The sequence below is a fragment of the Capra hircus genome, chromosome 1 (assembly GCF_001704415.2).
Source record: "Capra hircus breed San Clemente chromosome 1, ASM170441v1, whole genome shotgun sequence".
Classification (NCBI taxonomy): Eukaryota; Metazoa; Chordata; class Mammalia; order Artiodactyla; family Bovidae; genus Capra; species Capra hircus.
The window spans coordinates 120838484-120982662 of NC_030808.1; the positions used below are offsets into that span (position 1 = coordinate 120838484).

Consider the following 144179-nt stretch of genomic DNA (forward strand, 5'->3'; position numbering starts at 1 on the left):
TTGATTAGTATGTGTCTTGGTGTGTTTCTCCTTGGGTTTATCCTGTATGGGACTCTTGGACTTGACTGACTATTTCCTTTTCCGTGTTGGGGAAATTTTCAACAATAATCTCTTCAAAAATTTTCTCATACCCTTTCTTTTTCTCTTCTTCTGGGACTCCTATAATTCAAAAGTTGGTGTGTCTGATATTGTCCCAGGGATCTCTGAGGCTGTCCTCAGTTCTTTTCATTCTCTCTACTTTATTTTGCTCTTCAGAAGTTATTTCCACCATTTTATCTTCCAGCTCACTGATTTGTTCTTCTGCTTCAGATATCTGCTATTGATTCCTTCCAGAGTATTTTTAATTTCAATAATTGTGTTGTTTGTCTCTGTATGTTTATTCTTTAATTCTTCTAGGTCTTTGTTAACTGATTCTTGCATTTTCTCCATTTTTCTTCAAGGTTTATAATCATCTCTGCTGCATTATTCTGAATTCTTTTTCAGGTAATTTCTCTATTTCCTCTTCATTTATTTGGACTTCTGTGTCTTTAGTTTGTTCCTTCATTTGTGTGGTATTTCTCTGCCTTTTCATTATTATTATTTTTTTAACTTATTGTTTTTGAGGTCTCCTTTTTCCAGGCTTCAAGGTTGAACTCTTTCTTCCTTTTGGTTTCTGCCTTCTAAGGTTGGTCCAGTGATTTGTGTAAGACTCTTATGGGGTGAGATCTGTGCTGAGATTTTGTTTGTTTGTTTGTTTTCCCTCTGATGGGCAAGGTTGAGTGAGGTGGTAATCCTGTCCACTGATGATTGGGTTTGTAGTTTTGTTTGTTGTTTGGATGAAGCCTCTTGCACAGGTTGCTATTGGTGGTTGGGTGATGCTGGTCTTGTATTCTGGTGGTTTCCTTTGTGTGAATTCTCACTATTTAATACTCCCTAGGGTTAGCTCTCAGGTAGTCTAGGGTCTTGGAGTCAGTCCTCCCACTCCAAAGGCTCAGGGCTTGATCTCTGGTCTCGAATAAAGATTCCACAAGTGGTTTGTTATGGCATTAAGTGAGATTAAAACAAATATCTGAAAATGAGAAACCAAAGATGTAGTCCAGACAAACAGCAGTTACAAAATCAGGCAAATAATAATTAAAATAATGTAAAATACACATATACATATACACCCATGAGCAAAGTCCAAACAGTCCAATAAAAATAAAGTACAATATTTGACCTGGCAAACAAAGGAAATCAAAACTTATATTTACCAGTTAAGAACAAAACTAAAGTACAAACTGGAAAACAAAACTAAATCAAGGTGCCAAGTGGGAAATAAAGCCATGAAAGCAAAACTAAGAAATTTTTTGAGAGAAAAGGAAAGAAAAGAAAAGAAATAAAAATAGATATGCAAAGTTAAATAGAGGTAGAGGAAGAAGATTTATATATATTGGATTAACTGCAAGGAAAAAGGAGCAGTAGGAAAGGCAAACAAAGGAATAAATGTAGAAAAAATATAATAGATTCAAAAAATTAAAAGTTAAAATTATAAAAAAGAGAAAAGATTTTTTTAAAAATGGAAGAAGAAAGAAAAAAAAAAAAAAAAGGAAATTCCATGGAACTGCAAAAATCCAACCTAGAGGTAGAGGTTTGTAACAACAAGAAAACTTGTGACTGAAAGGAGAAGGCAATGGCACCCAAATCCAGTACTCTTGCCTAGAAAATCTCATGGATGGAGGAGCCTGGTAGGCTGCAGTCCATGGGGTTGCAAAGAGTTGGACACGACTGAGCTACTTCACTTTCACTTTTCACTTTCATGCATTAGAGAAGGAAATGGCAACCCACTCCAGTGTTCTTTCCTGGAGAATCCCAGGGACGGGGGTGCCTGGTAGGAGACTGTCTGTGGAGTCACACAGAGTTGGACATGACTGAAGCAACTTAGCAGCTGCAGCAGCATACCCTTATACATATACACACATAAGCAAAGTCAAAACAGTCCAACAAAAATAAAGTACAATAGATTGACCTGGTAAACAAAAAAATAAAAAAATTATATTTACCAGTTAAGAACAAAACTAACTAAAGCACAAACTGGAAAACAAAACTAAAGCAAGGTGCCAAGTGGAGAATAAAGTAATGAAAACAAAACTAAGAAAAATTTTGAGAGAAAAGAAAAGAAATAAAAATAGATATACAAAGTTAAATAGAGGTAGAGGAAGAAGATTTATATATATTAAAGATTAACTGCAAAGGAAAAGGAGCAGTAGGAAAGACAAACAAAGGAATAAATGTAGAAAACTATAATAGGTTCAAAAAAATTAAAAGTTAAGATTATAAAAAAGAGAAAAGATTTTCTAGAAAATGGAAGAAGAAAGAAAAAAAAAAAAAAGAAAGAAAGAAAATTCCACAGAACTGCAAAAGCCCAACCTAGAGGTAGAAGTTTATAACAACAAGAGAAATTGTGACTGAATATACACTTATACGTATACACACCTAAACAAAATCGAAACAGTCCAACAAAAATAAAGTACAATAGATTGACCTGGCATACAAAGGGAACCAAAAATTATGTCTTCCAGAACAAAACTAACTAATACACAAACTGGAAAACAAAACTAAAGGAAGGTGCCAATTGGGGTATAAAGCAATGAAAATAAAACTAACAAATATATTGAGGCTAAAGAAAAGAAAGAATAGATACAAAAAGTAAAATAGAGGTAGATAAAGAAGATTTATATATATTAAAGATTAACTGCAAGGGGAAAAGAACAGTAGGAAAAGCAAACAAAGAAATAAATGTAGAAAAAAATAATAATATGTTTAAAAATTAAAATTAAAAAAAGAGAAAACAAAATTCCCCAGAACTGTAAAAGCTGAACATAGAGGCAGGGGTTTATAACAATAGTAAAAAACATGACTGAGAGAAAAAAAGAAAAAAAAAGTTCAAAAGTTTAGTTAGATTTCACAGTGCCAATAAAATCCACAACTACAACTGAGGTGGGATAAAAGGAAAAAAAAGGAAAAAAAAATCCAAAAGAATCTACAGAGCAAGTCAAAACAAGAATAATAAATATTTTTCTTGAGTCATTGCTGTCAGAGTCCTTTCTCTCTCTGGGAGTCACAGTCTGCTTTACCTCCCTGGGATGCCCTCTAACACTGTGCTGATCCCGGGACCTGCTGTGGGGACCACTCATATTCTAATCTGCTCCTACTCCTCTGTGTTCTCGCCTCTAATGTCCACAGCTATCAGAACTGGTGTCTTTTCTTTTGTGGGAGCTCTCAATGACCTTTTATATATTCCACAGACACAGAATCTGCCTAGTTGATCATGTGGATTTAATCTGCAGGTTGTATAGTTGGTGGGAGAATTTTGGGTCTTCTTCCCTGGTGGCCAGATGGTAAAGCGTCTGCCTACAATCCAGGAGACCTGGGTTCGATCCCTGGCTTGGGAAGATCCCCTGGAGAAAGAAATGGCAACCCAATCCAGTACTCTTGCCTGGAAAATCCCAAGGACAGAGTAGCCTGGTAGGCTACAGTCCATGGGGTTGCAAAGAGTTGGACACGACTGAGCAACTTCACTTCACTTCACTTCCTTAATCACACTGCCCCTGGGTTTCAATTGTGATTTTATTTCTACCTCTGGATATGGGTCATCCACTGGGGTTTGCTCCTGAGGCTGCCCTGGAGGACTTTGGTTTGTCCCTGTGAGGGCCAGGGGTGGAGGTTGTGCAGCTGCTTAAGTCACAGGGGTTCTGGTAGCACCAGAAGTTGGTGGCTAGGCCAGCAGGAAATGCGATGCTCTAGAAGGGAATGGCAGCCAGTATTGGCCAATACGCTCCAGTATTCTTGCCTGGAGAAACCCCCTCCCTGACAGAGAAGCCTGGCAGGCCACAGGCCACACAGGGTCGCAGAGTTGGACACTACTGAAGTGACCCTGCACGCATAGGCGCAAGACTTTTTTCGCCTGTGGCAGCTCTGCCCCTGTGAGAGTTGAGCATGAAGGTAGTGCAGCTGCTTGGCTAATGGGGACCATGCGGCACCGAGTGCGCTGGATCATGGACTGCCTCCACCGCAGGAGTTACGGCCCTCTCAGAGTCTTTTATCTAGCCTCTTGTTGCTGGTGATCAGAAGCCTCTTTGGCCAGTCTTTCTCTGTAGCTCTGCCCATTCTGGCACTTAGAGGGCTTCTTTGCCTGGGGTCCTTCTCTGTTGTTTGGTGCATCATGCACAAGGAGGGCCACCCTCCCCGCCACCCCCCGCCCCACACCGGGCTGGGATCCTACTTTGTAGATCAGCATGTCAGTCACTTAAAGGAGCACCCATGTTGGGGTCCTACTCTGTAGTTCAGTGCATGGGGTGTTTGATGGGCCAGCCTCTCTATTGTTCAGCTGCCAGTGCTGGCGTGTGAGGGGAGAAAGGCTATGGTAATGGCTCCACCATTACCATATGTGGCTCCACATGTGACTCAGCAGTATTGCCTTGCTTCCATGGCTGCCCGGCTTTCCTCCATAGGCATTTCCTACCACAGTCTCCTCCCTCACATCCCCTCGATCCATGTCTTTGCAATTAACAGCAGCCCTTGCTCTGGGATTGCTCCACAATCTCTAATCTCCAGCTCCCAGCTGTTGTGCCTTCTAGGGGACCTGTGTCCCTGTCTGGGGTATGTATGGCTGCAGCAAGGACTGTCTTATTCTCTTTTCATTTAGGCTACCACAGATCAGCTGTTTCCCTCTCAGCCTTGTTTCTCCTCTGACTCAATTGCCCCAACGTGGGGATTGGACCCCTGCTCCAGTTCCCCCACCCACCGAAGGCAGGACCAGTCCTACTAACACTCCCGTTTCCCCCCATAGTTCCCTCATCCTACCGAGTTTTGCATGGGTCTATATATTCTTTTCTGCTGGTCAGGGACTCCTGTCGTCTCTCAGCTGGCGTTCTGCATGCAATTCTGTGTCTGAAGGTGTATTCCTGATGTATCCATGGCGAGAGATATATTCCATGTCCACCTACTCCTCCGCCATCTTGTTCCTCCACGACCAGTTAAGTTCCAGACGATGGGGACAAGAGGGAAAAATAAAAATATGGAAAAATTTCCACATCATTTTTGAGAATTAAGAGTCTGCTTTTCTGCTTTCTGTACCAGAACTGGAGAGCTTCATTGTAAAGCTTCTTTTAGCTTCTTCCCTCTCTACACCAGTGTCCAATTCATGTTTCCAACTATGTTGAGTTCAGACTTGTAGCTACCATTGGGGAAAATAAGGTAAATTCACTGTTGGTTTGACGGTACTTCTAATTTGGTATTCTCCAACATTCCTGGTTCAGTTCAGTTCAGTTCAGTTGCTCAGTCATGTCCGACTCTTTGCGACGCCATGAATCACAGCACACCAGGCCTCCCTGTTACTACTTACTTTTCAGAGCCTTGAAATAGACGTGACATTCATTCTGTTTAGGTTTTATAGCTTCATTCAGAGAAGGAGAATGAAGTGTGTTTATTCTAACTAGAATTGAAAGTCTCTGTCCTAATATTAAATATTGAGATAAGAATTTAAGATAATCTTTCAAGAAAAGATGCATTGTGGCCATTTTAAAATTGAGCACAACCTATTTAGTCAACCAGTTTTAGGCCACTGAATGTTTCACTTTTAGTATGTTGAAGAGTATGAAGTCAAGTCTCACAGGACTTCAAGGAGGAAGCTTAAATGTAGCCATTCCCTATTTATCTACTACCTCTTGCCTTCTATTGGTAGAAAGCTCCAGATGGCATCACTCTAGAGTGTAAGAGTGAACTAAGACAAAGTAATATCAGAACCCAAGCAGAGATCTTGCTAGAAATGCTACTCTGATCCTGGCATAGAAAATACATGTCCGAAGCTATAACCATGAGATTATGCCGTATAATCATGCCTCAAAAATCATACAGTCTCACTGTTCAAGCACCAGAATTCAACCACTATGTGAAGAAAGTTAGAGACAGATGTTGAGATAGACTCCAAGCTTGTACTATATTCCTGTACAAGAATGCTGTCATGTTTCTCTCTTATTTCAGAGCTTATAGTGGCTCCCTGAATCACTTTGATTAGATATCAAAGCCATTTCTTACCTCTTGGTGCTAAGTTCATTTCTCTAACCTCTAGCAGTCCTGCTCAGAGGATTTTTATTAGTGTTGCTTTGTGTCTTCTGGGCTTCCCTGGTAGCTCAGCTGGTAAAGAATCCACCTGTAATGTAAGAGACCCCATTTTGGGTTGGAAAAATCCACTGGAGAAGGGGTAGGCTTCTATCCCTTCAGCATTCTTGGCTGAATACACTCCGGTATTCTTGGACTTCCCTGGTGGCTCAACTGGTAAAGAATTGCCTGCAATGTGGGAGACCTGGGTTTGATCCCTGGGTTAAGAAGATCCCCTAGAGAGGGGAAAAGCTACCCACTCCAGTATTCTGGCCTGTATAGTCCTTGGGGTCCCAAAGACTTGGATACCACTGAGTGACTTTCACTTGTGTCTTCTGCTATCCCATACACCAACTTAGCAACAACCTGATTCTTTAAAGAGATTATTCTATTAAAATTAATATTTTAAGTAGTTCACTTACTTGAGAGAGACCATAATTAAGTAACACCAAACTTTTTCACATTTTTATCTGTTTAAATGAATAGTTTCATTTAATTTATTGGAAAGTCTGCAAATATCTCTGGTTAACTTTCTCACTTCAAAGCACACAGATGCCAATAGACATGACTTTTTGCCTCTTCCAAATTCATATCTGAATATTTATTATGTGTCTTTGAATTTATTTTATTCCCTGATGAGAGTGCACTGGGACAGGAACTCATCATCACCATATTAATATTTACAGTCTCTTTTTGCTTCTCTACTTCCAATTTTAGTGAAAGAGATAACATGCATTCTTTCTAAAGCTACATTCTCAGCATTAGCTATGAATTCCATTTCCTCTTAAGTCATCAGAAACCTTAGTTAATTATTTGCTGCTTTTTTCTTATAGTCTTAATCTCTCTCTCCCTCTCTGTCCCTTCATTTGTTCTACCTGCTCAGATACAGCACTTGCATAAAAACATGTTCCTTAACACAGTGGAGGAAGGAGAGGGTGGGATGAATTGAGAAAGTTACATTGACATATATACACCATCATGTGTGAAATGGGAAGTTGCTAAATAACACAGGGATCCCAGCCTGGCACTCTGTGGTGACCTATGGAGGTAGGATGGGAGAGGGGAGGGAGACTCAGGAGGGAAGGGATATATATATACATATATATATATATATATATATGTAATTATGACTGATTCAGTTGTTGTAGGGCAAAGCCAATACAAAATTGTAAAGCAATTTTCCACCAATTAAATAAATAAATTTTTTTTTAAAGAAAAAAATCCAGTGTGTATATATACCACAGCTTTCTTATCCATTCATCTGCTGATGGACATCTAGGTTGTTTCCATGTCCTGGCTATTATAAACAGTGGATTCATGTCAATGTATGGCAAAACCAATACAGTATTGTAAAGTAAAATAAAGTAAAGACAAAAATTTAAAAATAAAAATAAAATAAAATAAAAAAAGAGAAAAAAATCTTCCTTAGACATAGTTACTGGTATCCTTTCAGTTGCTGCTGTTTCTTTCGTTGGGAATGTGGACATTTGCTGTTTCACACTCTAATCTTCTATAAATTTAAAAATCCATAGCCACCTGGGTTTGTCTACAACCACTTAGAAATAACTCATGCCAAAATCACTGATAATCAATAGTCACTTTTTTATTTTTTTCAGCTTTTATACTCTAAAACATTTTGTTTGGTTGGTCACTCTTTATTATTATAAACTCATTTCTGCAAACTTATACCATAATCTCTTGGTTTTTCCCTTGGCATTTCTGACTATTGTTTTTATACATTTTGAATTCTACTTTTCTCACTTTAATAATAGTGGGAAATTTAATAAAAGTAATAATACTTTTCTCACTTTATTCCAGTCTCGTGGCTTCAGGTACCATATATGGATGCCTCTCAAATCTACATCTATAATTTATTACAAGAGGAGAGAAGAAATTCAATCTTCTACTGGACATTACCCTTTGGCTATTCCATGGGAACCTCAAATTCAGTGTGTACAAAACTGAGCTCATACTCATCCCAAGAGTATGTGTTTCCGCCTCTATTCAAATTCTCAGTGAACTGTTACAGTCACATGTTGTTCAAAATTTGCAGCCAAGTCCTAATAATTCTATCTTAAATTATCTTTGGACTGTTTTCTATTTTTTCTTAATCCCACAGCTATTTTCTTTGTCTGAGCCTTTACAGTTTCTTCTTCTTCTTTTTTAAAATAATTTCTTCTTTAAATTACGGTATCGGTCTCCTTAGTGGCCTTCCAGTCTCCAGCCTTGATCTTCTTCAGTCCACTAGCCACACTGCAGCCTTAGTGATTTTTCCAAGTGGAATACTGGATCGTATCATCTCCTTGTTTAAACCTTTCAGTGATCTCCCCAACCATTCAGGGTAAAATTGTGATTTCTTAGTGTAATATAAGTGTAATATACAAGGCCTCCTCTGATCTAATTCCTAGCACTTTCTTTATGAAGCCTCCTTTGATTCACCTTCATGCTTAGTGACCCTCCTCCCAGTGCCCCTCCCCCAATATGGACCAAGTACTTATATTTTGCAATTCTACAATATAACTCTGGCCATCACAGCCCTCACCACGTGTTATTGCCATTAGCTGGTTTTTGTTGTTGTTGTTGCCATTTAAATAAGGCCTATGTCTAACTAATCTTTATATCACTATGTTCCTCCTGGGACATCAGTCCCTGGAGTACTGGGATGTTTATTGAATGCATGTTTGAAAGAATGAGTGAAAGAGTTTGAAATCCAAATTGCAGAATTTAAGTTGTTGAGCAGGAAAGTGGCAGGAAAATCACTGAAGAACACTAGATGATTAGATAAGATGAGGATATCTGGAAGTATGCAGATATATTGAGAAAACTGATAGCTAGGTTTTCTTGGTAGTAGGTATGATGCCAAAAAGAACTGAAATGGTAGGTTGGGTAATATACAAAGTAACTAATAATTCCTTTTATTTATTTATTTTTTAATAAGTCCTTGTAAACTTAAATTATTAAAGCCCTAGAAAGCATTATATAATTGGCCTCAGGAAAAGATTACAGAATCGAATTGCCATATTCTCAAAGAAGTATGTATCCCCAATTTTATATACATATATATATAATATATAAATGCATTTGTAAACCTATATATACACACATATTATTTTTCTATCATAAATTCTATATATCTTAATATATATCATAATTAACATTGCTATACAAAGAAAACCAGTAATACTTAAGCTGTATAAAACTTATGTGGTTGTAATTTTTTAAAACAAGCTTCTTTCTTTTATGTTTTAATTTTTCCCTAATGGGTCTTCTAGCTAAAGGACTAGAAGTTGCCTGTTTGTTTTTATCTGTGGTGTAAGCTCTATTTCCTTTATATGTGATTGTCAAATACTGCCACAAATGTGCTTTTAAAATTAAACACTTTGTTTATTTAGCTCATATCAATAGAAAGCTTAGAGTAATTAAACTCCTTATGAAGTCAAGTTCAGAAAGCTAATATTTATTTTCTTTAAACAACCTAGAAGTACAAATATGTCACCTTGTTGCAGGCACAGATTTGTACATTTGAACAGTATATTTATTTTCAAGGTCTATTATTCTTCAAACAATTTTAAATATTTAAAAATCTATGGATTTTACTGTTCTAAGTTAAACAAATACTACAAAAAAACTTTGACCAGTATTTGTGCCAATAGAAAACAATAAGTATTGCCTGTCAATCTCTGATTCTCAGTGGTTAATTTAGAAGCTATTTTTATCTTTATTCTATTTAGAGATGTCCTAGCATATGATTTTGACAAATAGATTTAACTTCAGCAAAAGAAGCTTCTTTTATATTAATCTATGTATTTTGCTTTTCAACTGTTAAAGTGCTTTTCCCTTCTTCTTAATCCATATAAAACTATTAAGATTTTTTAAATGGCCCATATTCGATCTGCAGGCTGATTATTTACTTCAGTAAACAGTAAAAAGCATTAACAGTCTCATAGAATCCCCAAAGAGTTCCCTAGTAGGCAATGAACACAACATTCTTGTTAATGTCTTTGACTAACCAGTTTTATAGGGCTGTTGGATTTTGTGGTTACCACTTATTTTATAAACAATGTCTGCAGCACTTTCAAAAGCAAATAAGAATTTGTACCTTATTTTATCTACTACATCAGGATGAATGATTTTCTACTAAGAGAAGTGATATTCCAATGAATATTTTTAGTATCATGTGGTTAAACTACAGACTTGCTCTTGAATTATTCCACTAAAGCCTTTCTTAAAATTCTTTTGTTTTAAAGCACAGATACAGTAAAACACACAAATGTATGGCTTAATGGATTCTTTTAAGGCCCATATCATTTTAACAATTACCCAGGTCAAAACTATAATTTTACTACTCACCAATGAAGCTCCTCAGTAACCAACTCCCAGTCATAATTCCTTCCCAAAGTAACTACTCTTTTGAGTTTTATAGTCACCATGTCCTTGTAGTTTTATCATTGAAATATTCATCCTTGACATTATAGTTTAATCTTTCACATTTAAAAAATATAAGTTTTAAATAAAGACTTGTTTAGTCAATTTTCTTTCATCTTTTTCTCTTTACAATTTATTTGTTGAGTTACTTGGGGAAACATTGATGGCAGTTTTGTAAATTTTTCTGCTCTGCATATTCCCTAAAGCCTGATAGCTGGATTCAGAGGCTTGATCAGACTCAGGTTTACTATTTTTGTGTTTTCTTTCATCAGAGACACTTAGTGCTGTTTTTCCCTCTTTTTCTGATATTAGCTGCTGTTGATGCTCAGTGCCTAGACCTACACGTTTATTGGGAGTTGCAAACAGTATATTCTACTTCTATCATTCCTTTTTCAAATATTAGATGCATACAATAGATACTTTCCCTGATCTATCTGGTTACCTAGTAGAACAGTTCATACAGGAAAGTCAGGATGAATGCTTGATTCTTTCCCTTTAGTTGACAGTTTTCAAAAAAATGGGTCAACTCTCTATTACCCTCAGAAAATGACCTATTGATATTTTAAAAAATTATTTTAAACTCAGATTAAAACATCTTTATTTTAACTGAAATTATTCTTTGTGAAGCTCAAGCTATTGAATCATTGGCCACTGAAAGTCTCTGGAATTTGGCACCTGAGTCCTTCGACATGGGCCTTTTAGTCTTTGATAATTTCTTCTTTATCCAATATAATAATGTTCCAGGTTCCTCTTCCCCAGATCTGGAGTGACTTCCTTTTCTAGAAGTGTTAGTTTTTCTTAGAAGTAAATAATATCTTAAGATCATTGTCTAAGCACTAGGGAAACTTGGTCACTGTTTCTAGCCTTCTTCAGTGGAGAAAACTAGTGTATTTTATGCTCACACTCTCTCACACACATGTATATGGAATAGATAAATATATATTCTGTAGTGTTGCCTATGAATTAACATTGAAATTTTTTCCAGATTTAGGAATATAGAATTTTAATATATAACCCCTTTATATTTTGCATTTTTACTTTAAGTTGAGAATCCTCTTTGTCAAAGACACAAGCTATGATAGAATTGTTAGAATAACCTGTAGTGACTTTTGCCTTTGATATGCATTTTTTTGGGAACAACCAACACATAATGATCTCTCTTTAGCTATGTTGCAACTTATCAATGTTCTAGAAAATGACTGCATTAAATTTGTCTTATATTTCTTTACTAAGTTACTATAATTTTATTCTTTGAGTTATTTTATATTTTAGCTAAAGACAAATTTTGCCATCTTTCCAGATATTACTTTCTTTGATTTTCTCACTCTTCAGTTTCTTCAATGTGTTAGGCCCAAGAGGTTTTTCTACAATCCTATAAGAAGCATTTCCTTTAGAATATTATCACCTTAGGATCTGTTTCCCAAATAAATATCAGGTTGGTACCTGTTTTATGTCTTACTGAATATTGGATAGTCAAATAAATTAAGTAAAAGTGAGTTCTGTCACTGTGAGCAGCAGGAATTAAACAAGTAGAAAATTAAATGATTGTGAAATAATAGCACAATTAGTGCTTTTGTTTGACTCAGGAAGGAGAGATTCCTATTAGTTGATAAATAGAATTGTCATTATGGAAAACACTATTGGAATACTTTTTTCAACCTGCAATGCTGGGCTTTCCGAAATATTTGCATTTCAACATATTTTATTTAATATTTTAACTGACATGACTTGGTTGTATTATTCACAAAGAGAAAGAAATAAAGTAACAGAATCTTTACATTTGTTATTACAATCATCCAGAAGCATTCCCATCATAAAAGTTCAGCATAACAGTTGTAACCAGTTGACTTCAATAGAGACCAAGAGGTTATTTTCATTTTCTGACATAAGGATTGCTTTCTTTCATAAAAATCCAATTAAAATCACTTTAACAATTAACTCTGGACTGATGACTATTTTACAGTTTAGCTCTTCAGCCTTTTAAGTTGAGCTTTCCCAAATTTTATTTTAATTATATACATGTGTACACACACACACACACACACACACACACACACACACGACTTTTAATCCTAAAATTTTAAATATTTTTGTTACATCAAGTAAAGAGGAACTGGGATTATACTTGCAATTACTGTGGAAATTTGTTTTGAGTACTAACATGTGCCTTAGAAAGAATGTAGAAAAGTGTATCAAGGGCCTTTTGAGGAGGTGTCCTGAATCTGTCCCTCCCAATGATTGATACCACCTTCCAACAATGTACTTTTTTATGGTGACCTGGCAGCCACTGAGCACCAGCAGGAGAGTCAGCCCCGAACACTAAGAATGACACCTTATGAACTCCAGCTTGCTCTTTGAGGTCTCAAAAATGTAAAAACATTAAAAAAAAAACTTGAAAAAAGTTTTTAAAAGTTTAAAGTAAGTCTAATATGTTTCTTCTTATCTAAAGGTTTTCTGTATTAAAAACAAACCATTCCATAAAATGTACACTGATGGCGTCAAAGTAACATGGCAATTTCAATAAGCTCTCCCATAGTACGACAGCATGATACAATTTTTTTTAATCTCTCTCTTTAAAGAAAACCCTCATAGTGTCATTATTTTAAAAGGGAATACTGGTAAATGAATGATAAAAGGAATTTTTAAATACCAGAGTGACTTCAAAAAATTTGGTGATGAATTTGAGATGGTTAAAATATAATTAAAAACGAGTTATGGGAGTTATGCCAACAACTGCTTGGTGCCGAGTAGATATCAAAGACAAAAATGCAATGTAAGCAATGATTGATTAGTGTGGAAAGGCCTCATTTCTTTCATCTTTTTGGTTTTTGTGATAAACAATTTCTAGTTATCACAATGTATAAAGAAAGTTATGGGGACTTACATTGGATGTGATGTCCTTAATTAAATAGCTGAGCCTCTAATTTCTCAGTTGACATAAATGAGGTTCAGGAAAATGAGGTGACTTCCCCAAGGTCACACAGGTAGAGACATGATTAGCGACCAGGATATCTGAGTTCCCCCTTTTGGTGCCATTTTTCTCAGACTCAATGACCTTTTAAAGATGCATCTGCAGACTCAAAACGCTGTGGATAAGACAGATTGATGTAGGCACAGGTAGGAATCAAGACAGGGATTAGCAAAGCCCTCAGAAAATATAACAGTATTTTACCCTCTTTACCCTCTTTGAGGGCTTCCCTGGTGGCTCAGAGGTTAAAGCATTTGCCTCCAATGCGGGAGACCCGGGTTCGATCCCTGGGTCAGGAAGATCCCCAGGAGAAGGAAATGGCAAGCCACTCCAGTATTCTTGCCTGGAGAATCCCATGGACGGAGAAGCCTAGCAGGTTACAGTCCACGGGGTTGCAAAGAGTCGGATACGACTGAGCGACTTCACCTTACTTTACCTTACCTTACCCTCTTTGAAAGCACTAAATTTCAAATATTTAAGGCATTATGGCATTCAACTAAAATATGCCTATAAGCCAGCCAGTTGCCTTTTTGATACTCTGGGGGTTTCATTTTTTAGCTGCTTAGGTAAATTATTGAAAGTGGGTTCACATAGTTATAAACAGAAATACAATTTCAATTAGAGGTTAGAAATATTTTTTGGCTGTGGAATAAATTGTAAATAAAAGAGCACTGAGTAGATGATGGTATACCTATCCCTGACAGGATTTCTTTCTTTCTCTGATAGCTTTGGGGGCATTTAGGACATCTGTTTATCTAGTCAACAGGTCTATCTAGTCTGTGTCAATCAGAAATTTCAAGAGTTGATCACTTTGCTGTAGGGCTGTGTGGTCCCTGGCAGAGATGGAGAGCCTCCTGTTTTTCAGTGTTATAAAAAATAAAGCTTTAATGGTAGAGAACCTGCCTATAGAAGGTAAATAATGGCTCAGCATGTTTTGTTAGCTGTTTTTATCAACTGAATTTCCTATGCAAATACAAATACCTTAGTCCAAAGTCCTATAATCAAAACCAACCCTCAATATATTTAGTTTTCATGTCAAAGCTTTAGAATTTGTTCAGATCTATTTTCACTATGAGACATGTCCTTATTATAACATAAACCTTTGTGTCAATGTAAATTCAAAGCAGTGTTTCAGCGGTGCTTTTATTGATAGCGTCTATTCAAGAATAAGCAGAAAGTGAGAGAGAGGTATGATAAATGTTTAGTGAATTTATTGGTATTTGCAAGACTTTGAAGATGTGAAGTAGTAAGATAAGGAAATTAAAGAATGGACTTGGTTGGGCAGATGACAAGAACTAACAGGAAAAAACAGCAATAGATATATCTGAATCAGAAATGTCATATGTGTACCATGATGTTATGGGCATTAATACAACTGAAAGAATACTTCATCTTGACAAAATCTTGGAAGGTTTTAGATAGGGGAAAAATTGGGGCTTAAAGGGGGAGGGTACCTTCAAAGGCATAACCATGGGAAGCCATTTGAGGTGTCAGGGATATGGGAAAAACATCTCTTTATCCAGAGCATAATGAACCACTAGAGGCATAAGAAAGACATCTACAGGTCTGGGGACTTTTCACACTTTCTTTTGCTTGAAATAAACTTCAAGGTATTAATGTAATTCTTATCTTATGACTCAGGAAACTGAGTGAGGCTCAAGGGAGGTGAAAATATTTGTCTTGGAGTTCCAGGTCCAAGGCTAGTATTCTTTGCATGGAATAGACCTTTGTGTGAAATTGGGCTGGTAATTACCTTTGTTTTGATTGTCTCCTAGGCACCCTGCTGGTGATGAGGGATTCCCACCCTACTGTTCTGGGGATGGCCAAGCATACCACCCTAGCCACCAGACATATGAAATTGACAGAAGTTTAGCAGTCACATAAACTCTCAGCCCAGGAGAGGACTTTGACACCACACAGGGGCTTGCACTCAGGAACAGAATGAACAAAACAAGCAGGGGCTGTGGGAAACAGGCTGTCTAGTAGTAAGAAGGCGATGTGTCCCCTGGGTCCCATGGGAAGCTGTGATTGGCTACTCTGAATAATTCCAAAGGTTGGCAAGGAAGAAAAACCTGCTCTTCAGCAATGAGCAGGAACTGTTTTTGGTCCATTTGATAAGGGGTGTTCAGCTAGCAGACATTATACACAAGAACAGAGTGGGGAGAGGAATTTGAAGTTAGGTTGTTTTGAGACTTTTCTGGTTTTGGATGTCAAGACAGAACGTACTATTATTAATTGAAGGCTTTTTTAATCATACCTTTATGAGACTGTCGGCCATTTTATCTTTCTAAATTTTTCATATTCCTCAAAAAGAAGTATGTTTTGTGTGTGTGTGTGTGTGTGTGTGTCTGTGTGTGTGTGTGTGTGTAAGGTAGGAAATCCTGACTATTTCCATGTGTCTTAGACTCCCTTTATATTCCTAGCACTTCTTCTCTTCCTATCATTTTCTTGTTTATCTGCAGATGCTTTTTTCTTATGGACTACCCTTAAAGAAGGTAAACTCCATAAAGGCAAGGGACCTTTTTAATCATTTTATTTATTTCTTTATTCCAGTACTTATTATTGTCTCTGGCATATAATGGATGCTCAACAAATTCTGTCAAGAAGAACAAATAAGTATAGTTATAAATTGTAGATATTAAGATATTTTTATTTAATGCTGAACCTTTCCTCAGTCAGATTAATTACCAGATATGTGACACAGGTCTTTCCTGTACCAGCTTCTGTTTTTAAAATACTGTCGCTACCATTAAATAACATATTTTGGAAGAGGGGACACATTAATAAAAACACAGCTGTAATACTTGATGACAATATCTATGAATACAAAAAAGCAGAGGGGTTTGAGGCCTTAAGGTGAAATTATTCTTGAATAATCAGAAAGAAAGTCACAATTGTTTTTTTCAATCCAGATAAAGGAAACCTTCAACTTCTCTTAGTTACATATTCCTGTTTTCTGTACTCTTAAAGACAGGGAATATCAACAAAGATAATCTTAAATCTCTTTTGATGGAGTTTAAGATGAAGGATAAATTGCCAAATTTAGTTTCTTTTTAGTTCTTATGACTTTCGTCTGCATACTAAATGTTGTAGGAAATGAAAATGAAACAAACTAAATAATGAGACATATCTAACATATGTAGATACTATTTGCTACCTGCTTAATTTATAACTGTCAGATATATTAGTGGATCATTCAGAATGGATCTTATGGGGTAGATGGATTGCTAAGTGCCTCCCTCCTTCCCAGAGAGTTAAAAATATTTTCCCCATCTGTCCCTGTGCACATTTCAGAGGTCTGTGTTTACAAATAGATTGTGGAATCTGAGATCCTGTTCAGTATAATTCCAATTCCTTTATGGCCCTTTTTATATCCTTTAGCAATACAGACTAGTACAGAACCATCACCAAAAGGTAGGTTTATGTCCTCATATGTATCCCTGGTTTCCCCTGTTTGAAAATTTAAGCAGGAAATTTATAGGATTTAAGTCAAAGTGCTCTATTGGGAGTCTTAACAGTCTTTATGGTGTGATAGAAACATATTGAGGCTGTGTTCCTTCTGTTTGAAGGCGGTCTTGGGATTTTACTGTTTTATAAATTAAAGAAAGGGATTGATATCATAAATTTATCCTAGAATTCAGTAAAGGTGAGAGTGATTGCTAAAGAAGAGACAACAGTGTAAAAGAGGCTTGTATATTATTCTGCAATATAGGCTGCTTTTTTTTTTCCCCTGGGTTAAAAATAGATTGAATAGGTTGGTGCCAACTTCATTAACGTTTATTGAGGAGGGGTTATGTTCCTAATTGGATATGAATCCATTTATTTTATAAGTCTTAAGTATGGCCTTTATGAAGGAGTATACATTTAAAATCTTTAAAATAGTAGTGATATAAAGAATAGGAAGCTTTGTTTATTTACCTGTGTTTGGGATCTGTTTTGTTTTTCTTTTGACTGAACTTTTGTTGTCATTGCTTTTAGGTAAGAAGGAAGTCACGCAGGTAAACCAGAGAGAGAGTCATTGCCGGGGGAGAGGGTGCTGAAGCCGTTAAATTGATCCTATGCTTTTCAAAGACTAATATATCCTTGACTTATTTCTTTAATACTGTTTTACATGTCAGGAGTCAAAATTTGAGATGACATTTTGGTGCTGTCATTCTCTGCTTCTCTTTCCCTTCTCAATCACCTCTTCTTTCTTCTTCTTATTTATATATTTATTTTAATCATGTACCCTAGTGACTGCTAATGCATAGAAACTACTTTTGAGATTATTAAATTAAACTTCCTAAAACTTTATTTGCTTTTGTCCTTTACCCGTAAAATAACTATTAATACCTTGATTTCTTTATAGATGGCTGCTTTACATATAAATTATTTATACTATTCAGTTTTTGTATATTTTTCTTTTGAAACCAAAATTAAATAGTAACTTTTTCCTTCAGGGTTAATTTTGGGGCTATGTGGTTTTCCTCTCCACAATTATTCTTTTATGCCCTCTAATGGCAGCCTGAGGAAACTCCTATTGGACACAATTTTAAGAAAATAAACTTACAAAAATAAATAAGAGATCACTCAAAGATTTTAATATAAATAACTTTCACACACCAGGCATTCTTGCTGTGGGAAAAAGGCCATATGTTCATTTATGAAACTTTGGAAAATGGATCTTCTAGTTGATTAGCCAGAGTTTCTAAGGAATTTCTTTATTTGGATGATTATTTTTAAAACTCTATTTCCAGTTGCAGTTAAAATTCTTATGTGAGTCTATTAAGGTAATAGATATTTTCCCAAAGTGTTTATTTGCTTTGGAATTAGTAAATATATAGGTTTGCATATTCATGCATAGATACCTACACTATCTTTACAAACTGGCTTTGTGTTTATATTAGGTAGGAATGGGGATGAGGACGGAGAAGCCAATGGCACCCCACTCCAGTACTTTTGCCTGGAAAATCCCATGGACGGAGGAGCCTGGTAGGCTGCAGCCCATGGAGTCGCTAAGAGTTGGGCATGACTGAGCAACTTCACTTTCGCTTTTCATTTTCATGCATTGGAGAAGGAAATGGCAACCCACTCCAGTGTTCTTGCCTGGAGAATCCCAGATACGGTGGGCCCCCATCTATGGGGTCACACAGAGTCGGACACGACTGAAGCGACTTAGCAGCAGTGGCAGCAGGGGATGAGGAATGGGAAAATTCGAACATTTCTTTGAAGGCTTATGGCATTTCCTTCAATGCCATTACAGAATAAATCTGGACTATAGTAACAAAATACCATCTCTTTTTACATTTTTAGCCATATATGTTTAGAGAATACCTGACGGAGTAGGCCTGAGTCTCAAACATCAATTGGTTGGAAAATGAACTTTTCCTCTGAGCATGTCTTGCTTTATGACACTTTGTTGCTTGTGCCAAAATAATTGCACTCAATTCTCAAAATTCTGCTAGAAGTTTTTCTTGCCTATAGTGTTAACTTGGAATAATACTCATAAACATTGATATAACTAGACATTTTAAGCATATTCTCTAAAATGATATATTCATAAAATTTGTCTCATAAAATTTAAAAGTTCTATGATATGATATTCTACCAAATATTAGAGTATTCTCTAGAATTATGTATAGATATAAAATAGGCTGAATACATAAAGGTTCTTTGAGCCAGGGTCTGTAATGCTGATTATAACAGCTTCTGTTCATAGAACACTTGCAAGGTGCTAGGATCTCTATAGCTCACTTCTAGTCTTCACCTCAATTCTACAAAAAGAAGTCATGGTTCTCATTTAGACTCATGAGAAAATTGAGGCTAAAAGAGTTGGAATCACTTGTACAGTGTCGCAGTGATATCAAGAGGCAGACCTGGGTTTCTGACTCAATTGGTATCTTTGTGAAAAGGTTGTACAAGGGGCCAGAATAGAGACTTCAGTTTGATTTTTTATTTTCCCTCTACTGCGCTTCATGAATTTTGAATGATCTTCATCTTCACCTTTAAATGTGTACTTGTATTTGGAATAATAGACAAGTGCTGCAATAGAGTTTAATGAATCAATGCTTTGCTATTTCGCAGAGGTTCAATTTGGTCTAAGCTGCTTCCTAAATGTGAGACATCCAGTGAATTAAGTAATTTCTTTCCTTTCCATCTATTGAAAAAGGTAGTAGCAACACTATACTATAGACATGTAGTGTCAGGAAAGTTAACTCCAGGGAGAAGCAAGAGGGTGGTTATTGAAAGGGGCCCACAGTTCGCTTCTGGAGTGCCGCTGCTAATTGATGACCTGGGTCACAGATACAAGAGATGTGATGATTCATTGATCTGTTCATTTCAGTTGTAAAAAAAAACAAAACAAAACATAGAATAATAGTAGCCATGTCAACAGGAGCTTTGTGAGGATTAAATAAGATATAAGAAGCTCATAAAACTCTTTATAAATGACAACTATCACTTTTATTGATATGTTTGAATTCTGCTATCTTATTTTAAGAATTATTAATCTTTAAAAGTAGGTAATAAAAGCTTAGTTTATATGAATATGATTGTCTAGGTATCTCTTTAGAGCTATGATCATTGCCATTAGGCAACATTTTATTTTATTTCACCTTTGGATAAGTGAAAATACAAAAGAAAATTTTGTTCTTTGTTAAGAAGCAAAGTTCAAGGTTCTTATTTTGACTCACAACATTTATTTTAGTATTATTATTTTCAAAATGTAAAATCCCAATAAGCCACTGCTCAACTAATGATATTATTTAATGCAACTGAATCTTTGGGCCTAAAATGAAGTTTCTTTACATACAACTCTAGGTTTCTTACTGGTTTGGAACATAGGGAAGAATGGAAGTGTTTGATGAAATTGGGCAGAGAAATCTTGACTGAGGAAGTTGGAGGAGTGCCAGGTATGTACATTACAGAGCACTTTAACTGTGTCATCGTACTAGAAACAACAACAATGCCTGTTGGAAAGGTAAGGTTTTTTAATCACCCCATTTTGTAGATGAGAATCCAAGATGTAACAGTAGCTAAATAGCTTATCAATCACACAGCTAATAAAAGACACAGCTAGATGTTTACTACCAGAGCCGATCACAAATGGCCTTCCAATGTCCTTCTTACTGCTCCATGAAGCCTTTTCTATTTTAAAAGTGGCACTAGTGGTAAAGAACCCGCCAGACAGTGCAGGAGACTTGAGAGATGTGACTTTGATCTTTGGGTCAGGAAGATCCCCTGGAAAATGCAACTCACTCCAGTATCCTTGCCTGGAGAATCCCATGGACAGAGGAACCTGGCAGGCTACAATCCATGGGGTCACAAAGAGTCAGACATGACTGAAGCCCCTTAGCAGCAGCGGCAACTCACAACTGGCCTGACATAGAGAAGACACAGAATATTGCTTCAACAAAGCTCATTGGAAGGAACCAAGGAAGAATACCGAAAATGAAACTTTCTAATATTTAAAACACAGCTAACCTTCTTTCCACACACTAGCTTCCTGAAGAATCATTCCTTTGAAAGAACTATCTTATTAACAGTCATTGAGTGACAGAGAATTAACAAGTTGCATAGTGAATTTTTTTTTCTGGATTCCAGGGGTACCCAAATGATAATGCTATTATTATAAGCAGGGTTGCATGTTGCTTTATGGTATGTTATCATATTATTGCTCCCCTAATTTGAATAAATTACATTTCTCTTCATTTTATATCTGAAAAGAGGAGTAGTGGATCACTTACTGCCATCCCTTCTAAGTATGCAGCTGTCTTATTGATTCCTCCTGGAGGAACTTGCTGACTTCAATAGGTGATCTAAGAATAAAGGAATTTAGCTGTTCATAGTCCTCAAGGGCAGAGAAATACATGTCTTCTTTATCCTCCAGCCATGCAGACCTCTACACATTTTTCATAATGCATCTGGTTTCTCCATTTGAGACTTTCTCTTATCTCCAAATACCTTGTAGCACTTCTCCTTTGGGACTGCAGTTTGCTGCCTCAGCAAGTTAACTGTAAAACTTAAAACTTTTATGTTTAATGGTGTGAGGCCACTTGGGTCTTTCTCCTAAGTGATGAATATCATAAAACATGGCATTTTCCTAGTTTCTGGTACTCTCTAATGGTTTTGGATTAGAATAGAAAATAAGTCTTAAAAAAGTCCAGATTTTAGAATATAAGATTCTACTTGTTATTGGAAACTTAAAGAAATGAGCTCATTCTAAAACCCTGGCTTTATAAACATCATTATTAGCTTGGTGGTGTGGGATAAGGAGGGGCTTAATTAATCATGGTGGAATACAAAGAACAATAAATGTGGAGTAAGAGGTGCTAGTTTCCAGTCCTAGTCCTGCCATTTGATAGCTTTGGAAAGTTACTTGCCCCTCCAACTCTTAGCTTCATTTATAAGTGTGTAAGTGTCTGCTGTGTCTGACTCTTTGCAACCCCACAGACTGTGGCCTGCCAGGCTCCTCTATCCATGAAATTCTCAAGGCAAGAATGCTAGAGTGGGTAGCCACTGCCTTCTCCAGGGGATCTTCCTGACCCAGAGATCAAACCCAGGTCTCCAGCATTGCAGGTGGATTCTTTGCCATCTGAAAGAAGGGAAAGCCCCAACTTCACTTATAAAATGGCACAAATAATTTCTTATCTCACAGGTTCTCATGGTGGTCTCACAAAGTCGTATTTGGAAACACTTTACATATCACTTTTCTATAAAAGTATGAAGTATTGCTATTTTTTTCAGATAACCATATACATATATCTTATTTTTAGAAATCCAAGTAGCTTTACTATTCATGTTTACCAAGAGTTTAGAAAGGTGCACCAAACCCAATTAAATGAGTATCATGGTGTTAATATTCAGGAGAGTTTCCCAGTTTCCATGTTTTGAATAATTTTAATGTTTTGCCCTGGCCTTCAGGCAGGTCTTAGGGTAGCCAGAAACCTGAGAAACCACATACAATTACTTGTGTGCTGTGCAAATTCTATAATTTTCTGTATATACTATGTTATGGGAACGTTGGGAGACCCTACCAGGATGATTAAAAATCAAAGAACATATATCTCTTGTTTCTTTGAAGGGTATAATCTGATAGAGCAGCGTAGTGGGACTTCTCAGGTGGTGCTAGTGGTAAAGAACCTAATTGCCAGTGGCAATGCAGGAGACGTAAGGGACGGGTTTGTTCCCTGGGTTGGGAAGATCCCACTCCAGTATTCTTGCTTAGAAAATCTCACAGACAGAGGAGCCTGGTGGGCTATAGTCCATAGGGTCGCAAAGAGTTGGACATGCTGAAGTGACTTAACATGCAGAACAGCATAGTAGATGGTTCAGATGACTTAAGAGCAATTACAAAGCACAGTATTGAGTTTAAAAAGCTAAAGTACTGCTTGGATATCATTGTAATGGGGAATATTTGAATCAGTGGAATGAAATGAATTTAGGTATTCAGCTTCTAAGTAGACCTTGGACGTGAATTGCGTACAGAAGGAGACGCCTCACACCCAGAATTTTGGAAGAATTAAGAAAAGATGCAGAGGATAAGAAGATAATGCTGATTATACTGCTGTTTTAAATAGAAACCAAGTTAGGCTGCCAGGAGAGTGTGTGTGTGTGTGTGTGTGTGTGTGTGTGTGTGTATGTGTGTGTGTTGTGTGTGTGTATGCTCAGTCGTGTCTGACTACTGAAATTCATGGATTGTAGCCTTCCAGGATCCTCTGTCCATGAGATTCTTCAGGCAAGAATACTGGAGTGGGTTGCCATTTCCTCCTCCAGGGGATCTTCCTGACCCAGGAATCTCAGGGCTAAAGAGTTGCATTATGAACATTTGAACGATAGCCATGAATGTTATACTTAAGAGTTTGGATTTACTACCTGTATTAATTTCCTATTACTGCTGAAACAAATTTCATAGCTTAAAACTATTTCTATACATTTTAGTTTTGGAGGTCTGTAGTCTAAATAGGTTGACTAGATTGCTTTCCTTCTGGAGGCTCAAGGGGAGAATCCATTTCTTTGCTTTTAAGGCTTCTAGATGCCACTTGAATTCTTGGACTCATGATCCTTTTGTGTGTCACTGAGGCCTCTGCTTATGTCATCACATTTCTGTCTCTCTGGTTACGGCCCTCTTGGGTGATTACATTGGGTCCACACAGATAATCTAGGACAATTTCCCAGTCCCCAAATCCGTAACTGAGTCACATTGCAAAGTCCCTTTTATCATTTAAAGTGACATATTTGCAGGTTCTGGGGACTAGAATGTGGACATATTTGGGAGAGGATATTATTTACTCTATCACACCAGTATAGTTGATGTGTAGTGATAGGTCTTGAATAGGTGATTTTTGTTTCTCATATATAATACTGTATTTGTCTATAGTTGTGTGTGTATGTGTATAAGTAATGACTCACATGCATATGCCCAAGCATATGTCTTCAAAAAAAGTGTTTTACATCTAACCAGATATACTATAAATTATGTGAATACTTGAATTGTATGAATGGATTATATCAGTTTTATTCTCCACAATGTTTATTCTCTACTGAAATGTCTGGCACGTATTAGATTAACAGTGCTTCAGTGAAGTGATACTGAGTCAGTAATTAGCCTCTTGATGGCAAGAAAAATGGTATTTATCAACCAGCTAGAATAAGTCCATTCTATCATATGGATGATTTAGATGCATTATTTCAGGGAATAAAAATCTGTGTAGACAGCAAAGACGGTGGATAGATGACCGTGACAGATGAAGCTCACCATTTTGCCCTCGGTCTCATACCTTATCACACTGTGATGTTATCATTGATTTACTTGACAGCTTAGCACATCTAAACTGCAAGCAACTTAAATTAGCTCTTCCTCCTCCTCCTCTTTCCCCTCCTTCCTTTCACCCTTCTCCATCTTCCACGTTTGGTGCATAATGTAATTCTTAAGACCATAGTAGATTCCTTATATAGCTTTTCTATAGGTCAGTGACCAATTATAAAATATAGTGATGAAAAAGTCCCATTTATATTAGCAAAACATCTGCAAATAAACTTTGTATCTAAAATAAACCTTTATAGACTATAAAAGATGAAGAAGTTCCTGCTTAAGAAGTTTCAATATAATTAAAACTCTAGTCCTAACTAAATTAATGTACAAATTTAAGGCATTTCCAAGCAAAATTTCAAGGGGTTATCTTTGTAATTTGATAAAATGATTGAAATGTGTATATGAGAGAATAAATATATGAAGGAACCAATTTTATAAAAATTAAGAGGGATACTTGTATTACCAGACATTAATAAGTAATATAATGATATTAACCAAATATAATAAAGATAGGATAGAAAGAATCCTGAAATAAATGTGTATGAATACGTATAATATTATGTTGTAGAATTTCAAATTAGGCTAGATCATTCAGAAAATAGTTTTGTGACAGCTGGCTAATTATACAGGACAAAAATTAGATCCCTAACTCCCACCATAAGAAAAACTGCAGATTACCATATTTTGGATATTAAAACACTAGAACTAGTGAATAAATATATCTTGTAGTGGGAAAAGCACTTGCAAACAGGCTATTTTTACAGAAAATCATATTGTAAAAGAGTAATAGATCTGATTATGGAACAGGGCCAGACAAATGTGATTACTTTGAGATTCTGTTTAGTTTAGGCAACCCAGCTTTTCTAGATCATCAAAGAGGAGCTTGTAATTTTGTCAGCCCAATTTAATCTGCCATCCCTTTTTAGAGGAGTTGCATATTTTTCTTTGGAAAGAGTCAATGGTATGATAAACTTGAGAGCAAGAGAGTGCACATACTGAGAGCTGGGGAAGTGCTTAAATGGTAGAGGAGGAAAGAAGTGGGGAAGGGAAAGAGAATTGAAAAGAGGGGTGGGGGGAAGGGGAGGGGAGAAGGAAAGGAAAGCTCAAGCTCAAAGATCTTGACTGTGGAAAAGTTTGTTTTGGAAGGTTTATGGAGTATGCCACTAAGACAGCTGCCATGTTTGAATTAGACTGGGCAAAAGAACTAACTCCAGGCTATGATATATGGGGTGACAACCCATCCAGAGCTGCATGCTTTAGTGCAGGGGTACAAATACCTCAATATATGTATTATCTCCAGTGTGTGGAAGAGAAAGATGAGTTTCGAATCAAGTGTCACCCTTGGTACCCCTCACTTTACTTCCACCATCATCCAAATGACTTAATTTCCTAGCCATCTATATTTGGAATATTCCCTTTCACACAGCTCTTGATATTCACTTCAAACACTTTTCAGTTGCATGGAAATGTTACGGTAGAGTGGAATGACTTGCTCACAGATCCATATTATTTCAGAGATGGCCCTACAGGTAAATTCTTCCTCTTAGATAGAATGAACCACAGATGGAGTCATGTAAGTCCTAGAGGGGCTTACTAAACTGGTGAGTTCACCAGAGTCTGCTATTTCTTTTGAAACTGTATGAACATGATATACCAAATGAAAGCCAAAGGCTGAAGTCTCATCTCAATGGAATCTGTGGTTTTAGACTCATGAAACTTATTTAGGTGAAACTTGGGTTTCCCACAGCTGTGCCTGAAACTTCCCATGGCAAGGAAGTTACATCATTGCAGACAGCTTAGCAAACACATCTACTTAATTTATTACTATGTTCAGCTCTGTCAGCAGAGAAAAGAATTAACATAAACCTATTAGACCACTGTAATATGATAATAAAACATTCATTTTAAAGGCTGATTTTAGAAACATAGATAGAATATAAATGTGGGATGATTCTACATTTAAAATGATTCCTTATTTATGGCCACTACTAGAATAACAGCAGTATCATCCTATCATGGCTCATTTATAGAAAAATTTTATAAATTTTAGCATTATAATTTGAAACATTATGAAATTAAATAGCAAAAATGTTTCTGATGCAAAGTTTATAGAAAAGCAAACTTTTCTGTTAAAGCATGTGCTGGTAGAGAAGGGTGATAATAAAGTGACTGTTAAACAGAATTAGAGTGAAATCAGTGAGTTTAAGAACTGATCAGTTCAGATCAGTCACTCAGTCGTGTCCAACTCTTTGAGACCCCATGAATTTCCACATGCCAGGCCTCCCTGTCCATCATCAATTGCCGGAGTTTACTCAAACTCATGTCCATTGAGTCAGTGAGGCCATCCAGCCATCTCATCCTCTGTCATCCCCTTCTCTCCTGCCCCCAATCCCTCCCAGCATCAGGGTCTTTTCCAGTGAGTCAACTCTTCGCATGAGGTGGCCAAAGGACTGGAGTTTCAGCTTCAGCATCAGTCCTTCCAATGAACACCCGGGACTGATCTCCTTTAGAATGGACTGGTTGGATCTCCTTGCAGTCCATGGGACTCTCAAGAGTCTTTTCCAACACCATAGTTCAAAAGAATCAATTCTTTGGCACGCAACTTTCTTCACAGTCCAACTCTCACATCCATACATGACCACTGGAAAACCATTGCCTTGACTAGATGGACCTTTGTTGGCAAAGTAATGTCTCTGCTTTTGAATATGCTATCTAGGTTGGTCATAACTTTCCTTTCAAGAAGTAAGCGTCTTTTAATTTCATGGCTGCAATGATTTTGGAGCCCCCCAAAATAAAGTCTGACACTGTGCTCACTGTTTCCCTATCTATTTCCCATGAAGTGATGGGTCCAGATGCCATGATCTTAGTTTTCTGAATGTTGAGCTTTAAGCCCACTTTTTCACTCTCCTCTTTCACTTTCATCAAGAGGCTTTCTAGTTCCTCTTCACTTTCTGCCATAACGGTGGTGTCATCTGCATATCTGAGGTTATTGATATTTCTTCTGGAAATCTTGATTCCAGCTTGTGCTTCTTCCAGCCCAGTATTTCTCATAATGTACTCTGCATAAAAGTTAAATAAGCAGGGTGACAATATACAGCCTTGACATACTCCTTTTCCTATTTGGAATGAATCTGTTGTTCCATGTCCAGTTCTAACTGTTGCTTCCTGACCTGCATACAGGTTTCTCAAGAGACAGGTCAGGTGGTCTGGTATTCCCATCTCTTTCAGAATTTTCTACAGTTTATTGTGATCCACACAGTCAAAGGCTTTGGCATAGTCAATAAAGCAGAAATAGATGTTTTTCTGGAACTCTCTTGCTTTTTTGATTGATAGTACTATTGTTTAATAGCATATTAGAGATTTGTTTTTAGTTGTAGTTGTGATATTTGATGTAAATATCATTTTTGGGGTTATTTCAATCACTGGAACTAATAGATTAATTATTAAAAATAGGCTTTAGTCTTAGACATTTTAAAATTGCCACATGATGTCACAGAATTGAATTTTGAACAAGTCACTTCACCTTCATGAACCTCATTTTTCACTTTTATTGAATAAAGGTGTGGACTAGTTCACCTGTGAGTTTCTTCTCAGCTATAAACTTGTATAATTCCAAATGTCTTTGAGGACACAGAGGACATTGTACATCCTGGCTTTGCTGTAACCAAGCAAGAAACTCAAAGCAAAACAGAAGTTCAGAGTTTCTGAGGATATTTATGTTGTGTTCATTGAATGGGATTTCTACTACTATATTGCATTCTAAGGGACATCTTTTTAAACACATTTTAACATTTATGAAATTGGGATTAGTTTTACATGTGATGGAAAGCCGTAGTTCAACCTTTAAGAGGATTTTTCCTTACAGTTACATAAAATAGGGACTTAATTTATTCTTTGTGGAGTCTTAGAGTTGATGAAATTTAGAATATGTCAGGTGGAATGCTGTGTGCTGAGAATAACTGGTGCCTATAATGGATAAAGATTCCATTCTAAACACATAACCACATGAAGTGTTAAAACTGCAACAGTGTTGTATATACCCTGAGATCACATCACCACAATGTATCCTCATTTACCACCAGCCTCACATCAACCCTTCTTCACTTAGAATCTTCCCTCCAAATAAATTTCTGCTGAACTGTATATACTTCCAGACAATAGGATAATTTTAATGTACTATTTCTAGAATAAAATATATATTGATGAGATACTCATGTGGCCTGAATGAGAAAACAATTGGGAGCACTTTCTTTCTAAGAATATTTGCTAACAATTAAATGCCATTTGTCCTGCTTCTGCCCCCAATTTATTGTTCATTTCATGGATCAATTTAATCCTCATCTGATCCTTTAAAAATGTTCGCAATTTATGTTATTCATTGTTTCAATCTATAAGTAGTTATCACTTTACAACATTTTTCTAACTTTTCAAAAATAATTTTGATTTCATGGTATTTCACTCTGGACTCGTATTCATAAATGAAGCTAGTAGCAGAATTATCCTTTTCCTTGGGAACCATAGCAAAGCATGAGTTCCATAGTTGCTTTCATTCAACAGATATATTTTGAGGGCCTACTATATACTAGTTTCCTATTAGTACTGAATAAAGCAGACAGAATTTAGGTTTTATTAGACAGAATAAGGTTTTATTAAGCGGAAGATAGCGTAATTAACTATTCCCACGTTGTTAGGCATTTCTCCATAAGGAAATCTCTCTGATATCTACTTTCCTTCCTTTTTTCCTTCCTCCCTCTCTTTCTTCTTTCATTCTTCCCTTCTTTCCTTTATATTAATTCTGTAGGATAAATTACCAAAGATAGAATTGATTCTCAAAGATGTGAACAGTTTTTGGGGGGGATAAGTGGGCTCTTAATTTACAGTTATACATTTTAGTGTTTTGATATAAAATGATTATTTGCTCAAACAAAATGATAAAAATTATGCTACTGTTTGGCTGGTAAGATCTAAGATTGAGCTACGAATATATTTTAATTATACATGGGCTCTGTATAAATAATTTGTTTGAATTATATTATATTAACTATTGTGAATAAGCACTCCCAATTAAAATTATAGCTTTAGTTCTTAAAGAGTTAAAGGACATAGGGTTTAACTATTGAATACCTAGAACTAATAAGATAAAATAATCAAATGAGAATGTAACATGACTTTTAGAAATGCTACTTAACCAAAGTCAGCAGCATTATGGAGAATGGAGAAATGTTCACTGCCAAGGAAACTTAAACTTTGAACAAGCCCTGGAAAACATTCTCTTGGAACTGATCCTAATTTTGCAAAGGGATGTAACAGATGATCTAAGAAGTCCTTTATTTTCTGGGACACTATAAGAAAATGATAATTCATTTTTCCATTGTAGTACATAGGGATTTAGAAACATTACTCATACCCATCACCTGTTCATTGATGAAAGATTAAAATCCTTATAAACATGCACATGTATGTGAACATCATATATTCCTTATTAACTGTTTCTGATGTGAGCATCCCTTTCTGGTATAACTACCTGCAGAGCTTTATGAACATTCTTTCTAGTCATTCCCATGGGGTCTGGGCATGAACATACCAGTTACCTCTGTGAGCAGGCAATAAAAATGAACAACTAGTTAATGCAACAGCTTAATTTTTTAAAAAAAGATATAAAATCAAATTTATAAGTCAATTAAGCCATTAGGAAAGGACAGAAAACAGTAGTTTTAAAAGCAAAAACTATTTCAATCTTGAAGAGGATATTAATCATAGATTCTGTAGTACTTCCCCTTTAACATGGTAAATTAGTCTGTTTCATTCCTTATTAAGAACAGAAATAAAGGCTATGTATTTAACATTTTCAAATATATATTCTTGCTATAGTGATATTTAGTTCCTGAAGCACTAAGATTTGTGTGTGTGTGTATGTGTTTGTATAACACTCAGTATTATCAGTGTTACGAGAGAGAAGCAACTAAGTTAGCAAATTTCAGCAGGGAATAATGCCTATACAAATATGCCATGTAAAGCAGTATCAGAGAGAAGTAGGTTAAAAAATAAAGAAAATTATAAACCAATATATTCCAAATAGCCTAGTAGTATGGTCAATTTTACCTTTAATAATTTACCATTAAAAGTTATATAATCCAATCTTAAAATGGGCATTTTCATATAATCCTAATTTAACTAATTTAACTTTATGACAAGAAATTCTGATGTGAACCATTTAGAGATGATGCATATGACTCCATAACTAACTGCAGAAATAGACTATGGGTGAGATATCTCTAAACAGCGGGTGGATCTCAGCGTGCTCTGGCATCTAGAACAAAACTAGTGTTTGTACCCTGCTCTTTTCTGAGAGTTCATCACCACATTCAGTCACTATTTGTGAGAATTCCGTACGTGTCACTCTAGCTTTCTGAAAGTCTTGACTGTGTATTTATTGTCTGATTAGGAGGCAATAGCACACAATATTGTCGGTAGGACTGTGAGTTAGATTTCTGAATGTAGAACACTGTTTTACTTGAAAGTACAATTGTAGAAGTGCCTTTGGTTATGCCTTTAAACAGAATTGTGTCAGATAACTGTGGCAAAGATATCTCTCGAATGAGAAGCCAGACATTGTGAGGAAGGTCACAGAATTTGACTAGAAAGTGGAAACTTGGTCTTCTGGTTTCCAATGCTCAGAAAACAAACTAAAGAGCAAACTCTTTTTGGAAAGTGGAGGCAAAGATATCACCTTCCACTTCCATCTGTGCTACTGCAGATTTCTCCTCATTCTAAACTCTGTCTTTGTTCTTGCTCTCCTCATCCAACCTGCATTCAAAGACCCAGTTCTGACCCAGCTTATCTTCAGTCTCTCCCAGTCACTACACATCATTGAAAATGGTATTGTCATTTCTAGTGACTGTCATATACTCCATCTTTCTTCACTTTAGCACTTCAAATTCTGTATTTCAGCCATTCTGGGTACCAGCAGTTCCTAAGGTGCAGCCTGCTCAGGATACTGCATGTGCTGCTTCCTTTGGGAACCAAAGACCACTGGGCTGTAATCTGTAGAAACCTCAATACACTCTGTCCTCAGTTCAGTTGAGTTCAGTCGCTCAGTTGTGTCCAGCTCTTTGTGACCCCATGAATCGCAGCACGCCAGGCCTCCCTGTCCATCACCATCTCCCAGAGTTCACTCAGACTCACGTTCATCGAGTCCGTGATGCCATCCAGCCATCTCATCCTCTGTTGTCCCCTTCTCCTCCTGCCCCCAATCCTTCCCAGCATCAGAGTCTTTTCCAATGAGTCAGCTCTTCGCATGAGGTGGCCAGAGTATTGGAGTTTCAGCTTTAGCATCAGTCCTTCCAAAGAACACTCAGGACTGATCTCCTTTAGAATGTCTGTCCTAGTCAACACATATACTATCTTACATATCAGGACATTCAGGACAACTCCCTACAACAAAGAATTCACTTGACAATGTCATCAAGGACTCAGGTTTTTTTTTTTTTTCTACCTCCCCTCTGTTATCTTAAGTCATTATTCTTTTTGTTCAGGCTGGAGACAAAATGGCTGCAACAGTTTCAGGACCAAGTTACAGCACAAAAAGGCAAATAACAGAAGAGAGTCAGAATTTGGTCACATGCTCATTCCAGAACCACTGAAATTATCCTTAGACCTGTGGTTCTCAACAGGGGGTGATCTTGTCCCCCAGCATTTAGCAATTTGTGCAGATAATCTTGGCTGTCACAAGTGAGAGAAAACAAAATATTATCCAGGACAAGATATCAAGAGTGTCATGGTTGAGAAATTCTACCTTAGACAATCAGAATCACTCAGGAATCTGGGGATTGGGTTTGCTTCTTCTGAAGAATATAGTTGTTAATGGGAGAAGTGGATGTCTCAGCAAAACAAGAGTTCTACTAAGAAGGAATAATAATGGCAAGAATGTTGGATTTGTAACTAACAGTGTCTACTATGCAACCTTTTTTTTTTCCTTTCCCGCACTGCCTAGCATGTGGGATCTTAGTTCCTGCACCAGCCGGATGGTGCTGTGTTCCCTGTTTTGAAAGTGCAGAGTCTTAACAACCAGACCACCAGGGAAGTTCCTGGGGTGTCCTCGTTATGTTCTTTATATGTATTCTATAGACAGTACTTTGAACAATTTTATTAAAGTATATAGTGGATTTATAATGTTGTATTAGCTTCTGGCATACAGCAAAGTGATTCAGTTACACATACATATGTGTACCTATACACATATATATATTTCTTATATTCTTTTCCATTATGGTTTATTACAGAATATTGAATATAGTTCCCTGTGCTACATAGTAGGACCTTGTTGTTTATCTATTTTATGTATATATATAACAGTTTGTATCTGTTAATCTCAAATTCTTAATTTACTCCTCCCATATTCCTTTCCCCTTTAGTAACCATGAGCTTGTTTTCTATTAATATGTACAAACAGGACTTTCTTTAGGAGACTTCTCTGAGTATAGTCCCCTCTTGCCAATTACGTTCCCCTGCCTGGAGTATTTTCTATGCAGTAGGAAGTGTACTACTTCATAGTATTACACGCATCCCTTGAATTTTGATTATTCTTTACTTTTCCAAAACTTTCACTAGTCTGTAATATCTTTAGATGATGGTGGTGGTTTAGTCGCCAAGTTGTGTCCGACTCTTGTGACCTCATAGACTGTAGCCCACCAGGCTCCTCTGTCCATGGGATTCTCCAGGCAAGAATACTGGAATGGGTTGCCATTTCCTTCTCCAGGGGATCTTCTCGGCCCAGGAATCAAACCTGGGTCTCCTGTATTACAGGCAGATGATTCACCAACTGAGCATGAGGAAAGCCCCAATATCTTTAGATGGTAGGGACTATATCCTTTTCATGTCAAGAGGTCCATCAAAAAGCAGCATGTATGACAAACAGTGTGTGAGTAAATGAGTGACTGTCCAAGGAAGAAGATGAATCACATCCCTAAATTTATCACCTTGTGACCTAAATCTATGGGCAGTTCCTGAAGTTTCAGAAGTTTGGCTTCGGAACCTAGAATCTGACACAAAACATGAAGGTGTCCCTGATCTATATCTGCTTTCGACTTTCCACCACTACTCAGATGGCTACTAATTATGTTGATAATATACTTCTGTGTACAGCACACATGACGTGATAGCCTCTAGCAGCATGCTGCTGCTGCTGCTGCTAAGTCGCTTCAGTTGTGTCCGACCCTGTGAGACCCCATTGACAGCAGCCCACCAGGCTCCTCTGTCCCTGGGATTCCCCAGGGAAGAACACTGTAGTGGGTTGCCATTTCCTTCTCCAATGCGTGAGAGTGAAAAGTAAAAGCGAAGTTGCAAGACAATATCCTAAGACGTCAGTCTTTTCTCTACTGAGGGAAGGTGTCTTTGGCTTTTGGTGAATACTCTTAGTAACAAAGGGCAAAACAGAAGAAATGTGCATAAGAATCAGTAAATGTTAACCTGTAAGAATTCTGTAAGAAAATTGGAATTTTGCCAAATTTCTCTTTATTTTACTTTGGTACTTTACTTACCAGTTAGTAGGAGGTGGAAAAAGAATATTTTGACTTGCAGTAGGTACTTCAATTATATACTAAAAGAATCCATTGCTATTCTTCATTGAAGTAATGAAAACAGCATTTTTATTTGAAGTTAATCTGATAAGAATGTAAATAGCTATGTTTCATGCTCTTCCATAGGAGTTTTATTTTTGAAAACAATAATATCAAAGTGTATGTTTCCTTTCAAAACATGAGGATTCATAATACATTTGTATTCACATAATTTTTATTATATATCAGAAAACAGAATATATTCTCACTAAAACAGCAGGGAAAAAATTTAAAAAACTCAATGTAATTAAGGTGATGTGTTAGAGATTCATATGAGCTCTTCAATGTAAATTCTGCATTCAGGGGTCTGTAAGATGATATAAAGTCTTCTTAGGCAGAAAGTTTTAATAAAGACACAAACCAATTTAGCATATTACTGTGAGAAAATGTTAACATTAAGGGAAAGGAAATACATATAAAATTTATTTTTAGTGCACTATTTAAAATTCTTGTGTGTGTGAGTGGCTCACTTAATATAATACTCTTTGAAAGAATTCATTTTAGAATCTTAAGGTCAAATACCACTGGCTTTCATAAACACCATAGGATTTTTAGTCACTTTTCTCCAGTCACAGTTCATTTTTCTCTAGCTCTTTATAATTTCTCCAACCATTATAATTTTGCCTACAGCACTCACTTTCTCTAGAACTCCTGAAATAGTCTTCTGATGGCTCACCCTTCTTCCATTCTTGTTCTCTGTAGAAAGCCCTGGTTGACTGAGAAAAATGCATACCCTAAAAGCTGAGAATTATGTTTTACTTGGTAGATAAAACTGAGGACGTAAGCCCGGGACATAGCATGTCAGATTACTCTGAGACTGCTCTGAAGAGGTAAGAGAGGAACCAAGAAATTTAGGAATTTTTACAACAAAGACCAGGTAGTCAGAACTTCAAAAGAGTACTGTTTAATGAAAGAAAACCAGACATCTCAAGTAAAGGAATTTAGTGCTTGTCTGTGTTTCTATGTATGAAATGACGTGAGAGTCTGAGTTCATGGAAATCATTCCTTTGATATGCACCTCAGCTACCTGGGGCCAGTCTCCTGGGCTTTCTCATTCTCATCTCCTCAGGGTGTACCACTGGGAGTGGCTGCTATGTCTGATGGTTTGATGACAAGCATCAAGTTTCCAACCTGACTTCCTTTGGGGCTCATGGCCTGGGATGGCTGTAACGGCTTAATGGTTGCAACATCCTTTTTTTTTTTACTATACTCATATATGACAGGCAACACTTCTTTTATTGACATCCTCCATCAGAGAAGATAAGGGCCTGAGAATATCTCCAGTTTTCTTGAAAACATTCAATGATTTCTTGTGGCACTGACAAAAATTCAAAATCTTTAATCCAATCTACACTGACCCTCATGATTTACCCACCTCTTTGAGTGAGGTTCTTTCACTATTAGGAGGGTCCTAGAGTCCCCCAGTGATAATAACCAAACCCTGCGCCTAAAAGCTTCACTTCCTTAAACCCTTCTAGTGTTGTTCTCTCCACTCACTGTATTTCTGCCATACTGGCTTTCAATTATTTGTTGCCTAAATGCAGCAAGCTCATTTTCACCTTAGGGTGATTAACTTGCTCTTTTGTCTGCCTGGAACCTTCTCTCCTCAGATCTTCACTTGGCTGGCCTGCTCTTGTCAGTCAAAACACAGTTTCAATATCACCTCTTTAGAGGAGCTTTTTCTGCCAGAAAATCTAAAGTCACCCTTCTCCTAATCCCAGTTACTCTCTATGTGATGTTACTGTATTGTTTCTTAAAAAAAAAAAACAAATACTGGTTCCTATCCTAAAATCTCAATCTACCCCTCTTCCTCCCCTTCTTTCTTTTGTTTACTATTACCTCTACTCGAGTGTGAAGAGAGAAACTCTTCTATTGCCCCAATACCTAGAATGGAGCTTGGCATATAATAGGTACTTAATTATTGTTTTTAATTGTTGAATAAGTAAAAATCCTCTTTGAATAGTATACAAACTGATTCTGAGTCCTCACTATGGAAAAGCCTTCTGCCAACTTTTCATTTGCGAAACTCCTACTAATTCTTAATGCATTTCCTTAGGAAGGTCTATTTTACTTCACAGCACTTATCAAAATTTATATTTGCTTAAAGACTGTTTCAAGAAGTCCTACACATGCATAGACAAGTACATGTGTGTCCATAGGAGGTGTGCTGTAAATACTTATTATATAAATGCGTAGGAGGAAAAGTATATTGAAGTATTGATGAAAGAACTAAGGCTTTTTTCTTCTTGCACAATTGATCTGGGTAAACCAGATTATAGAGTCACTCTGTATAAAGTAGATGTGATTTCACTTTGTGGAGAGTAATACTACCAAAAGACCCCATTAATAAATAATGGTATCTGATATTGGCTAATTTAAGACTACATGAAATCTCAGAATAATTATACTGAGTGTAAGAATCCAGACAAAAGTACACCATATATAATTGCATTTCTATGAAAATTCTAGGAAAAGGATGGCAATTTAGTGACGGAAATTAGACTGGTGGTTGCCCGGGGATGAGACGGTGAGGGTGTTGCAGATGGGAAAAGGTAGGAAAAAGTGGGAAGGAGGGATTACCAAAGGACTTGAGGAAACTTTGCAAGGTGATGGATATTTTCATTATCTTGATCATGGTAATGGTTTCATGGGGGTATACATGTCAAAACAAAAATGTGCCTTTTAAGCATACATGTTTTATTGTATTTCAGCCACATCTCAACAAAGCTGTTAAAAACAAACAAAAGAATACATTGAATCAGTATTTCCCATGCTATAAAAAAGATCAACAATAGATTGATATTTTCATAGATCAAAAATGAAAAGAATTTACATAGCCAGTCTTAAGCTCTTATACCTTATTAACTTTCTATTGTGTCTTTTCTCATTTTACATTAAGCCAAACAAACATGTTACATCTTCACAATAATTAAGAGTTGATGTACCAAGATGCCATTATGAACCAGTTGAGGCATACATTAATGAAAAATCTGAAACAAGCATATACTAAGGACTTTAAAAATGATTTTCAGTATAACTTTAAGGCTGAAGCATTGGAAAAGTTATTGCTTTCTTATTTAACCCTCAATGACAGTCTCTCTGAGATACTGAATGGATAGAAGATGGCTGTGGGTGATGCAGAATCTGCAAAGGACTTTCATACAGAAGGTCTTGGGAGAGTCCTGGCTGTACCAGTTCACTAGTTGTGTGGTTTAAGACATATTCTCTTCCTGAGCTCTCTTCCTCACCTGTAATTGGGCATGATAAAATGTCTATGGGTTGCTGGTGACAATAAGATATTGCATGCGAAACAAATTTTGTAAGCTGTAAAGTGTATATAAATGCTAATTATTTTGCAAATGTTTTTGCAAACATTTTTGCGAACAATTATTTTGCAAATGTTTTCAGCCTTACCTCAAAGGTCTCCATCTAGTCAGAAGAAACTGCTAATGGTGAAGACACTGAGACTTCATAAGTGTAATCAGAGTCATCATTAGCCTTAAGCACAGAACTGCTACCAGAAAGGGTGAAATACAAGCAAACAGAGAGTATCACTGACTTGTGCATCCGTGAAAACTCAAGTCAGTGGACTTTTCTTCAACTTGGACTCTACATGTACAGACCAATGCACATTAATCTATTTGCCACCTTCTTCCTTCTGGTGCCATAATCTTGGCTATATATGGCTATGGGAATAACATCAAATGGCTTGTAATAACATATGGTTGTTTAGATAGTTATAGTTATTGGTCAGCTAAGATTTCAAGAAAGGCAACACCTCTTGAAAAGACAATTTAGAATTGGGATTGTGTGTGTGTGTGTGTGTGTGTGTGTGTGTGTGTGTGTGTGTGTGTGTGCTCAGTCATGTCTGACTCTTTGTGACCCTATGGACTGTGGCCCGCCAGGCTCCTCTGTCCATGGGATTTCCCAGGCAAGAATACTGGAGTGGGTTGCCTTTTCTTTCTCCAGAGGATCTTTCCAACCCAGGGATCAAACCTGTGTCTCTTGCATTTCCTTCATTGGCAGGCGGGATTGGGCATACACCAAATAGGGGATCTGTCATGCATCCAGGCAAGTCCAAAGTTCTTATTAGGTTGAGTTCTTTCTGACAGTCTCCTTGGTAGATCTCAAGGAGACCACCTTTGCTAGTCTTGAGTGGCTTAGGGTTGATGTAGATCAGGGAGATATTCCAAGGGGATAAATTCATTCCAACTTGTTAGGAGATGAGTAGTGGTCCCTTTGTGATTTGGCAATACTGCCAGTTTTATACTCTAATAAAGGGTATAAACATTGATGACATTGATGTCACTTCATAGATGATATGTCTATCATAAGATAGACAATCTTATGATATTAAGGAATGCAAGAATGTCTAGAGAGGCGAGGCCCAATGACCAGAACTGTCACAAAGGTAAAGAACTCTTTTTCCTTCCTGCTAAGAGCCACATTAGCACTGGGTGTTGATAACTGAGACCACTGCATGAATTGGTTGCAATGTTTTTGTTTTTTTTTTAATTTCATCATAATGAAGAATAATCTATTATATGACCTCCTTTCTGAAAAGTACGTAATGCCAACATTTTCCAAGAAGTGAGATAAAAATGTGACTCAATCTGTTGTATATCCTAGACATAAATTCAAAATTGACTAACGTCAGTGGAATTGGGCCTTCATCAGAATTATGGGAATAGGATCTTAATATATGATACAATATATTTTTGCAGAATTTCTTTTATGATGTTATCACTTGAGCACTAAAGAGATTAATCCTTGGAAATTTTCTGACTCTTGAAGCCTTACAATCATATTTAGTTAAAATTATATATCCAAAATTTTTTAAATTTTAGTATTACATTGTTTTCCCATTCTTATATATATATATATCTATATATATATATCTATAAATCTATAAATATATATATCTATAAATATATAATCACTCTGTATATTTCTGAGGTTTTCTTCAGTGCATATGTTCAGTGATAACTTATGTGTGTTTCACATAATAGGATTAATTAGCAGCCTTCCACTAATTATAATTAAAATCTCCTTAGGTAATTGTGTAAGTTAACTTTGGTAATTCACACATGCAGAAGAGTATTTTGTAGAATAATAGGATATTGTACTGCAAAATACAGTAAAGAGCACAAAGGATAAGAACACAGAATAAAAGAATTCAGAGCACTAATATATTAGACTTTTTAAATGTGTGTTGCCATATATCTAACTGCAAATTGTGCTACTAAATACATTACATCATCTATATATAGTAATGATCCCTTAATGCAAACCTTATGACGGTAGGCATTTCTACTAAAAATTACTTCTAAAGCATGTAGCTATTTCTCTCCTCTCTTAATAGATATTAGCATTCTAAGTTCTCGTTAAATAGCTTATGCTTTAGAAGATAAATGGCTTCAAAATCGGTAATTTATATGCAAAACAAATGAAAAAGCCTTTCCTCAAAGCATCAATCCCTGAATGTACAAATTAAGGCTTGCCTCAGTTATGAAGCTTATTTTTAAACTTTTATTTACACCTAATGGTTAGTTTATATGTTACTCCATTAAGAAGTCAGCATTTTGAAGATGCCATATGACACTGAAATGGCCATCTTTTGAAATTATGGGATGCTTCATTGCGGAGTCAGACTCTAATCTGCAACCAATTTGTGTCAGCTTTCTGCATAGAAAAGATCTCAAATCCTCTCTTAAACCAGGAATCGGCTGAAGGTTTGTCTTGGTTTCACGAGCCCAATGCAATTAGGCGGCACGTGAATGTGGGCCACATGCGTTTATTGCTCTTCCTAGCATGTGTTACTTTGATGTGTTAGCTCGGAAGGCTCACTCTTTTCTGTGCAGCCTTCCTCCTGGGTCTTTATACCGCTTAGCAGTTGAGTCCAGACTTTGAAACACAGCCTAATTTAGAGGCGGATGCTGCAGCTGCTGCTGTCATTTCAGATGATTTTTTTTTTTTTTTTGGCTTTGATGTCAGCTTAAAATCTTGGGTGTTGTATCAGTAAAACAGTGTCTGTGATTCACAAAACAGAAAGCACACCAGTTAAGCTTTTGTTTTAGCCTTTAAATTGAATTTCAACACCTCCTAAAGGATCAAAAAATTGTAGTTGCGCAAAAATACATGGAATTCTTTATATTATCAGTTGGAAGAAAGGTATGAACAAAGACTATGCAGTTCTCTTGGTATTAATTTAATCAGATTTGCTCAATATCTGATAAACATGGATGGATAAAATATGTGAAATGTAAAGCAGTCTTTTGTTTCTTTATCTTCTTCCTTCGACATCTAATCAATGTGGCATGAAGGTTTTCCTTCCAAATGTTTGATGCATCATTAAAGCATTTTGTACTAATTACTATTACTTTGTTGTTGTTGAACTATATACTTTACCTCAGGAGGAAACCTACCAAGTCCTTTGGGGATAATACAAACAATGGACCCATTTATCTTTATTTTACTCATCAGAAACCCGAAGTCTGAGAAACTGTAAATCCACTGGCTTTCAAAATTGAAGATAACTTTGACATCTCCAAAGGTGTTAAGCTTAATAGAGGTGGAGTTAGATGCTAGTGAACCTATAGGACCAATGGGTCTCAGATGATGTAAGACCAAAAAGTCATGGAGGATCGATCCCTTTCTATGCTTTCCCTGTTGACAAGAAGCATTTATCATTGAGGATCTCAGAACAGCACCTGCCTCTGTGTATGCAGGTTTTTTCTTTTTTTTTTAAATAGAATGGAAAGGGGGAAATTGCTACTGTCTGTGAGTGATAAGAGAAAATATAGGCATTTCTTTGTGTGATATAATTCCACCTAAATTTACAGAAAGAATAGCTAATAGGGTCTTTATTATGGTATATCAGCAATAAGAAAAGTCTAAATTCTAGTTACCTGAACAATTTGTGAAGATCTCTCTTTTTTCCCTTTCTATCTAGAAATTGTTATTATAGCATATTCTAAGGAAATTTCTCTCAGCATATGACCATAATAAATTTCTCTGAGAGCAAAAATAATTTTATTGTTGCTAATAATAAACCAATTTTTAAAATTTAGTGAATGTTTATCCTGCTGCTGCTACTAAGTCACTTCAGTCATGTCTGACTCTGTGTGACCCATAGACGGCAGCCCACCAGGCTCCTCCATCCCTGGGATTCTCCAGGCAAGAACACTGGAGTGGGTTGCCATTTCCTTCTCCAATGCTTGAAAGTGAAAAGTGAAAGTGAAGTTGCTCAGTCATGTCCAACTCCTTGCGACCCCATGGACGACAGCCTACCAGGCTCCTCCGTCCATAGGATTTTCCAGGCAAGAGTACAGGAGTGGGGTGCCAGTGCCTTCTCCAAATGTTTATCCTAACCTTATTTAAAGGAAAACACTGGAAATAATCTAAATGTACTAAAGGAAATTGGTTAAGCGAATGTTGCATAGTTAGTCAATGGAATACTACACAGCCATTTACAATTGTTATGAAGAGTCTTTAATAATATTTTCCAATTACATAGGAAAATATCATACCAAACTTAGAGGAAATAATGAAGGAAACACAGGATGCTAGTGGCTGTCTTTGGTTATTTGGAATATAGGGTTTTTCTACTTTCCTGTATATTTAAAGTATACTCATGTAGAACAATGATATAACTTTTATAATATAGAATTATTTAAAATAACCTATAAATAGCTCATTATACATAATGTACTGAACTTATATAAATGGAATTTGTTCACTAGCTGTGTTTTTACTCTAAAAAAGTAAAATTCCATTTAATTTCTTAGATTTAACATGGGCATAACAATTCTTCTTTTCTTTTTTTTTTTTAACTAATTTTGGTCATCTTCCCAAACATAGAATTTTAAATTTATTTTTTATCATGCCAAATATTTTGGTACTGAATGAAAATGACTTCATTTTGTTTTCTTATATTTTAAAAATTAAGTGTTGGATTTTCTAAATATGACTGAATTTGACAGTAATAGCTTTGATGCCTTAACTTTCCTAAAGAAATGTTTATTATTGTAAATTCTTTATTATATTTTTTATTAATATAAAATTCTTTTAAATAATAGATAATAGGAAATTATAACTAAATAATGATACTGAAGCCATACAAGTTTATCTTGAATTCAGGCTTAATTTAAATAGGTCTGCATTGTTCAAGAGGGGAGCTGGAAAATGTAAGTTACTATCAAATTTAAATTAATTAGAATTATATAGAATTAAAAATTCAGCTCCTCAGTCATACCAGGCCCATTTCAAGTGCTAAATAGTCACATGTGGCTAGTGGCCATGGTATTGGATGATGCATATAGAACATTTTCATCATCATCAAAGACACTATTCTGGATGATTAGTGCTCTGCTTCTCATTTTATCCTTTATAGCATATTTAGAGAAACAAATTTCTAGATAATTATCTCTAATTTCTTTTTAAATTTTGCCATTATATGAAGATACATTTGAGGGAGAGAGGGGGAAAAAGAGTCTCTCTCAGCATGTTTTGTTTGCCATGTGTGTTTATGTGACAAAAGAAAGTCATACGATTGAACAATAGTCTGAACTAAAATAAAACCCATCTTTCATTCCTTTGTTCTTACAATATTTGCTTTTGTCAAAGCCCAGATGTTTCTTTTTCTAGTTTAACATGAGCAATAGGGCACAGAGTCTTGTGCAAATAGAAAGTGTGGGAAAAACCTGGAGGCTACCCGCCTCTTAAAATGAAAGGTGAAAGGAGGAGCTTCCTTAATCAGAAGCGGATAAGAAAGAAGATAAATTCCACTATGAAAATACCACTTTAAGGAAAAAGAATAATAAAACAATGACATAAATATGGCAACCATCTTTTAGGGTATTATGTATAATCTTTTATAGCACACTGAAGATCTTTTCTTAAAGAATAATAGTGCTGAATATTGTACAGACAGTGAAATTTAAGATCAAAGTAGATATCACAGTCATATTTTTTAAAAAAGACATTTTCTTTAAATTATAATATAAGAATTCCTAATATAAAATTATAGGAAATACAGAAAAGCATAAAAGGTAAAAAAAATTCATTATATTTTCACTTAGTTATTAAATTGTATAATTAAGATACATTTAATTTTATAAGAATGTTTTACTCTAAAATTCTCAATGTATCATAAGCACTTTATCAAAATAATTTAAAAGTCTTCATTAAAATATAATTTTGATTATTTCACTTATGTATAGAATTTAATTGATCTATCATTTTGGAAATTATTTTGAATTTTGTTAATTAAATAATGCTTCTATAAATGTTTTATTGACTTGAATCCTGTTCACATCTGTTATTATTTCTTTAGGCTAGGTTTCTAAGAGTAGAATTACTAGGTTCTGGAGTAAAATTTTGCTTTTTATTGGTAAATTTATTTACAAAAATGTAGTGATAATGTGCATCCTCACTAGCAGTGAATATGAGTATGTTTCCTAATACATTATTAAGAAAATGGCAAATAAAGGAGTGATACTACTAAAGTTGGAAATTATTCAGTATGTTTGTATTCATTTGTGTATCATGTATTAAATTGTAATTCATCAAAGGATATTATTAACTAGCATAGAGAGATGGAAACAATTTCCTTTTCTATATATTAATCCACATTTCTTAAAAATATGAAATACATAACAAGTAAACAATGCCATTGTGGTATTTTCTTTTTTTACCCCCCCCCCAACTTTATGGAAGTATGATTGACAGGTAAAGGTTGTTAACTATTTAGGTTGTATAATATGATGTTTTGATACACATATACTTTGTGAAACGATCGAGCTAGTTCACTTATCATCTTACATAGCTATCTTTTGTGTGTGTCTGTGTGTGATAAGAGCATTTGAGACCTACTCTTGTCAAATTTCAAGCATGCAGTACAGTATTATTATTAACCACAGTCACCACGCAACATGTCCTCTCTAGATCTTATTCAGATATAAGAAAGTTTGTTCCCTCTGAACACAGCTCAATTTTTCACCCACCAACTCCTACATTTTTTTAGATTTCACAAGTGAGATATCATCTTTATCTTTCTTTATCTGGCTAGTTTTACTTAGCATAATGTCCTTTAGGTTCAACTGTGTTGTCACAAATGGCAGACTTTACTTTTTTAAGGCTGAATAATATTCCTCTGTGTTTGTATATCAAAACTTCTTTATTCATTTATCTCATTTCCATATCTGGCTTACTGTGTATAATGCTTTAATGAAGATGGGGTTGCATTTATCTCTTTGAAATAGTGATTTCCTATAGATACACACCCAGAAGTGAGATTTCTGGATCATATGATAGTTCAACTTTTAATTTTAGGAGAACTTCTCCATACTGTTCTTCATAATGGCTGTATTAAATTACATTTCCACCAACAGTGTTACAAGGGTTCTCTCTTCTCTACATTCTTACCAATGCTTATCTTTGTCTTTTTGATAATGAGCTATCCTAAAAGATATGAGGTGATATGTTAGTTTTGATTTGCTTTTCCCTGGTAATAGTGATGTTGAGCAATTTTTATATACACGTTGGCCATTTATGTATCATCTTTGAGGACATGTGCATTCAACCAATTTGACCTTTTTAAATCAGTTTATTTGTTGCTTGTTTTTTACTATTGAGTCGTATGTGTTCCTCTGAATATTAGCCCTTGAACTGATATATAGTTTGCAAATATTTTCTCTTCTTGCATAAGTTACCATTTCATTTTGTTGATTATTTCCTTTGCTATGCAGTAACTTTTAGTTTTATGTAGATTCACTGGTTCATTTTTGCTTTGTTGCCTGTGCTTTTGGTGTCAAATCCAAAAAAGTCACTGCCAAGACTAATGTTAGATATCTTTTTTTAACAAAACAGTTTCAGTTGTTACATTTAAGTCTTTAACCTATTTTGAGTTGATATTTTGTATGGTGTAAAATAACGATTCAATTTCATTCTATTGTATGTAAATATCCACTTTTCCCAACATCATTTATGGATAAGGCTATCCTTTCCCCATTGGGTTTTCTTGGCATCTTTGTCAAAGATCAGTTTGCCATATATGCACAGATTTATCTCTGGGCTTTCCATTCCATTGGTTTAAGTATCCATATTTTTGCCAGTACCATACTGTTTTGAAGACTGCAGCTTTGAAATCTAATATGAAATTGATCTTGTGTTTTTAAAACTGAAATATAATATTAAAATTATAAAAACTATTTTGAAGAGTAGTCAGTTAACAAAAGATACTGAGAAACCGATCTGATGTATCTCTAATTACTTATCCAAATTGTCTCTTCAAGTTGACTTTACCTAACTAAGACAAAGATACATAGAAAACATGAAAGGGTAAAATTGTTATACCATTAAAATTCTTCCAAAATAGCTCCTAATGGGTCTCAGTTAATGAAAAAACAGCAAATGCACATGGGTAAAATCAAGTTGTGATGAATTATAAAACATTGCTTACATTGTTTTGCAATTGTTTATAAATTTTTTAGAGTACTCTTGAATGTAGCATTTATTAAGTAGTTAGCATACAGTAAGCACTATATATAAAAATTAGGGCCAAAGTAATTTGGCTAATAGGCACAAAAGCTAAGGTTTGAATTACTCCAAGTCCATGTTTTAGCCTTGTATCAAAATATTTCTTATACACCATGGTTTATATATGCTGTTGTCATTAGTAGGAATGTATGCTTGGTAGTGGAGCTTCTAGGAATAAGAGTCTGACTTCAAGAAGTTTAAAATACATTTGGGGAGAGTTATACAGAAAAAATAATTAATTGCACTATTTTTGTTATATTGGTCAAAGCTTAAAATGCAAATCAGAACTACAAATTGATCTTCCTATAAAATACATAGTAATTGCTTCTTTTGATGAAAGAACCAATGATGAATACACAGTTATGGGCTAAGCTACTCTATAAAATATTATGGCTCAAAAAATTCTTTTCTTATTTAATATTTGTACAACACTTATGAGGTAGTTGGGTAATATGAGAGAGGGAATGCTCTGGCACATGAAGGTATCCAAAGAACCAAGTTTCTTCCATATTGGTGCTTCACCACCTTATAGCACATTTTTGTGGCCTCTATGGTCAATATTGGCTCGTAAGCAGTACATGTATTTTCTAGTCCAGGAGAAAAGTTGTGCCTGACTGTTTTAAGGGTATACTTCCCTTGCTTCATAAATTGCATATATCTTCTATTCACACCCATTAATAAGAGCTTGAACTAGAGAGCTTCTTGATGAAAGTGAAAGAGGAGAGTGAAAAAGTTGGCTTAAAGCTCTTTTCAGAAAACTAAGATCATGGCATCTGGTCCCATCACTTCATGGCAAATAGATGGGGAAACAGTGGCAGGCTTTATTTTTTTGTGCTCCAAAATCACTGCAGATGGTGAATGCAGCCATGAAATTAAAAGACTCTTACACCTTGGAAGGAAAGTAATGACCATCCTAAACAGCATATTAAAAAGCAAAGACATTATTTTGCCAACAAAGGTCTGTCTAGTCAAGGATACGGTTTTTCCAGTAGTGATGTATGGATGTGAGAGTTGGACTATAAAGAAAACTGAGCGTTGAAGAATTGATGCTTTTGAACTGTGGTGTTGGAGAAGGCTCTTGAGAGTCCCCTGGACTGCAGGGAGATCCAACCAGTCTATCCTAAAGGAGATCAGTCCTGAGTGTTTATTGGATGATCTATTGTTGAAGCTGAAACTCCAATACTTTGGCCACTTGATGTGAAGAGCTGACTCATTTGTAAAGACCCTGATGCTGGGAAGGATTGAAGGTGGGAGGAGAAGGGGACGACAGAGGATGAGATGGTTGGATGGCATCACCAACTCAGTGGACATGAGTTTGGGTAAACTCTGGGAGTTGGTGATGGACAGGGAGGCCTGGCGTGCTGCATTCCATGGGATCGCAAAGAGTTGGACATGACTGGAGTGACTGAATTGAGCTGACATAAGAACTTAGCTGCTTAGTTGCAAAGGAGGCTGGGAAACACAGTCTCTGGACAGCCATGGTCCCTGTGAAAACTCAGTTGAAATGGATACTGTTCACTAAAAAAAAAAAAAAAAAAAAAAAAAAAAAAAAAACAAGAAAAAAAGTGGATAGTGGAGGGGAGCATTTAATACTTCAATATTTAAACTTACTGATTCCTCATTTCCCCAGTGATTTTAATGCCTGTGTCATCATAGCTTTTTCCTCCCTTTAAAGCTGGCAGTGACCATAGAGGTCAGTCAGTCAGTCAGTCAGTCATTTCAGTTGCTCAGTCGTGTCCGATTCTGCGACCCCATGAATCGCAGCACGCCAGGCCTCCCTGTCCATCACCAATTCCCGGAGTTTACCCAAACTCATGTCCATCAAGTCGGTGATGCCATCCAGCCATCTCATCCTCTGTCATCCCCTTCTCCTCCTGCCTCCAATCCCTCCCAGCATCAGAGTCTTTCCCAATGAGTCAACTCTTCACATGAGGTGGCCAAATTAGAGGTAATCTACTCCAATTATCATGTCTTGTTGGTAAGAAGGATTTAGCTTAGAGAACAGTGCTAGCTCAAATTTCTTCTGCTAGTTAGTGTCAGAACTGAGATATTAATTTAAACCCTGCTTTAAATCTAAAATTTAGGTGCTCTAATTCCTTTAAGAAAAGTTTACCAGTATGAGACCATTACAAGATAAGTTTTACCCTAAACATTAAAAAAATTTACATTGAAAAATACATGTGGAAAAAAATGTTTGCTTATAAAATGAATATGTTGATTGGAAGTCTTTAACATCTTTCTTGAATAAATCTTATTTAAAGTACTTATAATTTCTGTTTTATTGTCTTTGAATTAGAGCAAGGACTTTAAAACATATTTGAAGTAATCTAAATTATTTTGGATTAAAACTTTTTATTCCTCTACCCTTTTATGGTTATCTTGCATATGTCTAAATCTACAACAATTTTTTTCAGTCCTTGGCTTTTATCTAGTCTTTCTAAAGTATTTCAGTTTCACAGAAAAAAGAATTGTCTTTTTCTTGGCATTCATATTCCACTGGGTTATGAAATATTTAATTCAACTATGTAAAGTTAGTTCCAAGCTCAACTCAAATAAACATTTCGTGTTTGAACATAACTAACTTTTATTAAGCATGCAACTCAGTCAATGAAGCAGACATGGCAGCATGTACTGAAGAGTTGTTTATGAGCTCAGTGCTCTATATGCTGGAAGCATCAATAAGTACATTATACAGAGGGAGAGGAGATCTTTGAAGAGAGCTTAAATATGCATCCAAAATTAATCTGTGTTGACTGCTCATATTCTAAAGTTTATAATTTCTTCCCCTTTGTTTTTATTATCATTATTACTTTCATCACCATTAGTAAGATCCTAATGTAGAGAACACATTGCTAAAAACTGTACAATCTTAAAATTTTAAGATATGATCTCTAATCTCAATGGACTTGAATTTTATCTGGGAGGAGAGGACATCAAAGCCAGAGTTCTGAAAAACCTAGAGTAAAATCAGGGAGAATTTAGGGCTAGACAAAGTTTTACCCATTCTTATCCATATTCTTCCAGGTGTTCTAAGAAAAGCCAAAATGCAAATTTTATTAAAAATATACCATGTTCTACACAATGCTGTTGATTTACTGTACCAACAATGTAGTCAAATCTATTAAGGTACTAAACAAGTACTAAAATTATCTAAAATGCAGACAAAATTTTGTTTATAAATATGATTTTCACAGCATTGAAAGCAAATTAACTATTCAACCATATATCATTAAGAGCTTGAGAATCTCCCCTTTTTGTCTCTGGTCTCGAAGCAAGTAGACTTTATAAAGAAATATTTTAGTGAATAGAACCTGTGGATTCTGAAGACACAAGTATATCTCTTAAAAACCTCAGAATCACTTATGATTAACTTGTTATCTTAATAGTTAAAAAAGACTCATAACCATTAAAATAATTTGGGGGAGGATTTAGAAAATATTGAAAACTTATGGGTATAAGTTTTGGTATAAAACCATGAAATAAAACTGATAATAGAGTTTAACCACATCTATGTAAAAAAGTCATATAAAATTCTGAAGGGACATATACTGTAGAGATTATTGGTAATAAAATTTTTCTTATGTACTTATTTGTCAACAGTTAAAAGAAATGTTACTTTTAACAAGTATTATATGCATTTCAATTTTCCCTAATGTATCATTTAAGAGATGATATGTCTTTAAAATATCCCCAACAATTTACAAAGTCACAGAGTTTTTAATTGTCTTGGTGAGGATAAATTTCAGGTGCAAGTAGCTATCGGATATGGGTGATTCACCCACAGTAAAAGACAAGGACAAGATATTGGCACTGTCAGTTCTGCATGTCCTATTAATGGCTTGAACTAAATTTACATACCTTAGAAAATAATTTAAGCTGGTAATTTTTTTTTCTGAAAAGGAATAGCACTAGCAGATTAAGATTAAATAAAAGATATATTTCATTGTTGATAATATAACTCAAAGTTTCACCTACAGGATATCTTTTTTCAAATGGTAATACATAAAGATGTGATTTCATGACAGCTATCAACTAAATTCATTCCAGATAATCAAAAGTCTCTTTTAGGTACTTACTATGTAAAGGTTAAAGACATTTTTATACTCTAGTTTTTTAGGGAATTCTGTGATAAGGGTAATAGATTTCATAAAAATAGAATAAATATAACAAGTAAAGCATTGCCCAAGTTTTGAGTAGGTAAGCAAAACATAAAAAATTATATCACCAATGTGTTTATTTCATACAGCTTAGTTCCTATGCCTCACCTACATTCTTCTTGGCTGACTTTTGTTAGAAAAGGTCAGATTTTGAGTAATTGGATGAAAGTATAATTAAAGCTAATTAACAAGTAATGTGAGCAAGACTGTACAATTATAGAAATGATTTTCAGAGTGATAAACTATAGCAGAAAGTTAAGAGTGCTGTAACTCCTAAAATACATTTTTCCCAAAGCCTTGTTTAAATTGCTTCCATGAGACAGTCAAGAACATGTGTGAAATTATTCACATATTTGACAATTTGGCTTTTGAAAACTGTTATTTCACCCTCCAATTAAATCCACCCCATCTAGCCCTACCAAATTTAAATGGAATATGAAGCTCATTTTACAAAATGACACCACAGAAAATATTGCTTTTTAGAGGTAAATGAGCTACCTAGATTATGTTTTTAAATGTTATGTTTAAAATCTTTTTGGTATCAGATTTTTAAAACCTTTAATGTTTTAAAGGTTATAAAATAAATATAATATAAAACACAAAAATTATGAATATGTTGAGGAAATTGGTAGAAAAATTAATTTACAATATGTTTATAATATAAAACACAAAAATTGTAATATAAAACAAAAATTATGAATATGTTGAGGAAATTGGTAGAAAAAATTAGTTTACAATATGTTTTTCTTTTGATTCTTTAAAACCTTATATGTATATAAGGACCTAAAATAATATTCTCCCCAATAAGAATGCTTTCTTTGCCAGAAATTCATTTATAAATTCATTTTCTTGGGTTCCAATAGCTCCTGAACCTGGACTTTTTTCCTTACAATTTTTTTACTGACACCTGCTCCAAATGGCTAAATAGAAAGAATGAAATTCTCATGTTGCATACTTCAGTTACATTTTATTACAGTAGACTTAACAATAACAAATAGCCAGTATACAGAATTTGAGATGATTTTAACACTTCTGCATGCACAGAAATGAGTTAATGATAATATTGATTATGTTGTCTTTCCTATTTACAATCATGCCTTTGAAATAAATAATGTTGTTATCTCCTTTTGTTGGTCATCAAATGGATATTTATTTACTAGAACCTGGAAGTAACCTTCAGCCTCTTCTCTTCCTGGGATGATGGCCAAATGTTATCCAGTAGGGCACTGGGCATTGATGGGCAGTGGAGTTTGGGGAGCTGAAATCCATGCCCTGAATTATTTCTCTGGTTGTGCCTCTCTCTCCCTACAATTCTCTCTCTCTGATTTTCCTTTTGTATTTGTTCTCTCAGTTAATGCTTTCTAAGAATCCATAGCTCAGTCATTTTCAAATTCCTCACAACCCTCCTCTTTTTACATCTAACCAATCTTCATAATCCACTGATGTGCATAGGTCAAAGTATTTCAAGTTCATTCCCTTATTCCACTTCTACTGATACTTCTCTTTGTTCAGACCAATATAAATGGTCATTCTATTGAATTAGTCTTTTCATTCTTCTTTCATTTTATAATATGATTCCATACAATTTACTATTCTTTCTCCGAAAAATATCTTTTTCAATTTTAGACATCTTAGAGACTTCCATGAGTTCTATGTATAATTTGGAGTAGAATATCCTGATATCAATCGTTTTCTCTCTTTCTTTTTTTTTTTTTTTTTGCACTTGAAGGACAGATTCTGAACATGAGTTAGAATATAGCATCTGATATTAGTGATTATTTTTGTTTCATGGTAATGCTGATATCTTTGCATCAGTGAATTTCCATTTTCTGATTGCTGTCTGCCTCCTGGAATCCCTAGTTTCTATCAGTCATCTTGAGCTGTAACCATCAAGCATTCTTTGTCTAAAGAGTGTTAGGAAGTATACTGTGAAGTCTAGATATACACAAACTTTTTCATTCTAAAATATATAAAATTTATACAGTATTTCTGAAACTTTAAGGTGTCTATAAATCACCTGGGATTTTTTTTAATGAAGATTTTGATTCAGTGGGTCTGGGACAAGTCTTAAGGGCCTATATTTCTAACAAGTTTTTTAGGTGGTGGTCATGCTGCTTTGCACTATATCATGGTACTGGTTGCCTGAGTACTACCATCAATGATTGTGTATGTATATGAAACTCAGAGAACTATTACTTTGGCAAATTGAGTTTGCATTCAATAAATATTTAAGAGTAAGTGGTAGAGAGTTGAATAGTATCTATCCTTTGTTCTCAAAAGATTATTTATATCCTCTTGATTAAATTGTAAATAGGTAAGGCAGAGGAACCAGAGATCAAATTGCCAACATCTGCTGGCTCATTGAAAAAGCAAGAGAGTTCCAGAAAAACATCTATTTCTGTTTTATTGACTATGCCAAAGCCTTTGACTGTGTGGATCACAGTAAACTGTGGAAAATTCTGAAAGAGATGGGAATACCAGACCACTTGACCTGCCTCTTGAGAAACCTATATGCAGGTCGGGAAGCAACAGTTAGAACTGGACATGGAACAACAGACTGATTCCAAATAGGAAAAGGAGTACATCAAGGCTGTATATTGTCACCCTGCTTATTTAACTTCTATGCAGAGTACCTTATGAGAAACGCTGGGCTGGAAGAAGCACAAGCTGGAATCAAGATTGCCGGGAGAAATATCAATAACCTCAGATATGCAAATGACACCACCCTTATGGCAGAAAGTGAAGAGAAGCTAAAAAGCCTCTTGATGAAAGTGAAAGAGGAGAGTGAAAAAGTTGGCTTAAAGCTCAATATTCAGAAAACGAAGATCATGGCATCTGGTCCTACCACTTCATGGGAAATAGATGGGGAAACAGTGGAAACTGTGTCAGACTTTATTTTGGGGGGGCTCCAAAATCACTGCAGATGGTGACTGCAGCCATGAAATTAAAAGACACTTACTCCTTGGAAGAAAAGTTATGACCAACCTAGATAGCATATTGAGAAGCAGAGACATTACTTTGCCAACAAAGTTCCATCTAGTCAAGGCTATGGTTTTTCTAGTAGTCATGTATGGATGTGAGAGTTGGACTGTGAAGAAAGCTGAGTGCCGAAGAATTGATGCTTTTGAACTGTGGTGTTGGTGAAGACTCTTGAGAGTCCCTTGGACTGCGAGGAAATCCAAACAGTCCATTCTGAAGGAGATCAGCCCTGGGATTTCTTTGGAAGAAATGATGCTAAAGCTGAAACTCCAGTACTCTGGCCACCTCATGCGAAGAGTTGACTCATTGGAAAAGACTCTGGTGCTGGGAGGGATTGGGGGCAGGAGAAGAAGGGGACAACAGAGGATGAGATGGCTGGATGGCATCACGGACTCGATGGACGTGAGTCTGAGTGAACTCTGGGAGATGGTGATGGACAGGGAGGCCTGGCGTGCTGCGATTCATGGGATCACAAAGAGTCGGACATGACTGAGCGACTGAACTGAACTGTAATAAATAAATGCCAATGATAAAAAGTAACAATAAACCAGAGTAGAAATATAGTGTTATATCAACAGAAAGGCATGAACATGGGAAGTGATGTACCAATTATGTCTCAGTGAGGAGAAAGCAAAAAACTTCAGAAGAATGTGGCATTTGAGAGCTCTTTCAAAGTAGAATTTCAAGAGGAACAATATGAATAATATAGTAAGGACCATAGAAATAATATAAAGAGCATTCTGGATTGAGGAAATTCCTTGAGCATAGGTATACAAAGATAGAACGTGGTGAGGTACTTGTAGGACTCATCAAGAAGTCCTGCTTGGCTGTGTTGTTAAGTAAGTAATATACTGTAGAGTATAGGAAGGAAACTTGGAAGAGGTCTAGAAACAGAGAAGAGCACTTTAAGGGTCACCAGATGTGAACTTGGCCTATATCCCACGTGGGAAAAATCAACATGACGCTCTGTTCAAGGCATAGCTTGAATATTTTCAGAATGCCTTTTAGACTAGCCTAGACTAATCCTCTCCCTTGAAGCAACAGAGCCTTTTTTAAAGTTTTCCTTTTCAACTCAGAGAACATGTAATGTGTAAGAAAGGGGATGAGGTAAGCAGATAGCAGGTCCTAAATACCAAGCAATGAAGATGAATGAATTATTGATCAAGAAAATATTAATATACCAGGATGAGCATAATGACCACAGTTAAGTATATGATTGGTATATAAGTGATTTCTATGTAGTACCATTACATATGATGTATAGGTGACACCATAAGCATAATTATGGGTGGGGAGAGCTAAACTTAGGAATATCTTTAAGATTCCAATTCTCAATTACATGCAAGTTCTAGTACTGTTTCTGTATAGATATTTATTCTGATTTAACAAGTAAGGGACATAAGTTTTGGCCTACCTTAATTGCCCAGGGTCTTCTTGATTCTTTACATACATACAAAAGATCAGAGTCCTTCATTGTATCTTTTTCCTCTATTAATCAAATAAAGATACAATCCAAATTAACAGTAGTGCTTGCTAAGCATATTGGATTTATGCCATCCCAAATAAATATGCAACCTAATAAAAAGAATGCTTCCCCCTACTTCTAGACAGTCCCTCTATTCTATTTAAATTAGATAACTGCCACTTAGACCCCTTTACATAAGACTCTGGAGTTACCACTGTCAAAAAGAATTTTGTACTTTACCAGGAGTCCCTTCCAACCTGCTCTCAGTTTCTGATAGGTTAATTGCCAGTTGCTTGCATAATGTCTCAATATTGTACATATATGCCAAATATATATGTTCTGGTTTTTCACTGAGCAAAGGAAAGTTCAAGAGGGCAACAAGAATGGTTCAAACGCTTCAAAATAATGATGTAGAAATACCAGCTATACAAGAATTTGGGTAAGAATAGTGACTCAGGATCAGCCCTCATGGAGGCTCAGAGTAACACAAAATAACAAAATACTGTGCCTCAGACACCCTCTTCAGAGTAGCGTACAGCACTATTTGGAATATGTAACTCAAAAGACTTACTTACTTTGAAATATGTAACTCTAAAGACTCTTTAAGATTTGAAAGCTGTTTTTCAGGGACTTTTCTTCCTCCATATTTTTATTTTTAACTCCATTTCTTTGTTACACTAGTGAAGTGGGTGTCTAGATAACCTTTTTCAAAAAAAATTATGTTTTTTATTGAAGGATAATTGTTTTGCAGAATTTTGTTTTCTGTCAAATCTCAATATGAATCAGCCATAGGTATGCATATATCTCCTCTCTTTTGAGCCTCCTACCCATCTCCCGCCCATCCCATCCCTCTAGATTGATACAGAGCCCCTGTTTGAATTTCCTGAGCCATACAGCAAATTCCTATTGGCTATCTACTTTACAGTTACCACTATGCAATAGAATGAGTCATTTCCTACCAGTAAAGGAGAATCTGAAAATTCTGAAGTCCAAGCCATATCCGGAAGCAGTTGGGATGGTCTTTATCTTCTTTTCTGAGATTAACTTGACATCTTTACATTATGAGTGAGCACATGTTTGAGACCAATTTTAATGTTTTTTTTGGAAAAATAGTACACTTAGGAATTAAACTTTGTCCGAACAACTGGTTTTTATTAGTAAGGAGGCTATTGAAACATAGGACTCAGGAATAACAGAACAGAGGAACAGAATCATTAAAAGATAGATTTCTGATTATTCAGCTTCCAGTCACTTACTCATTTTAATAAAACTTTTCTCCCCAAACATCATTTAAATTCACAAGACATGTATATACATAATATTTATCTCTATATGTATATGCTGTGCTGTGCTTAGCCTCTCAGTCATATTCAACTCTTTCTGACCCCATGGATTGTAGCCTGCCAGGCCCCTCTGTCTATGATGATTCTCCAGGCAAAAATACTGGAGTGAGTTGCTATGCTCTCCTCCAGTGTATCTTCCCAACTCAGGGATTGAACCTTCGTCTCCTGAATTGCAGGAGAATTCTTTACCATCTGAGCCACCAAGGAAGCCCAAGAATACTGGAGTGGGTAGCCCATCCCTTCTCGAGGGGATCTTTTCGACCTAGAAATCAAACTGGGGTCTCCTGCACTGCGGGTGCATTCTTTTACCAGCTGAGCTACCAAGGAATCCCCCATATGGATATATAGAAAGACAATTTCTGTCCAAGGCAGAGATCACTGACTGTGTTATGGTGGTAAATTATATGATATAAATTAAATTCTTCTACAATAAAAATGGTAATAGTTTTGTAAGTAAAAATGTATGCCCTTTTACATACTGACAGTGAAAGTTAATCAGAATCTATCTTTCCAAAAATAATTTTAAGTAACGATTAATTTCTCACAGATAACTTCTGAGCACAGTGTTATGAGTTCATTAGAAACATTTATTACAGTAATGCCACCAAATGTTGAAGGAGTGGAAACTAAAGTAATATACTTCCATTTTAGCCAAACTTTTTCCATTTGATCAAAATTACTTTTAGTAGAAAAGGACTTTCCAGGGAGGTTACCATAATAACCAAATGGCAGGAATTTAGGAGACTGTTAAAATTTTATTGAAAGAAAATACATCAAAAAGCTTTAAATCTCTTTTTCTGAAAACTGAAAAACAATGTTCTCAATATTATCAACACTATCAAAAATGTTAGCCCATTTTTTATTTATACATTTTAATTCGAAGAAGTTGTACCCACTCAGTGTTTCTTAACCCCATATTCCTTAACATGCCTCAAAGTTTGTCTGAGATAATCATAAACCACAATACCATTGGACATTGTTATTAAAGAAGACCATGAAAGAGTTTATGTCGAAAGCCTGATTAAAGCATATTTGAATGACCTTTATAAAATTTGAAATACCAAGGATTATGCATGTTGACAGTGAGTGAAATGGAATAACTAGAGATAAAAAGGATTTTTGATCCTAAGGAAGAAGACATCAAACCAGAATTTAGTCATAAAACATACTCTTGCAGCTACTTCAAACTAAAGAGTTTATAAATCTTTCCTTCTCTCCTCAAGTCCATCTACGAAGAGAAAGCATTCACAGAAAGTAACTGTAGTCTGAAGAAGTAACAGGCAACATTTCACTTTTTGTGTAATTATTCTCATTATCAAGTTAAAGTTTGCAGTATATTTTTTTCCAAGGGTTAAATTAGTTTAAAAAGACAAAAAAATATTGACAAAGATTTATTTCAGTCTTCACAGAATCTTTTAAGTAATGCTATGAAGCTGAGTGCCTAAGAATTGATGCTTTTGAACTGTGGTGTTGGAGAAGACTCTTGAGAGTCCCTTGGACTGCAATGAGATCCAGCCAGTCCATCCTAAAGGAGATCAGTCCTGGGTGTTCATTGGAAGAACTGATGTTGAAGCTGAAACCCCAATACTTTGGCCACCTGCTATGAAGAGCTAACTCATTTGAAAAGACCCTGATGCTAGGAAGGATTGAAGGCAGGAGGAGAAGGGGATGACAGAGGATGAGATGGTTGGGCGGCATCACCAACTCAATGGACATGGGTTTGGGTTAACTCTGGGAGTTGGTAATGGACAGGGAAGCCTGGTGTGCTGCAGCCCATGGGGCTGCAAAGAGTTGGACACAACTGAGTGACTGAACTGAACTAATGAATGCACATGCAATCAAAAAGTGATAAGCCCTATAAGGAAAAATATATTGTGCCCAGTGAAAGACAGTGATAAAGAGATTGGTTTGGACTGGGTGATCAAGGAAGTCCTTTATGGGAAAGAACATATTTAATATGAGACCTGGAAGATTCAAGGTAGATGTAGTAGGCTTTAAAGTAAATTGAAAAAAAAAAAAAAAAGCTTTGTGGACTTGATAAAGAGAAAAAAAAAAGCATTGCGGCAAGAGAATGAAGATTTTAGGAATGAAAAATTAGAGAATCAGGCAGGCCCAGATAATACAGACATTTGTAGACCATGGACAAGCATCTGAATTTTATTTTAAATGTAATGAAAAGCTTATAAATGTTGCTTTAAAGGCAAAATCATGATCTAACAAACACTGAAAAATATATGGCACTTGAAGTTATGTAAAAACTGAATTGAAAGAAAAGGGAAATGAGAGAGATTAGTATGGAAGTCTGTTTGATTTGTCTAATAAGAGATGGCAGTGGCTTTGACAAAGGTGGGGATAGAGGAAATGGAGAGAAATCAATGTATTTACAATAAATGTTGAGATTTGCTGATGTTTTGATGTCAAAGGTAAAGAAGAGGATGTGTCAAAAATGCTTGGTTTTTGGTGTGAAAAAGTGCATGAATCTTTGTTCTTTTTTTTTTTTTTCCTTTATCATGATTTTTTTTTTTTTGGTCTTACTTTTTTTTTTTTTAATTTTAAAATCTTTGTTCTTGAGTCATTAATTCATGTCCAACTCTTTGCGACCCCATGGATTGCAGCATGCCAGGCTTCCCCATTATTCACCATCTCTGGGAGCTTGTTCAAACTCATATCCGTTGAATCAGTGATGTCATAAAAATATCTCATTTGTGATCCCCTTCTCCTCCTACCTTTAATCTTTCCCAGCATCAGGGTCTTCTATAATGGTTTGGCATTTGGCATCAGGGGGCCAAAATATCGGAGCTTCAGCTTCAGCATCAGTCCTTCCAATGAATATTTAGGATTGATTTTCTTTAGGATTGACCGGTTTGATCTCCTTGCAGTCCAAGGGACACTCAAGAATCTTTTCCAACACCACAGTTCAAAAGCATCAATTCTTCAGTGCTCAGGCTTCTTAATGGTCCAACTATCACATCCATACATGACCACTGGAAAAACCATATCTTTGACTAGACGGACCTTTGTCAGCAAAGTAATGTCTCTTCTTTTTAATATGCTGTCTAGGTTTGTCATCACTTTTCTTCCAAGGAGCAGATCTTTTAATTTCATAGCTGCAGTCACCATCTGCAGTGATTTTCAGTTCAGTTCAGTTGCTTAGTCATGTCAGACCCTTTGTGACCCCACAGAATGCAGCACACCAGGCTTCCCTGTCCATCAACAACTCCTGGATCCTCCTCAAAGTCATGTCTATTGAGTCAGTGATCCCATCCCACCATCTCATCCTCTGTTGTCCCCTTCTCCTCCTGCCTTCAATCTTTCCCAGCATCAGAGTCGTTTCCAGTTCTTCACATCAGATGGCCAAAGTATTGAAGCTTCAGCTTCAACATCAGTCCTTCCAATGACTATTCAGGACTGATTTCCTTTAGGATTTACCAGTTTGATCTCCTTGCAGTCCAAGGGACTCTCAAGAGTCTTCTCCAACACCATAGTTCAAAAGTATCAGTTCTTCAGTGCTCAGCTTTCTTTATAGTCTAACTCTCACATCCACACTTGACTGCTGGAAAAACCATAGCTTTTGACTATATGGACCTTTGTCAGCAAAGTAATGTCTCTGCTTTTTAATATGCTGTCTAGGTGGTCATAACTTTCCTTCCAAGAAGTACGCGTTTTTAAATTTCATGGCTGGAGTCACCATCTGCAGTGATTTTGGAGCCTATGAAAATAAAGTCTGTCACTGTTTCCATTGTTTCCCCATCTTTTTGCCATGAAGTGATGGGACCAGATGCCAAGATCTTAGTTTTTTGAACGTTGAGTTTTAAGCCAGATTTTTTTACTCCCTCTTTCACTTTCATTTAGAGGCTGTTTGGTTCCTCTTCACTTTCTGCCATAAGGGTGGTATCATCTGCATATCTGGGGTTATTGATATTTCTCTTGGCAATCTTGATTCCAGCTTGTGCTTCATCCAGCCTGGTATTTTGCTTGATGTACTCTGCATATAAGTTAAATTATCAGAGTAATAATATACAGCCCTGATGTATTCCTTTCCCAGTTTGGGACCAGCCCTTTGCTCCATGTCCAGTTTTGACTGTTGCTTCTTGACCAACATATAGATTTCTCAGGAGGCAGATCAGGTGGTCTGGTATTCCCATCTCTTTAAGAAATTTTCGGTCTGTTGTCATCCACACAGTGAAAGACTTTAGCCTAGTCAATGAAGCAGAAGTAAATGTTTTTCTGGAATTGTCTTGTGTTTTCTGTGATACAACTTACGTTGTCAATTTGATCTCTTGTTCCTCTGCCTTTTCTAAATCCAACTTGAACATCTAGAACTTCTTGATTCATGTACTATTAAAGCATCGCTTAGAGAATTTTGAACATTTCTTTGGTAGCATGTGAAATCAATGTAGTTGTGAGATTGAACATTCTTTGACATTACCCTTCTTTGGGACTGGAATAAAATATGAACTTTTCCAGTCTTGTGGGCACTACACAGTTTTCCAAATTTGCTGGCATATTGACTGCAGCACTTTCACAGTATCGTCTTTTAGGATCTGAAATAGCTCAGCTGGAATTCCATCAACTCTACTAGCTTTGTTCATAGTTATGCTTCCTAAGACCCACTTGACTTCTCACTCTAAGATGTCTGGCTGTAGGTGAATGATCTCACCATCGTGGTTATCTGGGTCATCATGGTTATCGAGGTCATTTTGTATAATTCTTCTGTGTATTCTAGCCACCTCTTCTTAATATCTTCTGCTTTTATTAGGTCCATACCATTTCTGTCCTTTATTGAGCCTATCTTTGCATGAAATGTTCCCTTGGTATCTAATTTTCTTGAGGAGATCTCTAGTCTTTCTCATCCTATTGTTTTCCTCTATTTCTTCACATTGTTCACTTAGGAAGGCTTTCTCATCTCTCCTTGCTATTCTTTACCATTATGCCACCTGAGCAATTCATATATATCAATATATCTATATCTATCTATCTTTCACATTCTCTTCTCTTCAGGTTGTTACAAAATATTGAATACAGTTTCCTGTACTATATAGTAAGTCCTCATTGTTTATCTATTTTATGTATAGTAGTATGTATATGTTAAACTCAACCACTGATTTATCCCTCTTCCCACCCTTTACCCTTTGATAATTTTGTTTTCTATGTCTGTGAGTCTCTGTTTTAGAAATAAGTTTATTGGTATTTCCTTTTTTTTGGAATTGCACATATTAGTGATATATAATATTTATCTCTCTCTGGTTTACTTAACTTCAGTTCAGTTGCTCAGTCATGTCCGACTCTTTGCGACCACATGGACTGCAGCACACCAGGCCTCCCTGTCCATTACCATCTCCCGGAGTCTACCCAAACCCATGTCCATCGAGTCAGTGATGCCATCCATCCATCTCATCCCCGGTCGTCCCCTTCTTCTCCTGCCCCCAATCCCTCCCAGTATCAAAATCTTTTCCAGTGAGTCAACTCTTCGCATGAGGTGGCCAAAGTACTGGAGTTTCAGCTTTAGCATCATTCCTTCCAAAGAAATCCCAGGGCTGATCTTCAGAATGGACTGGTTGGATCTCCTTGTAGTCCAAGGGACTCTCAAGAGTCTTCTCCAACACCACAGTTCAAAAGCATCAATTCTTCGGCACTCAGCTTTCTTCACAGTCCAACTCTCACATCCATACATGCCTAATCTACTTTATATTGATACCAACTTAATTTCAATAGCATATATTTATATTTTCTTCTAATAGAGATCTATTCTCATTCTTCTTTGTTTTGTAATTGTCAAATTACCTTTTTTATGTCTATCAAAGATTATAATTATTACTTTATTCATTTTACTTTGAATAAAATAGAAAAAATGTTACAAAAGACATTCTTTTATATTATGTAATTATGTTTACTGATGCTCTTTAACTCTTCATGTGGATTCAGGTCACTGTCTAGTGTCCTTTCATTTCAGCTGGAAGAACTCTCTTAGTAATTATTGTAGGCTAGAATCACTATAGGCAGGTTCTCTTGGGGTTCCTCCCTAGCAATATCTCAATTTTATCCTTCATTTCTTGAAGGATAGTTTTGCCATATATAGGTTTTGTGTGTTTGTAGCTTAGGAGGCTATATCAATAACAGACAAAATAAACTTTAAGGCAAATTGATTCTAGAGAAAAAGAGACATTTTATAATGATAAAATGATGAGCCCATCAGGAAGACAGAACAAGTACAAACATGTATCAAGGAGAGCCCTAAAATACATGAATTTTTCTGAGAAGTCTGCAGACTTTTTTTCAACACTTTGCATATTTTGTTGTACTGCGTTTTGACTCCACATTTTCTGATAAAAGTCAGCTTTTACATCTTATTCAGAAGTATTTGTATGTATATAAGTAGCTTTTGTTTTGTTGCTTTGAAGATTTTCTCTTCATCTTTGACTCTTCTCTATTGGCCTATGATATTTCTAGGTATGATGATATTTAAATTTATTTTATCTGAAGTTCACTGACATTCTTGGATGAACAGACTAGTATTTTTCATGAAATTTGGGACATTCTTGACCAATATTTCTTCAAATATCTTTTCTTTCTTTCTTTCTCTCTACTCTTCATGAAATTTCCATTCTGTGTATGTTGGTTTCCTGTTCCTACAAGTCTCTGTGGATCTGTTCATTTATTTCATTCTCTCTTCCCCAGACTGGATAATCTCTCTTGAACTGTGACATTTGATGAGTTTTTCTTCTGTTAGCTTGAATCTGTTTCTGATTCCCTCTAATAATTTTTTTTTCAGTTATTGTAACTTTCAGTTGCAAACCTATTTCTATTTGGTTCTTTTATATTTTAAATTTTGGTGAGACACCATTGTCATATTACTCTTTATTTCTTTAGATGTGATTTCCTTTAGCTCTTTAAACATTTTTAATAGATGATTTAGAGCTTTTACGAACTAAATCTAAAAGCTGAGGACCCTCAGGGATATTATTTTATAACTCCTTTTTGCCTTTTTATGTGACACATTTCTTTTCTTTTTCCATATCTCAACTTTTTTGTTGAAAATTGGACATTTTATTGCTGTCTTGCATACAGGGTCATCATTGCCATCTTTCTAAATTCCATATATATGTGTTAGTATACTGTATTGGTGTTTTTCTTTCTGGCTTACTTCACTCTGTGTAATCGGCTCCAGTTTGGGAACGCATGTACACCCATGGTGGATTCATGTCAATGTATGGCAAAACCAATACCATATTGTAAAGTAAAATAAAGTAAAAATAAAAATTAAAAAAAAAGAAAATTGGACATTTTAGAAAATAAATTGTAACAACTTTGGTATCAAGTCTTATCCCACTGCTCAGATTTCAGGGTTGTTGGAATTTTATTGTTTTTCTTATTGCTGTATATTTGTTCAAAGACTTACTTGGGCTAATTCTATAGATTCTTTATGTCTATAGTATGTAACTGTTGAATTCTCTGGGATTTTTCAACTCAAAAATTTAAAATAACATTTTAAATTTAAAATAATTCTATTTTAAACCTGCCATCTTATGAGTCACCTCTGATTCAGTATAATTAAGTGGTCAGCCAGTCCAAGTTTTGATGAGAAAATATCCTTTAATACATTGTTTATATATATTCTACCTTTGCCAAGGGGATCTGTGTAAGAAGACATGCTTTCAAATTTCAGGTCATTTATAAGATAGCCTTAGCGTTCATTCCCTGCTTGCTAAAGGCCTCAGGTTCAGTCAAAAATTAAAGTAGCTTTCTTCTTAACCAAGTCTTTCATGAGCTGTGTGCATGCTTTTGCAGTATTTTAGATGTCCAGAGATATGCTGGAGCTTTTCAGATTTCGCTGTAGCCGTTTCATTATCTAAGATTTTCTTTTAAATTCCTGGCCAGGCTTTTTCCAGATGCAGTGTTCCTAGCAGATTGGAGTTGTTTCAGTAATGACCTGGGGGTAGTACCCCTCTTTGCCACCTTTGGCTTCGACCTTTTCCACCTTTGGTTGAAATCTTATTAAAGCTTTTTTTTTTTTTTAAATCATGTCAGTAATAGAGATTTTTCATGAAACTGCATGTTTGGACATTTTATTGACTGTGTTTTGGAGATGGTGTTTCTTTTTTTTTTTTAATTTTTTATTTTTTTTAAATTTTAAAATCTTTAATTCTTACATGCATTCCCAAACATGAACCCCCCTCCCACCTCCCTCCCCACAACATCTCCCCGGGTCATCCCCATGCACCAGCCCCAAGCAAGCTGCACCCCACGTCAGACATGGACTGGCGATTCAATTCTTACATATACAGTCCTGTCCATTGGCTGCAAGACTATTAGCCTTTCGTGGGTATGGGGAGCAGAGATGGGAACTGTGCCAACTTAAAATACAATTGACCCCACTATCTAGAGATATTCAACAATTTCTCTTGTACAGATGACTTTGTTCTTGTTCTGATCATCCTATTCATCCCATGGATGAAGGAGGATTCCATTAACCTAAATAGCAGAAACTGGCTGCATGCAGGGTATTTGATATTGAACAGATGAGACTATCAGCAGTATGTTAGTCAAATATACATACACCTTGAGGGAAGAGGACACCACATGCCATGCACAGAGGTTGCACCTGGAAAGAGTGAGACAAAAGACTGTGGGAAATAGGTTTTGTAATAACAGGAGAGTGGGGTGCTGTTGTCTCAGGAGGTTGTGACTTGTTTGAATAATTTTGCTGGCTGACAGAGTGGTGAAGCCAATTACCTGGGCAGGGAGCCTTCTTGGTTGGGATAGTGAGAAGCATATCTCTTAAGAGCAGAGGAAGTCCTGGCTAGTCCTTGGAGGACTCATCAGGCTCAAAGATATTACAGCAGCACATGGGATTTCAAGCCTTACAACACAGCTCTTAGCTTTGGTGAATAGAGTCTAGAAATGGTTACTTTTAGTTGTTGTTCAGTAATTTTGTCATTTTTGCAAGAGACTGAGTGGTTCACAGAGGTTCTCACTCTGCCATTCTGGAAGCCATTCTCTGATTTTCCTTGAATATTAGAATTTGATTCCTGGCTGATGGAAGGCTCTTCATTAAATGGAATCAGCCATTGGAACTTTAGAAAAGATCTAATGAAAATGCTTCTCAAAGGACTATCGTACTGCACGGAATTTTTCAAATGTGTTAGTTTTTTGTATAGACATGATAGAGAGAAGAGACACCCAAAGAAAAAAACATATCAATCCAAAATGTTAATGGTGGTCTTTCTCTCTGAATGATTCAGCTATAAAGTGACAATTACTGCTTGTCTTCATGTTACTGTATATTTTAGAAATTTATATAATTTATCTATGTATTGTTCAGATAATCAGAGAGAAGAAAACAGTCTCTCCCTTTAAAATGGTTGACAACAGTGATAATGAAGAGTCATGGCATAATGCCATTATAAATCATTATATGATTATTAATATAGAATATGAGAAATAACTTAGTTTTGAGTAATATCTTTATCTTAATTCAGCATTTTAAACCATTTCTATATTTGAGTGTGTTTTCTCATGTCTTTAAAAATAGGAATAATAAAACAGCATAGGGTTGTAAGAATTAAATAAGATAATGCACTAAAGTGAGCACTTAATGAATTCTTAATAAATGTTGGGTCATAGTTCCTTCCAGAGCAGAAATAAAGGAGCACTGGAATAGTACACAGTGGTAATAATACTGTGGAAGAAGAGTAGGAAAAGTTATGTGAATTGCATGCAGAACAGCCTCATTTTGACTGGGTGGTAGGCATATGTTTAGGGAGAGGAACACAAAGTATTCCAAGATTTTGCAAAAGCGAAACATCACTGATTTAACATTTGTGATTCTACCTGGACCTGATATATTATCTCTAAACTGTAGACTAAAATTCTTTTTTCAGTTTCATTTTTGCAATCACACTTATTCTATATTTATCCAACATGTACTCTAAAGTTACTCTATGCTTTCTATGTTTATCACACACTCTTTTGTGATTGTTGAATATGCTTAGGGCGTCAAAATACTGCAAAATATGTTTCTATAATTTTACTAGTTTTCTTACCTTAATCATTTCTGTTTTCTACACATTTAATGCAAGTTTTCTATATAGTTTCAAGAACCCCATAGTGGATATCAGATACCACAGGCTTGAAGTTTTATTTTTTTTAATTTGCCTTTGCTAGTTTTGGTATCATCATTCATCTGCAAGCTTACCTTTTAGAAATAAATTGGTGTTTATAATTAAAGACTGTATCTGTGTATAAACTCATGCCATGTTTATATCCATGAAAATGAATATGGCTATATGTTTTATATAAACTTATACATAGATAGGTATATATGATTTAACAAACTATAACATGAAAGAAATTCTAGTTTAAGTTCTATGTGATCTAGATTGTTTTGATTTCTAATTTTTAACTTTTCATTATACCAATAAAAGTTAGTATGGAGAGGATAGCAAAGATTTTAAAATTTATTTTTATATTTTAGCAAATTATAAAATATTATAACTCATTTTGATAATTAAGTATATAGCTTTAAATTTTTGATACATTCTTAAGATGAATATTACAGATTTCAAAATTCTTAATGTTCTTAAATATATCTGTTTAATGTTTCACACAAATTCCCACAATCATTAATGTGAAGCAATGCTTTTTAAGGCTATTATGTGCTGAAAATCTGTGGTCAAAGAATGAGAAATCCAGCTGCTTCTATTGCTGCAGTAGATTTAGAATAAAAGCTCTAATGTTTCTCAAAGAAAAAAGTAAACTGTATTTTAAAGGTTTCCACTCCCTGCAAGCAGGGAAAAAAGCCCTGGAAAGACTTGTGAATGCTTTGTCATTTCTGCAAAACTGTGAAAACACACCGAAGCAGCTAGTTTACTCATCCTTGATTTCCCCGATGGCTGAGTTCCCATTAACTCACCGGAGAATGAGATGCAGACCCAGGGCCTTTACATGTCATTTTGACAAGACATAATGTCCGATCTTGTTTGTGTATGCCTTTCCCTTCTACCTCAAGCCCGCTTCACTACTGGTGGTCTGCCCGTGTGCACCACAGATGTTTCTCTCTCCGCTGCATGCTTTATTTTTCAAGTAGCTTCGGAGAGCATATGTTTCCATGTGAGCTTGTTCCTTCCTTCTTCCAACACCTTCTTGTGCTACATAAACAATCTTCATCTGCCCTCTCAGATCTGGGGCGCACCAGACTTTCACAGATGTCGATTTCTTTTTCAGACTGTTTGCCTCTGGTGAACACAGTCTTCAGATAATGTCTCCCTTCCTTCTCTGTTCCAAATGACTTGGAATGCAGATTTTTTCCCTCCTTTCAACTCAGTTTCCTTCTGTGACCCCAGCATGTTTTCGTCCCCTTTCTTCTAAGTCTGTCTTTGTACTAGCTCTCCAGATGGGATCAAGGATGAGCTCTTCCGGCACCTCATTTTATTCTCCTTAGGACTGTTTGGCTTGCAGGAAAAAAAAAGGCAAACTACATACGTTAAATATTTCGCATGTAGGGCTACCTATATTTATCTCATTTGTTTCCTTTTGAGGGTTTTTCATGTTTTACTTATTTGGTAGCTGTTATGTTTAATTATTTTCCCATTTGGGGGCTAGTTCATTACAAAGGGGGCCACCACAAATATATGTACATAAATATAATGTTGTATATAAATACATTTAAATGTAAAGTAACAGATACTTTAATACCTTTTTTTTTTCTTTTTTTTGGGGGGTAAAGGAGTTACCTCTGCTTGTCTTTCATTTTTTCCACATGTATTTGTTTGGCATTCTAATGCTGGTACCCAGAGGACTTTCTGGCACATAGTACCTTCTCAACAAAGCTGAAAAGGTCTCTCTTCACAAGGAATTTATATTTTAGTGTGAGAGACAGCTAATGAACAAGCACACATAGAATTAAGATAATTATGAGAGGATGCCAACTGAGCTGAAAATTCAAATGATAAACAGGAGTCTGGATGCAAAAATCATGATAATGAGAAATATGGGGAGGGGAGAGGAACAAGTGCAGAGTCCCTACAGAAAGACTAATGTGGGCATCGCTGAGAACAGGAGATGTTGCTGTGACTGACATGTCATAATGAGCATGGTGAGGAGAGGGAAGGACACAGTATTGAAGCAGAAGTCTGAAGCCAGATCATTTAGGGCATCTGAAGGTAAGGGTAAGAATTCTAAATTTTCTTCCGAATGCCCTGAGAAGCCATGGAGGTTTGTAAGCAAGGAAGCAGCATGATCTGACTTATGTTTTTGAAACGTCCCTTTGGCACCTGTGATAATTTCTCACATTGTTACTTTTTATTTTTAAAGACATTATTTTTAATACACTTTTATGTTCATAAAAACTGAAAGGGAGGTACAGAGATTTTCCATATACCCCCTGTCCCCACACATGCATAGCATCCTCCATTAGCAGTGTTACTCACCAGAGTGGTACGTTAGTTACAACTGGTGAACCTACACTGAGACATAATTGCCCAGAGTTTGTCTTAAGGCTCACTCTGGTATTGTATATCCTATGGGTTTGCACAAATATATAATGACATGTATCCATCATTTTGATATAGAATTTTCACTGCTCTAAAAATCCTCTGTACTCCACCTTTTCCTTCCCCTCATGCCACAAAAGACCACTGATGTTTTTACAGTCTCCATGGTTTTGCCTTTTAAAGAATGTCATAGTTGGAATCATACAGTATGTAGCCTTTCCAGATTGGCTTTTTTTCACTTAGTAATTATGCCTTTAAGATTCCTCCATGCCTTTACATGGCTTGGTAGCTCATTTATTTGTAGAACTGAATAATATTCCATTGTGTGAATGTCATGATTTTTAAAATGAACAACCTTAATGTTATGATCAACCATAAAGTGATTTATGAAGTGATTTATTTTCAGAGAACATTTTGCTAACTCTTGTGGTTTTTTCTGCCTCTTTTTTTAACTAGCCTACAGTATTTTTAGTAGATTATTGATAACCTCTTCATATTTCAAATTCAATTGGGTTGCAAATATTTGGGGGATTTTACCCATCAGCTTCACTCTACTGAACCATGTCTTGTACTCACCAGGCCTTGCAACTCATGCATCTGTCCCTGCCCATATTCATGAGCATCTTCCCTTCCCTCCTCTAGGAATGCTCTTCTTTCCATCACCTGTTTGGGAAGTATCTAATCCCCCTCACCCTAGGGAACTTCTTCTGTGAAGCTTCCTGACCACCTTCTGTGTTCTGTTCTCGTACTCCTCAGAGACTTCTATAAAAACTCCCCCAATATAAATATTTATAAATGAGCAGTGAATTGGGAATCACTGGAGAGCTAGAAAGGACAAACACTGTGAAGGACCTTGAGGGCAAGTTAAAAACGTGTTTATTTTCATCTCAAAGCGGTAGAGGGACTCCTGAAGAATTTCAGTGTGAGGGAAACAAGATCAGATTTGTCCTTTAGAAAGTTCACTCTGGCAATATACCAGCAAGAAGAGTGAGTGGGATGAGAAAATGAGACTGGAAGCAGGCTGTTGCTTTAGGTTAGATGAGGCATGGTGGGAACTTGAAACTTTCACTTGCACACACTCAGAAATAACAGTGGGAATGTAGAAGAAAGGATGGGTTCAGAAAGATTTAAACCATGCCTAACTGATGAGCAGCGTGTAGGTGAAAGTAATTCATTAATAGAAAGTGAGGGAGAGAATAGATTCTAGGATTCCTCCACTCCTGTCTTGAGCATCATGGTAGACAGTGATGCAATTCACTAATATAGGCATATAGGTTAAGCATTTGGGGGTATCTTTTCACACCACCAGTTTAAACAATTCCTCATTGTTTTTTTATGTGCTAATACTGAGCTTTCATTTTGGAAGTTAGCCCTCTTTGTTTTTTCACGTATGTTTTTTTATGTATATTAATTTTGAATTTCTGAACTACCTGTAATATTGCTAAAGTAGAAGAATTAAGCATTTTCATACTCTTTTTATAGATGAAATAATAGTGTTCCTTATTGGACAAATGTGTCTGAAGCAAGTTTGATGAGTTTGAGATATAGCAGGTGGGGACTCAGGAGAAATTAGGGCAGGGCTAGGAATGATTTGGGATCTTTCCCTGCTTCCCTCACCATCATCTCATAATGTCTCTGTCCTCCTACTACCAAATTGTTCGATTTCCTTTTAAGAGATGCCCAATAATTATTTCCTTAATACTTCATGTATTCTGCACAAATGCATAATAGTATGCTTTCTTCAAATGATAAAGAAACTAGTGTCCTTCAAATATTGCAATATTTGCCAGTTTAAAAAAAATTATTTTTCAGCAAACTTCCTCTTTGTCATGTATGTTTTTAAACTGAAAAAGAAAAAAGGCCAAGGTTTGTTTAGAAAGACTATATGCACTTTTTCTTTAATTGTGGTATAACCCTCTAACTCACTCTTGAGTTTGACTCCATCAATGGATTTGTCCATTTAAGACTTTAAACAAACAAATATTATCAGAGTATGAAAGACATTTACTCTAATGGGAGAAAAACAGAAGATTTGTTAACATAAACCAAAAGATCATTGCTAAATAATTTACACTTATTTATAAAAATGCATTCAAGTTTCTAGGGCAAGGTGGCAGAGAAGAAGGACCCGAGCTCACCTACTCTCATGAAAAAAACAAAATCACAACTAACAGCTGAACAATCATCAACAAAAAAGACTGGGAACCTACCACTAAAAAGAAGAGGCCATAATGAGACGGTAGGAGGGGGCACATTCATGTTACATCAGGTCTCATGCATGCTAGGTGGGTGACTCACAAACAGGAAAATTGTATCTCAGAGGTTTTCTCATAGGAGTGAGACTTCTGAACCCTAGGTTAAGCTCCCCAGTCTTGGGGTCTGGTATCAGGAGAAAGAATCCCCAGAGCATTTGACTTTGAAGGCTAGTGGGGCTTGAGTGCAGGAGCTCCATTGGACTGGGGGAAACAGAGACTTCACTCTTGAAGGATGCACACAGGGTCTTCTGGGCACTAGAACCCAGGGGGAAAAGCACTGTCATATGAACTGATGCAAGACCTTCTCACTTTTCTTGGAAGGTCCCCTGAAAAGGCAGGGGGAACCTTTGGCCCACTACAGGACAAGCACACTGATGGTAGAGGTACTGGGGGAGTACTCATTGGAGTGAGCTGGAGATTGTCCTGGAGGTTGCCATTTTGAGGCCAGGCCTGGTCCCACCCAATAGACCTTAGGCTCCAGTGCTGGGATGTGTTAGACCAAACAACCAATAGGGCAAGAACACAGCCCCACATATCAGCAGACATAGCTCCCTAAAGTCTTCCTGAGCTCACAGCTAACTCCAGACACACCCCTGCCTACCAGAGGGACAAGACTCAGTTCCATCTACCAGTGGGTAGGCACTAGTCCCTTCCACCAAGAAGCATTCACAATGCCCTTAGAACAACCTTACCCACTAGGGACAGACACCCAGAACCAGAGGAAATACAATCCTGTAGGCTTTGGGACTGCTAAAACAGAAAGATAAAGAGATGGCAGAGGAATACATTCCAGACAAAAGAACAAGATAAAACTGCAGAAAAACTAAGTGAAGTGGAGATAGGGAACCTACCCAAAAAATAATTCAGAGTAATGTTAGTAAAGATGATTCAAGATGTTGGAAAAATGAGGCATAGACCAAGAAGATCCAGTATTAGCACATCATTGACCAAAGACATATTAATATACGTTTTATTACCTGAACATTATTGACTGGTGATGGATCAATATGTTTTTACAAGTGATACAATTAACATCACCAGGTAAAGTTAGAGATTAAAATTGATCAAAGGTTCATTACACAAATTATGACTGTTATTCACATTTTGCTCTGTTAGGTTTTTATTCCAACTTTGTGTATATTATAAATGCAAGTTTATTGCATAAAATTTTCAAAAATGACAGATCATGAAATCTCTCACTTCTGAAAGAGCCCCCTGCAAAGACCCACCTTGTAAACTGTCAGGTAAAATAACATATTCTAGAGAAAGTAATACCACAAGACTTAAAAAAATGGCACCAGAAAGTATAAGCCTACTTTTCCAAGGGAAAGTGCAGTGAAACACAGTATGTTCTGGTGCCTATACTGCCTATCATAAACTAGCAAAATATTAGAATGTTTTAGTAAGACATGTACAAAGTTTCAAATAAATACATTAAGTGCAAAAGAAGGTTGATATTTACTCAGGCATTTCAACATTCACTTACATAACAAATTGCTGGCCATAGGCGTTAGTTTCTACAAAAACCCTCTGGTCAATAATGTGTTAAGAAAGAGCCAAAAAATATAAAAGAATAAATAGATTTGAAAATACAATAACTAAGATGATAAATATACTACTAGGAATTAATAGACAAACACAAATTAAAAATTTTGTGAAGAGAGAGAAAGAATAGAAAAGATATTTGAAGAAATATCAGTCAAGAATGTCCCAAATTTCATGAAAAATGCTAGTTTATTCATTCAAAACCTCAGTGATCTCCAGGTAAAATAAACTTAAATAAATCACACATAGAAATATCATAATTCAACAGGGAAAAGTCAAAATGAGAAAATCTTGAAAATACAAAAGCAACTTATACAAGCACTTCTGAATAAGATTTAAAGCTGACTTTTATCAGAAACATGGTGTCAAAAAGCAGTGCAATGACATATTCAAAGTGTTGGAAAAAGTCTGTAAACTGTTTTAAAAAAGTTTGCATTTTGGAGATCTGTTGTAACATACATATATGTTAATACTTGTATCTTCCTGATGAGTTCATCATTTTATCGTTATAAAGTGTACCTTTTTCTCTCTGGAATCAATCTGTCTTGAAGTCTATTTTGTCTGTTACTGATATAGCCTCCTAAGCTACAAAGATTTAAGTTTTATGTATGGCAAAACAATTCTTCAAGAAATGAAAGGTAAACTAAGACATTGCTGGGGGATGGGAAGCCTGAGAGAAACTTCTTTTAGTGATTCTAGCCAACAATAATTACTAAAGAGAATTCTTCAGGCTGAAATAAAAGGATAAAAGGACATTGGACATTGACTTGAATCTACATGAAAAGGTAAGGAGCATCAGTAAACATAATTATGTACATAAATATGAAAGAATGTCTTCTTGTAACTTTTTCCTACTATTTTATTCAAAGGAAGTACATGAAGTAATAATTATAAACTTTGTTGATAGACATATAAAATACAGTTTCTATGTTAATTACAGAACAAAGGGAGAGAGAGAGAATGGGTCTCTACTGGAAGAAAATAAAAAGACATGCTATTGAAATTAAATTGGTATAAATCTAAACTGGATTAAATAAAAATTATAATTCCCAGGACAACCACAAAACAAAACAAAAAATCCTCAAAAACATGATAGATATTTTTCATTATAACATTTTAACCAAAAGAAAGTAGAAATGGGGGAATGGGGGAACAAAAAATATTCTTAACATTGCTAATCAGAGAAATGCAAATCAAAAACACAATGAAATATCATCTCATACTTGTCAGAAGAACTGTCATTAAAAAAGGAAAATAAAAAAAAAAAGGAAAATCTTGGTGAGGATGTGAGAAAAGGAAACTTTTGTACACTGTGAGTGGGAATGTAAATCATGGCAGCCATTGTGAAAAATAGTATGGAAGGTTCTCAGAAAATGAACTAACATATGACTTGGCAATTCCACTCCTGGGTACATATATCTGGAAAAAACCTCACTGACTTGAAAAGATACATGCACCATAGTGTTCACAGCTGCATTATTTACAATTACCAATGTATAGAAGCTAACTTCTACAGGCAGCCATCAATAGGTGAATGGATAAAGAATATGTGTATGTACATACATACACACACACACATGAACTCTGGAATACTACCCAGCCCCCCAAAAGAATGAAAATCTGTCATTTGCAGTGTCATGGACGGACTCAGAAGTCATAATGCTAAATGAAATGTCAGATAATGAGTGATAATGCTATCATGTATATGTGAAATCTAAAAATGACAAACTTGTGACTATAGCAAAAAAAACTTCAGACTCACAGATATAGAGAACAAACTAGTGGTTACCAGAGGGGAGACAAAAGGAAGGAGGGGGCAGTATAGAGGTAGGGGATTAAGAGGCACAAACTATTGGGTATCAAATAAAATAAGCTATAAGGATATATGTCCAATGTGGGGAATATAGCCACTATTTCATAATTATAAGGCAACTAGTAAAATAACCTTTAAAAGTTGTAAATAACTATATTGTACACCTGCACCATATATTATACATTAACTATACTTCACTAAACAAAAGACAAGATATATAGGAAACAAATGTAATCTTGTTTTATTCATAATTACATTAGATTTAAATGGAGAAATTACTTCAGTCAAAAGGTAGAGAGAGACTAGAAAATAGATTTTTAAAGTTACCTTATTTATTATTTACAAAAGACAGATTCAAAAGCCAAGTAGATTGAAAGAAAATATGGGAAAACATAACATAAAGACACTAAACAACAGGAAGCATTGGGCACTATATCAATATCAGACAAAACAGACTTTCAGAACAAAATTGCATCTAAAGAGGGGGACATTTTATAATGAAAAATGATCAGTCCATTAGGAAGACAGAATGTGTTTCAACATTTAGAGACAAGATGGAGGAGTAAAAGAACCTTGAACCCATACCCTCTCATAACACTAAAATCACAGCTAATTGGTGAACAAGCATTGACTAAAAAGAAAAAAAAAAAAAAGACTGTAATCTACCAAAAAATATATTCTATATCCAAAGTAGAAAAAACCATGAGAGATTAGGACAGATGCACTAGTGATGAAATCAAATCTCCTTCCACCCAGGTGGAAGACACGTGGGGCTTGACTGTAGGAGGTCCAGAGGGGGCTGGAGGATACAGAGACTCCACTCTTGCAGGGCACACGAAAGGTCTCATGTACACCAGAAACCAGAGCAAAAGCAGTCATCCAAGTTCATGGAGCACAAAACATACCATGCAGGTTTAACCCAAGTAGGAACATGCTAAAATACACAGTAATCAAATTGACAAACATTAACGACAAAGAGAAAATATTAAGTGCACCAAGACAAAAGCAACAGATAACACAGCAGAATTCCCAAAAGGTTATCAGCTGATAAATCAGCTGAAGTTTAGCTTGCCAGAAAGGAGTGGCACAATGTATCTAAAGTGATGAAATGGAAAAACCTACAACCATGAGTACTATACCCAGTGAAGCTCTCACTGACATTTGATGGAGGAATTGAAAGCTTTATAGATCAGCATAAGCTAAGGGAATTCAGGAGAACCAAGCCAGAGTTACAGCAAATTCTAAAGGAACTCCTCTATTTAATAAAGAAAAAGTCCACAATTAGAAACAAAATTGTGAATGGGAAAGCTCACCATTAAAGGCAGACATATAGTAAAAGTAGAAAGTTGCTCACACATAAATATGATATCAGAATCGGCAATCATGAGGAGAGTATAAATGCAGAATATTGAGAATGCTTTTGAGGTTAGGAGACTAGTAACTCGAAACTATATACATATATATGTATATATATATATACATACACACATGCACATATATACATATGACTGCCATATCAAGTCTTCATGGTAAAGGCAAACCAAAAATATGCAAAAGATATACACACAAAAAAGGAATTCAAGCAAAACACTAAAGATAGTCATCAAATCACAAGAGAACAAATGAAGGGAACAAGACGTACAAAAACAAATCCAAAACAATGAACAAAATGGCAATATAAAGTATCAGTAGTTACCTTAATTGTAAATAGATTAAATGCTCTAACCAAAAGGCATAGACTGCCTAAATGGTTACAAAAACAAGACAGATACATATGTTCTCTACAGGAGACTGACTTCACATCTAGCTGCTGCTGCTGCTGCTAAGTCACTTCAGTTGCGTCCAACTCTGTGTGACCCCAGAGATGGCAGCCCACCAGGCTCCACTGTCCCTGGAATTCTCCAGGCAAGAACACTGGAGTGGGTTGCCATTTCCTTCTCCAATGCATGAAAGTGAAAATGAAAGTGAAGTCGCTCATGTGTCCGACTCTTCATGACTCCATGGACTGCAGCCTACCAGGCTCCTCCATCCATGGGATTTTCCAGGCAAGGGTACTGGAGTGGGTTGCCATCACATCTAGGGACACATACACACTGAAAGTGAAAGGATAGAAAAAGGTATTCCTTGCAAGTGGAAATCAGAAGAAAGCTGGAGTAGAAATACTCATATCAGACAAAATAGACTTTAAAATAGTGTACAAGAGACAAAGAAAGACACTACATGATGATCAACTTATCACTCCAAGTAGAAGATATAACAATTTTAATTATATATATGTACCCAATACAGGATCACTCCAATATATAAGACAAATGCTAACAGTTATAGGAGGAAAAATTGATAGTAACCCAATAATAGTGGGGGTACTTTAATATCCCACTTACATCAACGGGCAGTTCATCTAGACAGAAAATCAATAAGTAAACACAGGCTTTAAATAAACATTAAACTAGATATACTTAATTGATATTTATAGAGCATTCCATTCAAAGGCAGTAGAATACATAATCTTTTCAAGTGCACATGGACTATTCTCTAGGATAGATCACATACTGGGCCATAAAGCAAGACTTGATAAATTTAACAAAATTAAAATCATATCTAGTATCTTTTATGACCACAATACTATGAGATTAGAAATCAACTATAAGAAAAATACTTAAGCTGGGCTAAACTCTATGGTACTAAACATCAATGGGTCACTGAAGTAATCAAACAGGAAATCAAAAAAATCTAAAGACAAATGAAAACAAACAAACAAAAATCATGATCCAAAACCTATGTGATGCAACAAAAGCATTTCTGAGAGGGAAGGTTTTAGTTACTTCAGGAAACAGCAAAAATTTCAGATAAACTATCTGACCTTACACTTAAATCAACTAGAGAAAGAAGAAGAAGAAGAAAAACTATAGTAGAAGAAATAAAGATCAGGTCATAAATAAATGAAATAGAGATGAAGAAAACACTGGAAAAGATCAATGAAACTAACAGCTTGTTCTTTTAAAAATAAAATTGATAAACCTTTAGCCAGATTCATTAAGAAAAAAAGGGAGAAGAGTCATATCAATGAAATTAGAAATGAAAAAATAAGTTACAACTGACACAACGTAAATACAAAGGATCTTAAGAGACAACTGTGATCAACTACAAGTAACTAAATGCCAATAGAATGAACAACTTAGAAGAAATGGATAAATTATTAGAAAGGTCCAATCTCCCAAGACTGAACCAGGAAGAAATAAAAATTATTAATGGACAAGATTGGGCACATTTATGGTGGTAGGCTGTAAACTAGAAAATATTAACAGACCAATCACATGTATTGAAATCAAATCTGTGATTAAAATTCTCCACAAAATAAAATTCCCCACAAGTAAAAGTCCAGGCCCAGATGGCTTCATAGATGAATTTTGTCAAACATTTAAAGAGTTAATATCTCTTCTTCTGAAGCTATTCCAAAAAATTACAGAGAAAGGAACACTCTCAAATTCATTCTATGAGGCTACCATCATCACCCTGATAGCAAAACAAAACCCACAAGAAAAGAAAGTTACAGGAGGCTTCTTAAAAAACTAAAAATAGAATTACCATATGATCCAGCAATCCCACTCCTGAGCATATATCTAGAGAAATTTCATAATTCAAAAAGATACATGCAACCCAGAGTTCATCACAGCACTATTTACTATGGCCAAGATATGACTATACATATGGTACAACTTAAATGTCCATTGAGAGATGAATGGATAAAGAGGATGTGGTACATACACATAATGGAATATTGGTCAGTCATAAAAAAGAATGAATGCCATTAACAGCAACATAGGTGAAGTAAGTCAAAGAAAGAAAGATATATGATGTCACTTGTATGTGGAAGCTATTATAAATATGATACAAATGAACTTATTTATAAAATTGGATTATAAGTTTTATTAAAGCAGGAATATTTATTGATGCCTAATATAACATCAGACATTAAGCTAAATATTGGGCATACAGTTTTGAATGACACAACATAGTTCCTCCTTCATATTAAGGAAAATTCATCTCAAATTCCTGCCCTTTTTTTTTTTTTTTTTTGATCAAAGATACTGCTCCTCCCATTGTTTTTGCGTAGGAAAGAGATGATGACCTTCTTGTGAATAAAGGATAATGTTGCATGAGAGGAGCACAGATGACTTACCTATAGTGACAGCTGGGAAGAAAGCAGGATATGACTTACTGTACCTATCAAATGCCAACTAGTAAAGCTATTGTCCTCAATAAGCTTAGAGCAGGGGTTCCTGTTAAATGTGGCTACATAAGAGACTTTTGAACTACTTAATCCCTCAGACGCTCTGAATCTACTTATGAAGCAATTCCCTCTAAAAGGAACCCAAAAGCTAGCTAACTCTTAAAAATCAAGTGAATGAGAAAAAAATCCACATTAAAATGAATTGACATTATCTGATGATGGAGAAGACTCTTGAGAGTCTCTTGGACTGCAAGGAGATCAAACCAGTCAATCCTGAAGAAAGTCAAACCTGAATATTCATTGGAAGCACTGATGCTGAGGCTGATGCTCCTGATATGAAAAGCCATCTTTGGCCACCTGATATGCAAAGCTAACTCACTGGAAAAGACCCTGAAGCTGGGAGGGAGTGAAGGCAAAAGGAGAAGAAGGGGCAGAGGATGAGATGATTAGATAGCATCATCAACTCAATGGACATGAATTCGAGCAAACTCTGGAAGATAGTAAAGGACAGAAGAGCCTGGTGTGCTACAGTGCATGGGGGTCACAAAGAGTTGGACATGACTTAGACAGAAAAACAACAACCATGAAGGGAGCTTAGGAACATGTCTGGCACCTTACATGTTGCTGCAGGCCAGAGGACACATCACCTGGCTCTGATGACCAGCAGGACTTGTGTTTGCATTCAGCTGGATTGTGGCAGAAAAAGGGACAGTTTGTGGCTGGCTGCCCCCAGGACTCAGCACGGAGAATGCTGCTTAAGGGTCCTGCTTCGAATCAGTCTGCATCTAGATGCTAAAAGTAAGATCATCCATCCCCTTTGGTACACTGAAAGGTCTTGGCACACTTGTAACTACTGGGAGCCCCAAGAACAAATAAGGTTGTTCACACAATCACAGAGGTTTGAGAAACAACCAATGGCTAGGACCCAGCTAAACAATGCACAGAATCCAACAGAGAGAAACAAACAGGAATATCTTTTTTAAAAAAACAAAACAAGATAAAACTCCAGAAACAATCCTAATAAAAGTTCAATGTAATTATCATAAAGATACTCACTGTAAAGATGCACACTGTATAGTCTATAAAGAGAGGTCTATAGAGAAATGCATGAACAAAATGAAAATTTCAAGAGATGAAAATATAAGTACCAAACAAATTACAGAGCTGAAAAATACAATAATCTAACTAAAAAATTAAATAGAGGAATTTGAAAGCAGACTAGGGGAAGTGCAAGAAGTGATCAGTGAACTTTAAGACAGGACCCCTCTGGAAAAAGAATGCAGATAGTTTTAGGGACATCATCAAGTGGATACATATTTCCATCAGAGGGGTCTCAGAAGAAAACAGAAAAAGGCAGAAACATTATTTGAAGAATAATAGCTGAAAATTTTCCCAAGCTGGGGAAGGAAACAAACATGCAAATCCAAGAAGACCAAAAAGATCCAGACAAGATGCACTCAAAATGACCAAACTAAGACGTATTATAATTAAACTGCTAAAATTTAAAGACAAAGAGAGCGTCTTTAAAGCAGCAAAACAACCTTTTATGTATAAAGGAATCCCCGAAAGACTATCAGCAGATTTTTATTTGGAAACGTGCAGACCAGAAGGAAGTGATCAATATATTCAAAGTGCTGAAAAAGAAAGCAAACTGCAAGCAAGGAATATTCTACCCAGAAAAGTCTTTCACATTTTAAGAAGAAATACAGAGTTTTCTGGATAAGCAAAAGGTGAAGGAATTCATCACAACTAGTCTGACCTTGGAAGAAACAGTAAAGGGAATTCTTCAAGTTGAAACAGAAGGGCACTAATTAGTAACAGAAAAGTGTATCAAAGTATAAATCTTAATGGTGAAATTTAATATATAGTTAAATCAGAATTCTCTAATGTTGTAATGGGTGGCGAGTAAATCACTTATAAATCTACTAAGGTTAAAAGACAAAAACAGTAAAACTACCTATAAGTACTATAATTTGTTAATGAATACAAAGGACCAAAGGATGTAAACTGTGACAACAAAAGCAATATGAGAGGGAAGAGTAAAAGGCTACAGCTTTAATATGCATTCAAACATAAGTTGTTATGAACTTAAGTAGGCTATTATAAAAATACAAGATGATTTATATAAGCTTTATGGTAACTCCAAAGCAAAAATTTAATTGATACAATATATTAAGAGAAAGGAACTAAATATACCACTGTACAAAATCATCCACTCACAGAGGAAAGAGAAACAAACGACTTGCACAACAGCCAAAAACAATTTTAAATAGGAATAGTAAGCCCACCCTTACCAATAATCACTTTAAATATTAATGGGCTGAATTCTTCAATCAAAAGACAGGATGCTGAATGGATAAAAATCTAACTATTGGCTGCTATAAGGGACTTAGTTCTGTTATAAGAACACACACAGATTAAAAATGAAGAGATGGAAAAATATACTCCATGCAAAACAAAACTGAAGAAAAACGAGGGAAAATGTACTTATGTCAGACAAAAGAGGCTTTAATCCAAAGACCATAGTAAGAGACAAAAGAGATTATTATACAATTATAAAGGCATCAATCTAACAAAAGGATATAACATTTGTAAATATTCATTCATCCAACATAGTAGCACTACATACATAAAGCAAATGTTAACATACATGACCAGAGAACAGACAGCAATACAAAAATAGTGAAGGACTTCAATTCATTTTCAACAATGCATAGATCATCAAGACAAAGTATCAATAAGGAAACACTGCACTCAAACACTTACAGAAGATCCATTCCAAAATCACAGAATAAACATGCTTTTTAAGTGCACTTAGAACATTCTTCAGGATTTACCGTGGACACAAAACCAGCCATGGTAAATTTTAAAACACTGAAATCACATCAGGCATCTTTTTGGTCTACAATGTTACAAAACTAGATCAATTACAAGAAGAAAAAAATCTGGAAAATTCAAAAATATTAGAAAATTGAATTTTCACTACTGTAAAACCAATATGTCAAATAAGAAATTAAAAAAAAATCTTGAGACAAATGACAATGGAAATAAAACATTCCAAAACTTATATGGGATACACCATAAGCAGTTCTAAGAGGGAAATTTACAGTGATAAATATCTATGTCAAGAAATAAGGTCTCAAACAACCTAAATTTACACCTCAAGGAGCTAGAAAAAGAAAAGCTAATTAAATTCAAAGTTAGTAGAATGAAGACAACAGCAAAGATTAGAGAGTAAATTAATGAAAAAGAATAAAGAGACAGCAGAAGAGATTAATTAACTAAGAGCTGGTCTTTTGAAACAATAAAATAGAAAAACCATAGCTAGAGTCATCAAGAAAAACAGAGGACTTAAGTAAAATTAGAAATGAGAGCGATGTTATAAGAGGAGACAACACCACAGAAAGAAACGTGTAAGAATCTTAAGAGACTGATACATGCCAACAAACTAGACAACCTAGAAAAATAAAATTCTAAAAAGATACAATATACTAGAACTAATTTATGCACAAATAGAAAATCTGAACAGACTAAGTATTTGAAAGGAGATGGAATCAGTAATCCAAAATCCCTCTATAGCTTTGTAATCCCTCTAAGAATCAGATGGTTTTGCTGGTGAATTATATTTAAAAAAAAATAAAAAAATTACCAATCCTTTCAAACTTTTCCAAAAACAAGAAGAGGAAGGAACATTTCTAAACAAACTTTATTAGCCCAGTTTTATTCTGATACTAAAACTAAACAAGGCTACTACCAAAAAAAAAAAAAAAAAAAAAAAAAACAGGCCAGTATTTCTGAAGAACACAAATACAAAACTTCACAAAATATTAGCAAACAAAATTTAACTATGCAGTCAAAGATCATCTACCATGATTAAGTGGGATTTCAGAGATGCAAGGATGTTCAACATCTGCACATCAATGTGGTATATCACATTAATAAAATGAAGGGTAAAAAATCATATGTCCTTTTAATAGATGCAAAAAAAGCATCTGACAAAATTCAATAACCAATTATGATAAAAAAATCTCAATAAAGTGGCTGTAGAGGGAACATGCCTCAAAATAATAAAAGCAGTATACACAAACCTACAGTCAACAGTATACTTAATGTGAAAAACTGAAAGCCTGTGTTCTAAAATCAGGAGGAAGTACAGGATACTCACTCTGGTCATTTTTATGTAACACAGCATTGGAAACCCTAATTAAAGAAATTAGGCAAGAAATAAAAGTTACCAAACTTGGAAAAGAAGTAAAATTATCTCTATTTGTAAATAACATGATATTTTATGTAGAAAACCGTAAAGAATCTGCCAACAACAACAACAAAAACCTGTTAATGGGCAAGTTCAGTAAATTGCATGATATAAAAACATATACAAAATTAGTTTCAGTTCTATAAACTAATAATGGAATTAAGAAAACACTTCCACTTACACAATAATATCTAGGAATAAATTTAACTACTGATGTCAAAGACCTGCCCAATGACATTGATGATAGAAATTGAAGATGACAAAATGAACAGAAAGATTTTCTGTGCTCACAGATTGAAAAATGACTGTCATTAAAATATTCAAGCTGCCCAAAGCAATCTACAGAGCAAACACAATCTTCATCAGAATTTCAATGGCACTTTTTTTTTGTTACAAAAAAATAAGCAATCCTAAAATTTGTATGGAACCATAAAATATCTGAATAGCCAAAACAATCTTAAAAAAGAAGAACAAAGTTAGAGGCATCACAGTTCCTGATTTGAAACCCTATTACAAAACTACAGTAATCAAAATAGTATGATATCAACATTAAAATAAGACACACAGATCAATGAAATAGGATAACCCATAAATTAATCTACATATATGATCAATTAACTTATGGCAAAGGAGCCAAGAACATACATGAGGAAATAATAGTCTAATAATACTGGTATTGGGGCCACTCTCTTATGTGTGTGTGTGTTAGTTGCTCTGTCATGTCTGACTCTTTGAGACTTGAGGAATGTAGCCCACCGGGCTCCTCTGTCCATGAAATTCTCCAGGCAAGAATAGTGAAGTTGGTTGCCATTCCCTTCTCTAGGGGATCCTAGGTTGTTCAATCCTGAACCAAGGATTGAACCTGGGTCTCCCACACTGCAGGCAGATTCCTTACCATCTGAGCCACCTGGGAAGCCCTCCACTATCTTATACCATATAAAAAATGAACTCAGTATAGATTAAAGATGTCAATATAAGACCTGAAACCATAAAAACTTCTAGAACATAGGAACTAAACTCCCTTACATCAATTTTTGATATGAATTTTAAAAATTTGATACCTAAAAAGAAATAAAAGTAAAAAACAAAAAAACAAGACTATGTCAAACTAAAAGCTTCTGTGCAACTAAAGATATCATCAATAAAATGAAAAGGTAACCTACAGAATGTAGGTAAATGAAACTATGAGCCATGTCTTGTAGGGTCACCCAATATGGAGGTGTCATTGTGAAAAGTTCTAACAAAATGTGGTCCATGGAAGAATGGAGTGAAAAACCACTTCAGCATTCTTGCCTTGAGAACCCCATGAACATTTTCTTCAAGAAAATTAGAGATACCAAGGGAACATTTCATGCAAAGATAGGCACAATAAGGGACAGAAATAGTATGGACTCAAGAGAAGCAGATGATATTAAGAAGAGGTGGCAAGACTATACAGAAAAAGTGTACAGAAAAGGTCTTAATGATCCAGAAAACAATGATGTCATGGTCAATCACCTAGAGCCAGACACCTTGAAGTGTGATGTCAAGTGGGACTTAGGAAGCATTACTACAAACAAAGCTGGTGGAGGTGTGAAATTCCACCTGACCTATTTCAAATCCTAAAAGATGATGCTATTAAAGTGCTGCACTCAATATGCCATCAAATTTGAGAACTCAGCAGTGACCACAAACTGGAAAAGGTCAGTTTTCATTCCAATCCCAAAGAAGGGCAATGCCAAAGAATGTTCAAACTACTGCACAGTTGCACTCATTTCACATGCTAGCAAGGTAATCCTCAAAATCCTTCAAGTTAGGCTTCAACAGTACATGAACTGAGAAATTCCAGATGTACAAGCTGGATTTAGAAAAGACAGACGAACCAGAGATCAAACGCCAGCATCTGTTTGATCATAGAAAAAGCAAGGGAAGTGCAGAAAAACATCTACTTCTCCACTGATTACAGTAAAATCTTTCACTATGTGGATCACAACAGACTGTGGAAAATTCTTAAAGAGATGGGAATACCAGACCACCTGATCCGCTTCCTGAGAAATCTGTATGCAGGTCAAGAAGCAACAGAACTGGACAAGGAGCAATCAGCTTGTTGGAAACTGGGGAAGGATTATGTCAAGGCTGTATACTATCACTCTGCTTATTTAACTTTTTTGCAGAGTACATCATGCAAAATACTGGGCTGGATGAAGCACAAGGTGGAATCAAGACTGTCAGGAGAAATATCGATAACCTCATATTCACATGACACCACCTAATGGCAGAAAGTGAAAAGGAAATAAAGAGCCTCTTGATGAAGTAGAAAGAGGAGAGTGAAGAAGATGGCTTGAAACTCAAAGTTCAAAAAAACTAAGATCATGGCATCTGGCCCCATCACTTCATGACAAATAGATGGGGAAAGAATGGAAGAAGTGAGAGACTTTATTTTCTTGGGCTCCAAAATCATTGCAGATGGTGACTGCAGCCATGAATTTAAAAAGATGCTCACTCCTAGGAAGAAAAGCTATCACAAATCTAGACAGTATATTAAAAAACAGAGGTATCACTTTCCTGACAAAGGTCCATCTAGTCAAAGGTAGGGTTTTCCTAGTTTTCCCAGTAGTCATGCATGGATGTGAGAATTGGCCCATAAAGAAGGCTGAGTGCCAAAGAACGGATGCTTCTGAACTACAGTGCTGGAGAAGATTCTTGAGAATCCCATGGAAAGCAAGGAGATCAAACCAGTCAATTCTGAAGAAAATCAACCCTAAATATTCATCGAAAGGACTGACACTGAAGCTGAAACTCCAATATTTTGGCCATCTGATGTGAAGAGTTGACTCATTGGAAGAGACCCTGATTCTGGGAAAGATTGAGGGCAGGAGGAGACGGGGTGACAGAGGATGAGATGGTTGGATGGCATCATCAACTCAGTGGACATGAGTTTGACCAAACTCTGGGAGACAATGAAGGACATGGATGCCTTGTGTGCTGCTGTCCATGGGGTTGCAAAGAGTCGGACACAACTGAATGACTGAACAACAACAACAATAGCAACTGACAGAATCGGAGAAAGTATTTGCAAATTAGGTTTGACAAAGGTTAATATCCAAAATATATGAAGAACATATACAGCTCAGTTGCAACCCCCGAAACAATCTGTTAAAAAATGGACAAAAGAACTGAATAGACATTTTTTCTAACCATATACAAGCAATCTACATACACATGAAAAGATATTCAACCTTACTAATCATCAGGAAAATGCAAATCAAAACCTCAATTGAGATATCACCTCACATCTGTTAGAAAATTTGTTATCAGAGACAAGAGATAACAAATGTTGGCTAGGCTTGGAGAGAAAGTTACCCTATATACTGTTCCTGGGAATGTAAATTGGTGATGATAGTATGGGAAACAGTAGAGAGGTTCAGCAAAACATAAAAAAAAAAAAAAGAAAAAAAGAACTACCCAATGATCCAGCAATTTCACCTTTGGATACATATAAAGGAAACAAAATTCTTTTCTTGGAAAGATATCTGCATGTTCATTGCAGCATTGCTTACAATAGCCAAAGACAGATACAACCTAAGTGTCCACTGAATGATTAATGGATAAATAAAATACACAAACACACATATACATTCAAGGAAATATTATTCAGTCATAAAAAGAAAATCCTGTATTTTGCAACAACATGGTAAAATAAGACTGAAAGAAATAATGTATTTTTATTTCACATTTATACCATTTATATATTGAGTTAAAAAAACCACAAACTCCAGATACATTGGTGGTTGCAGGATGGAGGATGTGGACAAAATGGGTCAAAGTGTGGAAAAGGTACAAAATCCCAGTTAAAAAATTACTTAAGTTCTGGGATGTAATGCATAGCAAGATGACTAAAGTTAATATTGTGGGCTTCCCAGGGGGCTCAGCAGTAAAGAATACACCTGAAAGGGAGAAGAATCAAATCAACAAAATTAGAAATGAAAAAGGAGAGGTTACAACAGCTATTTCAGAAATACAAAGGATCATAAGAGACTATTATGAGGAACTATATGCCAGTAAAATGGACAACCTGGCAGAAATGGACAGATCCTTAGAGTCAATGTTTCAAGACTGAACCAGGAAAAAATAGAAATTATGAACAACCCAAATATAAGCACTGATCAAAATTCTCTCCAAAATGAAAGCCCACAGCCAGATCACTTCCCAGGTGAATTCTATCAAACATTTAGGGAATAGCTGAGCCCTATCCTTCTAAAACTCTTCCAAAAATTTGCAGAGGAAGGAACACTTCCAAACTCATTCTATGAGGCCGCCATCACCTTGATACCAAAAAAAGAAAATTACAGGCCAGTATCACTGATGAACATAGATGCAAAAATCCTCAACAAAATTCGAGCAAACAGAATTGAACAACACAGTAAAAAGATCATACACCACGGTCAAGTTGGGTTTATCCTAGGGATGCAAGAATTCTTCAATATACATGAATCAATTAATGTGATACACCATATTAATAAACTGAAAGGTAAAAACCATATGATAATCTCAATAGATGCAGAAAAAGTGTTTGACAAAATTCAACACCATTTATGATTAAAAAAACTCTTCACAAAATGGCCATAGAAGGAACCTACCTCAACATAATAAAGGTCATACATGGTAAACCCACAGCAAACATTATTTTCAATGGTGAAAAACTTAAATCGTTCCCTCTATATCAGGAACAAGACAAGGGTGCCCACTCTCACCACTCTTATTCAACATAGTTTTGGAAATCCGAGTTATGGCAATCAGAGAAGAAAAAAAAAAAAATCAAAGGAATCCAGAGTGGAAAATTAGAAGTAAAACTCTCACTGTTTGCAGATGACATGATACTATACATAGAAAACCCTAAAGGTATCAACAGAAAATTACTAGCGCTAATCAGTGAATTTAGCAAAGTTGCAGGATACAAAATCAATACACAGAAATCACCAGCATTCCTATACATTAACAATGAAATATCAGAAAGAAATTAAGGAATCAATCCTATTAACCGTTGCAATGAAAAGAATAAAATACCCAGGAATAAACCTACCTAAGGAGACAAAAAAGCTGTATACAGGAAACTATAAGACACTGAACAAGATAAAATCCCCAAGATAAACCCATACACCTATGGATACCTTATTTTTGACAAAGGAGGCAAGAATATACAAAGGGGCAAAGACAGTTTTTCAATAAATGCTTCTGGGATAACTGAACAGCTACATGTAAAAGAATGAATTTAGAATACTTTCTAATACCATATACAAATACAAACTCAAAATGGATTAAAGACCTAAATGTAAGTTAGACCAGACATTATAAAACTCAGAGGAAAACATAGGCAGAACACTCTAGGACATAAATCATAGCAAGATCCTCTATGACCTACCTCCTTGAATAATGGAAATAAAAACAATTGGGAGCTAATTAAACTTGAAAGCTTTTACAAAGCAAACTATAAACAAGGTGAAAAGACAATTCTCAAAATGGGAGAAGATAATAGCAAATGAAACAAGTGACAAAGGATTCATTTCAAAAACATACAAGCAGCTCATAAAAATCAATACCAGAAAAACAAACAACCCTATCAAAATGTGGGAAAAAAGACCCAAACAGACATTTCTCCAAAGAAGACATACAGATGGCTAATAACCACATGAAAAGATGCTCAACATTGCTCATTATTAAAGAAATGCAAATCAAAACTACAATGAGCTATCACCTCACACTGGTCAGAATGGCTATCATCAAAAATCTACAAACAATAAATGCTGGAGAGGGTTTGGAGAAAAGGGAACTCTCTTGCACTCTTGGTGGGAATGTAAATTGATAAAGCCACTAGAGAAAACAGTATGGAATGCCTTAAAACACTAGGAATAAAACCACCATATGGCCCAGCAGTCCCACTACTAGGCATATACCCTGAGGAAACCAAAATTGAAAAACACATATGTACCCAAATGTTCATTGCAGCTCTATTTACAATAGCTAGGATATGGAAGCGACCTGGATGTCCACTGGCAGATGAATGGATAAAGAGGCTGTAGTGCATATACAAAATGGAATATTACTTAGACATAAAAAGGAATGCATCTGAGTCAGTCCTAATGAGGCGGATGAACCTAAAGCCTGTTATACAGAGTGAAATAAGTCAGAAAGGGAAAAACAAATATCGCACACTAACACATAAATATGGAGTCTAGAAAGATGGTACTGAAGAACCTATTTGCAGGGCAGCAGTGGAGACATAGACATAGAGAACAGACTTATGGACATGGGTGGGGGAGGGGAGGAGAAGGTGGGATGTATGGAGAGAGTAACATGGAAACACCCACTATTACCATATGTAAAATAGATAGCCAATGGGAGTTTGCTGTATGACTCAGGGAATTCAAATTGGGGCTTGGTAACAACCTAGAGGGTTGGGATGGGAAGGGAGGTGGGAGGGATGTTCACGTGAGAGGGGATATGGGTAAACCTATGGCTGGTTCATGTTGATGTTTGGTAGAAACCAATACAATACTGTAAAGCAATTATTCTTCAGTTACAAATAAATAAATTTAATAAAATAATAAAGAATTCACCTGTCAATGTAGGAGATGTCTGTTTGATCCCTGGCTTGGGAAAATCCCCTGGAATAGAAAATGGCAACTCACTCCAGTATTCTTGCCTGGAAAATCCCATGGACAGAGGAGCCTGGTGGCCTACAGTCCACAGGCTCACAAAGAGTCAGACAGGACTGAGCACACAAAGTTAATAATACCATGTTATAATTTAGAAGTTGCTAAGAGAGTGTATCTTAATTCATTGGGCAGAGACATATTAATGTGTCTTTTGTTACCTGAATGTTACTGACCAGTGTTTCAATATTCACTTACATAACAATTTGCCTGCCACAGGGGTTAGTTTCTATAAAAATCACCTGGTCAATAACGTGTTAAATTAAAAAAAAATTAACTATGTGTGTGTGATGATCGATCATCTAGAATTACTGTGGTATATATTTCTCAATATATACATGTATCGACTACATTGTTCACTTAAAACTCACAGAATGTCATGTGTCAATTTTATAATAAAACTGGGAAAAGATGAGTAAGAAAGGAAAAGCATCATTCAGGAGGTAACAGCATAGAAGGACCACTTTGCTTGATTCAGAGCTTTATTAATTATGTGCACATTTCTTTTATTGCTAAATAATATGGCAAATTTCTTCCTAGGCTCTTTGGCAGAAGGAGAACATGAGTTTTAGATCTGTGGGTTCTGAGGATTATAACATGGGAAGCATGTTTCAAACTGACTATCACAGAGTCAAGAGTGTAAGTAATAGGCATCAGGAGCTGATGCTTAGAGGTAAGGGATCAGTGGAACAATGAAAGCCATGAATGAGTTAAAGAGAGAGGCTGCATTTTGGATAAAAAATGCAAATAATAGTTACTATCAAGGCTGAACTTAATTATGGTAAGATCAAGTATATTATCTAAAGAGTACAAACACATTTATATAGCCATGAAGAAACAAGCAACAAAACCAACCCAAAATTAAGAAAATACTTTCGGTAATCTTATCACACAAAGGTTTCAAATTTTTTCATTTGTAATGATATTTGTTGGAGAAGAAAATAGCAACCCACTCCAGTATTCTTGCCTAGAGAATGCCAGGGATGGGGGAGCCTGGTGGGCTGCCGTCTATGGGGTCGCACAGAGTCGGACACGACTGAAGCGACTTAGCAGCAGCAGCAGCATGAAGTTTAATTTAAAAAATGACACAAAACAGTATTTTTGAAATTGGAGATTATCTAAATATATATATGGAAGTGAACATGTATGGAGGTGTTTTGTATATATAAAAATACGTATACACACAGTCTTCAATATCACGACATATTATCCATATATATATCACTGTGATATGTGTATATATGTATGATTCTATAATTTCCATTCATATTCCAGAGAGGATTTAAGGTACATGAATCAATAGCTCTGTGTCATTTCTGTCGCTTTAACTAAAGTCTCTTTGATTTTTAGGTCTTTGGAAAATACATCACACATTCACCTGCTCAGAATAGAAACAACCCATATATTCCACAGTGAAGAAAGAATATCAAGAGAAGCATTGTCAGAGCTTCTGGATATTTCTTACCATATGAGGAGTTAAGAAGTGAATGTGGAAGCTTCATGAAATTCAAATATTTTATTAATATAATTGAAATTGTTTTATGATTTGGGAACTTACTGATAAAGCTTTGTAAAACTGTAGATAATAAACTATATTTAGTTACATATTGAATAAGTCATTTTCATCAAAGTCACCCTGCTCTTTTATTGTACTTACAAAGCTTTATTACAACAATAACATTTGTAATTTTTATTCATTGTTTAATATTGTTTGTTCCTTACTTAACTGTAAGCTCCAGGAATGCAGGAACCATATTTTTTAGTTTATCATTGTAAACCTAGGAAAGTATCCAGTACTTAATAGCTGATGAATAAATTTATGAATTTAAAAGACTGAAAATTGGTAATCACTTTGAAAATCCAGAATGTATAGTTATCATTCTTACATGTCAAAGTGAAATTCATTTAATACTTTTGGAAAGTTCTATGCAAGAACATTGCTTACATTCCCTGAGGTGTCAATTGCCATACCAAAGGTCTTGTTACCTGAATACTATGGCCTAAATTTTCCTATTCAAAGGCAGTAAACTCCTCTGTCAATCTTTTTGAAAATCCAGTTAATGCTAAGTCTGGGGTGACACATTCAACCTCAAAATTTTAGCAACTTGGTGCTGGGTAAGGTGTTTAAAATACTTTCAATAAATAACAAAGCTGGAAAGGCTGTGAAGAAAAGAGAAACCTTCTACACTGTTAGTGGGAATGTAAGTTGGTGCAGCCACTATTGGAAACAGCATGGAGGCTACTCAGAAAACCAAAAATAGCATTACCATATGATCTAGCATCCCTACTCCTGGGCGTATACCTAGACAAAACTATAATTCAAAAAGATACATATATGCACCATATGTCCATAGTGGTACTGTTTATACTAGTGAAAACATGGCGACAACCTAAATATCCATTTACAGGTGAATAAATAAGGAAGATGTAGTATATATATACAATGGAATTCTACTCAGCCATAAAAAGAACAAAATAATGCCATTTGCAGCAACAGGGATGCAACTAGAGATTGTTATACTAAGTTAAATAAGTCAAGACAAATACCGTATGGTATCACTTGTACATAGAATCTAAAATTTGACACAAATGAACATATCTACAAAACAGAAACAGACTCAGATGTAGCTCAGACTTGTGGTTGTCAAGGGAGAGGTGGGGAAGGAGAGTGATCTGGGCATTTGGGGTTGTGTGATGTAAACTACTGCATTTAGATAGCATATTAAGAAACAGAGACAGTACTTTGCCAACAAAGATCCATCTACCCAAGGCTATGGTTTTTCCAGTAGTCATGTATGGATGTGAGAGTTGGACTGTGAAGAAAGCTGAGTGCCGAAGAATTATGCTTTTCAACTGTGGTGTTGGAGAAGACTCTTGAGAGTCCCTTGGACTGCAAGGAGATCCAACCAGTCCATCCTAAAGGAGATCAGTCCTGAGGGTTCGTTGGAAGGACTGATGCTAAAGCTGAAACTCCAATACTTTGGCCACCTCATAGGGAAAATTGACTCATTGGAAAAGACCCTGATCCTGGGAGGGACTGGGGGCAGGAGGAAAAGGGGATGACAGAGGATGAGATGGCTGGATGGCATCACCGACTTGATGGACATAAGTTTGGGTAAACTCTGGGAGTTGGTGATGGACAGGGAGGCTTGGCGTGCTGCAATTCATGGGGTCACAAAGAGTTGGACACGACTGAGCGACTGAACTGAACTAAACTGCATTTAGAGTGGATAAAGAGCAAGATCCTACCTACCTAGGGAATTATATCCAACTTCCCAGGGTAAACTACAATGGAAAAGAATATTTAAAGAAGAATATATGTGTAAAACTGTCCTGTACAGCAGAAATTGGCACAACATTGTGCCAATCAACCATACTTCAATGAAAAAAAGAAAATACTTTTTTTTGGCCATAATTAGCATTCAAATATTAATATATTTCTTTTTTTTTTCTTCATAGCTACTACCTGTGCCTGTTATGTGATTGGCTAGTGGTTAAAAATGATTGGCACATGTGAGCGCCCCACCCCTCACTGGCCCAGTTCCCAACAGCCCCTAGTAAAGGTGATATATAGAGCATGATGTTTATCCTCAAGATTCCTTAAATACCCATACATTCATCTGAAATACTCCTAGTCCTATAACCCCAGGTACTTCTGGTGGCTGAAGATCTTGGGATGTGGGACCCTTGCCCAACCCAGAGCAGGTTTTCCAGCTTAGAGTCATTCCCCTCTCCACCAACATTCCTATTGTTAAAGGGCAATTTGTGGCCTTTTTAGAAATATTTGGCAATTTCTCAGCAGTGTTATCTTGGGAAAATTTTTCTAAAGTGTGAAAATGGGGGGAAAAATGATTGCAAGTCCTTTCAGTATCATGTTACAAAAGTGCTTCTCCAATTGTAATACACACCTAAATAAACTGGTGATACTTTTTAAATGCAAATCGTGATTCCATGCACCTGGAGTAGGGACCCAGATTTTGGAATGCTGCTTGACGATACTACCCATTTTGAACAGCAATGTTTGGGGACAGATTGTTGAAAGCCCTTGTAAAAGGCCACGCCAATTTCTAGGGTGGTGGTTCTCAAACTCGGTTGCACGTTAGAACTGCTCAAAGAGGTTTTAAAAAATCCTGTTGCTCAGGCCTTACTCAGTTTCCAAGTAGATGGGAATATTGGGGGATAAGACCTTATCATCAGTGTTTTTTAAAACTCCCTAGCTGTTTCTAATATATTCTAAGGGAATATAACTTTGCTTACACAGCTGATTAGGGCCATTTTACAGTTCTGTAAAACTGCTAAGCTGTGATGGTTTCATTGCCCTATAGGACTTTAACTAATTTTGTATCTAATTTGGTACTTTATTTCAGCTTTTTTTTCCTCCCCTACTGACTAAAAAATTCTAATTTCTCAAATTTTATTTTGTCATCTTGCTAGCTCTCTCATTAGTGAGTTAAGTAAAACTTTGACACACAATGCTTCAATGGTTTTCCTCTATTTGATCCAGTCTATTATCCTAATTTCTCAGCCAGTAGCTACATTTTCTCTTTTGTTTGAGCAAGAGCCAACCTTTTTTTGGAAGTTGCTAATGAACACATTATAAATTCATATGGTATTTTGGGGTCTCCAACACCTCCTACCATTCTTGGTACAACACTAATCAAACCAACAATTCATTGCTAGTTTAGTCATTATTGACAAACTTGATATTAAAGTACATTTTTGGAAATCAGTTTACACTGTGACCTGTGCCAATTCACTATCATTTGGGAGATCGTTCCCTCTCTTATTTACAAGAGAAATGCCACAGCATAGCTGTCAGCTGACTTGGACCTGGAGCTCTTTTCCTACAGTGGGGGTAAGTTGGCTCGAGTTCACCTGCATTTCCCCTGCAGCTTCCCCTCATGACTGATGGCTCCCATTTGCAGGATGTCAGGCCAGGGTTTGAGCGACTGCCTGTAGCAAAGTAAATTGGCCCACTTAGGGATCAAACCTGTGAACTTGGCTTCATCAGCACAGTAATCTTAGCAGAGGCACGAACCTGCCACTTTATCAGCTGATTGATTTCACTGAAAGTTATGATGAAATTGTTCTGCATCTCAGCTAAAGAAACACTGTGTTAGAGATGCCTAAAGATGAATATACTTTTGATGTAAAAAATGTAAAATGTAAGATTGATGAAAAATAATTAAAATTATATTTACATATTTTGAAAAATCTCACACAAGTAAGGGCATCTATCCTGAGCTTATAACATATCTCTTTAGTCTTCACCTTTAATATGATATTCTAATTAAAAAAAAAGTATGTTTTACCAACACAGCTATATTTATTGCCAATTTTCATAATATACAGTAAATATTAAGAGAGACTATAAAGACATGCCTCAGTTGGAAGTCTTTCTCTTCAGTTTTATCCTCTTGTAAATGATTCACTTATTCTGAAGATTACATTTTTCGAATAATTGTGAATAAGAAAAATGTTTTCTAGTTTGAAACTCTCTGGCTTCATATGGTCCAGTCATTGAATGTCTTCCATTAGGACAAGTAACCTTTTTGGATATCTATGATGATAGGAATTAACTGGGAATCATTTCTAGTCAAATCTGTTGAGTAAGGTATAGATTTACATTGTTTTAATTAACTGCAGATATAACATGTGACTTGAAAAAAAATATAACCGCTTTTCTCAAGTGGATTGTAAACTAGTCTTGAAGGCTCTTTCCAAAAGGGAATTTCAAAATATTTTAAGATAATGCAAAAGTTAATGAAATAAGTAAAACCTGTCATGGTGCATATGATAAAAGGCATTATTTATCTTGATATTAACTTTCTGAAAATATATTTTGTTCAGTTTTTTTTTGATTCATTACACATAGATACAATATTTCAGTACTTTTAAAAAGTATTGACATGACTGAATCAAATTTTTTTGCCTTAATTGATTATTTTTGGAAAAACAAGAAGTTCACATACTAAATCTCAAAGGGAAATAAAGGGGAGGACAGAAAGATGATGTTTTATAATACTTGAATAATTGTAATTCATTTTTTGTAGCAAATGCTTATGATCAGTGAGTTCAAACATTTAACTTTATAATGAAATTTTAGCTATGTTATTAATGAAATGGTTAGTATCAGTGTCTTTTGGAATTAAAATTATTGTTCAAATATAATGAACTATTTGACAAAGAATTTGTCGATTTATATTTTCCCAAGCAGGGAAAATAATTGTGTTTTTCAAAATAGTAACTGCTAACAGTGAAGTCTAATGTAATTAATTAGATAAGGTATTTCTTATAGAGAATAAACTGTCAGAAGTTTGAAAAGCTCTTCCTTACTTTCTTGTACTCACACCCTTCCTTTTCTTGGTAACAGTACTCCTTATTTCTTCTGAGAAAAGATGTCAATCACTTCAGTCAGTGGGATTTGGGGTCAGATCTGGCCATAATTATCTGTCCAATCAGAATACTCTATGAATACCATCTATAATAATTGGTTCAGGGATGGGTCTGTAATGGAAACTGAGCCAGTAAGAGAATTTCTGCTGGACGTTTTAGTCATGAGGTCTTCTGCATCTGTAGCGGCCAAGAAATAAAATCATAGAGCTGCTGGTTGGCCTTCTTTGTTACTAACTGGGAGAGCCAGTATGAGAAAAATGACACCACCAGAAAAAGCAGGCTGAGAGGAGAGAAAGATTACTGATGCCTTTCTTGTACACTTGGATGCAATCCTACAAATGGGTGCCTTAGCCCTGCTTTTTCATTGAAGAAGCAATGCCAGGGACTTCCCTGGTAGTCCAGTAGTCAAGACTCCATGATCCAAAGGTAGGCACAGAGGGTCTCGGTTCAATCCTTGGACAGGGGAGTAGATCCCACATTCCACAACTAAAAGCCCATATGCTGCGGCTAAAAAAGATTTCACATCCACCCCTAAGACCCCAGGGCAGCTAAACAAATAAATAAGTAGTGCCTTCCTTTTTTGACTTACGTACTTTGATGTGGGCTGCTGTCACTGGCAAACAAAATCCTGGCTGTTAAGAAGTACTGATAGATGAAAAAATCATGACTTATTTCCTGGTCATATTTTAAAATTAAGTACTCAAAAATTAAAGTTCCTGAATACATTTTGATAATGGGGAAAAAAAAAAACCCTTTATGAATAGCAAAACAGTGAATGCTATAGGAGACTAATTCATTTGCTTTTCAGTTAACAACATTCACTAATTGCATCTGATAAAGCTAGAAAGGAAATAACAGCAGTTTTTATAATGCTGATTAGATACAAACAAAAAATGTATACAAGGAGATTCACACAGTCAAGACTAAGACGTATTTTAGAATACTTCTACCGGAGCTTAGAAGCTATAGAAAATGATTACTGTGACCATTCTTAAATATGAAGGTCTGTGATTTTTATTCTAAATGGTAGACAAAAGCAACGATGTTAAAATATATAAGTAAATTAAATGAGATGAGTGATTAGAGCTTTGTGAAACAGAAGCAAGTATAAAATATGATAAGCATCCATTTAGACTTGGAAGGAGGGTGTTGACTTATTAGAAAAATTGTATTTTTCTTCCATACTATTTTTATTTTATATATAATTATTATAGCATCAACTTTCATGGATTAATATTACCTTAATATCTAGTATCACAAATATTATTGTTAAATAATTGTTATATACTTCCATTTAAGACTTTCTAAAGACTTTTCTACCTCTTTTAACAGCAGATGTAAGCTATTATATATATGTTGAATTCACCAAAAAGTTTGTTTGGATTTTCCATGTTACACACACAAAAAAAATGCACTTTTTTGCCCAAGGTCATACTGTATAGCACAGGGAACTACATAGAATATCCTATGATAGACCACAATGGAAAAGAATATTTAAAAAAGAATGTGTGTATATATATGTGTGTGTGTGTGCACATGATAAGTAACTTTAGTCCTGTCTGACTCTTTGTGTCCCTATGAACTGTAGCCCACCAGGCTCTTGTCTAGGGAATTCTCCAGGCAAGGATCTTCCTGATCCAGGGATTGAACCTGTGTCTCACGTCTCCTGCATTGGCAAGTGGGTTCTTTACCACCAGCGCCACCTGAGAAGCCCATATAGGCATCATTAAATCACTTAGCTACACAATATATAAATTAACTCATTATAATCAACTATGTGTGTGTACTAGGTTGCTTTAGTCTGTCTTACTCTGTGACCCTAGCTCAACTGGCTCCTTGATCCTAGGCATTCTCCCCTCAAGAATACTGGAGTGGGTTGCCATTTCCTTCTGCATGGCATCTTTCAAACAGGAATTGAATCCATGTCTCTTATGTCTCCTGTATTGGCAGGCAGTTTCTTTACCACTAGCGCCACCTGGGAAGTCCTGTTATAATCAACTGTCCTTCCAAAAAAAGCCTTTCTAGAATATTGCTATGTTAATTTGGCTTTACAGGGAAGACTATTGAGCTTCAAAATATAAGACAGCTTGGTTAAATATGAGATACAGACATATGCATGGAAATAAAAATTGGAGAAAAAAGTAAAAAACATTTACAGCACTGTTTCTTAAATAGGGGTTCACTTTAGAACCATGCAAAAAGCTTTTTATAAACATAGAACTCAAGATGCTACCCCCAACTCCTCTTCAATCAATCTGGAATGTGTTCCAGGCTTCTTTATGTAAAGCCTCATCAATGATTCTAATGAAAAACATTGTTTGAGAATAGATGGACTAGAGATAACAGATTAACTTAGGTTAACCCTTTTTATCCAGCACAAATACTAAATGTGTATGTATAATGCCCCAAAGTATCCTTTATATAGTATATGCAAAAGAGTGTCCTATGGTCATATACATGCATTCTGCTGCTGCTGCTGCCAAGTTGCTTCAGTCGTGTCCGACTCTGTGCAACCCATAGATGGCAGCCCACCAGGCTCCCCCATCCCTGGGATTCTCCAGGCAAGAACACCGGAGCGGGTTGCCATTTCCTTCTCCAACGCAAGAAAGTGAAAAATGAAAGTGAAGTTGCTCAGTCGTGTCTGACTCTTAGCGACCCCAGGGACTGCAGCCTACCAGGCTCCTCTGTCCATGGGATTTGCCAGGCAAGGGTACTGGAATGAGTTGTCATTGCCTTCTCTGACATACATACTAGTGCAGTATAACCAAATCAAACATAAAAAAGCAGCTTAATAGCTTAATCCTATGCATTTCAAACCTGACTATGAAACCCTTTAGTAATGTGATATACCCATTATTATCCTACTGATTAATAAATCAAACATAAAAAAGCAGCTTAATAGCTTAATCCTATGCATTTCAAACCTGACTATGAAACCCTTTAGTAATGTGATATACCCATTATTATCCTACTGATTAATAACTAGTTTCCACAGAAACACAGATGAACAGAAACTCAAGTTAGGGGCTCTCAAATATAATTTCCAAATTAAGGTATTTTCCATTAACCACTTTTCACCTAGCAACTTGATCATTAACTCTAGGGTCAAGGGAATTTGCAATATATTTTAAGTGCTTTTGTTTTTCATAAGCATATACTTTTGCACTGGGCACTGAAATGTGATCTTCAGTGTCAAAATGGCTAGCGAGACATTGAAGAAAAGAAAGATTACAGTTGCTTTTCCCAACTTTTAGCTAACTGAATTCAGGGGATGAAAAAACATTTTCCCTAAAGAACACACAGGTAGAATTCATGGGTTTCAGAAATGAATGAGAAGGGTAAATTTTTTTGTTATTGTTGCTAGTTTTAATTTACAACTACCATTTCTGTTGTGCTAGAGCTTGTGATTTACTTACTAGATTAGAAATACCTGACTTTTGAAGGGACATGTATTGTGAAGGATCATAACGCGTGGTTCTAAAGTGTCAAGAAGATGATATAAAAATGGGTTAGATTCTAACACTCCCCAGATGGCAAAGATCTCACTACTTTCTGCCAGCAGTACCTCCTTCCTCTCTCATCCTTGATGCAGTCTTACGTAGAGTTTCAAAGCAAGAGCTTTTGAAGTTTCTGCCATGGTCAGAAGGTTTCATGTGGGTTGCTTCTATACGTACATCTCTGGGTCTTCTTGGGCTGTGCTTGTTTTTTTGTATGTGACTTCTACTTTCACACAGATGTTTGAAGCTTACAGTTTTCTGGGTGCCTGTGAATCAAGGCGACGCTCTATTTCCTGCTGTCCTACAACTTCCATAAAAGAAGTATAACTTCAAAGCACTCTTCCCAGAGTATATAGTTCTTCCTTTTTGAGGAAATGAAACTTTCCAGTGTCTGATCAGTTGCTATTATGGTTTTTTTGAATTTTGTGTCTTTGCAACGCAGATACTATTAAACAGGGCTTATTTACAAAACCTCCAAGAAATAGACCTTCAAATGCTTAGTATTGTTAGCAGTATTATAAAATGATGAAAGCATGGCTACATCTGGTAAAAATACTGTTTACTAATTCAGTTTGTATGGTATTGTGGTAGTATGTTTCCCAACTGTTCACTTTGAAACTATTACTTTTTATTAACGTCTGGCTATTCATTAATGGGACAGACTAAGCTAATGTTGTAACATTCTTACTTCTGCTTTTTCCAAGTCCAACCTAGATTGTTTATATCAAAGCACTATTCATCTTTGATTCATTATGCCTTGAAATAGCTTCATATTCCCTCTCTCCATATTTATATACATGCACACATAAATTTATACCACACATGCATTCTATTTAAAATCCTACCTATAGCAAAAATAACTGGCTGAAATAATACAAAAAGCCCCCTCCAGGCTATTTCCAGATTTCTTAGAGCATTCTGAAGGTTTCTTTCAGCATCTTATTGCTTTCAAAGTCTGATTTTCCTGAAATATTTTCTATCACTGAATGTCCCCCATGCATAAGAACTGTGAACCATGATCTCTAATTTAGTACCATTTTCTTATCTATACATTACTGTTTACATTAAGCGTGGTATCTCTGGCAATTTTAATGGGCAGGTATTAACTTTCACCAGTGGCCTGCATCTAATGGCAGTGAGAAAGAACATGGTAACAGAATGCCCCTAAATTAATCTGCCAGTTTGACCCAGTAACCGACATGCATGCTAAAACACTGATGTGAATTGAAAATAAAATAACTGCACTTGACAGATATAATAGTTTAAGTGATTTCAAATTAACCACATCCCACTGACCGCAAGCGAAGAATGTGTGCTTTCCCTTGCAATGAAACATGCTCTAGGGGCTCATTATACAGAGTGGAGTAAGTAAATCCCAGAGAAGAGTAATTGATGCTGGGAAAGAGTGACAGCTACTTAACGATTCTTAAACTTATGCATAAAGATATCATAAGCACTTCATATATTATTTTTCTTGCTTTACTTTTGTAACCTTATAAGTTTAAAACTGGATTGTGTAGTCATTTTAAAACATGATCTAGCTCTTCAGAAAAATTAATCACAACAGAGATGCATCAACAGTTTCAACAAAACAGCAAATCAATGACTTTTACATGAAAGCAAATCTAAATGTTATCACAACCTTAGTTCTCTATTCCTTTAAGAACTCATGTAATAATTATCAGAATTGTTAATCCTTTGCTTTTATATTAAGAGCACAAAAATCTTATTTCCTGCATCTACTGTTGTGTACATTTGCTTCTCTTTTTAGGGTATGAAAATATTGTTGTTAAGATATTTTTTTGAAAAAACAGAAATGTTAAAATACTTAAAAATTAAAACCAAAATTAGATACTTTTTTTCTTCCCAAGAAATTTGGCTAACATCAAGTTCATGCTGAAGAACAGGTGAGTAGCTGAATAAACAAAGCCTTTGGTCCTCCATTTTATCTAATGTGAATATAGTTGGCAGTAGAATTTATATTTACAGAATGAAGTTAGCAAAGCCATTTGGTTTATTCAAATCAGGTAAGATTTCTCAGAGTTTATGATTTACCACTCATTTCTAAAATATAAATATTTTTTAATTGACTATGAAGAAATGGCTCAGCAAAATTTGCCCTTAATGAACATGGAATGTAAGAGACACTAATATATAATTTTATTTGATTGTATGGTCCCTGACAATTGACTTTCAGGTACTTTAGGTTAATGGTCAAATTTATCCGCTCTCATCAGGCTATTAGAATAGCATATGAGGGACTCTGACTTTTCTTTCCCTCTTTCATTTAATAAGCAGTACTTGGCTCTTTTACTAGTAATTTGCTAGCTTCTCTGCTAGATGTTTGATAAAAAGATATACAAAAATATTTCCTTTAGCCCTGAGGAGAAAAATCCCATTGGTGAACCAGTGAAAAGTACTATGTTACATAAATGCTCCCACAAGTGTTGGGAACCTAGAGCATGATGTGCCAGTGAATTATGGAATAATTGGCTTGTGGAAGAGTCTAGGCTCAGATGAGTGATCTAGGAGTAGAGAGTATGGGGAACATTCTGGAGAGAGGAATTGGGATCTGCAAAAGCATAGAGATAGCAAAGAATATAATCCACTTGGAAAACTGTAAATTCTTGGGTAGTATACTCAGTGGGCTTTATGCAGGTAAGGTCAGAAAGAGGCAAGATGAAGAATATGAAGCTACTTAAAAATGTTTTGCTAAGGAATTTCAATGCATATATTCATTCATTCATATTTCAACAAATATTTCACACATTGTGTCTGGCACTGGAGACACAATGGCAAACAAAGATATGGGTACCATATTCAAGTTGTTTATTATCATTAAGAGGAGTTTGATCCTTCCCAGTGTTGGGAAGATCCCCTAAAGTAGGAAATGGCAACCCACTTCATTATTCTTGCCTGAAAATTCTCATGGACAGAAGAGTCTGGTGGGCTATAGTCCAAAGGGTCACAAAGAGTCAGATATGACAGAGTGACTGAAAACACATCTTTAGGAAAGGCAGATAATATACATACCTTTGCAGGGAAATTTCAAGGTGTACTATGAATACATGGGCTGAACATCCCAGATCACTCAGGGGATTATGGAAAATTTACACAGAAAATTAACATACAAGGAGAGATCTGAAATCTACATGAGGATTAGTCCATTGAATGGGAATAAACAGTGGGAAGAATTTTCTAGAAAGAAGGAACAGCACATGAGAAGCCTTGGAGACAAGCAGGCATAGTACATGCTCAGAGAACTGAAATAAATTCTGTATGGCTGATAGTTAGGAGATGAGTGGAGGAGACCAATGTGAGAAGTAAACCAGGAACAATAAGCAGGGACTGCAGATGGTGACTGTAGCCATGAAATTAAAAGACACTTACTCCTTGGAAGAAAAGTTATGACCAACCTAGATAGTATATTCAAAAGCAGAGACATTACTTTGCTGACTAAGGTCCGTCTAGTCAAGGCTATGGTTTTTCCTGTAGTCATGTATGGATGTGAGAGTTGGACTGTGAAGAAGGCTGAGTGTCGAAGAATTGATGCTTTTGAACTGTGGTGCTGGAGAAGACTCTTGAAAGTTCCTTGGGCTGCAAGGAGATCCAACCAGTCCATTGTGAAGATCAGCCCTGGGATTTCTTTGGAAGGAATGATGCTAAAGCTGAAGCTCCAGTACTTTGGCCAGCTCATGCAAAGGGTTGACTCATTGGAAAAGACTCTGATGCTGGGAGGGATTGGGGGCAGGAGGAGAAGGGGACGACCGAGGATGAGATGGCTGGATGGCATCATTGACTCAATGGATGTGAGTCTGAGTGAACTCTGGGAGTTGGTGATGGACAGGGAGGCCTGGCATGCTGCGATTCATGGGGTCGCAAAGAGTCGGACATGACTCAGTGACTGAACTGAACTGAACTGAACTGAGGCCATATCCATAACATGTTAGTGTGATATGGAGTTTGAGCTTTTCCTTATCACAGGGAGGAGTGTAGAAAGTTATTAGGCTTAGGGAATGGCTGATTTAAGTTTGCACTTATGAAATCCCTTTGAGGCAGCATTACTTATTGCAAGGGCCAAATGAAGCAGAAAGAACAATTGGTACTTACACTAGTATTATCTAGTTAAGAGGTGACAGAAACCTTGATTAAGGTATAATGATGGAAATGGAGAAAAATAAACAGAATATTACAATGGATGAAGAATTGGCTGATTTTAGTCTTTGATTATCGATTGCAAAGGATAAAAATGAGTCATGAATTATACTCAGAATTCTGATTTAGGGAACTGGGAAAATAATTGTGACATTGACAGGTAGCAAAAGAGAAGTTGTAGGCACTCAGATTAACAAGGAGTTTAGATTTTGATTTGGTAAGAATGACATGGCTAGAAACTTGTAAGTGTAAATATCCAGCAGCATTGGGATATGTGAATCTGAAACTTTGGAGAGTCTTCTGAAATAGGGAAGAGGGTTGAAAGCACAGTGGTGATGACAGTGGAAGGTGAAAGAGAATAACATTGTTCATGGAACTGGATTAGGATCAAAGATGAAAGAACACCAAAGTTTAATTAGAGGAAATAAAGGGGCCTGTGAAAGAAACAGTTTCAGCCAGAGAGAGGATGAGGATCAAGAGGACAGTCTCACAGGCCTAGAGGAAGAGAGAATTTTAACAGCATCAAATGCTACTGAAAAGACTGAAAAGGAACACAGGAATGACCTATGATAATCTTGGGAAAAACAGTTTCTATTATGAAGAAGTGACAGAGTTCTAGAAAGGGAATAGTGAATAAAAAGAGTTGGAACCAGCAGACATAGTGCATGCTTGGGAAACTGCAGAGCTTACAGGATGACTCAAGGAGACCAGTGTGAACAGTTAAACCTGGGACAACACCCAGAGAGGAGTAAGGTGATGAGTGTGTGTGGAGTGACAGAAGACTACAAAGAAAACTTTCAAAAAGCTGTGCTACAGAAAAGGAGGAAAGAGCAGGTGTTCAATATCCATCAGCAACATGTTAGATTTTTTTTTTTAAGATGAGAGAGGCTTAAACATGTTAAATATTCATGGGAAAGAGCCAGTAGAGAAGCAAAGGTTGAAGATCAAGGGTTGACCTGTAAAGGTATGGTTGCTGTTGGAGATACCGGATGTGAGGCCCACTGAAGTGAAGCACATGTGCGTGCTATTCGAATGGAAATGAGAGGCTCACAACAAGAAACAACGTGATTTGGGTTCTCCTATTGGGAAGGTTCAAGCAGAGGTATTATCTCTAGGTTTAACTGGGTGGGAGTCTGGCTAAAATATGGGTACATTTCAGAACAGAACTATGATTTCATAAATAGTGTAAAAGTGATGTCAAGAGGTGGAAAAGTATTTTCCCCATCAGCCTCATGTAGACTGATCTAGGTAGCCTCTGGAAAAGAAAATGCCATTTATTGTATGGTTATAATAGTCATCAGGTACTTTAAGAAATAATATGGCCAGAGCAGTGGTGTATGAACAAGGATATCAGTTTCCCTATGTCCAAGAAGAATAGAAGTCATTCCCTCGCCCTTGTTAAGGGGATAAGAAGCTGGCATAGGTGAAGATTCCATTTGCAACCACTTGAAACTGCTGCAGAAACTTGTGATATCCAAGAAATGATGGAGACTTATATTTCAATTTCTTTTAAGGAGCTACATTGTCTAGATTGGAAAGGAGGACTTATCACACTATAGAAATAAGAAAATAATGGATTGAGGGAGAGTTAAATGCTGAAGAAGTATTCACATAGGATTACTTTCTAAAGGCTTAAACCCCATGGCAATCTGTAACAAACAAATGGATTAGATAAACAAATGTACAATTCCTAAACAAAAGCAAAACAATATTGTATGAGGGCTAAGTCTCCAATTCTACCATTTATTTGTTCTGTAGATGGCTGAGGTAACATTCAACACACTAGTTGGTACATCACTTCCCTACCTTAACCGTGATGATCTGGAGTACACTTAATCTTCATTGTGGAAGACTAGAAGAGAAATCAGTTCAGTTCAGTTGCTGTTGTGTCTGACTTTTTGCAACCCCATGGACTGCAGCACACCAGGCTTCCCTGTCCATCACCAGCTCTTGGAGCTTGCTCAAACTCATGTCCATAAAGTCGGTGATGCCATCCAACCATCTCATCCTTTTGTCATCCCCTGCCTTCAACCTTTCCCAGCATCAGGGTCTTTTCCAGTGAGTCAATTCTTCGCATCAGGTGACCAAAGATTTGGAGCTTCAGCTTCAGCATCAGTCCTTCCAATGAATATTCAGGATTGATTTCCTTTAGGATGGACTGGTTGGATCTCCTTGCAGTCCAAGGGACTCTCAAGAGTCTTCTCCGACACCACAGCTCAACTTTCTTTATGGTCCAACTCTCACATCTATACATGACTACTAGAAAATGATAACTTTGACTGTCCATACCTTTGTTGGCAAAGTAATGTCTTTGCTTTATAATACACTGTCTAAGTTTGCCGTAACTTTTCCCTACCAATATATTGTTGTCTAGCTCAAACACCTTAAAAGTCAATAATTTAATTTTCATCCCTATTGGAAAATTCTTATTGGGGAGTAGAATACAAGAATTTGGTCAAATAAGTGATAAAGTCATGGTAGTAGCAATCGCCTGGGTGTGTTATTTTCTTCTAACTTAAATATGTATTTCAGTTTTTTAACTTTTTATTTTATATTGGAGTTTAACGATTAACTTTTGTGATAGTTTCAGATGTACAGCAAATTGATTTAGTTATACATATATGGGTGTGTTATTTTTATTTGGTAATAGGAGCTTGTGTTAATTATAGGTAATTCAAACACTTTAGTTCTTCCACCATATATTAATTTGTGTAACTTCCACTAGAACTTTTGAGATAACTATCATGATTCATGTGTTATAAATGAGGAAACTGAGGGACAGACAGTCTAGGCAACTTGCCAAAGTATCACAACTCAGAAATGATAACACCAGAATTTAGGCCTAGGAATGCTATTTCCGAAGTCCATGCATTTAACCAATATAGACAAATTACTTTTAGCCATTTGTTCCCTAATGAGATTAGTCTGGAAATAACATTAAGAACACTATAGAAAAAAACTTGGATTCTGGCCATGAGGAAGTGATATGTATTAGACTTATCCTCCTGTATATAACAAGTACAAAAGGAGATAATACATATATTCTGGCCAATAGATATGAAGTAACTATTTTTAGGCATTGGACAGACACTGCAGAGATCCTTGAGATAAGGGAAGTATATGAAGTGAACACCATATTTATGCTGTCCTTCTGCTGGGAGCTTTCTTCATAACATGGCATAGGAAAGTAGAATGAATGAATGCTGATTCACTCAGTCGTGTCTGACTCTTTGCGACCCCATGGACTGCAGCCCGCTAGGGTCTACTGTCCATTGGGATTCTCCAAGCAAAAATACTGTATTGAGTTGTCATGCCTTCTCCAAGGGATCTTCCCAACCCAGGGATCAAACCCAGGTCCCACATTGCAGGCAGATTCTTTGCTGTCTGTGCCACCAGGGAAGCCCACAGAAAATTAGATCCAAATACCAATCTTCAGTTTCCCTTGGGATAGGATACAGTGATTGGATTTAAGGCTGCAGAGGTGGCAGGAATTTGAGGATTAAGTATGCATATACCTGGGGGAAGCTGCACAAAGAAGGAGTTCTACAATCTTTATGAAAGTCCCCATTGAGTGTCTGGCTAAAAAGTGAAGCTTTGTAGAGAGTAACCATAGGTGGATTTTGAGCTGAGTAGAGATTCCACAGGTCACCCTGTGCGGGGAATTACTGAAGTTCTGACAAGCCAGACTGAAGAGACCTTTTTGAATATCCTGAATGTATAATTGATATCCCAGTTGTTTAGTCTCTCAATCATGTCTGACTCTTTGTGACCTTCTGGACTATAGCCTGTCAGGCTCCTCTATCCATGGGATTTCCCAGGCAAAAATACTGGAGCAGGTTGCCATTTCCTTCTCCAGGGGATCTTCCTGATCAGGTATCAAACCTGCTTTTCCTTCATTGCAGACAGATTCCTTACTACTGAGCCACCAGGGAACTAGGACTTCCTTAAACAAAACTTAAAACATCAGGCACCCCGACTTTTAAGACCCTCACTTAACAACTTTTAAGACCTTTTAAGACCTTTACTTGATAGACAAGCCCCCAAATCATCTGGCTTTGAAAAGCAATAGGGCTTGTGTTCATAAGACCCAAAATGTTGAAGCCACCTGACAAACTTCTTACAGGGCTCATGCACACACTCACCCCAGGGCCAATTGCAGAAGAAGCCATTTGAAAAATGTCTAGACTTTATAACAAGGAGATTTATTTGTCAATCTTACAAATGTAGGCCTGAGGGGCAGGGGTCAGTTATGATTCTTTCTGGGGACAGAGGAGTTGGTGGATACCATTTTTGCACTCTGTGTCTACATTGCTAAAGCTGGAGGATGTCTTTTCCTTTTTTCCTTGGTGAGTGCTTTCTTCATGCTCCCCCTCTGCCACACTCCACACACACTGCCAGTATCTTCCAGAAGGGAGATTTTACACATGCATGGTGCCCTGGATTTTGTGGCAGAAGCCCAGGAAATGCGTCCTGATCATCTGGATCTGGATGTATGTCCCTGGGTCTGATGGGGCTGTAACAATCAAAGATCCAGTTCTTAGACAGCCATCCCTAGGGCACGGCACAGATTGTCAACTAGGACATACTCCCCAGTCTTCCTGAGAAAGAGGCCTATTTATAATACTTGTCCAGGGACTTTGGGACTGAGGGGCAGGCTTTCTGGTCTGGCATACTTGCTCTCAGCGAATCATTGCACTTTCTATGTCCAGCTCACCATCTCCCCAAAAGGAACTTATACCCTGACAGGTGTCCCAATTTTTGCAGTGGCTGCCAGGGTATACCTCTGCTTTGCCTGGCTCTAGTGGCCAGTGGAGTTTACACTCACAGATCTCAGGGGACAATAAAGCATGGAGAAAGAGTTCTTAAATAGCTAAGACCCTGGGGCATAACAAGAGGGAATAGGCTCAAGACCTCAGCCTTTTTGTGAAGAAGCTTATAATCTTCTCATTACAGCTGCAACCCCTGGCAGGGTTCTAATTAAATACATACCTAAGGACTGACTGTAAACCCTTCCAGAGACCTTGAGAGGTGAGTGCTACCTTTGCACTTTTCCTCTGGTGTGTTCTAGAGTGCCAGATTCTCCCCTAAAGGGAGCTCTAATACATGTCTGGTGCCCTGGTTTTTCTGTCTGGCGTCTTAGTATTATGGCTGCCACTTAAGGGAACACCTGGCTTTTGTGACCAGGGGCTTTCATTTCTGGACTGTAACAATCAGAGAGACAGTTCTTGGCAGACCACCACTCCCAGGACACTGCGCAGAGAGCAGACTGAAACACACCGTGGCTTTTTGTGAGAGAGGCCTATTTGCTAGTTATGGATCTTTAGCCCAAGGGGCAGGCTTCTGGGCTGGCACCCTTCTAGTGACCTACGGAGGTGCTCTCAGGAAACAGTTTGGAGGACACCATCTTTATGCTCTCCCTCTCTCTCACTACAGCTTGACAGTATCTGCCAGACTGGAGTGTATACACTTTTCCGTGGCCCCAAGTTTTGCAACAGTTATCTCCAGATCACCTGCTCTTGGTGGTCAGCAGGGCTTACCTTGTGGTCCCACAGGACTGTATATATTTGCATACTTTAAAAGCTGCTTCCTGAGGGTCTGGCTCCTAATAAGGTTGAATCTAGGAGCTGACTGAGATCCTCCTTTCTTTTGAGACACTGACAGGTCTTGGCTCACCCATAACAACTGAGAGATATTATATAAAATTGAAAAAAAAATGACTGCTTGGACAATCACAAAGGTTTGAGAGACAACCAAGAACTAGAGAAGGTTAAATGATATACTGCATCCCAGGTGGTGCTAGTGGTAAAGAACTCACTTGCCAATGCAGAAGACATAAAAGACATGGGTTCAGTCCCTGGATAGGGAAGAGCCCCTGGAGGAGGGCATGGCAACCCACTCCAGTATTCTTGCCTGGAGAATCCTATGGACAGAGGAGCTTGGTAGGCAACATTCCACAGGGTGGCAAAGAGTTGGACGTGACTGAAGAGACTTACCATGCAAGCATGTACATCTCTTGCTCAAGGCTACTCTTTCAAGTCTGGGAGAGGAAACTTTCATTTAATACACAGAAACAAACAGAAAATTGAGGAAATAAAGGATTACATTCCAAACAAAGGATAAGATAAAACCTCAGAAAAAACTTTAAAGAAATGGAGATAAGTAATTTACATGATAAAGAGTTAAGGGAATGGTAACAAAGATGCTCACAGAACTTGGATAAAGAATGGATGAACAAAGTGAGAAATTCAACAAAGAGATAATAATGTAAGAAAATACCAAAGAGAAGTCACAGAGCTGAAGAACAGCTGAAATAATTCAGCTGAAAAATATACTAAAGGAACTCCTTTAGTAGCAGACTATGTGAACTGAAAGGAAGATTCAGTGAACTTGAAGTCAGGGAAGTGGAACTCATTCAATCAGAAGCAAGAAAGAATGCTAATTAGAATTTTAAAAAAACATAATCTAACTGGTAAAGTTAAATATATATTAAACATAGTAGATTAATCATTTACAAAGCTAATATGAAGGATAAAAGATAAAAGTATTATAGTAAAAACTATAAACAGAATAATTAGTTAAGGGGTGTGTGTGTGTGTGTGTGTCTGTGTGTGTTAGTCACTTAGTCATGTCCAGCTCTTTGCAACCTCATGGACTGTAGCCCACCAGGCTCCTTTGTTCATGGGATTCTCCAGGCAAAAATACTGGAGTGGGCTGCCATTTCCTTCTGTAGTTAAGGGATATATACAATTAAAGATGTGAAATGTGATATCAAAAACATAAAACATTGCAAAGGAGAATAAAAATATAGAGTTTTAGAATGTATTCAACCTTAAGTTGCTAACAGCTTAATCTAATCTAAATTAGATTGTTGTAGGTTGTTATAATGAAGCCTTATGGTAACCACAAAGCAAAAGCCTATAGTAAATACACAAAAGAATATGAGACAGAAATTCAAGCACACTGCTAAAGAAAGTCAAACAACAAGTAAAGATGGCAAGTGAAGAAAGAAAGAGAGGAACTTCAAAACAGAGAGAAATCAATCAACAAAATTGTAACAAGTATTGATAGATGTGTATCTATCAATAATTACTTCAAATATAAATGGACTTAACTCTCCAATCAAAAGATATAGAGTGGCTAAGTAGATTAAAAAAATCTGTATGCGGCATACAAGAGACCTATTTCAGATATAAGGACATACACAGATTAAAAGTGAAGGGATAAAAAAAGATGCTTCATGGAAATAGAAACCAAAAGAAAACTAGAGTACCTACATTTCTTTAATATAGAAGACAATAGACTTTGAAATGAAGGCCATAATAAGAAGCAAAGAAGGGCATTACATAATAAAGGAATCAATCCAACAGCAGATAGAACCTTTGTAAATATTTGTGCACTCAACGTAGGAACACTTAAACATATAAAGCAAATGTTAACAGACAAAGGAGGTCCGAGAGGAGCTACTCCACGTTCAAGGTCAGGAGGGGTGGCCTTGAGGAGATGCCTCTCGTCCAAGGTCCAAGGTATGATTATACAATGGAAGTGAGAAATAGATTTAAGGGACTAGATCTGATAGAGTGCCTGATGAACTACGGACGGAGGTTCTTGACATTGTAGAGGAGACAGGGATTAAGATCATCTCCATAGAAATGAAATGCAAAAAAGCAAAATGGATGTCTGGGGAGGCCTTACAAATAGCTGTGAAAAGAAAAGTGAAAAGCAAAGGAGAAAAGGAAAGATATTCCTATCTGAATGCAGAGTTCCAAAGAATAGCAAGGAGAGATAGGAAAGCCTTCCTCAGGGATTAATGCAAAGAAATAGAGGAAAACAACAGAATGAGAAAGACTAGAGATCTCTTCAAGAAAATCAGAGATACCAAGGGAATATTTCATGCAAAGATGGGCTGGATAAAGGACAGAATGGTATGGACCTAACAGAAGCAGAGGATAATAAGAAGAGGTGGCAAGAATACACAGAAGAACTGTACAAAAAAGATCTTCATTACCCAGATAATCACGATGGTGTGATCACTCAACTAGAGTCAGACATCCTGGAATGTGAAGTCAAGTGGGCCTTAGAAAGCATCACTAAGAACAAAGCTAGTGGAGGTGATGGAATTCCAGTGGAGATATTTCAAATCCTGAAAGATGATGCTGTGAAAGTGCTGCACTCAATATGCCAGCAAATTTGGAAAACTCAGCAGTGGCCACAGGACTGGAAAAGGTCAGTTCTCATTCCAATCCCAAGGAAAGACAATGCCCAAGAATGCTCAAACTACCACACAATTGCACTCATCTCACACACTAGTAAAGTAATGCTCAAAATTCTCCATGCCAAGCTCCAGCAATACGTGAACCGTGAACTTCCAGATGTTCAAGCTGGGTTTAGAAAAGGCAGAGGAACCAGAGATCAAATTGCCAACATCTGTTGGATCATGGAAAAAGCAAGAGAGTTCCAGAAAAAACATCTATTTCTGCTTTATTGACTATGCCAAAGCCTTTGACTGTGTGGATCACAAGAAACTGTGGAAGATTCTGAGAGAGATGGAAATACCAGACCACCTGACCTGCCTCTTGAGAAACCTCTATGCAGGTCAGGAAGCAACAGTTAGAACTGGACTTGGAACAACAGACTGATTCCAAATAGGAAAAGGGGTACATCAAGTCTGTATATTGTCACCCTGCTTATTTAACTTATATGCAGAGTACATCATCAGAAACGCTGGGCTGGAAGAAGCACAAGCTGAAATCAAAATCGCCGAGAGAAATATCAATAATCTCAGATATGCAGATGACACCACCCTTATGGCAGAAAGTGAAGAGGAACTAAAAAGCCTCTTGATGAAAGTCAAAGAGGAGAGTGAAAAAGTTGGCTTAAAGCTCAACATTCAGAAAATGAAGATCATGGCATCTGGTCCCATCACTTCACGGGAAATAGATGGGAAACAGTGGAAATAGTAACAGACTTTATTTTTGGGGGCTCCAAAGTCACTGCCGATGGTGACTGCAGCCATGAAATTAAAAGACGTTTACTCCTTGGCAGGAAAGTTATGACCAACCTAGATAGCATATGGGAAAGCAGAGACATTACTTTACCAACACAGGTCCATCTAGTCAAGGCTATGGTTTTTCCTGTGGTCATGTATGGATGTGAGAGTTGGACTGTGAAGAAAGCTGAGCGCCGAAGAATGGATGCTTTTGAACTGTGGTGTTGGAGAAGACTCTTGAGAGTCCTTTGGACTGCAAGGAGATTCAAGCAGTCCATCCTAAAGGAGATCAGTCCTGGGTGTTCATTGGAAGGACTGATGTTGAAGTTGAAACTCCAATACTTTGGCCATCTCACGAGAATAGTTGACTCATTGGAAGAGACCCTAATGCTGGGAAAGATTGGTGGCAGGAGGAGAAGGGGACGGCAGAGGATGAGATGGCTGGTTGGCATCACTGACTCAATGGACATGGGTTTGTGTAGACTCCGGGAGTTGATGATGGACAGGGAGGCCTGGCGTGCTGCGATTCATGGGGTTGCAGAGTTGGACACGACTGAGTGACTGAACTGAACTGAACAAACAAAAGGAAAAATAGCAATACAATAAAAATAGGGAACTTTGATATGCACTTATGATTGGATAGATCTTTCAGACAGAAAGTCATTAAGGGAACATCATCCTTAACCAACATGTCAGATGAGATGAACTTAAAAGATAAATCCAAAACATTTCATTCAAAAGCAGCATAATAAACAATCTTAGGTGTGCAAAACAAGTCTTAATAAATTTAAGGACACTTAAGTCATATCAGCCTCTTTTCCAACCACAATAGAATGAAGCTAGAAATAAATTGGAAGAAAAAAAATCACAAATATGGGAGCTTAAACAGTATGCTACTGAACAACCACTGAGTTGATAAAGAAGTCAAAAGAGAAATTTAAAAATGCCTTGAGAGAAATTAAAATGGAAACACAACATGCCAAAATTTACGTGATGCTGTAAAAGCTAAATAGGTAAGTTCATAGAAATGCAGGCCTACTTTAAGAAATAACAAAAATCTCAAACAATTTAACTTAACACCTAAAAAAAAAAACCTAGAAAAAGAACAAATAAATTCCAAAGTTAGTAGAAGAAAGAAAATAACAACTATCAGCGGGTAACTAAATATAGACCAAGAAGACAAAAGAAAAGATTAATGAAATAACTGATTCTTTGCAAATATTAAGAAAAAATCGACAAACCTTTGGCTATACTCACCAAGGATAAAAGAGAGGCTTTAAATTAGTAAAATCAGAAATGAAAGAGTAGATGGTACAAGAGATACCAATGACATACAAATGTTCATAAGGGACAACTAAAAACAATCATAAACCAATAAGTTGGACAACCTAGAAGAAATAGATATGTTCTTATAAGAATACAAACATTTAAGTTTGTGTCATGATGAAACAGAAAATCTGAATACAGGCATACGTTGGGAATATTGCCAATTCAGTTCCAGTATACCATAACAAAGCAAAATTGCAAGAAAGCAAATCACAGATTTTTTTTGTTTCCCAGTGCATATAAAAGTTACGTTGACATTATATTGTAGTTTATTAAATGTGCGATAGCATTATATCAAAAAAATCTACTTACCTTAATTAAAAAAATGTTATTGTTAAAAATGCTATCATCTGAGCCTTCAGCAAGTCAAGATAGTAACATCAAAGACGACTTCAGTTCAGTTGCTCAGTCGTGTCCGACTCTTTGCGACTCCATGGATTGCAGCACGCCAGGCCTCCCTGTTCATCACCGACTCCCAGAGTTCACCTAAACTCACGTCCATCAAGTCAGTGATGCCATCCAGCCATCTCATCCTCTGTCGTCCCCTTCTCCTCCTGCCCCCAATCTCTCCCAGCATCAGAGTCTTTTCCAATGAGTCAACTCTTTGCATGAGGTGGCCAAAGCATTGGAGTTTCAGCTTTAGCATCAGTCCTTTCAAAGGACACCCAGGACTGATCTCCTTTAGGATGGACTGGTTGGACCTCCTTGCAGCTAGTCACAAATTAGTATGATATACATAAATAACAATATAATAATATTAAACTTGGAAATACTGTGAGAATATATTAAAGAGTTGGAAATACTGTGAGAATTACCAAAGTGTGACACAGAGACATGATGTGAGAAAACCTATAGGAAAAATGGCACCAATAGATTGCTCGATGCATGATTACTACAAACCTTCAATTTGGAAAAAAAAAAAAAAGCAGTATCTGCAAATCACAATAAAGTAAAAGCACACTAGAACTGAGTTATGTCTGTAGCCCAAATATTAAGGGTAGTGAATCAGTAATCAAAGTTCTCCCAGTTAGCAGAAGTCCAAGTCAAGATGGCTTCACTGATGAATTCTACCATATAGTCAAGGAAGAATTAATACCAATATTTCTTAAAATTTTCTATAAAAGAGGAAAGGGAAAAGTTCCAAACTCATTCCTTGGATGTTAAAACCAGACAAAGATACCAGAGAAAATTACAGGCCTGTGTTCCTGATGAATATAGATGCAAACATCCACAGCAAAATATTAGCAAACTGAATTTAACAATACACTGAAAGAATCAGATACCATGATCAAGTATGATTTACTCCAGGGATGCAAGAATGGTTCAACATCTGCAAATCAATCAACGTGATAGGCCACACTAGCAAAATGAAGGATGAAAATAATTAGTTTCATTAAAAGCAGAAAAAGCATTTGACAAAATTCATATCCATTTATGATAAAAACTCCCAACAAAGTGGGTGGAGAGTGAGTATGTCTCAACATGAGAAAGACAAGCCTGCAGTTAACATCATACTTATGATGAAAAGCTAAAAGATTTTGCCCTGATATCAGGAATAAGACAAGGATGCCCAGCCTTGCCAGTTCATTCAAAGTAGTACTAACCAGAGCAATTAGGCAAGCAAAAGAAAAGACATTCAAATCTGAAAAAAGTAGTAAAACTGTCTCTATTTGCAGAAGACATGATATTATGTATAGAAAACTCAAAAAACTCCAATAAATAATAAGCAAATTCAGTAAAGTTGTAGGAGACAAAGTCAGTATATAAAATTCTACTGTATTTCTATATATTAATGACAAACTATCAGAGACATTAAGAAAACAACCTGATTTATTATACAATTGCATCAAAAAGAAAATGCCCAGGAATAAATTTACCTAAGAAGATGAAAGAAAGACCTATACTCCAAAAATTAGAATCCATAGATGAAAGAAATCAAAGAAAACACAAATGAACAGAAAGATATTTGGTGCCTGGGGGTTGGAAGAATTAACACTGTTAAATTAGACAAACCAGCTAAAGCAATTTACAGTTTCAATAAATTCCTATCAAAATTTTAAAGTCAATTTTTATAGAAATAAACAATCCTAAAATTTGTATGAAATCAGAAAAGATACCAATAGTCAAAGAAACTTTGCAAAAGAACAACAAAGCTGAAGGCATTCATACTTTCTGATTTCAAATTATATTAAAAAAACAACTAATCTCAAAAATATACAAGCAACTTCTGCAGCTCAATTCCAGAAAAATAAACGACCCAATCAAAAAATGGGCCAAAGAACTAAATAGACATTTCTCCAAAGAAGACATACGGATGGCCAACAAACACATGAAAAGATGCTCAACATCACTCATTATTAGAGAAATGCAAATCAAAACCACAATGAGGTACCACTTCACACCAGTCAGAATGGCTGTGATCCAAAAATCTGCAAGCAATAAATGCTGGAGAGGGTGTGGAGAAAAGGGAACCCTCCTACACTGTTGGTGGGAATGCAAACTAGTACAGCCACTATGGAGAACAGTGTGGAGATTCCTTAAAAAATTGCAAATAGAACTACCTTATGACCCAGCAATCCCACTTCTGGGCATACACACGGAGGAAACCAGAATTGAAAGAGACACATGTACCCCAATGTTCATCGCAGCACTGTTTATAATAGCCAGGACATGGAAACAACCTAGATGTCCATCAGCAGATGAATGGATAAGAAAGCTGTGGTACATATACACAATGGAGTATTACTCAGCCGTGAAAAAGAATTCATTTGAATCAGTTCTGATGAGATGGATGAAACTGGAGCCAATTATACAGAGTGAAGTAAGCCAGAAAGAAAAACACCAATACAGTATACTAACACATATATATGGAATTTAGGAAGATGGCAATGACGACCCTGTATGCAAGACAGGAAAAAAGACACAGATGTGTATAACGGACTTTTGGACTCAGAGGGAGAGGGAGAGGGTGGGATGATTTGGGAGAATGGGAATTCTAACATATATACTGTCATGTAAGAATTGAATCGCCAGTCCATGTCTGACGTAGGGTGCAGCTTGCTTGGGGCAGGTGCATGGGGATGACCCAGAGAGATGTTGTGGGGAGGGAGGTGGGAGGGGGGTTCATGTTTGGGAACGCATGTAAGAATTAAAGATTTTAAAATTTAAAAAAAAAAAAAAAAAAAAAGTACATAGTGATAAAAACAGACACATAGGTAAATGGAATAGAATAGAGAGCCCAGGACTAAAGCCATGCATATATGGTCAATTCATTGGACATGGCTGAAGTGACTTAGCATGCATGAATGCACTGGAGAAGGCAATGGCAACCCACTCCACTATTCTTGCCTGGAGAATCCCAGGGACAGAGGAGCCTGCCATCTATGGGGTCGCATAGAGTCAGACACAACTGAGGTGACTCAGCAGCAGCAATTTACAACAAAAGAGCCAAGAACATACAATGGGAAAGGAGAGTCTGTTTTAAATATGATGATAGGAAAACTGAAATCTTATTTTACACTATACATAAAAATCAACTCAATATGGATTAAAAACTTGAACACAAGATCTGTAACCAGAAGTCTCTTTTAAGAAAACATCAAGTACAAGTTTCCTTGACATCAGTTTTGTTGATGACTTTTTGTATTTGACACTAAAAGGAAAGACAACAAAGGCAGAAATAAATAAATTGGACTATATCAAACTAAAAAGCTCTGTACAGTAAAGGAAACCATCAATAAAAAGAAATGGCCATCTATGTAATGTGAGAAAATGTTTGCAAAGCATATGTCTGATAAAGGGTTAATGCCTTATATGTACACACACACACACACACACACACACACATAACTCACACAGCTCAATAGCAAAAGGCAAGAAACAAAATAAAATAGAAAAAAAATCCCATGACCAATCTGCTTAAAAAGTAGGCAGAGGATCTTAACAGACATTTTTCAAAGAACAAAAAATGGCCAACAGGTACATGAAAAGATTCTCCATATCACTAAGCATCAGGAAAATACAAATGAAACTGCAATGAGGTATCACCTCACACCTTATGATGGTTGTTTAGTTGCTAAGTCATGTCTGACTCCTGTGACCCCATGGACTATAGCCTGTCAGGCTCCTCTGTCCATAAGATTTTCCAGGCAAGAAGACTGGAGTAGGTTGCCATTTCCTTCTCCAGGGGATCTTACAGACCTAGGAATCAAACACAGGTATCCTGCATTGCAGGTAGATTCCTGCATTGCAGGCAGATTCTTTACCAACTGAGCTACAAGAGAAGTCCTACACCTTATAATGGCTATTATAAAGAAGTCAAAATAATAAATATCGGCAAGGGTATGGAGAAAAGAGAACTCTTGTGCACTGTTGGGAAAATGTAAATTGATGCAGCCAGTATGAAAATAGTGTTGATGTTTCTCAAAAAATTAAAACTGGAACAAATCTATCATCCAGCAATTCCAATTTTTAAGTATTTACTGAAGCAAATAAAAATCCTGACATGGAAAGACAGCTGCATGCCCTTGTTAACTGCAGCATTATTTAGAAAGTGTGGTATATATACACACATGCAGAAATAATGGAAAATTATTCCATCAAAAGAAAGAAGGAAATCCTGCTATGAGGCAACAAGGATGGAGCTTGGGAGCAAAAGTATGTGTCAAACAGAGAAAGACAAATATTGTATGATTTCACTTATATTTAGGATCTAAAAACTATACTCATAGTTAGTATAATAAGCTGAGTCATGGATATATAGGGGCTTCCCTGGTGGCTCAGTGGGAAAGAATCTGCCTGCAATGTAGGAGCCAGACAGTTCAATCACGGGGTTGGGAAGATTCCCTGGAGTAGGAAATGGCAATCCACTCCACTATTCTTGCCCTGGAAATCCTATGGACAGAGGAGCCTGGTGGGGATACAGTGCATGGGGTCACAAAGAGTTGGATATGACTTAGAGACTAAACACACACACACATGGATATGTAATGTAGAGCAAAGTGACCATAGTCAATAATATGGCATCATATATTCTAAACTTGTGAGTATCAACATTAGATGTTCTCATAAGAAAAAAATTTCCATGTATGGTAGAAGATGATAACAAGCGATACTTTGCTGATCATTTCACAATACAAGCATATATAAAGTCATTATGTTACACTGTTGTTCAATTGCTCAGTTCAACCAGGCTTCTCTGTCCATATGATTTTCCAGGCAAGAATACTGGAATGAGTTGCCATTTCGTGCTCCAGGGGATCTTCCTGATTCAGGGCTAGAATCCATGCTTCCTGCACTGGCAGGCGGATTCTTTCCCACTGAGCCACAGGGAAGCCCCGTTATGTCCTATTCCTGAAAATAATACATGTTGGATGTCAACGATAACTAAGTAAATGAATATTTTTTCATTCACTCTTAGACGACTCTAGAGAACCTGTAATTTCCTAATGTATCCCCACCTAAAATTGAAACATGACTAAACTAGTGCTTTGATAATTGAGATTTTTATTTGAAATGTCTTCCCTATTGACTATGAGAATGTTTTAGGCAGAATTCTAGAATGTCCCTCAAGATTACGGCTTACTATGTATACAATTCTGTATAATTCCTAAAAGTATAAATCTAATGAGGTATTATTCTTGTGATTAGGTTAAATTACATGGTAAAACTGACTTTAAGAAAGGAAGTGGGTCTGATCTAATCAGAAGAAATTTGAAGTTGTGAGAGGGATTTGGCAAGAGACGATTCTCCATTGTTGATTTTGAAAATGGAGGGGATGGGCGTCAAGTGGCAGGGAATGCGAGTAATCCTTAGGAAATATTATCCCCTAGCTGACAGTCAACAACTAAATGGGGACCATGGCCCTACTGTCACAAGGAATTGAACTCTGACAACAACACTGAATAAGCTTAGAAGCAGATTCTACCCCCAAATTACCAGCCTTCAGCTTGACACTTTGATTTTAGCCTTTTGTGAGACCTTGAGCATAGAACCCAATCTATGGTGCTCAGACTTCTGACTTCTGACTTACAAAACTTGACCTAATAAATGAGTATTAGTATAAGCCATTAAGTTTGTAGTAATTTGTTATGTAGAAGAAAAGATTGCTACGAAAATCTTTGATAAATTACATAATGATTCTGTTTTCTCAGTAGAATTATGGTAAGAACAGTATTATGCATTTGTGCTGAAGATTAAATAAAACAATTAAAATAAGCTTTTAGCTGAGTGTTCCGTAAAGGTTCATTTCTATCTTATTGTGTTGTTTTGAAGATTCAGTGAAGTAATACCTAAAAAGTTCTCAGCATAGTGCCCAGTGCCTAGTAACTACATAACAATGTTATCAATTTATTATTGTTAGAGATGAAAAAACAATATGGATTTTCCTTAGACAACTTAGCATTCTCTTGTATTCATTCTTTCATTTGAAATCTTTTAATTTTGACTGAAAGTTAATAGCCAGTGTGTAATGAAGAAGGCTGAATACTGAATAGATTTTTTTCAAATTGTGGTGCTAGAGAAGACTCTTGAGAGTCCCTTGGACTGCAAGGAGATCAAACCAGTCAATCCTAAAATAAATCAACCCTGAATATTCATTGAAAGGACTGATGCTGAAGATCTAATACTTCGGCCACCTGATGCAAAGAGCTGACTCATTGGAAAAGACCTTGATGCTGGGAAAGACTGAGAGCAGGAGGAGAGGGGGGCAACAGAGGATAAGATGGTTGGATAGCATCATTGACTCAATGGACATGAGTTTGAGCAAACTCCAGGAGATAGTGAAGGGCAGGGAAGCCTGGTGTGCTGCAGGTCATGGGGTCACAGAGTCAGATATGACTTAGCAACTGATAAACAAAAACATGGCCTTAAAGTGAGCCTTTTATTTTTCAAGCCAAAGGATGGGTTACTGAGTAACCCAAGTATTATTCAATACTTGAGTCCATAAGCATGAAACTCAGATAATTAGCAACTTTCTTCTCCAAGGAAAAGGTTAATTTGGAAACAAGATTGTGCATTGTGCATTTTGAGTGGGGGTATCTCCATCTGTACTGAGGTTCATCTGTTCTCCATAAAGATAATTACAACCTACAAACATATACTGAAAAATAAATCCTCAGAGTCTCCTCTTATTACAGTGATAGGGAGGATGGCACTGTTTTATCTTAAACTAAAGGAATGTAACTTTTCATATCAACAATATGCTTGATATCAATTATCAAACATTTTAGGAAAAGATGCACAAGAAAGTCTGAATCAGAAAACATTCTCAGCTATTTATTTGTATTTAATCCAGAGAAATCAGAGCCTGTCCTTCATTAGATTGTTATTCCCAAGAATTCAAATGTAGTAGCTTACTTGAAGACAAGCATGACTGAATATATTTGGGTTTTTAGAGTTAAAAAAAACTATTACATTAAGACTCATGATTAAGTTCACACTATGTCTCTAAAGCAAGCACACATTTCAATGTCACTGTCTGTCACCTTACAATAACAGAAAACATCTGTATAATGGCCTATAACATTACACGGTGCATTACAATTAGAAATGTGCTGAAGTGGTGGATTGGGGGTTTATTTATGGTCCATGAAATAAAAGATTCTATGAGCTTCTCATGAAAACTTAATAGTTCAAGGAAATAAAATATTTGAGTGCAACAATTACATTTTAAATGATATTATCACCAAAGAAACTTAGAACAGCCAAAAAGTTGAAATAGTTTTAAGAGAAACCCATTACTAGTTGGCTGGAAGTCTTTATTATTGGAGATGCAAAGAATGACAGAGAATTATGAAAAACTCATTTTGTCTTTTAGGTTCATATAATTTCTGTAACAGAGTAAAATTTGCCGGGGTCCAGCCCCAGTGGATCCAGGGAATTCGAAGGTGGGGACGGAGTCGGCGTCCTTGGAAAAATACATATTTAATTACAGATATATAGAGAGATTAGAAATGGATAGTGTAGTAGGAAAATTAGTGGAGAAAAAGAGGCTGAATAACTTGGTTTACATGGAATAGAATCCATGCTCCAGATGGGAATTCAGCCAGAAAAACGGGGAGCAAGAAAGAAACGACATGGGGGAATCAGTCTTTCTGGAAACTGATCCAATTTCTTTATTTTTGGGTTTGCTTATATACCTTTTGTTACACATAAGGATGAATACAGAGTCATGTTGGCGTCAGCAGTCCTGACCTTTATTAAAATCAGGTGCTTCACATAAAAAGGTCTTAGGGATTTTACATCATCTTATGGCCTTGAGACCTGCTGACATTTTATGATCCTTTCTTTCTGATAACCAAAAAACTTATTTCTTCCAAGAGTGTTTTTTCTTAAACCAGGCACCACCCTCCAAATAAAGTTACATTCCTATAGGGTGAGGGTGTAGTGAGTTATAATCAAGAAAGGAATTTATTTAACCCAAGGTTAACATGATTAATCTTAAAGGTTAATACTTATTTCTCCTATATGCTTAAAGGTTAATACTTATTTCTCCTGTATGTTAGTTATATTCATTATAAGGGCAGGAAACATGGAGATTTAGCAGCAAACATCAACCCAACAAATGAAAATTCTTTCACCAATGTTCCCCTTAAGATCTATTTAGTCTTAAGATAGTGATAAAGTTACATTTTTACATAGCAAGGGCACAGTGATTTATAACAAAGTACAGTGATCTATTACAAAAAAGAAAATTCATTAACTCAAAAAGTCTAGTATTGCTAACCTTAAAAACTACTATATTTCCTTTTCTATATTCCAAATACATGATTAATATATTCCCAGGTGTCTAAAGATATGGAGGCCTGGCAGCAATCATTGACTCAACAATGAGAAAAACCCTATGCTAATTAAGACTCTCAAAATACTCCAAAACTCTCTGCTGTTTATGGTTGAAAGGTAGTAAACAGTCATGTGGTAGTGGCAGGAGTATGGATAATCCTGTCACACAAGCTAGTCTGTCAGCAGAGAGGTTTGACCTAAGACACCCTTGTCACACCCAGGGCAGGGAATTAGCAGCAATTATTGGCACAACAAATGAAAAAACCCTTCACCAATATAATTCTTAACCAACCCACTATACTGACAATTTCCCCAAAGAATTTGCCTTTAGTAAGTCTAAAACATCTCGTGCCTCTCAGGTTGGGAGGCTGTAAACAATCACATGTGGCTGGACTAACCTATACAGGCAGGCTAGATAACCTTCAGAGGAGTCTGTAAGCTGAAACACTCTTGTCATGCCCAGGAATTTTTATTGACTTGGAGTTGCACGTTAACTCCTTCTCCGAGAGAAATGGTGATGGGGGAGAGCCCCCTGTAAAGTAAGAGGTGTAGGTGAGAGCATAAAACAGACTCTGGTTTTGGGGTTAGATGCTCGGGAACGGGGTTTCCTGAGGCTTGATCACGCCTTTGCGTATGACCAAGCCTCCTTCCTCATGACCTTTGCCATGGGCGGAGTTCCTCATGCTGGCCCCCGGCAAAAATTTCTCTTAATTGTTCATGAAATCAAGTCTCAGAAAGTTTATGGTGAGAGCAAAAGGATTGAAAATCTTGAATTTTTTTTAAAGAAGGACAAAAAAAGATCTTTTGCTATGTTGTCATAAAAACTGGGAAGTTTGAGTAGAGGCAATGCACAAACTGTTTCTAACAGGAGTCAAAGTTACCCTGCAAAAAAATCTCCATGTGTGAGAGCAAATAATTACAGTTCATGAACAACATGTACTTCATTTCCAGATTACAGGCAATTGTATACACATTTAAATTTGTTTATTTTGCATGCATAATCTCATATTCATGAAGATAATTTAATCATTTGTACTTGATGTGTGGGAAAATTATGGTGTCTAATCATGCTTCCAGATTTCTCAAAGTTTTGCCCTGCTGTGGGAAAAATCTGTGTCATTCCTAACAAAAGGCTTTCATCTAACTTTTAGTAATCCTGAAAATGAAAAGAACAGCAATAATCAATGACTTTTTTGGGTGAGTTATCATATTTGTGATAGAAAAATCCAATAGATTTTTATTACATTTGAAGACTTGGCCGTGTTTTTCTATGTTACTGAATCCATAGAAATCGATTATCCTTTAAATTCCTAAAGACTAGGTTTATAAAACAGAGCTATATTTCCTCAATTTTTTTATGGTACTAAAAAGTCAAATTTTAAACAGTGATTGTGTGAAAATTCAAATCTTTTATCTTGTTTTGTATTCATGTAGTTGTTCAAAATATTTCCACAGTAGACTTACATGCTATTTTAGTACTGATTGCTGGTTGGTTTTCAGAATGGATTCAGGCTTCTTCCAAACTAACCTAAAAGACAGAGGAATTTTGGTATTCCCTCAATTAAATATGCACCATTTGTAATGATTTTCCACAAGACTATCCCAAATAGCCATGAAAGAGCACAGTGATGTCAATCAACATACAATGAAAAGGGATCAGTGCCATAGTATTATCTACTGGTGATGAAGACTGCTGTCCATTTGCCTGTAATGTGCTATTTAAGGATATGTAGTCATCATGTTATTATAGTTCTGATTTCACAGAGAACAGTGAGGCTACTAAAAGGTATCTGGATTTGAATATATAGTTCAAAAAAGCATACATATTTAGTACTTAAAATATATTTTAAAGGGATATTGCCAGCCAAGTAGTGGATTTGAACTAATTTGGATTTTAAACATTTTATTCTGATATAAGCAAAATATTATTTAACATCACTCAGATCAGTTCAGTTGCACAGTCATGTCCAACTCTTTGCGATCCCATGAACTTCAGCATGCCAGGCCTCCCTGTCCATCACTAAATCCCAGAGTTTACCCAAACCCATGTCCATTGAGTCGGTGATGCCATCCAACCATCTCATCCTTTGTTGTCCCCTTCTCCTCCTGACCTCAATCTTTCCCAGCATCAGGGTCTTTTCAAATGAGTCAGCTCTTCACATCAGGTGGCCAAAATATTGGAGTTTCAGCTTCAACATCAGTCCTTCCAAAGAATATTCAGGGTTAATATCACTGCAACATCCCAATTAATTAAATGGGGGAAGAATAATCCCTCTGATTTATAGAACAAAGAAAAGGAGAAATAATAGAAAGGGTGGATCGGAGGTAAAAGAAAGGAGGGAGCGGAAATGTGGATTATTTAATCACTTTGAGTTCACTTAAATAAACATGTGGAAAACATAGGTTACAAAAACCTCATGGCAGTGTTAATCTAACAACTTACCAGTGTCTGTAGAAAATGCGTTAATATATGGGAAATTAGCCCAAACTCTGTCCCACATGGTGTGAGGCAGTGGGCTTAGGCAAGGTCTTCTAGGGACTGCCTATTTATAGTTAAAGGGAGATTTCTTTTATGTTTAATATTAGTAGGTTGGAAGCATATATATATATGTATATGTATATATATATAAAAGCACTATTTTATGGTAATCAGCTTTCAATAACTGCTTCAAAGACCAGTGACTTTACAATGAGTTCATTCTTATACTTAAGATAGTTTAGTTCAGTCTCTCAGTTGTGTCCAACTCTTTGTGACCCCATGGACTGCAGCACTCCAGGCTTCCTTGTCCATCACCAACTCCCAGAGCCTACTTAAACTCATGTCCATCACTTCATTGATGCCATCCAACCATCTCATCCTCTGTTTTCACCTTCTCCTCTTGCCTATAATCTTTTCCAGCATCAGTGTCTTTTCAAAAATATTTTGCTTATATCAGTTCTTCACATCAGGTGGCCTAAGTATTGGAGTTTCAGCTTCAAACATCAGACCTTCCAATGAATATTCAGGGTTGATTTCCTTTAGGATTGACTGGTTTGATTTCTTCGCTGTGCAAGGGACTCTCAAGAGTCTTCTCCAACACCACAGTTCAAAAGGATCATTTCCTCAGTTCTCAGCTTTCTTTATAGTCCAACTTTCATATCCGTACATGACTACAGGAAAAACCATAGCTTTGGCTAGACGGACCTTTGTTGGTAAAGTAATGTCTCTGCTGTTTAATATGCTGTCTAATTTGGTCATAACTTTCCTGCTAAGGAGTAAGTGTCTTTTAATTTCATGGCTGCAGTCACCATCTGCAGTGATTTTGGAGCCTGCAAAGTCTGCCACTGTTTTCTATTGTTTTCCTATCCATTTGCCATGAAGTGATGGGACCATATGCCATGATCTTAATTTTCTGAATTTTGAGTTTTAAGACAACTTTTTCACTCCCTCTTTCACTTTCATCAATAGGCTCTTTAGTTTCTCTTCACTTTCTGCCATAAGGGTGGTGGCATCTGTACATCTGAGGTTATTGATATTTCTCCCAGCAATCTTGATTCCAGCCTGTGCTTCATCCAGCCTGGTATTTCTCATGATGTTCTCTGCATATAAGTTAAATAAGCAGGGTGACAATATGCAGCCTTGATGTACTCCTTTCCCGATTTGGAACCAGTTTGTTGTTCCATATCTAGTTCTAACTGCTGCTTCTTGACCTGCATACAGATTTCTCAGGAGGCAGGTCAGATGGCCTGGTATTCCCGTCTCTTTCAGAATTTTCCAAAGTTTGCTGTGATCCACATGGTCCAAAGCTTGGCATAGTCAATAAGGCAGAAGTAGATGTTTTTCTGGAGCTCTCTTGCTTTTTCGATAATCCAGTGGATGTTGGCAATTTGATCTCTGGTTCCTCTGCCTTTTCTAAATCTAGCTTGACCATCTGGAAGTTCATGGCTCACGTACTGTTGAAGCCTGGCTTGGAGAATTTTGAACATTACTTTGTTAGCATGTGAGATGAATGCAAAATGCTGACTCAGGAAAATGCTTTATCATTTGCATCATTAAGCACATAACTGAAAAAAAAAAAAAAAGGATGGGTAGACATAATTTAGTTGATAAAAATGAGAGCCAGGAATTTGAATTGATACATTACTTTAAAATACTAGGTGAATTAAATCGTTCAATTTAAAATTCAACCTTCCCCATTTCCTCTACTCACATTCCTGATTTCTGTTATTCTGCAAATAGTTTTGTTAAAAATATAAAACAATGCAGAGTGCAATGCAGAGTGATTGCGGTTTATTGTCCATATTTTCAGCTAGAATGTATATTCCTGGAGTTTTTATTTGTATAGTGATGAATGTTTGTGAGCAGATTGACTCAGTTTCATGGATACTAGAATCAGATTATGGTGAGTGGAGGGGTAACAATTGTGTATGCTATGCTTTTTTAGTACTGTTTATTAATGAGATCTAGTTCCCTTTCTGTATATGGTATACCATAAAGTCACTCTCTAAAATTTTATTTTTCAACAATGTGAACTCTATGTTTATAACTGTGCATTCAGTTTCTGCTGCTGCTGCTGCTGCTGCTAAGTCGCTTCAGTTGTGTCCAACTCTGTGCGACCCCATAGACAGCAGCCCACCAGGTTCCCCTATCCCTGGGATTCTCCAGGCAAGAACACTGGAGTGGGTTGCCATGTCCTTCTCCAATGCATGAAAGTGAAAAGTGAAAGTGAAGTCGCTCAGTCGTGTCCGACTAGTAGCGACCCCATGGACTGCAGCCTACCAGGCTCCTCTGTCCATGGGATTTTCCAGGCAAGAGTACTGGAGTGGGGTTCCATTGCCTTCTCCGATTCGGTTCCTACACAGTATCTAATAGTTCCTTAATATATACTTATTAAATGAGTAAATAAAATACCATAGTGACTGTCAAAAGGCAGGATAGAATTAAACAGATAAATAGGAACTGTAAGCAGTGAGTTTACTAATTCACAGAAAAGAGAAATAAAGTGGTTCAGAACACCCTCATCAAGGAAGTAAAATTTTTCATGAATAAGGATTTAGAAGTGGACATGGAACAACAGACTGATTCCAAATAGGAAAAGGAGTATGTCAAGGCTGTATATTGTCACCCTGCTTGTTTAACTTATATGCAGAGTACATCATGAGAAACGCTGGGCTGGAAGAAGCACAAGCTGGAATCAAGATTGCTGGGAGAAATATCAATAACCTCAAATAAGCAGATGACACCACCCTTATGGCAGAAAGTGAAAAGGAACTAAAAAGCCTCTTGATGAAAGTGAAAGAGAAGAGTGAAAAAGTTGGCTTAAAGCTCGACTTTCAGAAAACGAAGATCATGGCATCTGGTCCCATCACTTCATGGGCAATAGATGGGGAAACAGTGGAAACAGTGTCAGACTTTATTTTTGGGGAGCTCCAAAATCACTACAGATGGTGACTGCAGCCATGAAATTAAAAGATGCTTACTGCTTGGAAGAAAAGTTATGACCAACCTAGATAGCATGTTGAAAAGCAGAGACATTAGTTTGCCAACAAAGGTCCATCATCTTAAGGCTATGGTGTTTCCAGTGGTCATGTAGGGATGTGAGAGTTGGACTGTGAAGAAAGCTAAACATCAAAGAGTTGGTACTTTTGGACTGTGGTGTTGAGAAGACTCTTGAGAGTCCCTTGGACTGCAAGGAGATCCAACCAGTCCATTCTGAAGGAGATCAGCCCTAGAATTTCTTTGGAAGGAATGATGCTAAAGCTGAAACTCCAGTACTTTGGCCACCTCATGAGAAGAGTTGACTCATTGGAAAAGACCCTGATGCTGGGAGGGATTGGGGGCAGGAGGAGAAGGGGACGACCGAGGATGAGATGGCTGGATGGCATCACTGACTCGATGGACGTGAGTCTGAGTGAACTCCGGGAGATGGTGATGGACAGGGAGGCCTGGCATCCTGCGATTCAAGGGGTCGCAAAGAGTCGGACACGACTGAGTGACTGAACTGAGTTGAACTGAAGGATTCTATAAAATTTTACATGCCCTTCTGTAATTTTTTGGCCTTATGCCTGAATAACTCATTGTTTACTGATAACTTTTCTTTAATTGATCCAAATTTTAAGTAAATGTATATACAATCAGTTTTATGACTGGAAGACCTATATCACTTCTTTAAATATGAGTAAAATGGACATACATGATTAAAAAGAAAGTACAGCTACTATGTTTCAGCTAGACAGTGTTTCATTCAAACATCTGAGCTTGAAGCAGATGAGTGAGTGTTAGAGATATGTTAAAAATAAACTAAGGTCAAATTTGACATTAGTCAGAAAGACTGAAAAGAGAATCATGCTGTCAGTGAGTGCTCTAAAATTTCAATTCTTTGTACCAACATTAGGACCTCCTGTACAACCTCAAATAATCTTGTGTTGCACAGAAGTGTGCACACTCACACTTCAGGAAAGATCTATAAAGCAGCAAATGACAAGGTTGTGAAGTACCATGCAAAGATGAAGAAGACAAGGAAACATTTACTGATGTTCTCTATTAAAAACATTCTGTAAAGTAATAAATGTTTGTTCTATAATGCTTTTCTGACTATGGTATCTCCTGATGTGTGTAACACCTCTACAGAATTGTTGTGACTGAATATGATAGAAATAGTGGATCAAGATTATTTTTTATATTTTATTATTTCCTAATTAAACCTCTATGATTTATTTTTATTTATCTCGCCATACCACGGTGCAATATGGGATCTTATTTCACTGAACAGGGAATCCATGCCCCCTGCATGAGAAGCACAGAGTCTTAAGCACTGGACTGCTGGGAAAATCCCAATCTCTATTTTTAACTAACTGCATATTCAGCATATTCACATGGTACAAAATTCAAAGTCCAAGTGTTTTCCATGAATGCCATTCCACAATGGCATATAATAAAATTCTTTCTTCTATCCCTATCTCTGAGTCATTCAATTTGCCCGCAAATATTAACAACAGTTTTAAACAAATGGTAGGGTACAGTATACATTGTTCTATTAATTGCTTTATTTACTTAACAAAATATCTTAAGAACACTCTCAAAACAGTATGGTACTGGCACAAAAATAGAAAAGTAGATCAATGGAACAGGATAGAAAACCCAGAAACAAACCCATGCATCTATGGTCAGTTGATCTATGACAGAGGAGGCAAGACTACAGAATGTTGGAAAGACAGTTTCTTCAGCAAATGGTGTTGGGAAAATTGGAGAGCGATATGTGAAAAAATGAAGTTAGATCATTCCTTAACACTATACACAAAAACAAACTCAAAATGTATTGAAGATCTAAATGTGAGACCGGACACTATTACATTCTTAGAGGAAAACATAGGCAGAATAATCTCTGACATAAATTACAGCAATATCCTTTTTGATTCATCTCCAAGAATAATGGAAATAAAGACAACAACAACAACAAAATAGGATCTACTTAAATTCAAAAGCTTTTGCACAGCAAAGGAAACAATAAACAAAAAATATCCCACAGATCGGGAGAAAATAGGTTTTGCAAATGATATGACCAACAAGGTATTAGACTCCAAAATTTATAAATAGCTCATGATGCTTAACAGCATCAAAACAAATAACTAATCGAAAGGTGGGTAGAAGATGTACATAGACATTTATCCAAAGACATACAGATGGCCAAGAGACATATGAAAAGGTGTTTAACATTGCTAATTATCAGAGAAATGCAATCAAAACTACAATGAGACACCACCTCACACAAGCTAGAATGGCTATCATCAAAAAAACCTACAAGCAATAAATACTAGAGAGGGTATGAAGAGAAGAGAATGCTTCTGCATTGTTAGTGTGAATGTACGTTGGTACCACCACTGTGGCAAACAGTATGGAGGTTCCTCAAATAATGAAAAAAAGAGCTACCATATGACCTTTCAATTCCACCACTGAGCATGTATCCAGAGAAAAACATGATTCGAAAGGATACATGGACCCAATGTTCACTGTAGCACTTTTTACAATAGCCAAGCAACGGAAAAAACTGAAATGTCCATAAATAGAGGAATGGATACAGAAGATATGGTACATATATGCAATGGCATATTACTTAGCCATTAAAAAGAATAAAATAATGCCATTTGCAGCAAAATGGATGGACCTAGAGATTGTCATACTGAGTGAAGTAAGTCAGACAGAGAAGGCGAAATATCTTATGACATCCCTCATATGTGTAATCTAAAAAGGAATGATACAAATGAACTTACTTACAAAACAGAAACAAACTCACAGACTTAGAGAATGAACTTACTCTTTGCCAAGGGGATGAATGGGTGGAAGGGATAGTTACAGAGTTTGGGATGGATATGTGTACACTGCTATATTTAAAACAGATAACTGAAAAAGACATACTGTATAGCACATAGAACTCTGCTCAGTGTGGCAGCCTGGAATGGAGAGGATTTGGGGGGAGAATGGATACATGTACACAGCTGAGTCCCTTAGCTGGTCACCTGAAACTATTATAACATTGTTAATTGGCTAAAACCCAATGCAAAATAAAAAAGATATTCCCTCTCAAAGGAAAAAGAAGTTTTAGTTAAGGAAAGTGCTTTAGTTAAAGTAGAAAAGGCTACTAAATGATGAACAAACCCCCCATAATCATTGGCTTAAAGGACAAGGAAGTAATTTCTCATTCAAGAACAGTCCAAAATAAGCCATCCTAGTGAGTTAGTAGCTCTATGTCACAGAAGTGAAAAGTATAGTTAAAGTGTTAGTCACTCAGTCATGTCCAACTCTTTGTGACCCCATGTGCTATAGCCTGCCAGGCTCCTCTGTCCACGGAATTCTCCTGGTAAGAATGCTGGAGATGGTAGCCATTCCCCTTTTCAGGGTATCTTCCTGACCCAGGGATCGAATCCAAGTCTCCTCCATTTACAGGTGGATTCTTCACCGACTGAGCCACTAGGAAAGCTCTGTGTCACAGAGGCTGGTGGCAACTATGCTATTATATATACATAACCCCCAAGGTCATCCTGACAGTCCCACTCTAGAGAGTATGGGACAAAGACCGAAAGCCAAGGGTCAGAGATTTTCTCTTAGTCAAACATATTGCAAATACCCTTTCCATTCACATGCTATTGATAGAGCTTAATCACTTGACCAAACCTAGTGGGAAGAAAGACTGGGAAAAGCAATCTTCGCTGGGGTACCCTGTCCCAGTTTTAACTCTGTTATGATTTTGGTAAACAGTAAGATATATATTTATGTTTATTGAATAAATAAAAAATTTACCAATAATTTCAGAAATATTTAAATTATTTCTGTGATGTATTTGTAGGTAGGTTTAACTGAGGTTCATCTGAAAAGTTTTAACAAGGTTACACAGTATGTAATTCTCACAATAATTGTGATATTGAACATTTCCATCAACCAAATATGTTCCACATCCCCACTGTAGTCACTCTTCTTCCTTGACCCCTACCTCTGATCACAAATCATATACTTTCTGTCACAATAGTTTTGTACTTCTAAAGAATTTCATATAATGGAATTATGTAGTATCTTGTCTCGTGTATCTGGCTTCTTCCATTTAGAAAAATGCTTTTGAGATTTGTCCACATTTTATAGTGTTTTACCAGTTTGTTCTTTTTATTGCTGGTAAATGCATTATAGTTTTTTATGCCTTTACCAGTAAAGAGCTTTTGAATTGTTTCCAGCATTATTGTTATAGCTGAGCAATACAATATTGATTAACTATAGACATGATGTTATATAGCATTTCTCTAGACCTTATTCATCTTGTATAACTGAAAATTTATACCCAATGATATTCAACTCCATATTCCCATCATCCCTCAGCCCCTGGAAACTACCATTTCATCCTGTTTATACTATTTGACTAGTTTTGATTCCTCATATAAGTGAAAACATGCACTGTTTCTTCTTCTGTGACAGGCTTATGTTACTTTGCATAATATCCTTGTCTCATCCACATTCATCCATCTATACAGTAAAACTGTTTAAAGTGTTAAACAATTTAAAAATTTAAAGTTTTTGATATTCTGAACAAAGATGCTAGGAAATTCTAAACACAAGTATCTTTGTGGATATATGTTTTCATTTTCTGGGTAAATGTCTAAGATGGTGACTGCTTGGTCATATAAGAAGTATATATTTACTTTCTAAAAAGGTGCCAAGTTGTTTTGAAAGTGGCTCTTCTATTTTTCTTTTCTTTTTTAAAATTAATGTGTTTATTTTAATTGGAGGCTAATTACTTTACAATATTGTGGTCGTTTTTGCCATACATTGACATAAATCAGCCATGGGTGTACATGTGTACCCTTGTCCTACCCCCTTTCCTCCTCCCCCCTAATCCCATCCCTCTGGGTTGTCCCAGTGCACTGGCTTTGAGTGCCCTGTTTCATACATGGAACTTGGAACTGGTCATCTATTTCACATATGGTAATATACATGTTTCAATGCTATTCTCTGGAACCATCACACCCTCACCTTCTCCCACAGAGTCCAAAAGTCCATTTTTTCTATCTGTATCTCTTTTGCTGTCTTGCACATAGGGTCGTCATTACTATCTTTCTAAATTCCGTATATATGTGTTAATATACCAGATTAGTGTTTTTCTTTCTGACTTACTTCGCTCTGTATAATAGGCTCCAGTTTCACCCACCTCATTAGAACTGACTCAAATATGTTCTTTTTAATAGCTGAGTAATATTCCATTATGTATATGTACCACAACTTTCTTATCCATCATCTGCTGCTTGACATCTAGGTTGCTTCCACATTCTAGCTATTGTAAACAGTGCTGCAATGAACATTGGGGTACACGTGTCTATTTCAATTCTGGTTTCCTCGGTGTGTATGCCCAGCAGTGGGGTTGCTGGGTCACACGGTAGTTCTCTTTCCAGTTTTCTAAGGAAGCTCCACACTGTTCTCCATAGTGGTTGTACTAGTTTTCATTCCCACCAACAGTGTAAGATGGTCCCCTTTTCTTCACACCCTCTCCAGTACTTATGCTTGTAGACTTTTTGATAGCAGCCAATCTGACCGGTGTGAAATGATGCCTTATTGTGGTTTTGGTTTGCATTTCTCTGATAATGAGTGATGCTGAGCATTTTTTCATGTGTTTGTTAGTGATCTGTATGTCTTCTTTAGAGAAATGTCTATTTAGTTCTTTGGCCCACTTTTTAATTTTGTCGTTTATTTCTCTGGTATTGAGCTGCACGAGCTGCTTGTATATTTTTGAGGTTAATTCTTTGTCAGTTGCTTAGTTTGCTATTATTTTCTCCCATTTAGAAGGCTGCCTTTTCACCTTGCTTATAGTTGTCCTTTATGCTGCAAAAGATTTTAAGTTTAATTGGGTCCCAATTTCAGACTTAAATTGAAGAAAGTGGGGAAAACAACTAGACCATTCAGTTCAGTTCAGTTCATTTCAGTTCAGTCGATCAGTCGTGTCCGACTCTTCACGACCCCATGAATCGCAGCACGCCAGGCCTCCCTGTCCAGCACCAACTCCTGGAGTTCACTCAGACTCACGTCCATTGAGTCAGAGTCAGTGATGCCATCCAGCTGTCTCATCATCTGTCTTCCCCTTCTCCTCCTGCCCCCAATCCCTCTCAGCTTCAGAGTCTTTTCCAATGAGTCAACTCTTCGCATGAGGTGGCCAAAGTACTTAATGATGCTTCAGCATCATTCCCTCCAAAGAAATCCCAGCGCTGATCTCCTTCAGAATGGACTGGTTGGATCTCCTTACGAAGCCACACAGAGCACGGCCGAGAGGAGCTACCCCGTGTCCGAGGTCAGGGGCAGCAGCCGAAAGGAGTTATCCACCCTCCGAGATCAGGGGCAGCAGCCAAGAGGAGCTATGCTGCATCCGAGGTCAGGGGCGCTGGCGGCCGGGAGGAGTGAGCCCATGTCCAAGGAGTGGTGGCTGCGTTGGCACCAGAGGACCTAGAGGAGATATTCCATGTTCAAACTTGGGAGTTGCGGTGGTGAGGAGATACCCCTCATCCAAGGTAAGGAGCAGCGGCTATGCTTTGCTGGAGCAGCCGTGAAGAGATATCCCATGTCCAAGGTAAGAGAAACCCAAGTAAGATGGTAGGTGTTGCAAGAGGGCAGACACACTGAAACCATAATCACAGAAAACTAGTCAATCTAATCACATTAGGACCACAGCCTTGTCTAACTCAATGAAACTAAGCCATGCCCTGTGAGGCCACCCAAGACGGGCAGGCATAGTGGAGAGGTCTGACAGAATGTGGTCCACTGGAGAAGGGAATAGCAAACCGCTTCAGTATTCTTGCCTTGAGAACCCATGAACAGTAGGAAAAGGCAAAATGATAGGATACCGAAAGAGGAACTCCCCAGGTCAGTAGGTGCCCAATATGCTACTGGAGATCAGTGGAGAAATAACTCCAGAAAGAATGAAGGGATGGAGCCAAAGCAAAACCAATACCCAGTTGTGGATGTGACTGGTGATAGAAGCAAGGTCTGATGCTGTAAAGAGCAATATTGCATAGGAACGTGGAATGTCAGGTCCATGAATCAAGGCAAATTGGAAGTGGTCAAACAGGAGATGGCAAGAGTGAACATCGACATTCTAGGAATCAGTGAACAAAAATGGACTGGAATGGGTGAATTTAATTCAGGTGACCATTACATCTACTACTGTGGGCAGGAATCCCTTAGAAGAAATGGAGTAGCCATCATGGTCAACGAAAGAGTCCAAAATGCAGTACTTGGATGCAATCTCAGAAACAACAGAATGATCTCTGTTCATTTCCAAGGCAAACCATTCAATTTTACAGTAATCCAAGTCTATGCCCCAACCAGTAACACTGAAGAAGCTGAAGTTGAATGGTTCTATGAAGACCTATAAGACCTTTTAGAACTAACACCCCCGAAAGATGTCCTTTTCATTATAGGGGACTAGAATGCAAAAGTAGGAAGTCAAGAAACACCTGGAGTAACAGGCAAATTTGGCCTTGGAATGCAGAATGAAGCAGGGCAAAGACTAACAGAGTTTTGCCAAGAAAATGCACTGGTCATAGTCAACACCCTCTTCCAACAACACAAGAGAAGGCTCTACACATGGACACTGGTCAACACCAAAATCAGCTTGATTATATTCTTTGCAGCCAAAGATGGAGAAGCTCTATACAGTCAACAAAAACAAGACCAGGAGCTGACTGTGGCTCAGATCATGAACTCCTTATTGCCAAATTCAGGCTGAAATTGAAGAAAGTAGGGAAAGCCACTAGACCATTCAGGTATGACCTAAATTAAATCCCTTATGATTATACAGTGGAAGTGAGAAAAAGGTTTAAGGGACTAGATCTGATAGAGTGCCTGATGAACTATGGAATGAGATTCATGACATTGTACAGGAGACAGGGATCAAGACCATCCCCATGGAAAAGAAATGCAAAAAAGCAAAATGACTGTCTGAGGAGGCCTTACAAATAGCTGTGAAAAGAGAAGCGAAAAGCAAAGGAGAAAAGGAAAATACAAGCATCTGAATTCAGAGTTCCAAAGAATAGCAAGAAGAGATAAGAAAGCCTTCCTCAGTGATCAATGCAAAGAAATCAAGGAAAACAACAGAATGGGGAAGACTAGACCATTCAAGTATGACTTAAATCAAATCCCTTCTGATTATACAGTGGAAGTAAGAAATAGATTTAAGGGACTCGATCTTATAGAGTGCCTGATGAACTATGGATGGAGGTTCGTGACATTGTACAGGAGACAGGGATCAAGACCAGCCCCAAGAAAAAGGAATGCAAGAAAGCAAAATGGCTGCCTGAGGAGGCCTTAGAAATAGCTGTAAAAAGAAGAGAAGCCAAAAGCAAAGGAGAAAAGGAAAGGTATACCCTTTGAATGCATAATTCCAAAGAATATCAAGGAGAGATAAGAAAGCCTTTCTCAGCGATCAATGCAAAGAAATAGAGGAAAAATTTGAATAGGAAAGATGAGAGATCTGTTCAAGAAAATTAGAGATACCAAGGGAACATTTCATGCAAAGATCAGCTCAATAAAGGACAGAAATTATATGGACCTAACAGAAGCAGAAGATATTAGGGAAGAGGTGGCAAGAATACACAGAAGAACTATACAAAAAAGATCTTCAAGACCCAGATAATCACGATGGTGTCATCACTCAACTAGAGCCAGACATCCTGGAATGTGATGTCAGGCGGGCCTTAGGAAGCATCACTATGAACAAAGCTAGTGGAGGTGATGGAATTCCAGTTGAGCTATTTCAAATCCTAAAAATGATGCTGTAAAAGTGATGCACTCAATACGCCAATAAATTTGGAAAACTCAGTAGTGGCCACAGGACTGGTAAAGGTCAGTTTTCATTCCAATCCCAAAGAACTGCATTGCCAAAGAATGCTCAAACTACCACACAATTGCACTCATCTCACATGCTAGTAAACTAATGCTCAAAGTTCTCCAAGCCAGGCTTCAACAATATGTGAACCATGAACTTCTAGATGTTCAAGCTGGTTTTAGAAAAGGCAGAGAAACCAGAGACCAAATTGCCAACATCTGTTGGATCATGGAAAAAGCAAGAGAGTTCCAGAAAAACATCTATTTCTGCTTTATTGACTATGCCAAAACCTTTGACTGTGTGGATCACAATTAACTGTGGAAAATTCTGAAAGAGATGGGAATATCAGACTACCTGACCTGCCTCTTGAGAATTCTGTATGCAGGTCAGGAGGCAACAGTTAGAATCAGATATGGAACAACGGACTGGTTGCAAATAGGAAAAGGAGTATGTCAAGGGTGTTTATTGTCACCCTGCTCCTTGAACTTCTATGCAGAGTACATCATGAGAAATGCCAGGCTGGATGAAGCACAAGCTGGAATCAAGATTGCTGGAAGAAATATCAAGAACCTCATATATACAGATGACACCACCCTTATGGCAGAAAGTGAATAACTAAAGAGTCTCGATGAAAAGTGAAAGAGGAGAGTTAAAAAGCTGACTCAGTTAAAAAGCTGGCTTAAATCTCAACATTCTTTGGAATTATGCACTCAAAGGGTATACCTTTCCTTTTCTCCTTTGCTTTTGGCTTCTTTTCTTTTCACAGCTAGTTCCAAGGCCTCCTCAGACAGCCGTTTTGCTTTCTTGCATTCCTTTTTCTTGGGAATGGTCTTGATCCCTGTCTCCTGTACAATGTCACGAACCTCCATCCATAGTTCATCAGGCACTCTATCAGATCAAGTCCCTTAAATCTAGTCTTTCCCATTCTGTTGTTTTCCTCTATTTCTTTGCATTGATCACTGAGGAAGGCTTTCTTATCTCTTCTTGCTATTCTTTGGAACTCTGAATTCAGATGCTTGTATCTTTCCTTTTCTCCTTTGCTTTTCGCTTCTCTTCTTTTCACAGCCCCAAATGCTGGGAAAGACTGAAGGTGGGAGAAGCAGGGGACACCAGAGAATGAGATGGTTGGATGGCATAACCAACTCAATGGACATGAGTTTGGGTAAACTCTGGGAGGTGGTGATGGACAGGGAGGCCTGGTGTGCTGAAGTCCATGGGGTCACAAAGAGTTGGACACAACTGAGCAACTGAACTGAACTGAACTGAATCTAGGAATAAATTTAACTGAGATAAAAATCTTGTACACTGATAACTATAAGACACTGGTGAAGGAGATGGAAGATAACACATATGAGTGACAGGATATCTGTCCTCATGGATTGGGAGAATTGTCAAAGTAAAATGTTCATACTACCCAAAGAAATCTACAAATTAAATGAAACCCCTGTCAATATTGCAATGGCATTTTTCACAGAAATAGAACAAACAATCCTAACATTTGTATGGAACCACAAAGTCCTCAAATTGCCAAAGCGGTCTTGAGAAAGAAGAAATCTGGAAGCATCATACTTTGATTTCAACTACATGTCAAGGCTGTAAGAAACAGAGAAGTATGGCATTGGCATAAACACAGATGTATAAATCAATGGAATAGAATAGAGAATCAAGAAATAAATCTATGCTGATATGGTCAACTAATCTACAACAAAGAAGCCAGGAGTATACAACAGGAAAAACCTCATCTCCTTAACAAATGATTTTTGGAAAACCATTTGGGATTCTCTGGTGGCTCAAATGGTGAAGAGTCTACCTGCAATGCAGGAGACCCGGGTTTGATCCCTAGGTTGGGAAACTTCTCTGGAGAAGGGAATGGCTACCCACTCCAGTATTCTTGCCTGGAGAATTCCAAGGACAGAGAAGCCTGGTGGGCTACAGTCCATGGAGTTGCAAAGAGACAGACACAATTGAGCAACTAACATTTTCACTTTGGGAAAACTGGTCAGCCACATGCAAAAGAATAAAACTGGACTCCTCTCTTATACCACACACAAATACCAACTCAAAATGGACTGAATACTTGATCATAATACCTAAAATCATAAGACTCATAGAAGAAAACTTAGGTGTTACGTTCTTTGATTTTTTGGATTTGACATCACAAGCAATAACAACAAAAGCAAAAATAAATAAGAAGGACTGCATCAAACTAAATAGCCACGACATAGCAAAGTAAACTATAAACAGAATAAAAAGGCATAAGCATAGGTTAAAAGGCAACCTATGGAAGGGAAGAAAATAATTGTAGATCATATATCTGATAAAGATGTAATATCCAACATATACATAACAGTTCATGCCACTCAATGGCAAAATAAACCAAACAATTTGAATAAAAAATTGGCAGAAGATCCAAATAGACATTTTTCCAAAAATGTACAAATAGCCAACCAGGTACACAAAAAGATGCTCAATATCACTAATCATCAGGAAAAGACAAATCAAAACCACAGTATCTTCTAACACCTATTAAAAAGGCTATTATCAAAAAGACAAATGTTGATGTTGATGAGGATATGCAGAAAAGGCAATTCTTGTGTGCTATTGGTAGGAATGTAAATTGTGTATCCACTGTGGAAAACAATACGGAGGTTATAGAACTACCATTATCACCCAGCAATTACACTTCTGGGTGTATATCCAAAGGAAATGAAATCAGTATCATGAAGAAATAACTGCACTCCATGCCTGTTGTAATATCATTCACAATAGCCAAGATACAGAAACAAGCTAAGTACCTGTCAACAGATGATGAATAAAAATGATGCGATATCTATATATGTGTATATGTGTATACACATACTGCGCATGTGTGCTCAGTTGTGTCTGACTCTTTGTGACCCCAGGGACTATAGCTCGACAGACCGGATTTTCCACTGGAGTGAGTTGCCATTTCCTAGTCCCGGAGATCTCCCTGACATGTATATAGGTATCTACACCCTGCGTCCGAGGTCGGGGCGGCAGGGAGAAGCCACCTCGCACTCGAGGCCAAGGGCGGTAACCCTGAGGAGCCACCCCGAGCCCGAGGCCAAGGGCGGCAGCTGGGAGGAGCCACCCATGCCCGAGGCCAGGGCCTGCAGCTGGGAGGAGCATCCTGAGGGCCTAGAGGACCAACACTGAAGGTCAGGAACAGTGGGGGTAAGGAGATACCCCTCCTCCAAGGTAAGGAGCAACGGTTGTGCTTTGCTGGAGCAGCCTTGAAGAGATACCCCATGCTGAAGGTAAGAGAAACCCAAGTAAGATGGTAGGTGTTGCAAGAGGGCATCAGAGGGCAGACACACTGAAACCATACTCACAGAAAACTAGTCAATCTAATCACTAGGACCACAGCCTTGTCTAACTCAATGAAACTAAGCCATGCCTGTGGGGCAACCCAAGATGGGCAGGTCATGGTGGAGAGGTCTGACAGAGCGTGGTCCACTGGAGAAGGGAATGGCAAGCCACTTCAGTATTCTTGCCTTGAGAACCCCATGAACAGTAGGAAAAGGCAAAATGATAGGATACCAAAAGTGGAACTCCCCAGGTCATTAGGTGCCCAATATGCTACTGGAGATCAGTGGAGAAATAACTCCAGAAAGAATGAAGGGATGGAGCCAAAGCAAAACCAATACCCAGTTGTGGATGTGACTGGTGATAGAAGCAAGGTCTGATGCTGTAAAGAGCAATATTGCATAGGAACGTGGAATGTCAGGTCCATGAATCAAGGCAAATTGGAAGTGGTCAAACAGGAAATGGCAAGGGTGAACGTCAACATTCTAGGAATCAGCGAACTAAAATAGACTGGAATGGGTGAATTTAATTCAGATGACCATTATATCTACTACTGTGGGCAGGAATCCCTTAGAAGAAATGGAGTAGCCATCATGGTCAACAGAAGAGTCCAAACTGCAGTACTTGGATGCAGTCTCAGAAACAACAGAATGATCTGTCTCCAAGGCAAACCATTCAATTTTACAGTAATCCAAGTCTATGCCCCAGCGGGCAATGCTGAAGAAGCTGAAGTTGAACGGTTTTATGAAGACCTACGAGACCTTTTAGAACTAACACCGAAAAAAGATGTCCTTTTCATTATAGAGGACTGGAATACAAAACTAGGAAGTCAAGAAACACCTGGAGTAACAGGCAAATTTGGCCTTGGAATGCAGAATGAAGCAAGGCAAAGACTAATAGAGTTTTGCCAAGAAAATGTACCGGTCATAGCAAACACCCTCTTCCAACAACACAAGAGAAGACTCTACACATGGACATCACCAGATGGTCAACACCAAAATCAGATTGATTATATTCTTTGCAGCCAAAGATGGAGAAACTCGATACAGTCAACAAAAACAAGACCAGGAGCTGACTGTGGCTCAGATCATGAATTCCTTATTGCCAAATTCAGACTGAAATTGAAGAAAGTAGGGAAAACCGCCAGACCATTCAGGTATGACCTAAATCAAATCCCTTATGATTATTCAGTGGAAGGGAGGAATAGTTTTAAGGGACTAGATCTGATAGAGTGCCTGATGAACTAAGGAATGAGGTTCGTGACATTGTACAGGAGACAGGGATCAAGACCATCCCCATGGAAAAGAAAGGCAAAAAAGCAAAATGGCTGTCTGGGGAGGCCCTACAAATAGCTGTGAAAAGAAGAGAGGCATAAAGCAAAGGAGAAAAGGAAGGAGAAAAGGAAAGATATAAGCATCTGAATGCAGAGTTCCAAAGAATAGCAAGAAGAGATAAGAAAGCCTTCTTCAGCAATCAATGCAAAGAAATCGAGGAAAACAACAGAATGGGAAAGACTAGAGATCTCTTCAAGAAAATTAGAGATACCAAGGAAACATTTCATACAAAGATGGACTTGATAAAGGACAGAAATGCTTCCTAACAGAAGCAGAAGATACTAAGAAGAGGTGGTAAGAATACATGGAAGAACTGTACAAAAAAGGTCTTCATGACCCAGATAAGCATGATGGGGTGATCACTAATCTAGAGCCAGACATTTTGGAAAGTGAAGTAAGGTGTGCCTTGGAAAGCATCACTATGAACAAAGCTAGTGGAGGTGATGGAATTCCAGTGGAACTATTTCAAATCCTGAAAGATGATGCTGTGAAAGTGCTGCACTCAATATGCCAGCAAATTTGGAAAACTCAGCAGTGGCCACAGGACTGGAAAAGGTCAGTTTTCATTCCAATCCCAAAGAAAGGCAATGCCAAAGAATGCTCAAACTACTGCACAATTACACTCATCTCACATGCTAGTAAAGTAATGCTCAAAATTCTCCAAGCCAGGCTTCAGCAATATGTGAACCATGAACTCCCTGATGTTCAAGCTGGTTTTAGAAAAGGCAGAGGAACCAGAGATCAAATTGCCAACATCTGCTGGATCATGGAAGAAGCAAGAGAATTCCAGAAAAAACATCTATTTCTGCTTTATTGACTATGCCAAAGCCTTTGACTGTGTGGGTCACAATAAACTGCGGAAAATTCTGAAAGAGATGGGAATACCAGACCACCTAACCTGCCTCTTGAGAAATCTGTATGCAGGTCAGGAAGCACCAGTTAGAACTGAGCATGGAACAACAGACTGGTTCCAAATAGGAAAAGGAGTCCGTCAAGGCTGTATATTGTCATCGTGCTTATTTAACTTCTATGCAGAGTACATCATGAGAAACACTGGACTGGAAGAAACACAAGCTGGAATCAAGATTGCCGGGAGAAATATCAATAACCTCAGATATGCAGATGACACCACCCTTATGGCAGAAAGTGAAGAGGAGATAAAAATCCTCTTGATGAAAGTGAGAGAGGAGAGCGAAAAAGTTGGCTTAAAGCTCAACATTCAGAAAACGAAGATCATGGCATCCAGTCCCATCACTTCATGGGAAATAGATGGGGAAACAGTGGAAACGGTGTCAGACTTTATTTTTTTGGGCTCCAAAATCACTGCAGATGGTGACTGCAGCCATGAAATTAAAAGACACTTACTCCTTGGAAGAAAAGTTATGACCAACCTAGATAGCATATTCAAAAGCAGAGACATTACTTTGCCGACTAAAGTCCGTCTAGTCAAGGCTATGGTTTCTCCTGTGGTCATGTATGGATGTGAGAGTTGGACTGTGAAGAAGGCTGAGCACCGAAGAATTGATGCTTTTGAACTGTGGTGTTGGAGAAGACTATTGAGAGTCCTTTGGACTGCAAGGAGATCCAACCAGTCCATTCTGAAGGAGATCAACCCTGGGATTTCTTTGGAAGGAATGATGCTGAAGCTGAAACTCCAGTACTTTGGCCACCTCATGAGAAGAGTTGACTCATTGGAAAAGACTCTGATGCTGGGAGGGATTCGGGACAGGAGGAGAAGAGGACGACCGAGGATGAGGTGGCTGGATGGCATAATGGACTCGATGGACGTAAGTCTGAGTGAACTCCGGGAGAGGGTGATGAACAGGGAGGCCTGGCGTCCTGCAATTCATGGGGTTGCAATGAGTCAGACACGACTGAGCGACTGAACTGAACTGAACTGAACTGAACACATTCTCTACACACAATGGAATATTATTCAGCTAAGAGAAAAAAATTCTGTCATTTGCAACAATATGAACAGATTTTGAGCAAATTATGTAAGTGAAGTAAGTCAGATAGAAAAAGACAAAAACAGCAAGCATCATAAAGAAAAGTCAAACTCAAAAAAGACTAGAAAAATTATTGCAAAGTGGTAGGGAAAATTGGGATAGGCTGATAAGAGTGCAAAGTTACAGCTATCACAGACATATGTGATCTAATGTAAACATGGTGAGTATAGTGATAACACTATTGTATAACTAAACCAAATTTTAAGAAGTAGAATTTAAATGAGCTCACCATAAAAGAAAGATAAATAAGTTATGGATATGAGAATCTTTACCTAGATTGTGAGACTCTTTCATGAGGTATACATGTATCAAATCACCACAGTGTACAGTTTCAACATCTTATGATTTTGTCAGTATATCACAATAAAGCTGAAAAATGTTTATTTATGCCAAACATTTGTTTTATGCCAAACTAATAATTGCTAAGCTTTAGTAAAGCTATTTTTACCACCATGTTAAGTTTGTTTAACCTACCATGATTTCACACTAAAAAGGCCTCTCTGGTTAAAGACATGAGTATTAGTCCCCCAAATGTCTGAGGCTGTCACTCTGTCCATATTTCCTTGAATGAAATATCTAATATCATAGGCTCTTAGTAAGAATTATAGATTTGAGTACAATTTACCACTGCAATCCCTATTTTTTTTTACTTTACAATATTGTATTGGTTTTGTCATACATCAACATGAATCTGCCACGGGTGTACATGTGTTCCCCATCCTGAATGCCCCTCCCTCTTCCCTCCCCATATCATTCCTCTGGGTCATCCCAGTGCACCAGCCCAGAGCACCCTGTATCATGCATCGAACCTGGACTGGTGATTCATTTCACGTATGATATTATACATGTTTCAATGCCATTATCCTAAATCATCCCACCCTCTCCCTCTCCCACAGAGTCCAAAGACTGTTCTAGACATCTGTGTCTCTTTTGCTTTCTCACATACAGGGTTATCACTATCATCTTTCTAAATTCCACATGTATGCATTAGTATACTGTATTGGTATTTTCCTTTCTGGCTTACTTCACTCTGTATAATAGGCTCCAGTTTCATCCACCTCTTTAGAACTGATTCAAACGTATTCTTTTTAATGTCTGAGTAATAGTCCATTGTGTATATGTACCACAGCTTTCTTATCCATTCATCTGCTGATGGACATCTAGGTTGCTTCCATGTCCTGGCTATTATAAACAGCACTGTGATGAACATTGGGGTACATGTGTTTCTTTCAATTCTGGTTTCCTCAGTGTGTATGGCCAGCAGTGGGATTGCTGGGTCATATGGCAGTTCTATTTCCAGTTTTCTAAGGAAGCTCCGCACTGTTCTCCATAGTGGCTGTACCAGT

At 36.7% G+C, this 144179-nt stretch overlaps 1 long non-coding RNA gene across 2 annotated transcripts; it reads left to right on the forward strand.

The window, feature by feature from the left end:
• Positions 16844 to 90466, forward strand: LOC106502391. Of its 2 annotated transcripts, XR_001295953.2 has the most exons (5): positions 16844 to 16927; positions 20312 to 20403; positions 69993 to 70134; positions 89230 to 89328; positions 90040 to 90466. It is a non-coding gene; the product is annotated as an uncharacterized LOC106502391 (long non-coding RNA). The 2 variants fall into 2 exon arrangements; XR_001295956.2 differs by lacking the exon at positions 89230 to 89328.